At 63.7% G+C, this 135,361-nt stretch overlaps 5 protein-coding genes across 14 annotated transcripts; 4 read left to right on the top strand and 1 right to left on the bottom strand.

The window, feature by feature from the left end:
- Window positions 1–23,212: 23,212 nt before the first annotated feature.
- On the top strand, window positions 23,213–50,353 carry INF2 (inverted formin 2). 3 transcript variants are annotated; one of them, XM_060149712.1, is made up of 23 exons: window positions 23,213–23,350; window positions 34,559–34,958; window positions 36,276–36,391; window positions 36,457–36,616; window positions 37,101–37,134; window positions 38,078–38,219; window positions 38,890–39,031; window positions 39,241–39,879; window positions 40,420–40,565; window positions 40,641–40,702; window positions 41,375–41,477; window positions 41,615–41,700; window positions 42,190–42,290; window positions 42,815–42,885; window positions 42,975–43,082; window positions 43,396–43,466; window positions 44,533–44,653; window positions 44,966–45,130; window positions 45,213–45,315; window positions 45,488–45,628; window positions 46,249–46,878; window positions 47,305–47,361; window positions 50,096–50,353. In XM_060149712.1, exons 2-22 carry the CDS (start codon window positions 34,568–34,570, stop codon window positions 47,358–47,360), a joined length of 3,588 nt encoding a protein of 1,195 aa, XP_060005695.1. In that variant the 5' UTR covers window positions 23,213–23,350; window positions 34,559–34,567; the 3' UTR covers window position 47,361; window positions 50,096–50,353. The 3 variants fall into 3 exon arrangements, with proteins under 3 accessions (XP_060005695.1, XP_060005520.1, XP_060005608.1); XM_060149537.1 differs by lacking the exon at window positions 23,213–23,350 and adding an exon at window positions 32,502–32,731; XM_060149625.1 differs by lacking the exons at window positions 23,213–23,350; window positions 47,305–47,361 and adding an exon at window positions 32,502–32,731.
- A 3,741-nt stretch (window positions 50,354–54,094) lies between these two features.
- On the top strand, window positions 54,095–72,214 carry ADSS1 (adenylosuccinate synthase 1). Its single transcript, XM_060149466.1, has 13 exons — window positions 54,095–54,355; window positions 61,108–61,210; window positions 64,194–64,256; window positions 65,029–65,079; window positions 65,306–65,372; window positions 66,516–66,623; window positions 66,720–66,801; window positions 67,316–67,442; window positions 67,870–68,024; window positions 68,738–68,862; window positions 70,342–70,439; window positions 71,592–71,741; window positions 71,814–72,214. The coding sequence occupies exons 1-13, from the start codon at window positions 54,164–54,166 to the stop codon at window positions 71,864–71,866; spliced, it is 1,374 nt and encodes a 457-aa protein (XP_060005449.1). The 5' UTR covers window positions 54,095–54,163; the 3' UTR covers window positions 71,867–72,214.
- Window positions 72,215–78,822: 6,608 nt separating this feature from the next.
- SIVA1 (SIVA1 apoptosis inducing factor) lies at window positions 78,823–84,076 on the top strand. Of its 2 annotated transcripts, none has more exons than XM_060149321.1 (4): window positions 78,823–79,001; window positions 81,084–81,278; window positions 82,006–82,162; window positions 83,871–84,076. In XM_060149321.1, exons 1-4 carry the CDS (start codon window positions 78,884–78,886, stop codon window positions 83,926–83,928), a joined length of 528 nt encoding a protein of 175 aa, XP_060005304.1. In that variant the 5' UTR covers window positions 78,823–78,883; the 3' UTR covers window positions 83,929–84,076. The 2 variants fall into 2 exon arrangements, with proteins under 2 accessions (XP_060005304.1, XP_060005365.1); XM_060149382.1 differs by having other exon boundaries at window positions 83,770–83,911.
- A 4,459-nt stretch (window positions 84,077–88,535) lies between these two features.
- Window positions 88,536–110,935, bottom strand: AKT1 (AKT serine/threonine kinase 1). Of its 3 annotated transcripts, none has more exons than XM_060148993.1 (14): window positions 110,818–110,935; window positions 108,019–108,157; window positions 96,467–96,595; window positions 93,832–93,943; window positions 93,579–93,726; window positions 93,144–93,275; window positions 92,983–93,048; window positions 91,800–91,868; window positions 91,534–91,659; window positions 91,327–91,455; window positions 91,015–91,130; window positions 90,655–90,742; window positions 89,768–89,870; window positions 88,536–89,526 (listed from the first exon to the last, which is right to left on the bottom strand). In XM_060148993.1, the coding sequence occupies exons 2-14, from the start codon at window positions 108,062–108,064 to the stop codon at window positions 89,447–89,449; spliced, it is 1,344 nt and encodes a 447-aa protein (XP_060004976.1). In that variant the 5' UTR covers window positions 108,065–108,157; window positions 110,818–110,935; the 3' UTR covers window positions 88,536–89,446. The 3 variants fall into 3 exon arrangements, with proteins under 3 accessions (XP_060004976.1, XP_060004786.1, XP_060004880.1); XM_060148803.1 differs by having other exon boundaries at window positions 91,015–91,229; window positions 110,818–110,934; XM_060148897.1 differs by lacking the exons at window positions 96,467–96,595; window positions 108,019–108,157; window positions 110,818–110,935 and adding an exon at window positions 94,409–94,668 and having other exon boundaries at window positions 91,015–91,229.
- A 324-nt stretch (window positions 110,936–111,259) lies between these two features.
- ZBTB42 (zinc finger and BTB domain containing 42) lies at window positions 111,260–120,037 on the top strand. Of its 5 annotated transcripts, none has more exons than XM_060149066.1 (2): window positions 111,260–111,277; window positions 116,592–120,037. In XM_060149066.1, exon 2 carries the CDS (start codon window positions 116,609–116,611, stop codon window positions 117,878–117,880), a length of 1,272 nt encoding a protein of 423 aa, XP_060005049.1. In that variant the 5' UTR covers window positions 111,260–111,277; window positions 116,592–116,608; the 3' UTR covers window positions 117,881–120,037. The 5 variants fall into 5 exon arrangements, with proteins under 5 accessions (XP_060005049.1, XP_060005109.1, XP_060005010.1 ...); XM_060149126.1 differs by lacking the exon at window positions 111,260–111,277 and adding an exon at window positions 113,945–114,101 and having other exon boundaries at window positions 116,770–120,037; XM_060149027.1 differs by lacking the exon at window positions 111,260–111,277 and adding an exon at window positions 115,956–116,064.
- Window positions 120,038–135,361: the final 15,324 nt, after the last annotated feature.

Raw genomic sequence — 135,361 nt, 5'->3', positions numbered from 1 at the left:
AAAGAGTCACTCAGCAGAGGAGACACCTGGCAAGCACACCTCAGCCAGGTGGTCAGGATCGATGTCCAGCATGACACGTCACGGTAACACTGAGTCCTCTTGGAAAGAAGTGATGGAAGTAGCACATCTGTGCTCTTCTTCCCCCAACCTGTGACGCCAGTGTAACCACGAGGAGAACATCAGACACACCCCAGTCGAGGGACGTTCTACAGATACCTGCCCAGTTCTCCTCGAAACCACCCACAGCAAGGGCAAGTGTAAGAACCATCTCCACGCAAAGAACCCTGAGACCACACGATGACCAGTGGAATGTGGGGTCTGCACGGGGTCCTGGATGGAAGAACACATTCGTATAAACTAAGGAAATCTGAATAAAGCAGACTTTAGTTGACAGTAACCCGTCGAGGACTTCCCTGATGGCGCAGTGCTTAAGAATCCACCTGCCAATGCAGGGGACACAGGTTCGAGCCCTGGTCGGGGAAGATCCCACATGCCATGGAGCAACTAAGCCCGTGCGCCACAACTACTGAGCCTGCGCTCTAGAGCCCGCGACCCACAACTGCTGAGCCCATGTGCCACAACTACTGAAGCCCGTGCGCCTAGAGCCTGTGCTCTGCAACAGGAGAAGCCACCGCAATGAGAAGACCGCGCACTGCAATGAAGAGTAGCCCCCGCTCACCACAACTAGAGAAAGTCCGCGTGCAGCAATGAAGACCCAATCAATGCAGACAATAATTAATTAATTAATTAATTAATTTTTAAAAAGTAACGCATGGATATTGGTTCAGTGGTCGTGACAAAGGTCTCCCTAACGTGAGGTGTGAACATTAGCGGCATTCGTACCGGGTAGACGGGAATCCTGTACTATTTTTGCACGTTTTCTGTAAATCTAAAACTCTTCTAAAGTAAACAGGCTGGTTTTTTTTTCTTTTTTGTTCTTGCAGCGCAGCTTGTGGGATCTTAGTTCCCCGACCAGGGATCAAACCCAGGCCCCCATCAGTGGAACTGCAGAGTCTTAACCACTGACCACCAGGGAAGTCCCAAACAGGCTATTTTTAAAGTACATTTAGTACAGAATCTTTTAGACCCATTCCCTCCAAAAGCCAGAACAAGAAACGAAGAAGGAAGTGGGGAGCCGGGCCCTTCCCCGCTGCCCTCAACCCCCATCTCCAACCAGGGCTCCCCCCTGGCTGAGCTGGTGAGAAGTTGGAGGGTCCTCAGTCCACAGACAGTCTTTCCAGCCAGGCTCCCAGGCCAAGGCCAAGGCCAGAGGCTGGAGTGGGCAGGACAAGGGCAGCCAGCCGCCCAGCCCTACTCAGCTAGTAGGTTATGCAGGACTTTCAGCTTAAGTTCAGAGGAGATGGACAGATTCTCTTTTCATACATTTACCTGGTTTTAGAGTCAAGGTTGATTCTAGCCTCATGACACAAGCTGGGCCACCTTGCTTGTGGTTCTTTTGTCTTCTCTTTTCTGAAACAATTTGTCCAGGAAAGGAATTAACTGATCCTTTAAAGTTCGGTAGAATCCCCTGTACAACCACCTGGGCCCAGGTGTGTGTTTTGGCGGGGGCAGGGGGTGGGAGTCTGACTACCGTTTCCATTTCCTTAGTACTTGTTAGTATTTAAGCTCTCTATTTCCTCTCTTGCCGACTTTAGCGTTTCACATTTTTCAAGGAGTTTACCCGCTTCCGTCTAGGTTTTCAGATCTATCCTCTGAGATGACGGTACTGCGCACAGCCTTCCTCTAATTGGGAACCTTTTCAGATCTATCCTCTGAGATGACGGTACTGCGCACAGCCTTCCTCTAATTTCGAACCTATTGTTTTTTATAAGCTTCTTTCTAAGGACTGCACAGCTGGGCCTTGCAAATCTTGGCACTTGGTGCAAACATTATTTAATCCTAAGAATGGACAATTTCCTGTTGGACGCAGCGGTCCTGAAGCAGCCGTAAGTGTGGTCGCGTGTGAGACATGGGATGTGCCGTGACTCACCTATCCTCCCAGCAACTCTGTAAAGTTGGACCTTTATCGCCCCTGTTTTACAGATGGGGAAACTGAGGCATAGAGTAGTGCCGTGCCTTGCCACGGCTGTGCAAGTGCATTAGCCGACCCCCGGTGGTGGGGGCGGGTGTTAGCCTTTTCCACAGCCCCTCTGGGGAAGCCTGCAGATTCCCTTCCCAGAACTCGATTTGTAAATACATAAAATAAAACACATAGAGTCGCAGAGGAAATCACTTACACGGAAACACGGTTGCCAAAATAACACAAAATGTAATTTCTTACACGGTAAGGAAGGAGCCTTCCCACTAAGGTATTAGGGGAGACCCAGAGGCCAGTCTCATGACCATCAGCGCTGAAACATCACCCTAAGGGCCGCTGAGCCCCTGCGGCGGCTGGACCGTGACAGGGCGTTCGGGGCTTCCTCCATCCTCCCAGGCAGGCACGGCTTAGGTGAGGGGTCCGTGGAAGTAAGGGTGGGACCCTTCCCGTCGGAGTTCACGGACGTCCCGAATTCCACCCCCAGTGCGTTCCAGCTCAGGCATTTGGTGTAGTTTACACCCGAGTGCTGTGAATACAGGGCTCCTTTTCCTTTAGTCCTGAATGTTCTCGGAGGACCTTAATCTGAACGAAGGCGTGGGATAACCCTCCTTCCCACATGCCTTGTGGGGGAGGAGGGACGTCCTCCTGGACTCCTTTCACTCCCCGCTGAGTACTTCCTCCAAAGAGGTTTTCCCTGCGGGCCTCTGTGGAGCAAACTTCCTGCGTCTTTGTGGCCTGAGAACATTTTCTTTCCCCCTCGAGTTTGGGTGTGGTTTGACTACAGGCTCGGGTCCAACTCTGCCAACACTGTTCCGCTTCTCGCACCCAGAATTGCTGTTGAGACCCTGGGTAGCAGCCTGACTTGTGCTGTTTGGTAGGGAATCTTCTTCTCCTTTTTTTGGAAACATCTAGAATTTTCTTTTTGTCTCCAGTATTTGGAAACAAAAACATGCCAGATGCCCTTACCTCTCCCGTCCACATCTGAGCCCGTGAATTCTCCCAGCACAGATTCTGAAAAGGTCTCCTCCTTATGTTTTCAAATGCTCCCTCCCACCTCCCACCCCAGAACTCCTGTGTCCCAGGACTGGCATCTCCACTTTGTCCCCTGCGTCCCTCAGCTTTTCTTGCATATTTTCAATCTCATCTCGCCATGGTTTCCTGCTGCCCTCGGAGGCTGTCTTGGCCCTACAGCCCGCTCGTGGGTTCAGCTGTATCCATCCCGCTATTTGTCTTACCTGTCGTGCGATGTATTTCGACAATCGCGGTTGTCAAACCCAATATTTCCGCTAGGTTCTTTCTTTCTCAATTCGCTGCTCGTTTCTTATCATTGCTCTCCTCCTTTATCCACGTAAGTAGATCTATCCCATCTGCTCCACTTTAATCTCATGCTTAAGTCACATTCCTGGTCCACCTGTTCCGATCATAGCGCCTGACACTGTGGGTGTTGTTGGGTAGCTGGCGTCCCTTCTGGGGTCGTGTTCCTGGTGAGAACTCACGTTCTGGTTCTGGTTCTGCAGGGCTGCACCTGCTGCTTTAGTCCCCAGAGCCCAAAGGAGGACGAGTGATGTGCCGCCCTGTGATGTTGTGATTTACAATGGAAATATATACATATTTAATCTTAATCCCCGTTTCTGGCATTTTTAGAGCTCCTAAAACCCTCGGCATTTCCTAAGTGAACAGGGTGGTCAAGGTGTCGTCTGTTGTATGGAGGTGGCTTTGGAAGCGCCTGAGGGTGGGGACTGGTTGCCAGGAGAACCAATCACGTGATGACAGGGGTGGAACTGTCAGTCCCCACCCACCCCACCCCCCATCCCTGATCTCCGGGGAGGGGAGAGGGGCTGGAGGTGGAATCAACCATCAGTGGCCAATGTTTTAATCAATGGCACCCATGCCCGAAGCCTCCACGAGACAAAAGGACAAGGTTCGGAGGGCTTCCTGGCTGGTGAACCTGTGGAGAATCGGGGAGAGTGGCTCATTCGGAGGGAGCCTGGAAGCTCCTTGCATTTTCCCCACACCTCGCCCCAGGTGTCTCAGCACCTGACTGTTCCTGAGTTATGTCCTTTTATAACAAACTGGTGATCTAGTGAGTAAACTGTTTCCCTGAGTTCTGTGAGCAGCTCTAGCAAATTAATGGAACCCAAGGAGGGGGTCGTGGGAACCTCTGGTGTAGCCACTCGGTCACAACCTGGACTCAAGACTGGGGTCTGAAGTGGAGGGAGGCAGCAGTCCTGTGGGGCTGAGCCTTTAACCTGTAGGATCCGACACTGTTTCCAGGTCCAGAATCGAGTTGAATTGTAGGACAACTGGGTGGTGTGGAGAAGTTGTTTGGTGTGGGGAAGAAACTCACATGGGAATTGATGTCAGAATCATACTCCCCCCGTACCTGTTCTTCCAGGAAGCCCTCCGTCGGCACCTGGCCTTCCCCCCCCCACCCAAGTGCTCCCTCCCACCAGCATGTGTAGGTGCACCTGCCACGCGCACCCTGCAGCCTGGCCGTGGCTGCCCCCTACCGCGTCCACCCCATTGAAGACGACCTCGATCCCAGGGGTTTCCCTGGGGTCTTGCTGGGTTTTTACGGTTCCCTAGATCCATCATTGCCTGCCCTCTGTGGTTTCCCGGGGTGGACGGGGGAGGAGCCCATACTAACCATGAATCCAGACAGGATGGGGAAGACAGGCCCCTGGGGGGACCTGCATGGGGAAGACTGTGGACCCCCAAATCCACGAACCCCCTCCTGTGCTGTCTGAAGCTTCGCCAGGTAACGATGTCTTAGCCTCTGCAGAGCAGGCACCTGTGGCTGGTTAAAGGGAGACCTGCCCGGAAAGGATAGCGTGGATGAGGTCATACCCCCAACGTGGGGCAGGGCATGGGGAGAGAGAAAGGGGTCCGCTGAGGGGGTCTAATGCCCAGGGGGGCTGGGGCCACCCCGTCCCAACACACACGTGTGCACGGACACACACACACACACACACACACACACACACACTCACAACCTTCACACCGTCCTCGTGCTCCCGTCGCTGGGGGGCATTTTCCACAGTGTGATTAGCGGGGAGATCTGCGGGGGAATCCAGGGCAGGGAGGGGCCAAGGTACTCATTAGGCTCAATAAACAAATAGGAACCCAAGCGCTTAACAGAGGGCGCGTTCACTTCTCGGTGCGCCCAGAGCAGTAATCTTGCCGCGGGCAGGTGCGTTCGCTCTCAGGCCCGGTTCCGGGCTCCCCCCAGAATCAGGCCCCGCCTCCGAGGCCAGCACGGCTTGGGGGCTGTGCAGAAGAGCAGCCTGGGCTTGGAAGGACTGAGCCGGCAGAACTGCGGGGGTCGCGCCTGGCGACACCTGGGGGGGGAGGTGAGGAGCCCAGGACTCCGCCTGCAGGAACCACCCCCAGCAGGGCAGCGGAGCACGGCCACCCGCCCCGCGGGCCCTGGCCCGGTGCCCGAGTGTTGTGCCCCCCAACTTCACTGGTGAAGCTCCACCCCCAGTGTGACTGTATTTGGAGACGGGGTCTATGAGGTCGGAAGGGTGGGTCCCGATTCCACAGGGCTGGCGTCCTCCCTCATAAGAAGAGGAACAGACACCAAGCTCGAAATCTCTCCCCCGTGTGCACGGTGAGAAGGCAGCCGCCTGCCACCCAAGGAAGGAGGTCTTCCCAGAGAAATAAACGGCTGTGGACTAAGCCACGCAGTCTGTGAGGTTTTGGCAGACACGTCCCCGAGGCCAGCTGCAGCCCCCGGAACCCGGCACTGCGCTCCGCCCCCAGACTAAGCTCCTCTCCCCCGAGTCGGCCCACCCTGCCTGCCACAGGCCGTGCGGCAGGTTAGAGGCGCCGCCCGCCCGAAGCCGTGCAGCCCCGGCTGGGTCCAGGGAGCAGCTGACACTTGGCCGGCAGCTCAGAAGGAAGTGCCCCGCCCCCCCCACCCCAGGAATGCAGCCTTGCTCCTCTCCCGCCTCCACTGCAGGGCAGAAGACGCCTCTGGTACAAAGGTCTTCTGTCCCTCTGGCCAGGTGACCCCAAGCTGACACGGGAGCCGGGGGGTGGGGGGGGTAGCCTCGGGCCGGGCGGGCCCCTCCCGCTGCAGAGCCCCCCCCCACCCGCTCCCCAGGCCAGGCCTCTTTCCCGCAGCCGCCCGCCCGGCCGCAGGGCCCGGAGGTGGGGAGGATGTGGACACGCCTCCCTGAGGACCGGCTGCAAACACAGCTCCTCTGATCCGTGTTTACCCACAGTTCGTCTTAGGCCAGAAAGAAGCCCCGGGGTTTCAGAGGAGGTGGAAACATGCCTTGTTCCGGGTGAGGGTTACACGGGCTATTTATTTCTCAAAATTCATCAAACTGCACACTTTGGTCTACACATTCTACTGTATGTAACTCACACTTCAAAAACACAGAATCAAAAAATAGTCATTATTTAAAAACTCAGAAAACACAGACAACCAGAAGATACTAAACAACTGCGCCCTGAGTCCACGGCTGTGCGAGCAGGTGCGCGGGCCCCTCCCCCAACCCCGCGGCGACGTGCCCACGAAGGCTTCAGACCACACGCGGACTCGGACCCTGCACACTTCTATCAACAGTAAAGCCCGAGCGTGTTTCCACTACATCTGCCACCATATTTTTAACGACTACACGACTTCACACTCTGCATAACCCAACATTTGTTTTCAACAAGTTACCAATTGTTCTACAGTTTTTCTTTCAACATTCGAAGTAGTACTGACGTAAACACCCTGGCTGCTTGATCTCTGAGCACATTCGAAAGTCTTGCCTTGAGATGAAGTCCCAGGATTGGTATGCTGGGACAAAAGACACTCGCATTTTTTTTATATATTTATTTTATTGGGACTTCCCTGATGAAGCAATAGTTAAGAGTCCGCCTACCAATGCAGGGGACACGGGTTCAAGCCCTGGTCTGGAAAGATCCCACATGTCGTGGAGCAACTAAGCCAGTGCGCCACAACTACTGAGCCTGAGCTCTAGAGCCTGCGAACCACAACTACTGAGCCCGTGTGCTACAACTACTGAAGCTCGCACACCTAGAGCCCATGCTCCGCAACAGGAGAAGCCACCGCACTAAGTAGCCTGTGCACCTCAACGAAGAGTAGCCCCCGCTCGCAGCAACTAGAGAAAGCCCGTGCGCAGCAACGAAGACCCAATGCAGCCAAAAATAAATAAATAAAATCTATTAAAAATGTTTGTATTTATTTAGTTGCGCTGGGTCTTAGTTGAGGCAGGCGAGCTCCTCAGTTGCGGCATGCATGTGGGATCTAGTTCCCTGACCAGGGATCGAACCCGGGCCCCCGGCGCTGGGAGAACCACTGCGCCACCAGGGAAGCCCCGGCACCTGCATTTCAAAGGTTTCTTTTTTCGTTAAACACCAGCCGGGAAGCAGAGGCTTGGACAGGGTTTTTTGTGTTTTGTTGTGGTTGTTGTTGTTTCTGATCTCTCATTAGATCTTTACAATCCGAAGGAGGCTGAGCCTAGAGGGAGCATCGGGAACAATCCACTTTGGATTTGAGGCGAAATGACAGACAGGAAGCAGACCAGAACGGAGATAACAAGTGCAAAAATAATTACTGGACATCCACTTCTGAGGCGGAAAGGGTGGATCCCACACGGAAGGCAGTCCTGAAGACAGCCACTGAGAGCGGCCGGACACATTACAAAAATCCTGCTGCGGAGGTCAGAGAGCTGTGGCGCCCTGACGACTTAAGGAGCCGAAACTCTGGGGACGGGAGAGCTGTCCAGATGCGCAGATGGCTCACAGCCGTCTTGTCCCCTGGGGACACTTATCGGTCTGGGCGCCGGGCCGAGGACTGGGCCTGGCCCCAGAAGCTGCAGAGAAGAGGAATCAGCAAAAGTTTTGCACAGTCCCAGGAGCAAAAGTGTCCAAAGTAGAGAATTCAGGGGCCTTAAACACACCGCTGGCCTCCCACCCCCACTACAAAACGTTTGTAAGGTCGTGGTGCTGCATTTGGCAGGAGGCTGACCTGCAAGCTCTCAGGTGAATCTCTGAAGAGACCAGTCCCCAAACCAGACAAGCCCCTTCCTGCCCCGGGTCATTCTTGATCCGGCTGCGGGATCTGCCCTCCTCCAGCCCTGTAACTGCCTGAGGGTTTGCTCCCAGTAGCTGCCAGGTGGCTCCAACTGGACCAACTCTTGCACAGATAACAACTACAATTGCTGGACACAAAGACAACTGTCTGACAGCACCGGAGAGCAGCCAGGACCAGACAGAGGCTGTAGGGGATGGACACAGGGGAGAAGGGAACAGCTGGGGTTCCCGTGTTCCGAGGGCAGCCCCGTCTGGGCCGCACAGGGTAGCTAAAACCATGATGAAACATACGGTCTTACTGACGTGAAGAACCAGAGGACAGAGTTTGGGGTGACTAGAGCAGCTAGAAAGTGAGGGGAAATCCCAGAAAAGAGAGAGCCACAGGACTTCCCTGGTGGTGCAGTGGTTAAGAATCCGCCAGCCATTGCAGGGGACACGGGTTCGTGCCCTGGTCTGGGAAGATCCCACATACCACGGAGCAACTAAGCCCATGCGCCACAACTACTGAGCCTGTGCTCTAGAGCCCGCGAGCCACAACTACTGCCTAGAGCCCGTGCTCCGCAGCAAGAGAAGCCACTGCAATGAGAAGCCCATGCACTGCAACAAAGAGTAGCCCCCACTCTCCCGCGCGCAGCAATGAAGACCCAACGCAGCCAAAAATTAATTAATTAAGTAAGTAATGTTTTTAAAAAAGAGAGAGAGAGCACCACAGACAGGAAGCCCCAAATACTCCATAATAAACTCGTCTCAAACCTCTGGCTGGTCTGTGAGCTGTGCTTGCACAGAACAGATTCCAAACAGCTCTGCAAACAGAGCAGAGATTCTACCCACCAACCACCAAGGGGGCGACGGTGTGTATGGTTCGAGTTCAGTCGAGTTAACCACGGAATAAAACAAAGAAATTAGTCATCTTAAAGAGAACACAGCAGAATCCAGAGTCCCTACAACAGTGTGCAGGGGAGAAAACCATAAAACCAATGCACATGCAAAGAAGCAGGACAGTGTGACTGAGACTCAAGGAAGAGAACTGATGGAAGTCAGGAGACAAAGGAATATATCACTAAGGTGCTGAAAGGAAAGAAAGCAGCCAACCTAAAATTCTGCACCCTTCAAAACTATCCTTCCAAGATGAAAATGAAATCAAGACTTCAGAGAAAGAGAGCTCCCTGGTGGCACAGTGGTTAAGACTCCGCGCTCCCAGTGCAGGGCTTCCGGGTCAATCCCTGGTCAGGGAACTAGATTCCACATGCTGCAACTAAGAGTTCACCTGCCACAACTAAGGAGCCCACGTGCCGCAACTAAGACCTGGCACAGCCAAATAAAAATAAATAAATAAATAAATATTTTAAAAAAAACAAACCTGAGAAAATTTAAAAAAATAAAAAGACCTCAGGGCTTCCCTGGTGGCGCAGTGGTTGAGAGTCTGCCTGTCGATGCAGGGGACACGGGTTCGTGCCCCGGTCCAGGAACATCCCACATGCCGCAGAGCGGCTGGGCCCATGAGCCATGGCCGCTGAGCCTGCGCGTCCGGAGCCTGTGCTCTGCAACGGGAGAGGCCACAACAGTGAGAGGCCCGCGTACTGCAAAAGAAAAAAAAAAAAAAAAAAACTTCAGAGAAACAAAAACTAAAACTATTCATCTTTGCCAGATCTGCATTAAAAGGAATATTAAAGGAAATTTACTTAGGCAAAAGGATCCCAGAGGTAAACATGAAAATGTAGGAAAAAATAAACAATAAAAGGATAAAATTTGTGGGTCAATTGAAATGAATATAGACTGCAAAACAATACTCATAATATCGTTTTCTTTTTTTAATAAATTTGTTTATTTATTTATTTGGCTGTGTTGGGTTTTCATTGCTGCGTGCGGGCTTTTCTCCAGTTGCAGCAAGTGTCGTTGTGGTGCGCGGGCTTCTCATTGTGGTGGCTTCTCTTGTTGTGGAGCATGGGCTGTAGGCGCGTGGGCTTCAGTAGTTGTGGTGTGCGGTCTCAGTAGTTGTGGCTCATGGGCTCTAGAGTGCAGGCTCAGTAGTTGTGGGCCACGGGCTTAACTGCTCCGCGGCATGTGGGATCTTCCCGGACCAGGGCTCGAACCCATGTCCCCTGCATTGTCAGGCAGATTCTTAACCACTGTGCCACCAGGGAAGTCCCTCATAATATCTTATAGAATTTAAAAATATAAGTAAAGCTACATGCATAACAATAAAGGTGGGGGATATCTGCAATACACGTGCAGCAAACCACCAAAGACTTAATGTCCAGAACATATACATATATAAAGAACATCTACAAAGCAACAAGTAAAGGACAGACAACTCCATAGAAAAATGGGTGAAAAGACCTGAACGGACACTTCACAGAAGAGGAGAGTCAAGAGATCAGTAAACATACAAAAAGTGACCCAATATCATTAACTGTCATGGAAATGCAAATTAAAATCACAATGGAATATCCCAAACCCACAGAGTGGTCAAGGTGATATAGATGAAAACTTCCAATTACAGTAAGTCCCCTACATACAAACAAGTTCCTTTCCGAGAGCACATTCGTAAGTCCAATTTGTTCGTAAGTCCAACCAAGTTAGCCTGGGTATGCAACTAACACAATCGGCTATATAGTACTGTACTGCAATAGGTTTATAATACTTTTCACACAAATAATACCTAAAAAACAAACACAAAATAACAAAAACATTTTTAATCTTACAGTAGAGTACCTTGAAAAGTACAGTAGTACAGCACAACAGCGGGCATACTGGGGCACGTTCGCATCTTTGAAAGTTCTCAACTTGAAGGCTCGTACGTAGGGGACTTACTGTATGGGCAAGGATGTGGAGTAAGAACTCATGATCACTGGTGACAGGAAAAGCCGGTGTGACCACTTAGGGAAACTGCACCTACACAGACACACACCTAAGATTTACCCAACAGAAGGGTCCAGACCAAAGACAGGTGCCTGAGTGTTCAGAGCGACAAAAGAAGCCAAAGCTGGAACCCCTGCAGTGTCCATCAGCCTTAAAACGAGATGGCGGGGGGGGGGGGGGGGGGGGGGGCGGGGGTGTGTGTGACAAATCCGGGGCCATGCACCGGGGAAACAGCATTCGGCAAGGAGGCCAAGAGCGACACCCCCACACCTGGTTCTGAGTCCAGTAAAGGGAAAGCAACCGAACCTGAAACTCATGGCCCTCCCTGGGTGGGGTGCTGATGGGAGGAGGGGTGAGGGGCGCTCTGAGGGGGGCTGGGATGGTCCCCTTGATCTGCATGTGGTTACGGGTGTGTTCAGGGTGTGTGAAAATGCATGGGGCCCTGCTTACGTCGGAGCACTTTCCTGTGCGCCTATTACACGCGGAAGCAGAGGGAGGCGTGTGTGTGGCCAGAAGCCCGGAGGTGCCTCCCCTCCTGCTCCTGGGGGCTCAGTACCTCTGGATCACTGTCAATTCCGTGGCTACATAAACATAAGGACGCCCAGATTTTAAAGCATGACTATGGAAAGCATGCAGATCTTTCAGGAACCCGTCTCCTTTGTTGTCATAAAATATATTTGAAATTCAGCAACCCCTTCTATTTAAATGCAAATACAGTCTGACATTTTAGAGTAAAGCGCTATAGTATTAGCCCAAGCTGCTCTGCAGCTATTTCCAACCCTCTTCCCTCTGTGTAATTGTGAAGCAAGATGTCTGGGTTAGGGTGGGGCAACTGAACGATGGTTACCTCTTAGTGCTGGGATGTCAACTGACTTTTGCAGACTTCCTTTTCCGTCATTTTTTGCAATAATAGATATTTTAATAATCAGCATTTTTCAAGATGATGAAACTGCTCTTTTGTGCCCCTGGTTTAGCCACTCCTAGCTGGGCAACCTTGAGGAGGTTCCTTAACCTCTCTGAGCCTCTCTGTTTACAACTTTAAAATGTAGATAATAATATTACCGAGTTCATAGATTTTTGTAAGAATTATATTAGATCATTTTCCAAAGCACCCATAGAGTGGGAGAGGCCCCGTACGGCGCCGCAGCAGCTGCTGCTGTTGCCAGGCGCGAACAGGGGATAAAACAACAAACGGACTCAGCCTTTGCTGCAAGGAGATTCTAGACCAGCAGCGCGAGATGGGGGCAAACACCCAAGCCCAGCCCAGTCAACCCCTTGCTGCCCTGGGGGTGGCCAGCAAGCTGCTGTGAGGGGCAGAGAAACGGGGCCAGGAGGGAATGGAGAGGTGGACCAGGGCCGGAGGTGTGAGGGGCGGCAGGCCTCCTGAGGGGCCCGAGACCACACAGAGACAGCATCCCACCCCAGGGGCACGGGGCACTCAGTGCTGGGCAGGGCCCCAAGACCAGAAAGTCAGGAATGCCTGCACCCAGATTCTCCCAGCCTGAGAGCGAGGTGGGGGTCCTGGATTTCTCTACTGTAGCTGCAACACTCCTCAAGGGTGACGCTGTGCTTCTGCTCACCTGGCATAACCAGGACTAACCCTATGCCCAGCACATGGGAGCCTTTCAATAAATGTTCGGGGGCTTCCCTGGTGGCGCAGTGGTTGAGAGTCCGCCTGCCGATGCAGGGGACGCGGGTTCGTGCCCCGGTCCGGGAAGATCCCACATGCCGCGGAGCGGCTGGACCCGTGAGCCATGGCCGCTGAGCCTGCGCGTCCGGAGCCTGCGCTCCACAACGGGAGAGGCCACAACAGTGAGAGGCCCGCGTACCGCAAGAAAAATAAATTAAATAAAAAAATAAATAAATAGAAAAAATGTTCGGTAGATGGATGGATGGTGGGTGGATGGATGGATGAATAGACAGAATGGATGGATGCGTGTTGGGTTCTGTACAGGTTTTAACACTAACCAGCCGTAGGTATCTCGTGACGGAGCGAGGACAGGAGCAGAGGAAGCGCTTGCTGGTGGGAAGCCCCTAGCTCTCACACATCTCACTCTCTTTGGCACCGTCCTTTTCAGCTTCTGTCTGTGTGAACGGGAAGGCTCTGTCGTGCCCCGACGAGAGGAAGCCAGGGTGCCAGGGCACAGGCCGCGCTCCTGACACGGGGAGGCGGGTAACGTGGCTTGCCGCAGCCTTCAAAGCCCCGCTGAGATCCCTGACTTCCCAGCCTCGACCTTCACACAAAGGTGACCAGGACCAAGGAGCTGCACCGGTCAGCCGACCACGCCCGTGGCCATGGCCAAGCCCGCCAATGTCACCCTGCAGCCCTTCAGAGGCCTCGCCAGCCCTGGTGTCCGGGAGGACACACCTCTCCCGCCTCGGGGTCGGGAGCCACGGAACTGAGTCTTACCTCCACCTGCCGGGAAGGACCCGTGCCAGGTGCATCTTGCTACCAGCTACGCCTCCCTCTTCGGGAGAGCTGCCCCCCATAAACCAGGCATTGAAGAAAAGGTCCCCCATTCACGGCACCTTGTCTCCCCTCCCCCCAGGCCACCCCAGACTGCCCAAGGGTGGGGTGGGACCCAGGCTGTCCTGAGAGTCCATCCCCAGGGTTCTTCCTCCAAGGGCCCCAGGCAAGGAATAGTGGGCGGCAGCTACAGGAGGACGTGGCACCAGCCTGACTGGGGCACCAGTCGGGTGGGGGAGGACGACGCTGACGGGGCAAAGCTGTGCCAGGGGATGGAGGGGTCCTCCCGGCCCACGCACCCCTGCCCTTGTGACTCCCGTCCGTCAACTCCTCTTTCTCTCCTCCACCAGGTTGGGGTTCTGACCCTGGCAACCAAAAGGCTCTTGACTACTTCCGCATCCCTGGACAGGGACCACAAACGGTCCCTGGCGCTGCCCGTCCCCAGGACTGGGCCCAGCCCAGCAGCGCCTCTCCCGGCCTCTGGGGTCGCGGACACCATTCCCATCTGGTGGCTTCCTGCTGACTCTGACCCGCCTCAGGTGCAGCAAGGACCATGATGAACATCCTCTGCCCTGCCAGTCCCGTTTCAGACAGGAAACCCGAAGCTCAGAGAGGTGAATACATCTAGGAAGGGGCGCCCCACCCACGTCTGCTCGAGGGGGCGCACAGCGCAGGCCAGGCTGAAGCTCGGCTCTCAGGCGTCAGCATCTATATCAGCTCTCACCGGACAGAGGTCTCGCTGCTGAAATACGCCGAATGCTCCACACCTTAGAACCCCCTGATCCAGCCCAGCTCCTGTTTTTCCAGCCGCGGAGAGACCTGCAGTGAGACCAGGGGTCCAGGAGCCCCTTCCCCTCTCAGGCCTCAGCTGCCCCGTCTGCACATACCATGGCAAGGGGAATCTGTCATCATTTCAGGAGCCTAAGGGGGTGCCCCAGTCAGAAAGAGCATCCCTTCCACCCACCCAGCCCCACGGGGAGGGGCTGCCACAGAGGCCAGAGGAGGGGCTGCAGAGTCACCCCACTCACACCCAGCCCCCACCTGCAGAGCTGCCAGGGCGGTGGTCTCAGGGACGCGTTGAATGGGAGGCTTGGGGCTGCTCAAAGGCTCTGAGTCAAGGCTTCCCAGCCCGGGGGAGGGGGGACATCGGGTCAGGGGTGGGGGCAGGGCAGTTGGCACCCTGCACCGGGCTGGGCTCAGGAGAGCCCTGCAGGCTCTGGGGTCCCTGGTGAGGGAGTCCCCAAAAAGACCCTTCACGGGAGCGCCTGGCGTGGCCTGGGTTTGCTATGCTGAGCATCAGACTTCCGTCCCTGTTGACTTGCAGGGTCCCTCTGGGGGCTGAGGCAGAGCTGCTTTGGGGAAGAGCCTCCGGGGACAGACAGGGAAGAAGGGTCCGAGGTGCGGCCCCTCCCCCTCCCCCTGCCCTCTGCCCTCTCCTCTCCGCGCCCCCCCCATCTCCTCCTCCTCCTCCTCTTCCCGAGGAGCCAGATGGTGGTGGAAGCGGCCTCTCATTTTCCGGAGCATGACTCAGATGCAGCTGCCTTCTCAGCCCCACACACCAGCCTGCAGCCTGCCCTCCCCCACCCCAGCAGGGGCCCAGGGGCTCCCAGGCCCCCCCAGACTCCACCTGGGGGCCGCAGGGCGGAGGAGCTGGAAAATCTCCGCCAGGACCCCCACCCCAGGCCCGGGGGCGGGGAAGGGCTGCGTGTCCCCCCCAACCTGGGCTGACCCTGCGGAGGCCTCTCCCGCGCCCCTCACCCTCTGGCACCAGCACCCTACGCCCAGGCAGTAGGGAGACGGGCATGTTCTGGGCCCCCCTAGGTGTCTGAGGCAGGGGGAGATGCTTGGGGAGCGGGGCAGTGGAGGGGCCTGGACTGGCCCAGGTGCCTGGGCTGAGCTCCGGTACTCAGGGACACTGCCCTGGCCCGGCGGAGGGCTGAGGGGAGGGCCGCGGGGAGTCCCAAGCCAGGACTAGAGAAGCTCCAGACGCAGGAAGTCTGACCTGCAGGGGTCCACGCGGAAGCAGGCAGGCTGGCCTCCTCCCGGGAGAATGTGGGTCAGAGGGGAGCAGGCGTCACCCAGGAATCCCCTGGGGTCATTACCTGCTCTGAGCGCAGGACAGCGTCCCCTCCCCCCACCAAGTCCTCTCCCTGGAAGCCCCCAAAGACACTCTTGGCTGGGAACCCGGAAACCTCTGGGCCACCACTGAGACCTCCGGCAGCTCAGGGCCCTTCCAGGGCAGGGCTGGGCCTCGTCTCATTTGCCCACCTGGCTGCCCCCTGCACGCTCTGGGGCCCTGGGTACTGGCCCACATCCATCAGTGAGCTGAACCACGAAGCCAGGCCACACTGAGCCACCCAGAGAAAGCCAGAGAAAAACCCAGCTCCCAGGGTCCCGGGCCTGGTATGTTTCTGTCGCTCTGATGGCTTGCTTTAAGTCCAGGACCTGCCAAGGGCTGGGGGAGAGCCGGCCACCCCTGCAGGGGTTTCTGGCCTTTCTCTAGCCGGTCACAGGGTGAGCGGGGACTGAGGCCCCAGGGAAAGGCGGCACCCTAGTCTCTCCCAAGTATCCCCAACCTTTGTAAATTGCCCGCTGTCCCCAGAGTCCTCAGCTTATTTCAGCCTCAGTGAATACCAAGGGCCTGGCAGCCTCCACCGCTGGGCACCTGCGTCTGTTCCTCAGCGCGCCCCCCCCCCGGAAAACTGACCTCTCAACAGGCTCCCACACGTGCACTCACGTCTAACCCCCACCAGGCCTGCCAGCGCGGCCCCTGCGTCACAGCCTCGCCTGGCCCTGCCCCCCACCGTCTGTCCCTACGCCAGGGGCTCTTTCACACCATAAGTCAGGGTGCCCCACGCCCACCCCTGCTTAAACCCCTTTGACTCCTTCCCCGACCTCCGAGTAAAACCTACTCTCCTCGCCCTGCGCCTGCCTGATATTCGCACTGATTCTTGCCCCTCCCTCCCCCTGGTGTGTCCAAAGGAACTTTCCCTGCGCCCAACAAAGTGGCCCAGCACCACCAGCCCTGGACTTCGGCCAGGTCACTGAAGGGCTGCTGGCAGCTCAGCCCCATCTCCCACCCACACCTCATGACACTCAGCTCCATGTGGCTCAGAGGACCCCATGCAAGCCTCCGTAGCCCCAGGTGGGGGACCCCCAGCTCCAAGCAGCAGAAACAGGATCTGGGCCCAGGCTGTCTGGCTACAGGGTTCCTGGGCTGGACCATCGGGCCACACTGCCCACTGCCCACAGGGGTGTACCTGGCCTCCAGCAGGGTCCTCCCTACACAGGCCACGACAGGCTCTGAGCTCTGGAATTTGGCCTGTGGGCGGCGCACAGGACCCTGCTGGGCAGTGGCGAGGCTGCACCCATCCCCCAGGGCCTCTGCACGCCCCCAACCTAGGCGGAGCCTGCCCCTCCCCCAACTCGCCCCTCCCCCCTCAGCTGCTGTTCCAGGGGATGCAGGCCTGAGGCAGCGGCTTCAGGAGAAGGGCGTGGCCACTTCTTCGCCAACACGAGGTGGCGGGGTGGGCGGGCGGGGGCTGAAGCGCCCAGGCTCTGTTAGCTGGGATCAGCAGGGACCCCTGGCCACGACTGAACCAACCACACCGTTGCCCCTTCCCAGAGCCCTGGAGGCCTCTCCCGGGGAAAACGTACACACACACAAGGCCCACCCTGGGCGGGAGGTGGGGCCGGCCCAGCGACAGCCCAGCCCGTGGAAGAGGAACCGGGGACAGTGAGGTGGGGTCTCCCGGGGAGGAGTTCTCTGGGCTCATCAGCCACATGCCCCCCAACCCATACCCAGCTACCTGCCCATCACCCAGCGCCCTCCGAGCCAGGCCCCGTGCTGGGCACAGGAGCAAATGAGGAAACGGAGCTGTGCCTTGGGAGGTGCGAGGTGGGAGGGCAGCACGTGGGGGTGGGGGGATCCACAGACGCATCGCGGGAAGAAATAGCGCTGGGGTTAGGGCCTCCCGAAAGCTACAGCAGGCAGGGGGCATCTTGCTGCCTCTCCTCCGCCCCTTACCGGCTGGTGACTCCGGCTCTTAAGAATGTGTTCAGTGTTCAATTAGGAAACTGATCCAATTTAAAATGCGAAAAAGAAAATCCCTTGAGAGCCATCAAGAGAAAGCTTGTCCCTCGCCTTCGTGGCACCAGATGCGGTGCTAGTTGCGCCCCAGCTGGGCTCGCGTGGCCTGGGGAGGGTCGGGTAGGACTCATTGTAGAGGGGCCCCGGCTTAGCACCCGGCACCCCGAGCGCCCCGACGTGCGCGCCCGCGGAGCCTCCCACTCCAGGGCGCGCAGGGAACAACCCGCGTCCCTAACCACCTTGGAGTTACCGCCTGCTCGAGGCAGTGCTCAGTCCCCGCGCCGCTCCTCAAATTAGAACTTGATTTCTAGTTAATTTCAAGAAAAAAAAAAATATGGCCAAGGTAATTAAGGAACTGATGGATGAAAGGAAACGGTGACGCCGCCCGGGACGGCCACAGAGGGCCTCCCTGGGGAGGGGAGGGGCGGGGTGCCGAGCCGCGGGAGGCTGGAGGACGCGCAGGGCACGGAGAGCCTGGCGGGGGCCTGAGCTGCACCACGGAGTGCGGCCAGTCCGGGGCCCATTCTGAGGCACCCCGCAGAGACAGAGTGGGGGGAGCTGGGGGTGAGGTAGGGGCTGGAGCTCACTCGCACCTCCCACACCCCCACACACCGGACACTCCAGGGCCGCCTGCACCCTGACCCTCAGCCACAGCCCGCCTGGAACTCACAGTCCAATCAGGGACACGGATGACGGACGCCCACACGGGCCTGTGCAAGGAGAGCAGAGGTCAAAGTTTCCTGGGAGAGAGGGGAACACAGTGATTCCTCCTGGGGCTGGAAGGGCGTGGAGAGGTGGAGCGTCCCCGTGGAGGGGGTCCTTGCGCAGGGCCAGCGGAAGTTCCCGGGGAGTGGGGGTGGGGGACGAGGGCAGCGGGCGGCAGCCCGTGCAGAGCCCACGGCCTGTGCAGAGCCCACGGCCTGTGCAGAGGGACTGGGAAGATCGCGAGGTCTTGGGCTAGGAATCGGCAAGCCAGGCCGGTGTATGCGGAAGAACCATATTCGGGTTTTGGTTTGGGGGTTATTTTTAACCCTTAAACCTCCCCACTGGGCTGGAGGAGAAAAGGAGAGTTGTGATGCGGTCAGGAAGATGCTGAGGAGGAGACAGCGAGGGGGTGGGGGCGGGAGGGGGTGGGGTAGAGCCCTGTCCTGGGCGCTGAGGGAGTGGAGCCCCCTCCTCCATCCCCGCCTGAAATCTGTGAACTCTTCCTCCCCGGGAAAGCTCAGATGCCAGCGGGTTCTTTTCCACACAGGAGAAGAGGCTGGGAGCCTAATTCAAGGATGGCTGGGAGCCGAATGGAACCGGTTATCCTGGGAGGAGCAGGGGACTGCCGCGAGGGGGGGCCTGGAGGCCGGAGCCCGGAGCCCGGAGGGGTGGGACGCAGCGAGGCAGGTGCGCCAGGACAAAACCTCCAAGACCTGGGAGGCCCAGGCTTGGCGCTGCGCCTCTGAGAGACACAGCCCAAAACCAGTGGCCAAAAGAGACACAGTGGCCAAAACCAGCATCAAGGATTCCGGCCTTGATTTCCACCTCTCAGCAAACACCAGGGGGAACCCGGTTCTTCGGCCTAAATGCCCTGTCCCCTCCCTTCCCCCCAAGTCACCTCTGCCCCTCAGCCCTCTGCCCAGAGCCCTGCCTCTCTAGAGGGGAGAGGGGAGACCCACCTTCTGAGTCTGCAGCCTCAAGGCCAAGGGCAAGGTGAGTCGAAAACTGCTACGTGGACGGAGACACTGGGTTTGGGGCAGGGTGGGTCTCAGGCACCTCCCCACCGTCGAAGCCCTAAGGAGGCCCCTGGGATTCCAGCGGGTGTGCCTGCCGGCAGCCTCCCCTGCCCCCTGCAGCACTCCCAGAGCCAGGGCTGCACGGCCCAGTGGTTTCTTGCCTCTTTTCCTGCAGAACCTTTATCTTGAGTTAAAGATGCTTCCCCACGCCCCATATAAAGAAGTCAACACTGATCTGCTGTGTGGCCCCGTCACACTGGGTTATCTCTGCAGAACCAAGGAGAAAACCACAGTCCAACTAGACCTTCACTGGGTAACTGAGGCAACGAAGGGAGTCCAGGAGGCGAGGGACAGTCCAAGTCTTGGTGGGTCAGCGGAGGCCCCAGGCCAGCCCCTCTCTGCTCTGCAGGCTGCATCTCTGGGCGTGGCCCCAGCACTCCCCAGGGATGGCCACCCACTGCCAAGGGGACTGCAGGACTACTGGCCCAGCTGCTCAGAGAGGCACCAGAGGGGAGGTGGCCATGGACAGAGAGACCAGGAGCCCAGAGGTCGGCCCGCTCTGCCGACACCCCCGCCCCTCTGCCTCGTGGCTTCCTTGGCTGGACGGGCCCGCAGATGCGGGGAGGTCCACGCGGGAGCCCATGGGCCTCTTGCTGCGATGCGGGAGCCACACAACATCTCGGCCAGCCCCAGGGCGCAGCGGTTCTGGTCTATAGAGTCGCCACAAACACTGAATATTGGAGAACTGAGCCATTGCCCAAGGGGGAGCCCAGGGTCAGGGTCCCACCAGCCTCGGACCACATTCTTTCAGCCAGTTGATACGTAAGCTGCTTCTACACATTCTTGTGTTCTTGTTTAAAGACACTGTATTTGTTACGACTGTGTTGTTCATGAGTGTTGAACCCGCGGCGGCTGCCCTGTAGCTCACGTGGACAGGATGCCCCTCGGACACAGGTGTTTTCTCTGTGAGGCACGTCCAACCTCCCTGTGCTAAGAGCCACTGGACACACTTCAGGGCTATGCCGGGGGCCACTTTAAATGGGGAAATCTCCTCCCGAAAAAGCACAAAAATGTGGAAAACTGAACACTAAATTGGCCGTGTTTGCAGCATGCGATTAAACGAGAAGGCACAGAGCATCGCCTCGTCCGACCTCAGCTGGGGACTCACAGAGTTTTTGCCGGTCTACACATGTCAGCAAAAGACTGCAAAACAAGTAGTGATTTTTAGGGTCACAAACAGATTTTAGCGAGTAGGCAAGTTCCCAAATACAGATCTGCAAATGATGAGATCTCCTGAGTGTGTGACTGCTACTCAGAGGAAGAGGCTGGAGGTTACTGACCCACCCGAGCCTCTGACTGACCGGCCCACCCACTGTCCCTTCTCAGAATCTGGTCCCGGGTCCCACCTCCCCTCTCCAGACCAGGGATGGGCCCTGACTGACGTCACCTCTGGCCACGAGGGGGTGTTGAGGCTACAGTGGCCAAAGCTGCCGGGCTACAGAGGAAAGGCGCTGAAGGAGAGACAGGGATGCTGAGAGGAGCGGGGCCCAGGGCCGGAGCCTGCGGCTTGGGCCGTACTACAGCCCACCTTTCTGGAGGTGACCAGCGTGGTCAGGTTCCTGTCAACAAGAGCAGAAGCAGAACGGTTGCCCGAGGTGCCGTAGCTGATCTGTAGCAGAGCTAGGTACCCCAGGTCTTACTCACCAGATAGACCTAGTCCTGCAGTGGATGAGTGGATGGATGGATGAGTGAGTGAGTGGGTGCGTGGGTGGAAGGAAGGATGGGAAGATGGATGGGTGGATGGTGGGTGAGTGGATGGGTGGGTGGGTAGGTGGATGGGTGGGTAGGTGGATGGATGGGTGGTAGATGGGTAGGTGGACGGGTGAATAGGCAGATGGGTGGTTAGGTAGGTAGGTGGGTGGGTGGGTGAATGGATGGGGGGCACAGTTCTGCTGACTTCATTCTGTAGCAGTATCAGGGCACCCCAACAGGATAAAAAAGGAAAAACATTTCAAAAGGCAAATACTGAAGAGCATCCTGGGTGCTGACCTGACACAGGAAACGAAACCCAAGGCCAGGTGGCTGCTTGGGGTCCCGGGTGGGCCCCAGGCTCCCCTCTTGGCCCACAAGTGCCCGCTCACTACACTCAGGTCTGTCCTGGCATCAAACATGGGGCTGGAAGGCCTCTGTCTCTGAGGATTCCCGTGCCTGCGGGCCTGCTCCCAGCGCTCACGCGTCAGCGCCCAAAGCCTGCTGTGCTCCCTCCTCCGGATCTGTTTTCTGCATCCCAGCGGGAGGCAGTGACAGGCTCTCCGCAGGCTCACTGTGGCCCGAGCACGGTGCCGTGGGTGCGCGCTCTCTGCGGGTCAGTCTCAGGCCTGCGCGGGTGCCACCGTGGGTGTATGCTGGAGGGGGCCGGGTGCGGTGAACGGACCGGACCCTCGGGTAAGGCCACGCAGGACACCCGCCAGACCAGGACAGCCGGGACTGTGCCCACCTGCCCCAGGCTGGAGCACAAGGGAGAAAGCCCTGGGCAGGAGCCAGCTCTGGGGGCGAGAGAGCTTCCCTCTTTTCCATCAGGGGAGGGGGCCTCATGCCTGAGTGTGCCACGGAAGGGCTGACCCAGTGGCCAAGCCATAGATCCCTGGCCAAAGCCAGGCCTCCCGCTTCAGCGACTTGGGGAGGCCCAGGGTTCTGCCTGCTCCCCGCCCCCGATGGTAAGGGCTGGGGGCACAGGGCACCGGAGGCCCCGCTCGACACTGCTCTCCCAGCTGGGTCACCGTCCCCAGCCCAGCCTGAAGGCTGGAAAGTCACTCCCCACCCCCCACCCCACCCCCCGCACTTCTCCATCCGCTGGATCCACAGACACACCCACTGACCACAGCCGGCTGCAGCCAGGAGCCAGGTTGGGGAAGCAGTGAGTCAGCGACTGGTGTCACCCCCAGAGGTGCCCACTGCTGGGATCCAGGAGGGCATGGAGGGGCCTGAAATCCAGCTCGGGGAGGATAGGACGGCTTCCAGGAGGAAGCCACACCTGCTCCACGGGAGGGTCGAGGAGAGGGGCCGGGAGCCAGCAGGGGCGCTGGCCAGCCCTCCAGGCAGAGGCAGGCCCGGCCCTTAGAGAAAGGACTGGCGCATTCCAAGAACAGCAGAGTCCCGGCAGCGTCCCGTCAGGGAGCGGCCTCCACATTCACACGTCCCCTGGCTGGAGGGTGTCCGGGAGCCAGCGCACCCTCCTTGGCGGCTCACCTGGGCGTGCCCAGCCCTCAGGGGCCCTCGTTCCACACCGGCCTGTTGCCAGAAGCTGCTCCCTCACTGGGGCCGAGCCAAGGAGACTTGAGGCGCTGTACACGCTGCTCTTATCCCCAGCCGACAGGGGCAGGCTGGGGGCCGAGGGGTATGGTTGGCCCCAGGGAGAGGCGGGAGCAAGGTTGTGGAGCCGCCTGGACCTGGCGCTGCGCCCTCTGCCCTGAACGGCCCATCATGAGCCCTCTCCACCCACACTACCCCCACCATGGTCCAGACACTGCAGGTCTCGGGAGAGATTTGGCAGGACAAAACCACAGTGGAGACACTTCACCACGTGTGCTCATCTCACCTGGTCACCTTTAGGCGTAATTGTCAGTCTGTTTTACAAATGGGGGAGCAGTGGAGCCCAGGGAGGGGGCGGACAGTGAGGGCTGAGGTGGGGAGACCACTTCCAGATGTTTCCCAAGACGCCCCCACCCCTTCCCCGTTCTGTGTGTCTCACTCCCCAGCGCCACCCCGGCCCACGAACAGCGAAACTGGCAGGGCCGGGAACCTGTCGAGCCGCGGCAGAGGCGGCCCGGGTATTTATAGCCGCGGGGAGATTCCCTCTGCGCCCCGGCCCAACTGGCAAGAGCGGGCGGGGCCTCTCCCGGCGCCGCCCCCCCGCAGACTCCGCCCCGGCCGACGCCCGCTCCCCACGTGGCCGCCGGCGGGCGGGGCTGGGCGGTGCCTCTTCTTCCTCCCGCGCGCCCAGCGGAGCCGGAGCCCTAGCTGTGCGGAGCCCCGCAGTGGGCCGGCAGTCCGCGGCTCCTGACTCGACGCGGACCGAGCACTGGCCTAATATACCCGCCCTCCGCCGCCGTCCCCTCCCGGTAAGTCGGCTACCTCTGGGCCGGCCAGGAGCCGCGGGGAAACTGAGTCCGGGCCATGGGGGCGCTTGGGGTCGGGGAGTGGGGTTGGGGGAGCGGCGTGTGCGCCCGGGGTGGCGCCCAGCAGCCCCGCGCCCAGGGCGGCGGGATCCCGGCTCCCAGGCGGGGACCCTGCGGCGCCCCGGCCCCGACGGTTCGCGCCCCACCCCGGACTGCCGGCCCCGGTGCGGAGACGCCGCCCGAGCGCGCGCTGCCCTCGAGTGGTGGGGCCGAGGGTCGGCCGGGCCTCTGCCCTGTCCGGTGCCGGCAGAATTTACCCGCCTCGCGGCTGCTACATCCTGACCATGAATCAGCCACAGTTGGAGAAATAAACTTCAACTTCAAGTGGCACCACAAGGCATGCGGCGGCCTGCGGCCCCGCCTGGGCTGCTGGGTCTGTAGCCGCCTGGATGCAGGTGGGCGCACACGGGGCCCTGGCACCCCCATAGGCAGGCCTCGGGGGAGCGAGCCCCCGTCACTACTCCGGGTTCCTCCAGAATGGGGCTGGTAGTCTGGCCCCGTGCTGCTCCGGTCCCACTCCGGGGCCCCTTTCCTGGGGAGGAACCCGGGAGGGACCGTAGCCTCAGGAGGGAATCCGCGCTTCCACCAACACTGGCTGCTCCTGGGGAGACACGTAGGGAGACTTGCCTGTCTGGCCTCCTGAGCCTCTGTGACCCAGGCCCCAGGCTGCATGGTGGCCGGCCTCAGTTGTGACCGCAGCTTTAGTGCCCCACCCCAGCTGGACACACACACCAGGAGTCAGGGCACCTAAGGTGGCCATGACCCCGCCGCAGCTGGGAATCAGGAACAAGGCCAGAGGTCAGGCACACCCACGAAGGAGCTGGAGTTGCGAAGTCCCCTCCCCACCAGCCCCGCCCCCTTCTCCCTCTGGCAGTGGGAACCGACCAGGACTCTGGCCTTCTCTGGGCCTCAGTCTCCCCACCTGCACCCTGAGGGGTGGGGACAGTTGCTCAGGCGTGAACCTCCTCTGTCGCCCAGCGGTGAAGGAGTTGGGGACCCAGAACAAAGCCCCAGACCCCGTCACGGTGCTTCCCAGGGTGGCGGGCTCTGGGTAGGGCACGCTGCGGCCCTCTTGTAGCAGCTGTGGGTGGGCGTCTGGTTCCAGGTCTGGAGTCTGAGACTTCACACTGTCCCCACTCCTCTCCAGGCCGGCATCAACCTTCTGCTCAAAGGGCCAGGTTGGTGCGGTAGGCCCGTCCCGACCGCTGCCCAGGCCCACCCTCCCGTCTCTTCCACAAGAGTTCCTGGCCCCCAGCTCGGGGCTGACAGGTCATCGGGGCGGGTGGGCAGGCGGAGGGGGCACTGCCGGGGGGGCGTGAACCCAGGTGACCAGGTGGGGCTGCCCCTCCCGTGACCCATCCAGGCCGCAAGTCCTTTGAGGCTCCGCTCCTTGGCGGCAAAGAGTTAACCGTCAGGTGGGGGCCCCCGCTTTGTGGAGGTGCTGACAGGCTGTCGGAGCTAATTGCACACACCTCACACTTGGGACCTGGAAGCTGTACCCTGAATAGATTCCATTTGCCTTTCGTCAAAGTGCAATTGTTTTCCAGGTTGGAAAAGTTAGTGGTTTGTGGAACCGCAGGAGGGATGGATGGTAACTGGTTGATGATGGGCCGCCGCCCTGGGTGCAGGTGTGACCAGCTGGCCTGGCCTGGACCCTGGCGGGGGGCTTTCCCTGAAGTGAGCTCGAGCCCCTGGCTTGGGAGGGCACCCAGAGGAGGAACCCCGAGGCGAGGTCCCCCCACGGGCTGAGGGTCTGTGGGCTGAATGAAGGAAGGAGAGGAGGGCCGAGTGAACCAGCCTGCCGCGTTCCCACCGTGATCTCTGACCCTCTCGCCGTCCTGGGTAAGGGTGGGTCTTGGGATTCTTGTCTGTTTCACGGGGAAGAGGAGACTGAGACACGGGGTGGTTCGGGGACAGAACCAGTGCTGTGCTCCTGGCAAGAGATGTCTGTGAAGCCCCCGCTGTGTGCGCCAGGCTCATGCTCCCCTCGCCGCTGCGGTGGCCGGAGCGTGGCATCCACCATGCTGGGCGTGCGGGACGTGCTGCCCCGGGGGCCGGGGGAGAACTGGCCGGCCCCCGGGGAGCACTTGGAGGCCAGGGCTGTCCCCCTGCCCCTTATCACCGCCGCAGTTCCCACAGGAAGAGCAAGCACATGGGTGCAGCAGCCTCTGGGTTCCAGGCCTGATGCCCTAGGAGTTAGGAGAGCTTTGTCCTGGCCAAGCAGCGCCCCCTGCCCCTGGCCCCCAATGCGGGGAGGGGGTGCTGGCCCACCCTCAGGGCACCCACCTGTGTGAGTGCAGAGCAGAGCAGCCAATGCGGACGGACAGCTGCCCTGGAGCCCGGGAGCCGCCGGCCCATCAGGGCGGTGGACCCTCCTGGCAGTGGCCGGGGGCGGGAGGGGCGGAAGCAGTCGCAGGTGGGTGACTGACGAAAAGGTCCCTCTCCCTGAGCTGTCCGAAGCAGAAGGGCAAGGGCCAAGGCCGCTTTTTTCTTCCGCCTGCCCGCCCCATCGTTCTTCTTCTGCCTGCCCGGCCTGCCCACCCCATCGTTCTTCTTCCGCCTGCCCGGCCCACCCCGTCGCAGCCCTCTGCCCCAATGCAGCTTTCCCAGCGGCACCTCCCGGGTGCCCTGGGCAGCGGCCGCTGCTCACAGGCTGCCAGAGCGTCCTCAGCGCCCCTATCCTGTGAGCTGGGCCCAGTGGGAAGGGAGGGGGAGGGCAGACTGGAGGACCACCGGCTCCCAGGAGGTTGTGCCTGGGCCCACCCGCTCGGGAAGGTGGAGGCCTCCCTGGGAAGGGGTGCAAGGCCAGCGCTGCTGGAGGCCGGCTGGCCGGGGCCATCGAGCGAAGCCCCGCATGGGTGGGAGGCGCACGCCTGGGGAGGTGGAGGCTGTTTCTGCTTCCTGTTTTGCAGGTGGCGCCGCCGAGGCCTAGCATCGAAGGGGAGCGCTGCGGCTAGAGGGTGCGGTGGGCCGGCTGGAGGGTGCAGTGGGCCGGCTGGAGGGTGCAGTGGGCCGGGGGCGAGGGGCGGGGCCGCGTCACAGCCCTGGGCGTGGCTTCCCCCGCGTTTCCTCTGAGACCCCGCTCGGCTGTGTGAGCAGAGGCCGGCCCCAGCCCCCGCCGTGCCACACAGTGCTGGTTCCCCCACTCCACACGCGTCACGCCGTCCCCGCAGACCCAGCTGGTGGGGCAGGGGCTTCTCCATCCCTGAGCTTGGCCTTGGTCCTCGCCAGGTGCTGGTGGATGTGGGCGTGAGTGCCAGCCTGGGCCCTGCCCAGCTGGGGGAGAGGGCCTCGGTCTCCCCGTCCGGCCTGGTCCCGGTCCTCTGGGGCCCTGGGATGTGGCCTCGGTGTGCAGCCTGCCTCTCCCACCATCCATGTCCCCGAGCCCGTGTCCCCATTTTTGCTCCAAGTATGTACAGCTCGGCACTGCCGCCTGCGCGCCGCAGCCGGGAAACCGACATCTGCTCTTCACCCAGCCCCAGGGTGGGGAGGGGGTGCTGCCCGTCCCCCTTCCCGGCCTGGCTCCGCCGCCCCACGTGCACAGGCGTGAGTGGCCTGAGAACGCCAGCCCCGTGTGCCCAGATCGGATGCTGCCCGCTTTGGGGACATCCATGGCCCCTGCCTGGTGTTTCCAGCTATCGACGCAGTGGCCGGGCCAGGCCGTGCAGCTGGAGGCAGAGCCGTCGGGGCCGCCTGTGGCAGGTGGCAGAGCGATGGGAGGGACGGCCGGGACGAAGGCCCGGGGGTAGGACCTGGGAGGTCGCCTCCGAGAGGAGTAGGGGAGCCGCCTGGGAGGGGCCTTACTGGCCAGGCAGGCCCGGCGCCTGTGCAAACGGTACTGGCCCAGCCGACCCACGGTCCCTGGACAACATTCTGGCCATTTTGCAGATGAGAAAACCAAGTCCAGGATGGGCCTGGCCCCTCGGTGCCCGGCAGGGAACAGCACACAGCGTCTTGTGCCCGATGCCCAGGGTCCCACTTGCCCGGAAGGGCCGGGCTCCTGGCACTGGCTCTCGGGGGTGGGTGGCCCAGGGATGCTGAGCGGGACTGGAGGAGGGGCACGCGCCGTTCCAGCTCAGTGTCGGCCACGGCAGCCTGGCCGAGGTGACGTCACGCACAGTGGGCTGGTAGGCAGCGGGGCACAGCGCTTCCTGGCAGTTACGGGCCCGCTTTGCAGGTGGCATCCGTGGATCTGTCGGCAGACTGGGGCGGGGAGGTGGCACCAACATGCTCGTCCCTGTGTGAGGACAGAATCCAGGGCCCAGCAGGTCCTGTGTGTTGCCCAAGGGACACGGCCAGTCAGCAGCAGAGCCTGGTCTCAGCTAGAACTTGAGCTGTCCCCTGCCCCCAGGCCCTGGCTGCAGCCCGTGGCAGTGCCAGGCTGTGCAGGCTGGGCCCCTCCCTGCCAGTCTGCTGCTTTGTTCTCCCTACTCTGGGCAGGCAGCCTGGAATGGGGACATAGGACAGGCGGGGGTGGGTGGGGGCCCCCTGGGGCAGGCAGTGGGTGGCCTTCATGTCCTACCCCAAGACCCTGAGGCCTAGACAAGCACAGGGCGATCAGGGCCTGAAGCTGGCCTACCCCTTCCCTTCCCAGGACACCAAGGGTCCTCCTCCCTGCTGGGAGGGGCCTTTCCTGAGGGCAGCAGGGGGCCGGGGGGAGGGACACGGGGCTTCCTGGAGGAGGCTGCTCTGAGCTCTGTCTGGTCTTGGGGGAGAGAACCCATGCAGAGGGGACGCTGGTGGCGAGCCTGAGGTCTGCGTGCGGCCCAGCGGAGCCCTGCAGGTGGAAGCTGTGGCCAGACGCCGCCTTGCCACCCGCGGGGCCACCAGGTTCCTCGCCCTCGCTCACTCCCTGACCGCAGGTCTGCACCCATCACTTCCCTCAAGTGTTCGTTGTCAGAACTGACTCACCGCCAGAAGGCGGCAGTGGCCTCTGTCACCCTTGGCCCCTGAGCCGGTCCCCGCCCTCCCGGCCTGGGATCCCCCAGAACCTGGACCAGAGCCCTGAGACTGGCAGAGGTGGCCAGGCCCTCTGGGCGCTCCCCATTGGCTCTGCCTGTGTGCAGCTGGGGAGGCCGAGGCCCAGAGACCAGGTGACAGCAGGAGGCGAGGACAGACCCGGTTCCTGTGAGCCTCAGGGCACTTGGAAGCAGAAGCCTGGCTTCCTGGTGTGGGTACCTCCACCCTTCCTGTCCTCCCCCTGCATCCGAGCTGGCTCATCCCCAGGGAATAGGGCTCCCAGATCACCCCCAGCCCCTTACCAGAAACCCAGACACCCACAAGGCCCAGCTCAGGGCCGCACTGCAGGGACCCTCCTCCCAGTGAGCCCAGCACCACCTGGCACCACCTGCCCCAGCTCCGGCTGCTTTTTCTGTTCACCCGAGTCAGTTCCCTGCACCAGGACCCTCCCTGTGTGGCTCCCACCAGCTTCTGCTGCTAACAAGGAGGGTGTGAGCAGGCCACGTCGGTCACGACTCCAACCTGGTCCAGATCCCTGGGCACGGTGGGCCACCCGGGCCCCCGGCCCTTCTCCACTAACTAACCGTACAGAAGACCCAGCTCCCAGGTCCATCCCTTCACCCCGGGTGACCCGAGCTGGGGGTGGACCTGCTCGAAGCCCAGCTCCCTCTGTGAGATGCTGCTGGTCTCCTTCTGTCATTTTGCTTGCTCTGTCCCTTTATAATCATGAAAATGACCATATTCACCGTGGATGCATCATCTCTTAGCGTTTGGCACGTGTCTCGTGCGACACGTCACATTTCACGTGGCTGGAATCCCACACAGTGCGCCCGGCACCCCGGTTGTCACCTCTGGGTTTTAATTTGGTGCTGCCGCGAATGTCTTGGCGCCCACCCACCTCCCAGCGGGCCCCTCTGTCCCGCTGCTGGATGCAGTGAGGGCTCCGGAGGCAGGGGCCTCACACCCCATCCTGGAGACGGCAGGTGGGGCGGGCAGGAGGGCTCCTTGGACGGGAGACGGGCCAGGGACCCGTGAGGACCCTGCGCACTCCACGCCCGGGTACGGGCAGGCGATGGGTGGACGCGCAGTTCCTTCCCGGGGGCCCACTGTGCACAGGACCCCCTACCTGGGATGAGCCCACGGGAGGTGACCCACACAGTTGAGTTGAGGCACCCTGAGGGCTCGGGGCCTGGTGAAGATGACACAGGAGCCGAGATTCTGGAAAGGAGGGGTAACGGGGTCACAGCAGGGCAGCCTCAGCTCCCCCTCCTACCCGGCAGGGCCCGGGCTGCCCCTGAGCTCCAGGAGCTGCCAGGAATGTAATCCAAGAGTTGCCAGGCAGTGGAAAAATTTGGGTTCTTGTAGGAGCTAAAAATACAGTGTGGCAGCCCCTGCCTTCCAGTTCCGGAACCCCCCTCCTGCCGTTTTACGCCCACCCCGGGGGAAGACGAGCTAACTCTTTGCACCCGCCCCCGCCCTCGCTGGCTCTGGGCCCAGAAGCACCCCAGCCCGTTTGCTGATGCTGGCAGGGCTACCCCAAAGCTGTCTCCCCAGCCTCAGGCAGCCAGTCCCCCTCACCGGCACCTTCCTTAGCCCTGGCCCCCGCTCCGGCCCCAGAGCCCCTCCTCCGCCAGCCCTTGCAGGGACTGAGGAACAGAAGGCCTCACCCACCTCCACAAGGTGCCAAGTGCTTACCCCGAGTCTGGGCTTCCCCACCCTACCATGCTGCTCAAAGTCCAGTGGATCTGTGCAGGGCCTCCCAGCAGCCGTGCCCAGGACACAGCTCAGCGCCCAGTGCCTGCCTGGACCAGCTCGCCCTCTCTGGCTCAGTTTCTCCATCTGCAGGGGCTGGTCTGGGAGGTCTGGGAGGCCAGCTTTGACCCTGCACCCGCCGTACGCACGCACTCAGGTTGATGACCGCCAGGCAGGGGCGGTGGCTTCCCGAGAGTGCCCAGCTGCCCAGGCATGAGGGTGCCCAGGTGGAGGTACCAGGCTGGCCGGGTGCAGGAGGAGGGCCAGACGGGCGTCTGACGAAGTGGCATCTGTGTGGGCTGGGCACGTGCCCGTGAGCAGGACACCCGGATCGGTGGGCTGACCCTGGGAAAGCTCAGAGGGAGACCCTACCTTCTGGAGGCCCCGTCCGAAGGGGAAGGCATGACCCGGCCCAAGTGGAAACTCCACGTTAATGGAAGGAAAACAGTGAACGTTACGGATCCGCGGGCAGCATCCCACTGACGTCAGCCTCAGGGTCTCTCTCTGCAAAGGGTCACTGCCCTGTAGCTCTGGTGCAGGGGTGGGCCGGACTGCTTGGAGGACAGATGGGGTGCTTCAGTCGCCAAGGGACGGGGGCTGGCCTGAGCCACTTGAACCTGAACCCCTGGGAGCCCCAGGTGGTCGTGCTCTTCTAAGCCTGCCGCGCTGGCTGCATAAAACGGTCTGCCGTTCCAAATTCCCGTGCTGGCCCTGCTCTGGGCAGGCTGGCCACACCCCTCATCTGGGGGGACCCCCCCCTCGCAGAACTGGGAACACATTCCTGAGCTTGGGGCCCCGCCCTGACTAGACTACACTGGCTTGGTCCCCGTGGCCCCGCCAGGTCTCGGCGCCTGGACTGGCTGCGCGGTGGGCCAGGGCTGAGCGGGGCCCGAGGGCAGAGAGGCACGCATCCACGGACAGGACGACAAGAGCCGGGAGAGCCTGCGCGCTCGCTCTGCCCACCGGGTGCAGCTTCTGCACGGAAACCCGCTGCAGCCCTCTGACACTTCACAGATGGGGAACAGAGGGGCAGAGTAACTTCCCTGGGCGCACAGCCGGTGAGCCCAGGAAGGAGGCAGCAGCCTCCACCACGCTCCCTCCCACGCAGCGTCCCGGGTGTTGGCAGGAAGGGCCGTCCCCACAGCCTGTGCTCCTGAGGGCAGTAAAGGTTGATTTCCTCCGGTGCTCGCTTTGGAAGCGCTCAGCCACCGCCCGGACGGGAACAGGCAAAGGCTGTCTATTCCAGGCTGCTGCGGCCAGGGAGTCGTCTGCTGGCTGGTTACTACAGACCTAGAATGTTCCATACACACGTAGCCATCTACATGCGTGTTATATAATATATGTTAATACGTTAAAATATCTTCTGTGTACAGAAAGCTTCTTTACAGGAAAAAGGGGGCCTCGGTCGTGATGGGGGCTGCGGGACTGGGCAGCTGGACGGCCCATAAGACACGGGGCGTCCACATGATGGCTGGGGCACGTCCGGTTTTCTCCGGTTGGTCCTCAGTCAGAAGCGAGAACAAAGACCATGGGCGCCGTGGGTTACGGATCAAGTCCCGGCCGTGGGGGGTGTCACAGGGCGGCTGTAGGGCTTCCTGGGCTGTCGCTAGAGATGGAGGTCTGACTTCCCGCAGGTTGGGCGGAGCGAGCTGCTTCCTGGGCTGGTGCCTGTGATGGTGGCTGGGTGTCGCGGGCTGGCGGCTGCAGCTGTGGCGGAGGCCGTGTTTATATATGGTTTGGTCGTGCTCCATTTATGTATTCAGTCTGTATCCTGCAAAGCAGTGGGAACATTTCTAGGAGGATGTCCTTGGCCCAGGGCCTCACAGCCCTGGACGATGTTGGGCACCCTGGTGGGCATCACAGAGGGAGAGAAGCCGCCCCACCTAAGCCTCTGGGTCACTAGCTGAGCTTGCTCTCCAGCTGGATGCCCGGTGCTCATGGGCCGCGGCCAGCCGAGCCCTGCGCACCGTCGCTGCCCCACGCGGCGCCTGGGGCAGAGCTCAGTGCCAGGGCACGTGGCGTAGGATCCTTCGTGGACAGGTGGCGGGCAGGGCTGGTCCCCTGCCTTGCTTCCGCTCCCGCAGACCCAGGGCTCCCGTGGGGGGGGTCTTTCAGGACAGCAAGCCTGTGGGCCCGGGGATTGGGTGTGCACGGGGAGGACGGGGCAGCACCGGGAAGGGTGGTTCTGGTGACGTGGGCTGCCTCTGCTTCCAGGGACCCCTGGGGCTCTTGGCTGGCGAGGACACTCGGAGGCCAGAGCGCTGGCCTGGGAGAGTTCGCGCTCTGTCCACTCAGCCTGTGCCAGGCAGCCAGGGACTCGGGCCAGTGGAGGCGGGGCGGGAAGGGAGGGTCGGTTCTGGGTCCTCCTTAAGCGGCAGCACCCGCGGCGGGTGGCAGTGTGTGCGGAGGTCCGTCTGCCGCGCTCTCCGTGGTGCTGGTGGGAGCGGCCCCCTCCCCTCCACCGAGAGGCTGCCTGGGAGGGATCGGGGCCACGGCTGGTACCGGGCAGCTCAGTGGTCAGCAGTGATGAGAAGCCAGGAGAGTGTGAGGGGCAGCCGGTGGCAAGGCCCAGAATCGATGGGCCGAGGCAGCCGGAAGGTCCTGAGAATCTGGGTGAGTGCCTGGGGGTCTGAGGCGGCCGGGCCTGGGAGGGTGCAGTCACGGGGCGGGCCCCGGCTTCTCCAGCCGGCCTGGCCCAGCACAGGACCCAGGCCGTGGGGGCCCCTGGGGGAGGGCTGAGGGACACCCCACAGGCCCCTCGCCTCCCACCCCTCAGGATGCTGCCAGCAGCCCGGCGCTGGTGCAGATGAGGGAACAGGCTCGGCCAGGGGCTGCTGGGAGCGTCAGGGCTAGGGGCACTTGGGAGTCAGCCCCCTCTCCCCCCGGCCAGGCTGCTTCCTGGAAGGACCCCGTGGGTCCCGCAGGGCAGGTGGGCAGGGGGAGGATGAAGGGTGGGGGGAGGGTGCTGGACTCCTGGTGCGGACCCCCTGCAGGCAGAGGAGGGGCGAGGATGCCCAAGACCCTTACCCAGGCGGAGAGGGAGCAGGACCTCCGAGAGAGACAGCAGCGAGCGCTGGGGCCGCGAGCCCCGCCGGGGACAGGCCCCTGGGCTCCTGGCCCCATTCAGCCTGTCTCCTGTGACCTCAGGTGGCCCCGCGGGTCTCCCCTCTAAGTTACCAGGGCCAGCAGCCCTTAGGGTGACGCTGCACTGGACATCCGGCATCTCGAGGGCCTCAGGCCGGCCTCCGGGGTCCAACCTCAGCTCTGCCATTTCCACCTCTGGGGCCGTGGGCACGTGATCTGGTTCCCCTGGGTGCTGCCTCCGTGTCCGCTCCTGGGAAGCGGGGGCGCACTGTGCCCGCCTGCCGGGTGGTGGAGGCCAAGGGTCGGGTGGGCAGTGCTAGCACCAGGCCCTGGGCATGGGGCACAGTGGTGTTGCGCGCCCTGCCCCTGAGGCCTCCCTCCGCGCTGCCCTTCTCACACGCTAAATGTAAGACCCAAGCCGTACATGGTCGCAGAAGAGCCTGGACTGCCCCTGATCTCTGGGGGCCAGCCCCAGGGTCTGTGGTTGGGGACAGCATCACAGCCCAGGGCCCCAGGGAGGGGCCTCGGTGGCTGTGGTGACCTGTCCCGCTGTTCCGTTTGGGGAAGGGCACGTCTGGGGGTCATTGTGGGCTGGGCCACCCCTCGGCCGCCGGGGGATATCCTCTGGGCTGCGATCATACCTCCTGCAGCTGCATCCGGGTCAGTCTCCGAGAGCCACAGGCCTGGGGGACACCGGTCTTCCACTGCACGCAGACTGACAGAGTGAGGCCCACAGAAACTGGGGCCTGGCAGGGCTGCTCCCCACAGGGCCCTGGCCTTGCCCCAAATTGGGTGGGCGGTGGACATGACCCTCGAGTCAGCCCCCCTCCCCAGGCACATTCCCGATGCTGTGGGCAGGCTAGAAATGACCAGGGTCTGGAATTGTCCCCGCCCACCCTATTGTCCCCATCTGATTCTGTCTACTGGGCAGGGGAAGCACCCTGGGGGCCAGATAAGGGAGCCCCGGAGACCCCATTTTTGCTGCCTGATCACCGCTGGGTCAGTGGTATTCCTGCCAGTGTAGCCTTCTGGGGTCCTGGTGCCTTCAGTGAGGACAGCGGTGCTGCCTCCTTGGTTGCCGTGATGATCGAGACCGGGATGGGTGTAAGCAGAGCCTGGCACAGGGGAAGCCCGTGGGCAGTGGCAGCCCTGGTGGGATGAGGGTTTGCCAGTAGTGTGTCCCCCGGGCAGGCCTGGGCATCAGCAAGGAACGCAATGAGTCCCCAGTTGGCAGGTGGAGGCCTGGAGCAGGGGACGTTGCCTCCACTGACCGGCCAGGGGCTAAGCTGGGCTGTGGCTCTCCTCCGGGCCTGGGGCCGGGCTCCGGGCTGACACCCCTCTCCTCTGGCCCCGCAGTTCAGCAAGATGTCGGTGAAGGAGGGCGCGCAGCGCAAGTGGGCAGCGCTGAAGGAGAAGCTGGGGCCTCAGGACTCGGACCCCACGGAGGCCAACCTGGAGAGCGCTGAGCCCGAGCTGTGCATCCGGCTGCTGCAGGTGCCCTCCGTGGTCAACTACTCGGGGCTGCGCAAGCGGCTGGAGAGCAGCGACGGGGGCTGGATGGTGCAGTTCCTGGAGCAGAGCGGCCTGGACCTCCTGCTCGAGGCCCTGGCGCGCCTGTCGGGCCGCGGTGTGGCCCGCATCGCCGACGCCCTGCTGCAGCTCACCTGCATCAGCTGCGTGCGCGCCGTCATGAACTCCCAGGAGGGCATCCAGTACATCCTCAGCAACCAGGCCTACGTGCGCCAGCTCTCCCAGGGTGAGGCTCCGGGCTGGGGAAGGCGGTGGGAGGGCTGGGGCACAGGAAGAAAGAGCTTGGCCCGGCAGCCAGGGAGGACTTCCTGGAGGAGGAACCAGTTTCCCATCTTCCCAAGTCTGAAGCCTCCAGGTCACCTTGGAGCCGTGACCCTCTACCAGCTGTACCTAGTTGCCGCCTCTGTTCTGGCCTTTGCCCTGCTTTTCCACCTAGCCCTGTGCTGGTCTGGGCCCCGCCCCCTCCCCGGTCTCTGGCCCCCGGGCCCCTGTCCGCACCGTGGCAGCTGGAGTCAGCTGGTCAGAAACACACGTCCACCTGAGGGGCCCGCTTCCACTCTGCCGGGCTCCGAGCTCCTCGGCCTCAGCCCTTCAGGTCTGCGGCCCCTGCCAACGGCGTCATCCTCCACCGCCACCCCCCCCATCCCTGCTCTGGCCACCTGGGGCTTCTCCTTCCCCACCTGCCGGTCTCCCGTCTCCACCCCCTGCTCAGGCTGCTGTGCCCTCGTGTGCCTGCCAAGTCCTGCCCGCCCTTCAAGTCCTGGCTCACTGTCACCTCTTTTAGGAAGTCTCCCCGGACCGCAGCCAACTCAGTCCTCAGCCCTTGCGAGAGACCGCGAGTGGCCCTTGGTGGACAGTGGTCACTGCGTGCTCTTTGCCTACCAGGCTGTGCTACTCCCACGATGCTCGGGGCTCCGGGGCGGGCAGGGCCTGTGTGGGCGAGCGCACCAGAGACCACCCGGCCCAGGCCCGGCTGTTGCTGTCTATAGAGTCCTTTGTGCCTCAGTCTCAGCAGGGCCAGCCGAGAGACACCCCCAAAACTCTCCCAGCTCCGGGAATGCAGTGGGAGGCAGGGGTACATGGGGACAAGCAGGCATCGCAGGCTGTGTCTGCTGTAAACACAGTTGGTCTAAGTTTGGAGAAAACACGGGCTCAGCCCTGGGAGGGCTGCCAATGTTGGCCTTGGGCCCGGAGCCCACAGGGGCCCCCTTAGACCTGAGGGCCAGCGGGAGTCGACCCCGGGTGACTGGGGCCGTGCCTGCCTCCACACCCCTCCCCGTGGTCCCGGGGACGGTCAGCGCGTCTGCAGAGGCCAGCGCCTGCTGTGGGCGGTGGGCTGATACAGGGCATCCCGGCCTCTGCCAGCCGGGCACTTGGCAGCCACAGTGTGGGAGCCCAGGATGGGCGGTGGGCATGGGTGGGGGCAGGGCGGGAGGAGGGAAGCCCGGGCTGGGGTCGGTGGGCACGGGTGGGGGCAGGGCGGGAGGAGGGAAGCCCGGGCTGGGGTCGGTGGCCCCTCTGAGAGGCCCCCTGCCCTTGGTAGCTCTGGACACATCCAACGTGATGGTCAAGAAGCAGGTGCTGGAGCTGCTAGCGGCCCTGTGCGTCTACTCGCCCGAGGGCCACGCCCTGACCCTGGACGCCCTGGACCATTACAAGGTGAGCGGTGGGTGGCTGGCGCCTGGGTGGGGCCTGGGGGCACGCTGACCCCGTCCACCCTGCAGACGGTGTGCAGCCAGCAGTACCGCTTCAGCGTCATCATGAACGAGCTCTCGGACAGCGACAACGTGCCCTACGTGGCCACCCTGCTCAGCGTGGTCAACGCCATCATCCTGGGCCCCGAGGACGTCCGTGCCCGCGCCCAGCTGCGCAGCGAGTTCATCGGTAGCCCTGCCCGGACCCCCGCCACTGGGGCCCTGGCCGCCCAGCCCGCGCTGCCCCTTCTGGGGAGACGCCCCGTGCCCTCCACTCCAGGGCCCCAGAGGCAGGCTCTGCGTGGGCCCGGGAATCCTCCTGCCCCCACCTGCTCCCCTCGGTGGACCGAGGGCCCCGGGACCCCTGGACATTAGCCCTGGAGGGCTCTCTGTGCAAGGCTGCTGGGCGGTGGAGGGAGGCGGGTCCTCTGACGTCCAGTTCCAGCCCTGCTGGCTGTGCCAGGGACCGTTTACTGGGGACCACTGTGCGTCCAGTGTGGTCTCCCCCGAGAGCCCCATATCCCCAGTGTCCCGAGGGAATGGGCGGGGTGCTTTGGGTGGTAGGAGTGAGCCCAGGGAAAGGGTGGAGATGCAGGTGTCAAAGATGCGGGTGACCCAAGGGTGGGCTGCCCGAGCAGCAGCCTCTGAGACTTACCGCACCTGTCCGTTCCCAGGGCTGCAGCTGCTGGACGTTCTGATGCGGCTGCGGTGAGTCCCCACTCTGCTCCCCAGAACCAGGCCCCCCTTCCCCCTGGGTCCCAAGCCTCGCCTCCAGATGGGCAGGGAGGGGGCTTCCTGGAGTGGCCCCAGCAGGCCCACCGCTCCTGAGGCCAGGTCCCAGGGAGAACCCAGCTGGCCATGCCTAGCGCTGCTGGACAGGCCATTAAGCAGAATTTCCCACCCAGGGGCTTGGGAGCTGCCCCGAGAGACTAAGGTACCAGGTGCGGTACAGGACGCCAGTTAAATTGGATCGTAGGTAGACAACAGATCGCTCTGTTAGTATAAGTACGTCCCACGTGTCGCACGGATATACTTGTGCTAAATGTCGTTCAGTATTTACTTAAAATTCAAATTTAAATGGACACCTAGAAACCCGTGTAGCTGAGAAGCCCATCCCAGGCCTTGCCAGGACCACGCTCCAGGGTGGGGCCTCCACCCCCAGGGAGGTGGGCAGGGGGCCACCCCAGCAGTAGGAGCCCCAGCTGGTGCGACTGGGGCTACGCCGGCCTCCGCCAGAGGTCTGCTGGGCGCTGAGGGGGCGGCTCGTTGCCCAGGCTGAGGACGGGCCTGTGCTGGGCTCGGTGAACGCACAGCACCCCGCTCAGGCCAGAGCCCCACGCCTGCTCGCAGAGGCCGGGGGGACGCCTCGGGGGCAGCCTTGGTGCCGCCCTCCAGCACCCAGAGGAGGGCCTGCCCCCCCTTCCGTGCCCCCCGCGGCACGGCCCCTCCGTCCGTCCCTGCGAGTGTGAGAACTCGCGCTTCCTGTCCCGAGGGGCGCGGAGCTGACCGGGGAGGCCGGCTGCCCCTGGCTACGGCGGCCACCTGCAGGCCTCGGGCCCTGCTCAGGGCTGTGTGCGCGCCTGTCGGGGGCAGGGAGGCTGGGGGAGCAGCCGCTGAGCCCGCCCGCCCCCCTCCCACCCTCCCGCCGCAGAGACCTGGAGGACGAGGACCTGCTCATCCAGCTGGAGGCCTTCAGGGAGGCCAAGGCCGAGGACGAAGAGGAGCTGCTGCGGGTCTTCGGGGGCGTCGACGTCAGCAGCCACCAGGAGGTCTTCGCCTCCCTCTTCCACAAGGTGGGCCGGGCGGGCAGCCCCTCCCGGGACTGTCTGGGGGAGGGGCCGGTGGGCCCAGGGCTGGAAGGGGCCTCCTGTCCTGCACTGGCCATACCCTGCCCTGCTGGGGCCGGCGGGAGCCACATCCAGAGCTGAGAGGCCTGGGGGGCTGGAGAGAGGCAGAGGCTGGAGTCCGCTGCCTGGGGCCGGGTCTGGGCTGTCTCCGGCCAGAGCCAGGGCCACAGGACCCAGGAGGACAGGCTGGCTGCGCTGTCCTGGGCCCAGCCCACCGGCCACCGTGAGGGGTACCGAGGGGACTTCGGGACCAGCGAGTCGGGGCGCTGGGTTCTGGTCCAGCTCAGCCGCTCCCTTCACGGAACCCAGCAGCTCTCAGCCAGGGGCCAGCGTCCCCGGGGGCATCCAGAAACATCTGGAGACATCTGGGGTTGTTGTCACAACTGAGCACGGGTGCGACTGGCTTCGAGTGGGGGGAGACCAGGATGCTGCACATCCCACAGGGCACAGACCGCCCCCCCACGCTGACCTGACCCCAGGTGTCACCGGCGTGCCCGTCAGGGAGCCCTGACTCAGGCACATCGCCAGGGCCCCCGTGGGGCCTAGAGGGGTGACAGGGTGGACGCTCCTGGGGAGGCGATGGCTGTGACCCGTACTCCTTGCCCACCCCGTCCAGGTGAGCTGCTCCCCGGTGTCCGCCCACCTGCTGTCTGTGCTGCAGGGCCTCCTGCATCTGGAGCCCACCCTCCGCTCCAGCCAGCTGCTCTGGGAGGCCCTGGAGAGCCTGGTGAACCGGGCCGTGCTCCTGGCCAGTGACAGTGAGTGGGTGGGATGGGGTGCGGGCAGGGGCCCCGTGCCTGTAGCCCCCGCCCGCGTCCCCCTCCCTGACCCCAGCCTGGTGGGCACACTGGGTTCTTAGCCTGTGGGGGGAGGGGGCCAGCCTCGGTCCTGAACCTGCCTCTGCCCGAGGGAGGGGGCTGCACCTTTCCGGATGCCCCCCACCCTGACCTGGATGTTCCCACCCCAGCCCAGGAGTGCACCCTGGAGGAGATGGTCGAGCGGCTCCTGTCCATCAAGGGGCGGCCCCGCCCTCACTCCCTGGACAAGGCCCACAAGGGTGTCCAGGTCAACCTCAGCCAGAGTCGAAGGGGCAGCTCCCCCCAAAACACCGGTGCCCCGACAGTGGGTGTCGGGGGCCAGCAGCCAGCGGCAGCCCTCGCCGGCCTGCACGTTGCCAGCGTCCAGGGCGAGGGTGGCAGGACGGCGCCACAGCCCACAGCCCCGGAGCAGCTGGGGCCCGCCCCGCCCCCAGCTGCACCGCCCCCCCCCGGCGCCGCAACCTGTCCCCCGCCCCCGCCCCCCCCACCTCCTCCACCCCCGCCCCTGCCGAGCCTGGGGGCCGCGTTTCCCTCACCCCCACCTCCCCCACTGCCTGGCCCTAGTGGGACCATACCCCCCCCGCCTCCACCCCCAGGCCTGGGGTGCCCACCCCCGCCCCCGCCCCTGCCGGGCACCTCCGGGCCCCCTGCAGCAGGCGGCATGGTGGAGATCACCGTGGCGCACAGCCTGGGCTCCGCCTGGGTCCCCAGCCACCGGCGGGTGCAGCCCCCCACCCTGCGCATGAAGAAGCTGAATTGGCAGAAGCTGCCATCCAGCGTGGCCCGAGGTGAGTCCACGCCCCCAGGGGGCTCCCCTCTGAGGGCAGGGGCTCGGCCGCCATGGGGGGCAGCCGGGGCAGGGGCAGGTCAGGGGTCCCAGCGTGGCCCGAGGTGAGTCCACGCCCCCAGGCGGCTCCCCTCTGAGGGCAGGGGCTCGGCCGCCATGGGGGGCAGCCGGGGCAGGGACAGGTCAGGGGTCATCTCTGAGGCCCCTCTCCTCGCACAGCTGCAGGCCAGTGTGTGTCTCTGATGCCGCCCAGGGGCTGAGTGCTGATGGCTCCGAGGAGGTCAAGGCCGAGGCTGGCTAGAGGCCAGGTCCCCTGCCAGCCTGGACGCAGTCCCCCCACCCAGTGCAGCCACACGCACACATGTGGCATGGCAGCAGCTGGAGGGCTTCCTTTGCCAGGCATTTATTCAGTGCCCGCTGTATGCTTGCCCTGGGCTGGGCCCCAGGCAGGGCATCCCTGCCAGCCCTCCAAGGCCCGGGCCACCTGCACCCCAGACTCCCGGGGTAGGTGTGAGCCTGACTGGCGGCCCTTTGCCCGCAGAGCGCAGCTCTATGTGGGCGTCACTGTGCAGCCCGGACACTGAGATGGTGGAGCCTGACTTCTCCACCATCGAGCGGCTCTTCTCCTTCCCCGTGGCCAAGCCCAAGGAACAAGCAGTGGCCCCAGCCAGGAAGGAGCCCAAGGAGGTAGGGAGGGGCCAGGGCTTAGACAGGGCTCCGTGGCTGCCCTCCAGGTACTGATGGGTCAGGGATGTTTTCCAGATCACTTTTCTGGACTCCAAGAAGAGCCTGAACCTCAACATCTTCCTGAAGCAGTTTAGATGGTGAGCTGCGAGGATCTGAGAGCAGCTGGTGTCGTAGAGCCGGCCCCTCCCGCCAAGCCCCAGTCAGACTCCCAGGCCCCGCCTGACCCGGCCTCACATCTTGGGCTCAGCAGTGCCCTCTGCAGGCCACCCTGGGAAGTTCACATGCCATCCCTGGGGCTAGAGACAGCGTGGGTAATAGCCACAGAGGACCCCAGCTGGGGGCTCTGGAGACCGCTAGGCCAGACTCCCTGGGGAAAATGACACCCAGAGAGTGGTGGGGACCCTTTAAGCCAGACAGGCGGTGGCCAAGCCAGGCCGAGGACGTGGCCCAGCCTCCCAGCCCTTGAGTCCTTCCCTGCAGCAGGTGTTCCGCCCGGGAGCTCACAGGGTACCGCTGAGCCAGCCCACCTGTGTCCTGAGCAGCCCCCTGGAAGGAGGAGGAAGAGGGCGCTCTGGAAGATGGGGAGTGTTCCATTCAGCCGCCAGCGTCATTACTGTGTGACCCCGGGCAGGTGGCTTGCCTTCTCTGTGCCCCGCAGCCCTGGCCCCTGCGACCTCCTAGGTGTGGGAGGCAACCTGGGCATGACCAGCAGAGGTGTCGTGGGCCAAGGGCCGTCCCAGGCTGGCAGGGTCCCGAGGAGGCCAAGTGGGGTGCCTCGTGTGACCACCCCCGTCCTCTCACCCCTCCAGCTCCAACGAGGAGGTCACCGCTATGATCCGGGCTGGGGACACCACCAAGTTTGACGTGGAGGTTCTCAAGCAGCTCCGCAAGCTCCTTCCCGAGAAGCACGAGGTGAGTGGACCCAAGAGGTGTGTGTCGGGGGGGCCCAAGGGGCCTGCAGCTCCACCCAGAGCTGTGGCCGGTGAGCGGGCACCTCAGCGAGCCGCCGCAGGTCTCCTGGGTGAGCACGCGGGGGCCTCCTGTTGCAGGTTGAACACCTGCGCTCCTTCACAGAGGATCGAGCCAGGCTGGCCAGCGCTGACCAGTTCTACCTACTCCTGCTGGACATCCCCTGGTGAGCTCGGCGGCCCTGGACCCGAGGGCCCGCCCACGGGTGGGAGCTGGGCCCAGACCCAGAGGACAGAGCAGGGCTGTGTAGACGCGTCCCAGGGTTCCACGAAGAGCAGTCCCCAGCCACGGGGCCCTCCAAGGGGACCCTGTGGGCCGGGGCCTCCCTCCCGGCCGGCGACGGCATTGGGGGTGGGCAGCGGGCAGGGCTGTGTGGCCTCCAGCAGGCAGGCCCAGGCCCCCCCGTGTGACCCCCGGGAAGGCCCCTGTTCTAGGAGCGAGGGGTGCCCCGTGGGGGAGCGCCTGCCCTTATCTTCGGCAGCCTGGGGCTTGTCCAGAGCGCCCTTCCCGGGCCCGCGCCAGGCCCGGGAAGCTGCATGCTGAACAGGGCCAGGCCGTGGGACCACCCCCCACCAGCGCTGCCGAGAGGACCCTGCGGGCCCAGGGCGGGTGGGTGGAGGCCCCCAGGCCCTGAGCTCCCGCCCTGCCGCCCCAGCTACCAGCTCCGGGTCGAGTGCATGCTGCTGTGCGAGGGCACGGCCGTCGTGCTGGACATGGTGCGGCCCAAGGCCCAGCTACTGCTCGCCGCCTGCGAGGGTGAGTGGGGCACCCGGCTGGGGGCGGGCAGGCCCTGGGGGTGCCAACCTTCCCCTCCCTGTAGACCACCGCCCCGTCTTGAAGCCTGAGCCGTGCACGCACTCACGCGTGCCCACGCCGACACACGTACACGCACACACACGCACACCGCTTTCCCTGAGCGAGGAGTCCCCAGCCAGCGGGCAGGGACACGGACGGGCCTGACCACCGAGGCATGGCTCGGTTCCGCTGGGGTCGCACGCCGGGTGGGGATGTCCCCTGTCGTCTTGGCCACAGACTGAGAGCCAGGGTGGCTGCAGGTGGCAGAGGTTCCCCTCTGTCCTCGCCCCCAGAACGGGCAGTGGTCACCTGCCCCCGGGGGCGTGAGGCTCAGTGAGCACCCATGTCGCTCCTGCTTCCGGAGCCTCCAGGCTTGCTTTCAGTCAGGTTTCCGCTGCCCTGCCCGCTCCCTCGTGCCCTGGAGCCTAGCGGGGAGGTGGGGTGCGTGGGGTGCGGGGAGGCAGTGAAGGGACGCCATCCTGCAGGCCTGCTCGCCAGCCACCGGCTGCCCGTCTTCTGCCTGCTGATCCTGAAAATCGGGAACTTCCTCAACTACGTGAGTGGGCAGCACGCAGCCCGCCCTTGCTCCCTGATCCCCACCTGGCCCCGGGCCCAGGCCGAGAGGCTCACTTCCCGCCCTCGCAGGGCAGCCACACCGGGGACGCGGACGGCTTCAAGATGAGCGCGCTGCTGAAACTCACAGAGACCAAGGCCCAGCAGGGCCGCGTCACGCTGCTGCACCACGTGCTGGAGGTGTCCGCGGCCTGGGGGGCCTTCGGGATGGCGCCCACGCCCCACTCTGCCCGCAGCCCCTCGGGGCTCCCATCTGAGCCCCCGGTCTCCCCTTCACACCACTGCACCCCCCGCAGTCCTCACCCACTCCAACTGGCCACCGTCCCTCCCCAGACCCCAAGGAGAGCAAAACCGGCAGAATCCGGCCAGGCCCGAGGGAAGGCCTTGGAGGCCCAGGGTGCCGAGGGCTTCCGAGGGCCGTGAACCACAGCTGCTGAGGGTGGGGAGTTGCAGGGTGGCCTCAGCGGGTCTCACCGGACACGTCGTGTTGCAGGAGGTGGAGGAGAGCCACCCAGATCTCCTGCAGCTGCCCCAGGACCTGGAGCCGCCCTCCCGAGCGGCAGGGTAGGTACCTCCTGCCCTGCCCCCCACTGCCCGCTCCCCAGCCAGTGGGGCGGCTGGACTAGGCTGGGTCGCACGTTGCGGCACCACCCCGGCCCCCCAGGATCTGCTGCCTGATAGACACTCTCACCCTGGGCAAGACCTCGCGTCCGCCGTGGCCTGTGCCCGTGTGACCTAGAGGAAGAAACCGAGGCCTAGGATGTTGGGGAGCGACCTGACTACGGTCACGCCAGGGGCTGGCCTAACATGATCTCTTCACAAGGTTAACCTTCAAGATGAGGCCATGCCACCCCACTGTACAAGGAGGGAAACTGAGGCCTGGGGAAGCAGGGCCGGGTCCATGGGGTCACATAGCCCAGGTGCAGCTCTGGGAGGGCAGCCCAGGCCATCCACCTGCAGGGTCCACACTCCCAGCACAGGCCCTGCCCGGCACCGTGCCACCGTGGAAGGTCCTCTTGTCGCGGGGCTGCTGCGCCTTGTGGAGGGTCAGGCGAGGACAGGCTGATCCGTGGGGGTTACTGTCCTGACGCCACAGACGCAGCACCTTGTAGACTGGGCGCTTCATCCCAACCCACTTAGGCCATCTGAAGGCTCTGACGTGTTTCTGGCGGCCAGTGGCTGTGCAATCTGAGGTCTCACTGTCCCAGTGAATGTGCAGTCCGAGGGTCCCACTGTCCCTGAGGCTGTGCAGTCTGGGGTCCCCGCTGTCCCTGAGGCTGTGCAGTCCGGGGGTCCCCGCTGTCCCTGAGGCTGTGCAGTCCGGGGGTCCCCACTGTCCCTGAGGCTGTGCAGTCCGGGGGTCCCCACTGTCCCTGAGGCTGTGCAGTCCGGGGGTCCCCGCTGTCCCTGAGGCTGTGCAGTCGGGGGGTCCCCGCTGTCCCTGAGGCTGTGCAGTCCGGGGGTCCCCGCTGTCCCTGGGTGTGCAGTCGGGGGTCCCTGCTGTCCCTGAGGGTGTGCAGTCGGGGGGTCCCCCTGTCCCTGAGGGTGAGCAGTCCAGGGGTCCCCCACTGTCCCAGCAAGCCTGGACACCAGCCGTCACCTGACTTTAACGGCCCTCTGGCTCCTTCAGGATAAACCTTGAGATCATCCAGTCGGAGTGCAGCAGTAACCTGAAGAAGCTCCTGGAGATGGAACGGAAGGTGTCTTCCTCTATCCCGGAGGTTCAGGAGCAGTACTCCCAACGCCTCCAGGCAGGTGCTGGGTGGGTGGGGCCCTGGGCGGGGGGCAGGTGAGCATGGGGAGGAGAGAGCCAGAGTGAGAGACCCCCCTCCGGGAGGGTGGCCCCCTATTCCTGGTCCCTGATCCTGCGGCCGCAGTGCTCAGACCCTCGGTCCTGCTCAGAGACCACAACGCCGGCAGGGCCTGTGCCGGTGGCCATCCTCCTGCGGCCATGGGCCCCACCGCGCCCTCCCTGGGGCTCCAGCCTGGGCATCTCCCTATGACAGCAGGTGGTGCCCTGCGTGGGCCCCCTCAGGGCCATGACCCTGCCCCTGTGCCCCCAGGCCGGCATCACGGCCTCCCAGGAGGTGGAGGAGGTGTTCCAGGCCATCAGGCAGAAGCAGCTGGAGCTGGCCACCTACCTGTGTGAGGATGCCCAGCAGCTGTCCCTGGAGGACACGCTCAGCACCATGAAGGCCTTCCGGGACCTCTTCATCCGCGCCCTGAAGGTGGGCCCCCGCCATTGCCGGGTAGGGCGGGCGGAATGGGGGTGATGGGGGGCCGGGCTCACGGGCCGCATCTGTCCCGCAGGAGAACAGGGACCGGAAGGAGCGGGCGGCCAGGGCTGAGAGGAGGAAGCAGCTGGCGGAGGAAGACGAGGCCCGCGGGCTGCGGGGTGAGGGCGGGAAGCCTGGTGAGGCTGCGCTAAGGGCAGCGGGGACGGGCCACAAGGGGGGGGCGGGGCGGGCCTGGGCCATGGCCACTCCTCCTTCCTTGGAAGTCTTGCAGCACTACATCCCCTCCTCTGGGGCGATTCCGCGGGTGGGCTCCAGGGACCCTCTGAGCCGCGTCTCTGGGCTTCTCAGTCAGGCAGGGAGGCGGGAAGCAGGAGGAGGTGTGTGTCATCGACGCCTTGCTGGCTGACATCAGGAAGGGCTTCCAGCTGCGCAAGACGGCCCGTGGCCGAGGGGACATGGCCGCAGACCCCCCGAGGAACAAGGCACCTGGTGAGACCCTCCCCCGCCTCCCTGTCACCACTTGCTTCCCGCCACTCCCGCGCTATGCCATCCTTGCAGCCCGGGGCCTCCCTTCCTCCAAGAAGCCCTCCTTGATTTCACGGGAGAGCCCACTCCTCTCCCCTGCTGCCCTGAGATAAGGGCCAGCTCACCCCCACAATGCTTCCGCGTGTCTCTGCTGCAAGAGGGCTCCCCGGCTGGTGTGACGGCCGCCCGTCCAGCCCCCAGGCCGGCAGAGGAGTCGGGCCAATGGGCCCTCTGACAGATGCCCTGGGGCTCAGAGGGGCTCTGTGGTGGTGGAGGAGGCAGGCATGAGGCCCTGGGGTGGGACTCTCCACTCCTGAGAAGGCTGCCTTGGGCTCCTTGGGGACTCTGGGGGCAGGGGTGGCGACGTGCCATCGTCTCGGGGCCCAGCGTCCCCCCCCCGCACCGTGGACAGACCGTGGACATCAAGGCCTGGGCCTGCCCTGTGGGAACCCGCACTCGGCCACCAGGAAAAGCTTCCCGGGGCGGGGGCTTTGCAGGGTGGGTGGTATTCGACTTGGGCAGGCTCTAGGGATTGGGGTCACCGAGGGGCCCCTGCCCTCCACTGATGGGTACTCCATCCACAGCGGCCACCAGGGATCCTGTGGGAGGCACCAGCCTCCCCACGTCGGAGCCTGGTCTCGACGCCGCAGCGGCCAAGGAGCCCCGCGGCTGGGGTCTCGCGGATGCCGCCCCCAGCAGCCCCCAGCCCGCTGGAGGCTCATCAGAGAAGGGTGGTCCTGGGTCCCTGGAGAGGCGTTCTTCCTGGTACATGGATGCCAGTGATGTCCTGGCCACCGACGACCCTCTGGGGCCCCAGCCCTCATTGGTGCTGGGAGGCACTCAGGCCCTGAAGCCGCTCAACTTCTCCAGTGACAAGCCCTCCAAGGCAACGGGTTTGAGCCAAGACACAGAGGAATCCACGGCCCCTCCGGGTGCCCGCCAGGCCGAGGCTGACACCACAGGCGAGGGCGCAGAGGATGCAGCTGCCCACGGCCGCGGTGCTGGCCTCCCTGCCGCAGGCCGTGGCGGGGACGGAGACGAAGATGATGAGCACACAGCCCCGGACTCCGCCCTGGACACCTCCCTGGACAGGTCCTTCTCCGAGGATGCCGTGACTGACTCATCAGGGTCTGGCGCCCTCCCCAGGGCCCAGGGCCGGACGTCAAAGGGCACAGGCAAGCGAAGGAAGAAGCGCCCCTCCAGGAGCCAGGAAGGTAACTTGGGGCTCCCCTCCCTCCTTGTACCCCGAGCAGGAGTACCAGGCAGGCGAGTCGGCAGGGCTCCGGGCATTGGCGTGTGATTGGAGCTCATTCGTCACACGCCAGGGCCCTGGAGCTCCCCTTGCGGCCGGCCGCTGCCACCCCTCCCCCCCCCCGAGTGTGGGCGATTCCCGGGGCATCTCCGTGTCCTGCCAGAGAGGAGGTGGCAGCGCCTCTGCTCCGGGAAGGGGCAGCCTTGGGGGGCACCGCCCAGCCAGCACACCTCTAACCCGCTGACGCCTGCCTTACGTGGGCCACCTCCAGCAGGGCGCGGCGAGGGGCCTGGGGTGCGACTGTGTTCCGGCTCAGCGTCCACGCTCTGAGCTCAGGGTCGCTCGTGAGGGGCGAGCTGTTGAGCGCGTTTCTTTTATTTGGAAGCAGAGGTTGCCCTTGACCCTGACGATAATAAAACAAAAAGACTCTGTGTGATCCAGTAAGGTACGTACCAGCCTGGCACTCAGCACTAACGGTGGCAGCGGAGGCAGGGCCCGTGCCCGGCCCTCCTGGACACTAACCCAGCTCCCCCAGCCCTCCAGCCAGCGCCCCCCGGGCCGCGGTGCCCGGCTTCCCCTCCCTCTCGGAGAAGGGCGGGAGCTGTGCCTCACCTAGTTGGGGGAGGTGCGGCCTCAGAGCCTCCGCCGGGCCGATGGGGTGGACAGGGCCAGCCAGGGTGCCCTCGGGGAGCAGGGCTCCAGGGCCCGGAGGGTGGGGACGGCGTGGCCCTCGGCCCGGCCACCAGGCTGAGGTCGCCCTGCCGGAGCCTCATGCTAACTCCCGGCCCCCAGGCTTCGCTTCCCCCAAGTCTGTCCACAGGGCACCCGGCTCTCCTCTGGCCCTGGCTCCAGCCACACGTGTCCCCAGGGAGACCATTGAGGGACAGGGAAGACCCTGGAGGCCGCTGCCAGGGACAGGCAGGCCACCGGCCCCTGTGGGGATGCACAGGCGTCCTCTCCCTGGAGGCAGCGGGTGGGTCTGTGGGCACCGCCTGGGACTCCCGCGATGGGGTGGGACAGTCAGGGTCTTTGCCAAGGCTCACAGCTGCAACCGGAGTGACGGGCCTGGGTCCCCATGGCGTCCCGGCCTGTGCTGTGGGCCGTGATCTGGTGCAGGGCCCCGGAGCCCCGCCTGGGTGGGAGCTCTGTGGGGGGGGGGCGCCCTCTGTTCCTCACACACCTGCTGCCCGATGTGCCCGGGGCTTGGCCAGGGCATCGAGGTGAGGTCGGGCTGGTGCCGGAGCCCAGGGCAGGGGTGTGGTCCAGTGCAGCTGTGACCTAGTTCAGCCTTGCTGCGGGGCTCAGCCTTCACCCTGCGCTGCGGGGGGTTGCCCCCCGGGGGGTTCTGAGCTGGGCTGTCTGCTTTCACGAGGGCACCCGCCTGTCCCTCGGGGCCAGGATTTGTCCTTGCAGCCGCAGCTGCTGGCCCTAGGTGTGGGGGACATTGGAGTGTGCAGTCCGTGCGTTCCGGGACAGCAACCATGTGTGGCCACTGTCTGGTGAAAGACCGCTGTGCCCGGTGCAGGGTCTGCGCTCCCCCAGTCCCCCCCCACCCCCGGCCAGGCCTGGGGCTCCCAGTCTGCAGGCTCGTGGGCCCTGTCATCCCAATGTTAGGACGGGAGGAAGAACCCCTACCCTCCTTGTCTCCCCAGCTTCTTATTTGGAGAAAAACTTCAACTCGACAGGAAATTTGTGAGGAGGTCCCAATGAACAGCACCTACCCTTTACCCTGAAATTACAAAAATGTGGAAAACATAGGAGAATTGCTGACATCTGCTGCATTGCTCCCCCACCCCCCACAGCTTTACGGACTGACGTGAGGGTTGCTTATAGCCATCAGGATACTTTGTGCCGGGGTTTGTCCCCGGGGCCCCCAGGTCAGGGCCATTCTCCCGCGCACCCGGACACCGAGCTGTTTTTACCCGCAGCCCCGGCCGGGGTGACCCCTGGTCCCAGTCTACCTGTCATAGTCGTTGCTTTGCTTTTCTGGAAACAAAGTCCTGCCCAGGACCACACGTCCAGCCCCTTTTGTCTTGCATAACACCGCAGACACGAAGTCACTTTGGAGGTGTCCTGTTTGTCCCCCACCTGGGTCCAGGTTGCGTTTAAGGCAGGAATCCTACACCCGTGACGTGAGTCCTCCCCCAGAGCATCGCGGGAGGGGCTCAGGGGCCTGTCTGTCCCGGTGTCGGTGGCATTGACGCCGACCCAGACGTGTTACTGGGAGAGCCCCGCTGCACAAGTAGTGTTTTCACTCTGATTAGTAAGCAGCAGGTGGGTGATGCCCGGAGTGACGGCTCCCAGTTTGCACCAGCATTTCTGTTCTGTCGTGCCATCTTTCAGTCGTGCAAGTGTCGAGCGTGGGTGGTGTGTTCCGTCCTCTGCTGCGGTGCTCGCGTGGCCACGGCAAGAGTGGGAGGAGTGGCGGCAGGGCGCCTCCGCCGGCTCCTCTGGTCCTTTCCTGGGTGCAGCCCTGCCTCCGCTCCCTCTGCCCGCCCCGGCCCGGCCCAGGCCCACCTCACTGTCCCTGCTGGGCCTGCAGCCACAGTGTGGGGGACTCCGATCCTCTACTCCTGCCCCATGCGTTTTCCTGGCCCATCTCTTTTGAGCTCTGGTCCCTGAGCCCCACGCCGCCGCCTGGCTCCGGGGCGCCGTGGGCGCAGGGCATCTGGGGGCAACAGCCAGGCGAGGGCCCCGGGACTAGAGAGCATGGAGGGCACTGGGTGGGCGCAGGGCCGGCCTGGGGCAGGAGCCCCAGGTGTAGGGCCCGGTGCCCTGAGGACGGAGCTGCAGAAAGACACGGCAGGAGGCATCCACGTGAGGGGCCGGTGGGGAGGTGACTGGGGCCTCCAGGGAGAGCTGGTGACAGTGGGGACCCGTGAGTATAGACGGAGTGAGACCTGGGGAGACCCCGCCCGCCTGGTGATGAAACGTGCTTTGTGAAACCCGGTCTGGACGGGTGGACGAGCCATCTTGCCAGGGGGCAGCAGTCACCTGCTTCCTGTGTGAGCCTCGCTGCTCCAGAGAAAGGGCCTGCCGTCCGAGTGGACCTGGGGACACGCGGTGCAGCCCACTGGGCAGGGGGCAGCAGGGGCAGCAGGAGCCTGGGGAGCTCCTGACCGAGTTCTTTCAGGAGCAAGGCTGCTCCTGACCGAGTTCTTTCCTCTCCCTCCCCGCAGGCCTCAGGCCCCGGCCCAGAACCAAGTGAGAGGACCCACAGCAGGACCGCTGGACGTGCTGCCGAGCGGGGCTCCTCCGGGGCCAGGCTGGGACCGGCCCCCGGGAAACCGAAACCCTGTGCCTTACCCAGCCAGTGCCGCGGTCTCCCGGAGCCCTGGCAGGGGCTTGCGGCTGGGACCCCAACGGGCACTGGGGCCCGGCCCGCCTGGCGCCTTCCTGGCCTGCCTGAATGCCCCCAGCCCCTCGCGGTTTGCTTTCTAAACGCCGATGCCCAGCCCCGACCCCACACCGCATGCACCACGGCGCCCGCCCGCAGCCTGCAGGGGGCAGGGTCCGGTGGCTGCGGGTCCAGCACCACTGAGCTTGTCACCCGGCACCCAGCTGCTTCTGGGGACAGGCCCTCACAGACCCCCTCCCCCTGCAGCTGCGGTTAGCCGGGGCGGGTGGGGGCGCTGGAGCCCCGGCGCCACAGCTCAGCCCCTCAGCCCACTCAGTTGGTCTGAAGCAGTCGTGTTTCACTGAAATGGGATTGTTTATGCGTTTCCACAGTTCTGTGGTGGCCCAGTCGGGGATAGGTAGGTGGGTGAGAGGACCCCAGGGCCTTTGGGTAGAGGCAGGCTGTCTGACAGTGCATGGGAGGGCCAGCGTCCCTCTACTCAGAAGGGGGGGGGACCCCATGGAGTTGACACGCATCCTAGCATCTCCAGCCCTGAGGCAGGGAGGGGTCTGCCCTTGTGGCCACAGCCAGGACCTGGTCCCCTCATGGACAGCACAACCCGCCCTGCGAGCTGCTGCTCCCACCTCCAGACCCGGCTGGGCTGAGGGGAGGCCGGGATCCAGGCCTAGGGGACCGGACGGATCTAGCCAGAGGGGCTCCCGTCTCTGACCCCGTGGGCCCCTGCCCACACTGCGCTCGCCCCCCCATCCTCCCCATCCCCCGCTGTGTGCTGCTGAGACTGGAGGAACTTTGGCCAATAAAGAGCGAAGCTTGCCCAGCACGTGCCTGTGTTGTATTCAGAAGCCGTGGGTGGGTGTGGTTTGATCACAGTGGCTGTGATGATGCGGGTGGGTGGATGGGTGGATGGATGATGGACAGACAGGTGGATGGACAGACGGGGGGGGAGTGAGAGGGTGGGTAAATGGGTAGAGGGGGGTATGGCTACATTAGCACATAGGTGGCTGTGTGCATGGGTGGACAGGTGGATGGATCAGGGGAGGGGGGGACAGTGGGAGGGGTGGGCCTGAGGGGCCCTGCCTGCTCCCACAGAGCCCCTAGAATCGGGGCAAGGTCCAGGACAGTGGTGAGATGAGCACAGCTCTACGGGGCCGTAATTTACAGACATAAACCTCACCTGTTGTAAGTGTATGTAATTCCAGCAGATTTACAAGATACTGCAGTCATTACCGTGACCCACTTTTAGTATATTTCCATCATGCCCCCAAAGTCCCCGCATCCCCGATGTGGCAGCCGCTCCCCGTTCCCCCTCCCCCAACCCCAGCAACCACTGAAGTGCCTCCTGTCGCTACGGACTGGCTTCCCGTGGACACTTCACGGAAGCGGGATCAGACAATAAGTGGCCTTCTGTGGCGGTTCAGCATGTTTTTGAGATTTAGCCGGGCTGTAGTGTGTCAGGACTCCGTTCTTCCGTGTGGCTGAGGAATGTTCTGTCCTGTGGCCAGACCACACGTTCATCCGCTCACCTGTGGACGTTCCGGTGGTCTCCACGTGAGGCAGCGCTGCCGTGAGCACGTGTGTGCTGCCCGTGTGCTTTCGTTTCTCAGGGTTCGATTCCTGAAACGAGAGTGGCTGGGTCATACGGCAAGTTTATGTTCAGCTTCTTAAGAATTTGCCAAGCTGTTCTCCAAAGCGGCCGCGCCCGTTCCCGCTCCTGCCGGTGCACTGCTTCGAGCTCCAGGGGCACCTGCGTCCTGGGGCACCACGTATGACGTGAGGTGGGAACCCTGGGCAGCCGAGCCTGTGCATTTCTGCAGGGGGCTGTTCTAATTTGGGCTGGGCCATGTGACTGGCAGGGCCCCAGCTGCTGGGCCTGGACAGGGCTGTTTATAGAAAAGCCCGACTCCCCCCAGGCCTACTGGCTATTTATAGACCCGGGCTTGGGGGAGTTGGTGCCCCGGCCAGCGTCTGGCCCTGCAGAGCCCATCTGAACCCCCACGGTGCCCCCTGGGCCCCCCTGAGCCTCCATCTCACACCCGCTGGCCCAGAGCCCCGGTCTCCCGCAGGAAGGGCTCGGAGCCAGCACTCCCCGCCTGGGGCCTTCAGCGCCACCCAGTGGTGGACAGAAGCATCGCCACCGCCCCCCTTTGATGTGACCTCTCCAGGGCTCCTGGGGGCCATCCCAAAGCTCAACTCCTGCATCCGGAGACAACAAAGAAATCTCCCAGAACGCTTTTGGTCCCTCCCGCTACAATCCCGCCCCCTCCTAGTCGACACAGCCAGCCTCCCACGCCCTCACTCCCTGAAACACTCCGCCCCCGCCACAGCCCGCCCTGGCCAGCCCACGGTTCGCCCCATCCTCAGCCTCCTCAGCCCGCGGTGGCTTCAGAGCCTGGCACCCGGCCCTCCTGACCCTGCTGCAGCCGATTCCCGGGGCTGGTGGCCCACGGAAGGGCGGGGGTGGGGTGCTGCCCACCCGCGCTCCGTCACTGTCATCCAAGGAGGCCTCACACCCTGCTTGTAAGCCCTGGTCCCCACGTGAGAGAAGACGGACTGGGGCACGGAGGGGCCAAGAGCCCTGCCTAGGGTCGGCGCCAGGGCTCTGGCCAGGAGCCCAGGGGGCTGGAGGGTGCAGGGGTGGGGGGAGGGGGGCGGAGGAGCAGGTGCAGCGGTGCTGGGGCGTGAAGCACTGACTCTCCAGGAGTCCGTGACAAGCCCAGGGTCCACTCCCTTGCTCCTGGGGAGTATCTGGTCCCCTGCCTCTGGCTTGGAAGCCCAGGGAGCTCAGTGGCTCTCTGAGCCCTGGGCAGAGGCCAGTGGACAGGCTCCAGGCCCCTCTGCACTGAGAGTCCCCCCAGGAAAGGAACCAGGGGCACTGGCTCCCAGCTCTGGGGCAGGGGCCTAACAGGACACTCCTACCCCCAGGGGCCCATCCCTCGCCCCTTCTCTGATCCGTAGGGCCAGTCGTGTCCAAGCCCAAGTCCACTTAGGGTGTGTATGTGGCAGGGTAGAGCGGGCGTTCACTCCGCTGGGAACACAGGAGCCCAGCAGCCCATGGTGCACCCTCTCTGGGCACCCAGTCCCTGCACAGGCTGAGGCAGGGAGGAGGTCTGGTGGGGCCTCTTAGACACCCCGGCCCAGTGCGGCTGGAGTGCATCACTGGCCACTCCAGTGCCCAACCAGGTGACCTGACGGCACCGTCCCTTCTCCCTGGACTCAGGGCCCTGAGACCCGAGGGCAGCCGGGCTCCTGGATTTAGCCCGCCTGTGATACCAGGGTGCCCAGTGCCAGACGCCGGGGCCCCTGCCCATATGGGAGGGCGAGGGGAGGGGGGACGTTGGTGGGGGAGACACTCTGTCCTCTCTCTGCGCCCACCAGAGGGCGCCCGCGCCAGTCTGGAGAACCCGGGTTCACCGCGGGGCAGGTGCGCACCCCGTACACCCCGAGTGGGGCGCAAAGACGCAGCTCCCCTTTGGCAAACCGCACTCCCGCCCTGGAGAGGACCCCCGCGGTTTCTGGAACGCCGAGGTCCTGGACCTAGCGTGGCCGGCGGGCTGGGTCGCGGCGTCCAGGCCTCGCCTCGGGGAAGGCGAGCGCGATAGCCCCCAAGAGCATTCCCGGGGCTCCCCCGGCCTGGCCGCGTGGAGGGACCTCGTAGCGCGCCGTCGGGCCTTGCGCCCCCCCCAACCCTGGCCCGGCCCGCGGCCCCACCCGGTTCCGGGTGGTTGCGGGGGCGGGACCCGGCGGCCTGGAGGTCACGGCGGAGCGTCACGGCGCCCGAGAGCCCGCCCCCGGCCCCGCCCCCCGCCCCCGGCCGGTTCCTTTTAATGGCGCGGCGCCCTGGTGCGGCGGGCTCTCGGGCGGTCCAGCGCAGCGGAAGAGTTGAGCCAGCATGTCGGGGACCCGAGCCTCCAACGACCGGCCCCCCGCCGCAGGCGGCGTCAAGCGGGGGCGGCTGCAGCACGAGGCGGCGACCACCGGCTCCCGGGTGACCGTGGTGCTGGGCGCGCAGTGGGGGGACGAGGGCAAAGGCAAGGTGGTGGACCTGCTGGCCACGGACGCCGACATCATCAGCCGCTTCCAGGTGCGGGCCGGGCGCCGGGTCCCTCCCCCACCCGCCCAGCGAGCCCCCCTCCCCTCCCCTCCCCTCGGACCCAGACGGACCCTGTCCTCCCTGCCCTCCAGCCCTCCAGGGACACGCCTCTTGGACGCCTCCCCTCCCGGGACACCCTTCCCAGCCGCCACCCCCGCCCCCTCACACGCACACACCACCCGCTCACAGCCCCCTGCCACTCATGGGAGCACACGCTTCCCTCCCCCACTGCCTCCCCCAGGGACCCCGCCTTCCCCACCAGCCCCACCCCCCAGGGCAGTGGGCCAGGGGCAGAGCTATAAATACAAGTCGCTGAGTTGGGGACACCGGATCCTCAGGGGGTGGGGTGTGCCGTGGGTGTGACACTGGGCCCTGCAGTGTGGGGGGCAGGGACCCCAGCTTCCCAGTGGTTTGAGGGCCACGGAGACACCCTCCCTTCCTGGTTCTGTCTGGGTCTGGGACAGGGCTGGCTGACCACAAGGGGTCAGTGCACGCCGAGGAGGCTGAGTGCCCAGAGCCCAGGGTGGGAGCCAACAAGGCCCCTCTGAGAGGGGTGGCCCTGGAGGGTCAGCCAAGCAGAGGCAGAGGCCAGGGCAGGACAGCGGGCCAGGTCCTGACGGCAGGCAGAGCAGGGACAAGGAAGAGAGGGGGGAGCCTCGGACTTACGGCCGGGGCGACCCCGTGGCTGGCAGTGCCAGCCAGGAGGCCAGACACAAGCTCCGTCCCCTGAGGGCCCAGGGCGGGGCCTCTGCCGGCTGCGGGCTGCTCTCTGCACCCCGTCTGTCCTGACTGCCACCGGGCAGTCCCTTGGGGCCCCGTGCCATGCTTGCTGCCATGGGCTGACCTACAGCTCGGGGTGCAGAGGGGTCAGCTTTGGGGTGCGTGCATTGGCGCTGCCAGGGTTTGCAGCCACGGGCGGGAACGCCGCCAAAAGTGAGGAAGGGGCGCCCTCCGAGCTCCTCCTCCCTGGCTCTGTGGCCTCATTCCTGAGCTCCCGCCAGGCGGCCTGGGGCTCCGGCGCCCCAGGGGAGACCAACGTGCCGGGCCTGGGGAAGACGCTGCCATCCGGACCACTCCTGCCTGACGCAGACAGTGGGTTCCTGGAAGGTGCTTCCTGGGGTGGCGAGAAGTCTCCCACCCTCTCTCTGCCCTAAGCCCAGCGAGCAAATCCGCTCCTCTCCCCTGGACCCTGCAGCCGGGCGCGTGGTCCATGCCCACTCTCCTCCCTCCCCAGCTCAGGGCATCCCCTCCTGGGGCCTGTCTGCTCCAGCAATGATGCCCAGGGCCCTCCGTGTGACCTGCCAGCTCTGGTCAGCCTCGCCCACCCGCCTGTGGCCGTCTCCCCTCCTCGAAGTGACCTCGGGGCTTTGCAGGTACCCGTGAGAGCCCTCATCTTGAAGCCACCGGGATGTCCTGGCTGTGGAGATGGTTCTGGAATGAGGCCCTCCCTGCTCTACCACCTGGGTCAGCAGGCCAGGCCCTGCCCTCTTCCATCGCTGGACAGGACCAGCCAAGGGCAGAGCAGGCTGGACCCCCCAACCGCCTGGGGGGCCCCCTAGTCACCCTCTCCCCCATTCATATTCTCCAACTGACATCAACTGACATCAGCTGACATCATTTCCACCTGCAGGCCTCTGCTCTGCAACATGTGGGAATAATTCCCAGCTGTTCTGGGAGCCCACTGGGGTTTCTCCTCTCCAGCCTCCAAACAAGCTGGTGAGGCGGGGCCTCAGAGGAGTTGAGCAGTTGGAATACGTAGCGCTTATGGGCCCTCACGTGTGCCACACCCGCATGGCAACAGCGCTGGGCGTCGGGCTAGCACGGGGAGGGTCCAGCCCCTGCCCCGGGAAGGCTGCTTTTACTTAGAGCGTGTATGCGGGAAGCCCAGGGTCTTCGCCTTCACACGGCACCTTGACCCCAGGAGCTGGTCCGAGCTTGGGAGCGAGGGGCCAGGGAAGCTGTCGGTGGGGTCGCGTGCAGGGGGTGGGCTGGGGCCCGTCTGGTGGCTGCCTAGAAGGGCTAAAGCCAGCCGGCCCCAGTGGCCGGAAGGGTCCCCTGGTCTGTCACCTGGGCCGGGGGCCATCCTGAGTGGCAGCTGCTACCCCCGTGGCTGCCCTGGTCCCCGGCTCTGGTCCTGCCTCTGCTCACCCTCTGCCACCAGCAGGCCTGTCTTCCGTCTTGGCTCTGGTACAAGTGGGAAGCCCTTTGGTGGCCTTTGTCCACCTGGCTCACCTGGACTCACTTTCCTCCTGCCCAGAGGCGGCCTGGGGCCAGAGCCACCCATGCCCCCAGTGGCCATCCTCGTTTCTTCCCATCTCAGTGGTTTGGGGCCTGTGGTCAGCAAGCACCCCAAGACCCCCAAGACCTTCCTTACGGTCCAGAGACTCAGGCCTTAGGCCCCTCCTGCTGTTTTCTTTGACTCTAGGCCCCCTTTCCTGGCAGCCTCCCCTCTCCCCGAATGGAGGGTGCGCAGCCCTGCCCTTCACCAGCAGCAACCCTTCTGCAGCCTGGGCCCCCGGTCTGCCCCAGGGCTGGCTCCCTTCTCTCCTCATTCGCAGCCCAGCCCCCTGGGCTCAGGGATGGCCGCGCAGCCTCCCGCTTTCCTCTCTCTGGTTCAGCTCCTGCCGCAGCGCCGCGGCAGAGACCCCAGCGCCCATCCATCAGCGGCCTCCCCGCGCTGGCGCCTCATACCCCCTCTGCTCTTTGCACGGACGGCCGAGGGCTCCGCTCACTCCCTGGGAGTCCCCGCCCTTCCCCTGGGCTCCAGCTTTCCATGTCTGCTGAGCGTCCTTCCTGCTGTTTGCCATCCCCCTCCGCCGCCCCCCCCCCCCCCCCCGCTCCGCCTCCGTGGTCCAGATAGGAGCCTAAGAGCTCACACACCTGGCCTGGCCGTCGGGCCTCGCTGCCAGCCCTCCTTCCATTCCCAGAGTTGCCTTCGTCAGGCTTTGGGCCCCCGCCCAGGACCCCGAGGCCTTCGCACGCACTGGGCAGGGTTTCAGATGCCCCTCCTTCCAAGGGCAGTAAGACAGCTCGGCTTGGCACAAGGGCGCGGGCGGGTTTCCCCGGGGGAGCGCCGCCGTCAGTCCCCAGGGAGCTGTGGCGATGGGCACGGTGGTCTCACTCGTTGGGGGCCGCGTCCTGTGGCTTGTTGGTGCTCTGGGTCCCCTCTTCCTGGGAGGGCGACTGGGAAATGCCTCACCTGGAGCCCCAGGCTAGTCCAGGAGCCTCCGAGGGGGAGGGAGAGTGGGGAAAATACCTGGTGTTGTTCCAGAAGCAGCCCCCTTCCACATGTACACCCTCCGATGACACCGGCCCCCCAGCAGTGCTCCAGGGGGAGGGCCTCCGCAGGGTCGCCCAGTCCCCCGCGCCCTCCTCCCTCCAGGCCTCACCCCAGTGCCTCATGGGACAGAGTAGCTCAGTTTGGGATGAGTGAATGAGTGGGTGAACGAATGAACGGCAGGAGCCCGCCAGCAGAGCAGACACACAGGGAGCTGAGGGCGGCCTGGGTGCGTGCACTCCATGGTTTCACCCCGACCCTGCTGGGGGTGGGGGCAGTTCACAAGGGGCTCCAGCCGGAGAGCTGGCCCCTCGCTGCGGTGCTGCACCCGCCCCGATAACACCCGCAGCTCCTGCCGCTGCCCCGCCCGTGGCCACACCCTGCGGCATGGGAGCAGCTTAAGGGCCTCGGAGACAGTCGCCCCGCACTCAACCTCTGCCCCCAGAGAGGGTGGGCTGGAAGGACACCTGCAGAGGCAGGTGGGGTCGGGGCTGGTCAGATACCCCAGTGGGTTGGCCTTGGCCCCGTTCCTGTGTCCCTGAGCGAGAGGCCCCCTTTCTTAGATCCCTGCGGCCAGGGAAGCAACGGGCAGGAGCGCCCACCAGGGAGTTTGAGTAACCGGCCAGGCCGCAGGGGTGGTTTCAGCAACCCTGGGCGCTCAGAGCTGTGCCTGACCCAAAGCTGCGTCACGAGGGGAGAACCTGGAGGCTGGGAGAGCCCTGAGCGTCCCCCGGGACACGGAAGAGGGGTGAGGCCAGCTCCAGCTCACGCACGCGGGGCCCCGGGCACGGAGCTTCCAGAACCTGCCCACCCAGGAACGAAGGCCCTGCAGAGCCCGCCGGACTGGGCCTGCGGGGCTGGGGCCTTAGGAGGGCAGGTGGGGTGGCCTGCCCTGACCTCACCCCTGACTGTGCGGCCAGGAGAGGGCAGACGGGGGCCTCTCTGGGCGGTCACCTGGACCTCTGCACAGCTGCTGGGAGGTGCGCCCTGCGGGGCAGCACACCCCGGGCTCAGCGTCCAGGGCTGGCTCACGGCCCTGCGAGTGGACTGTGACCTGACGCCTAGGCCCCGTGGCCGGCAGGGCCACCTGCCTCCCACAGGCCCACAGTGGCCTGCACCTGTTCCTAGGCGCTGGTGTTTACCCCAAACAAATGTGGTGTGTGCTCAGGCCAGCTGGCGTTGGCACTGGGCACTCGAGAGCAGGGGAGGGAGGCGGGCCGTCTGGACCCCCACCAAGGCAGGCAGGATGCGGCTGGGGGGGGATGTCTGGCATACGGGGAGAGCATCTGCAAGCTGCCATCTGGTCTAGCTTGGGCTCTGCTGCAAACTCCTTTCTTGGGACCTCAGTTTACCCATCTGTCAAAGGAGGCCACGCACCGTGGGCTGACCCACCTACGGTGGGAAACCTGACCCTGGGTGTGAACTCCGCGGAGAACCTCACGTGAGGGAACTCACTGCACGTGTACTGAGGCAAGGGCAGAGCAAGGACAGAGGTCTCGGGGGGGCACAGTTGACCCCCAAGCCCAGGGCCCATCAGTCACGGTGACTCAGATGGTCAAGGCTGAGCCCACTGCCCTACTCCCCCGCCCCCCACACCTCGTCAGCATCAGCTCCCTTCCCTGTCTCCCTCCGTGGCGGCCCCCCCAGTTCACCCCCCAGCACAGTCTGCATCCGAGCCCCCCATGGCCTGACACCGCCTGCCTGCCCTTGCTCACAGGGCACCCCCTCCTTGGCCCCCAGCCCCCCGTCGTGCCCTTTGTCCTTCTGCTTTCCGCGTCATTTGTTCAGAGCCTGCGCTCAGTTCCCGCAGCCAACCACCTGGCTCGGGGCACCTGGGGAGGCGGCAGTCTGGCCTCCAGCCGTTGTCGGCCTTCGGGGGGCGGCTGAGCCGTGGGACCCAGCGCCGTCGTGCAGCGGGGCCTCAGGGATGCACGGCAGCATCGCAGCGACCCCAGGAGTCAACTAGAGGCAAACCCACCCCAGTCCCCCAACCCCCGTGTCAGGCCAGACAGGCCTCCCCGCGTGCGTTTGACAAGTGGAACGCTAGGGTGTCCAGGGACCGCCGTGGAAGGGGCTGCTAGCCGGGCCGTGGTGGGGCCGCCTGGCACAGATCGCGGCCGAGCCCCAGGGCGAAAGGGGTGTTGTGGGTGACGTTGGGCTCTGGCCCCACTTCTTAAATTACCCGGGGGTGCGGTGAGGTCCAGGTGGAAGAGGCCCTGGCCGGGTCTCCTGGCGCCTGCGCCCCCAGCCTGGGCCATCTCGGTGGGGGGGGGCCCGGGAGACGTGTAAGTTTCATCCATCCCCAGCCTGAGGAGTAGGTGCTCCTGGCGGGAGGGGGCCGCCCTCATTCAGCCCTGCCTGCACCGGGCGAGGAGAGGCCTCGTATCGGGGGCGCCCCACCCTGCCGGGCCCTGCGGAGGCGGGGCTGAAGGCCTCACAGCCAGCAGCCACGGCTGCCTCCACAAGGCTGGGGGACAGCGGGGCGTGGAGGACGGAGGCCCAGCCGTGGAGAGCCTCCGCAGACAGGCGTGTGCTTCTGCAGGAGATTCAGCCGGGAAGGTGGAGCCGGGCTGGGCTCCGAGGCTCTGGGGACAGAGAGGGCCCCACAGAGCAGGCCCACGGCCTCTGGCACCAGCCGGAATGTGCCCCTCCCTGGGCCCTGCTCACTGGCTCTGGGGACCCACGTGCTGGGGCCCACGCTGTCCGCTAGTGGCCGGAACTGGGACTGGAGGCCGGTGCCCCTCAAGGGCAGGGCCTTCCCCTGGCTCCCCCGACTCAGCCCCGACAGCCGCAGAGTGGTTTTTCTCTCTTTATTCTTAGATGGGAGACACAGGCCCCAGGGAGAGTCCCTGCTGAGAGGGTGAGGGGCCCTGGCCCTGCTGGCCCATGCCAGCACCTAGTCCCCTCACCCGGCCCCAGAAGGGCTGTGCTGCCTGGCCTGTCCTCTGCTTCCCCGGAGCTCGGGCTGTGTGGCAGCAAGGGCCATGGGGGCCTGGGTTTGCTTCCCAGGATGGTTGGGCCCCTCATTCCTGCATCAGAGGACGAACCCCCAGAGGGACTCATGGGCAGGGCAGGCAGGGCTCTGAGTGTGTCCGCAGCTTCGGGGCTGCACTAGCCAGCCTCCCTGAAGCAGTGGCACGTGACGGTCCTGGGTGTGGGCCAGCCCCTCTCTTGGACCCGGTCCCCTGGCCAGGCCCCTTCACTCCATCCCAGGAGCAGGGCCCTAAGCCAGCACCCAAGACGTGCATCAGAGCCGACCACTGGACCAAACTCCCCAAGTCCAAGCATGGACGGCACCTCACACTCGTTGGGGGACAGGACACCACCCCGGGCAGCCCAGAGGGGACTCCTGAGCGCCTGCATTTAGAGCTGCCTGCAGCGAGGCCGGTTGCCGGGCAGGCCTGCCCAGGGTGGGTCCAGGCCCCTGGGCTCCTGGGTGCTGAGCCAGTTTGTTTTCTGTTCCCAGGGGGGCAACAATGCGGGCCACACCGTGGTGGTGGACGGCAAGGAGTACGACTTCCATCTGCTGCCCAGCGGCATCATCAACACCAAGGCCATGTCCTTCATCGGTGAGTGCCCGCCCTGCCCCGCCCCACCCCAGCCTGGGATCCTGAGTGTGTGAGCAGGAGAGACCTGGGACGTCATCCAGCCCAAGGGCCCGGTGTGAGGCCTGGATGCAGCCGGAGAGCTGGGCTGGACCCCCGTCCCCCCTGCCCTGCCCAGCGTGAGGACCAGGTGCTCCTGGGCAGGAGGGAATAACCTCAGCGGGGCCTCGGCCCTGGGCCGGGAGGTTCAAGGTCCAAGGTCCCCGCCTCAAGCGGGAGCCCTCGCAGAGGCCTCTGACCCGGATCTGTCCTCAGAGCCCCTCCCAGAGCCCAGGACCCCACCCAGCCTGGTCCAGAGGGAGGGAGAGTGCGGGAGGCTCCTCTGAGCGCCCAGACTCCCGCAGTGTGTGTGTACAGGCCCGTGTGCCTGTCTGTGAGCGAGCGCACGTGCGAGCGTGCATGTGTATGAGTCTGCGTGCGAAGGTGCGTGAGTGTGAGCGTGTGCGTGCGTGCGTGCAGGTACTGTGTGTGCGTGCTCCTGTGCGTGTCCTCAAGTGAGCGTGCGAGCGGGCTCGGGCCTGGCTCCCCGCCGCGTCGCTGGAGACGGGTCTGTGCAGGGAAGCTGTCCCTGGCCTGCTCGGGCCCCTCTGTGGCGCCTCCCCTCGGCCCCTTCCCATTGCCTTCTGCTGCCCACCCCCCATGGGACACGCTCTGGCAGCTCCTGGTACTTTTCCTTCTGGCTCTTTCCACGCCTGGGCAGGCCCACACTCGTGACTTATCTGCCCCGCCCCCTCGCTGGCTGGGAAGCTGGGGAGCCGGGGTGGCGCGGCAGGTGTGTGCCCGGCGGTGGTAGGGGGTCTGGCCCTGCACGTGGGCCCAGGGACACGGCGGCAGAGGGGCCGCAGGGCAGTGGGCAGTCAGGCTGAGCAGGAGGAAAGGGTCTCCCGGAGCCTCCGCCGTGGGTGAGGACAGGGAGCGAGGACGCCAGCTCACCCGGGACCCCACGCCCAGGGGCTGGGGCTTTGCTGCAGGAAGCTGCTCAGCGCCAGCCTCGGTTGCTGGGCCCCAGGCCCCTCCGGGAGGGAAACGAGGCCAAGGAGGCACCGCTCGACCAGGGGCGCTCTGCCCAGTCTCCAAGGGGCTGGGGGTGGGGGGGCCAGCGGTCACCGGGGAGCATGGGCAAGGGCTCAGCTTGGCGGTCAGCACGGCCAGACGGCGGCGGCAGCGGGAAGCCCCTTAGCAAGGGCAGAACGAGCTGGCGCTCACACGGCTGCCTCCAGCCCGGGTCACGGCCGTTTCAGGACTCGTGGCATTTAGGTGACCTTTTGTGCTCGGTCTGAGTCACTCCCGTCTGGACCCATGTCCCGTCTCCCTCGGCCAATCCGGGTGCTCAGGGGACGGGCTCCTCCCAGGAAGGCAGCGGGGGCCCTGCCCAGCTGGTTTTGGTCTTAGAGGAAGGGGCCAGCGTTGGCTTTAGCCTGGGCCCACGGTGACCTCGTGACCTTGGTGAGCGCCTTCCTTCCCTGGCCTCAGCCTCCGCCCTCTGTAGACCCTACTTCAGTTTTACGTGGATGGGGAAGCGTGGCTCCCCCGAGGCCCTGCTTGGGTCCGAGGAACGGCTGGAGGCTGCATTTCTCCGCACCTCCTGCTTTCCCATTTCTATGCCACTTAAATAAAACGTAACAGCTTTATTGAGGTATAACGTACGTACCATGAAGTTCACCCCTGTGAGGGTACGACCGTACCTCCATCGCGATTCAGTTCTAGAACATTTTCCTCCCCCTGAGGAGTTTCTCCTCCCCCCTCCCCCCCACCCCCGACAACCACTGATCTGCTGTCTCCGTAAATGCTTCATGATGGTTTTTGTTTTGTTTTGACCGTTTTCTTTGTTGTGATAAAATGTACGTAATATAAACTGACCATCTTAGCCATTTTTAATTGTGCAGTTCGGCAGCGTTAAGTACGTTCACGTTGTGCAGCCTTCACCACCATCTGTCTGCAGAACTGTGTCATCTCCCTAAACGGAAACTCTGTCCCCATTAAATACTCACTCCCCCTTTCCCTCTCCAGCCCCTGCCCCCGTCTCCATGAGTCTGACTTCTCTATGGACCTCATACACGTGGATCACACAGAATGTGTCCTTGAGCGTCTGGCTTATTTCACTTTATATAGTGTCCTCGAAGTTCATCCATGTTACCACCTGTGTCAGAATTACCTTCCTTTCTAAGGCTGGATAATATCCTATCATGTGGATGAACCCCATCCGCCTGTTGATGGACGCCTGGGTTGCTTCCCCATCTTAGCTATTTTGAACGATGCTGCAATGAACGTGGGAGCGCGAATTTCATGCTGTTTTTGTTTTTATTTATTTATTTTAAAAATAGGCCATTTTATTTTATTTTTAAAATTAATTTATTTTTGGCTGTGTTGGGTCTTCATTGCTGTGCGCAGGCTTCCTCTAGTTGCGGCGAGCGGGGGCTACTCTTCGTTGCGGTGCGCGGGGTTCTCATTTCGGTGGCTTCTCTTGTTGTGGAGCGAGGGCTCTAGGCACGCAGGCTTCAGTAGTTGTGGCACACGGGCTCAGTAGTTGTGACTTGCGGGCTCTAGAGCGCAGGCTCAGTAGTTGTGGTGCACGGGCTTAGTTGCTCCACGGCAGGTGGGATCTTCCCGGACCAGGGATTGAACCCGTGTCCCCTGCATTGGCAGGCGGATTCTTAACCACTAGGTCACCAGGGAAGTCCCTGTTTTTGTTTTTAGATTTTTTTTTTATGTGGACCACTTTTAAAGTCTTTATTGAATTTGTTAACAGTATGGCTCCTGTTTTATGTTTTGGTTTTTTGGTTATGAAGCATGTGGGATCTTAGCTCCCCGACCAGGGATTGAACCCGCCCCCCCTGCATTGGAAGGTGAAGTCTTAACCGCTGGACCGCCAGGGAAGTCCCTGTGCTGTTTTAAACGTAAGGCCCCCGCGTCCGTGATGCGATTCAGTCTTGTGTCTGTGTTGCAGGCAACGGAGTGGTTGTCCACTTACCAGGCTTGTTCGAAGAAGCAGAAAAGAATGAGAAGAAAGGTAGGCCCATGTCCCCGCAGACCCGCCCCGCCCAGGACACGTGCATGTTCCCAGCGGCCAAGTTGCCGGGTGGCTCGCCATGTGGTTTCTCCTGAGGGCGGCGGCAGGTGGGCAGGTGGGGCGGCTTCCACGGCTGGCCCCCTGCCTGGGCCTGCTGGCTCTGTCTGTGCAGGAAGCTGGGAGCGGGCAGTCCAGCGGCCCCAAACTCCGGCTCCAGGTCACAGCCTCAGTGTCGCAGGGGAGCTTTCGTGACACTGGGGACAGGTGGCACTGGGAGATAAAGACCAGGCTGTCCAGGAAGGAGCCCTGGAACCTGGAATATGTCCCTGATGTCTGGCTGAGACTGGGGACCATTGGACCGACCACGCAAGCAGGGAAGAATGTGGTCTCTGGGGGCTGTTCAGGGGCAGGAGGCTGGCAGGCAGTGACCGAGGCCACCAGCCAGGCATCTGGGCAAGTGGGACCCCAGTGACTGTTTAGAGGCAAGATGATGACACAGCAGCCCTGAGATGCCGTGGAGGAGGCATAGCCTCGGCCTCAGGGCTCAGCGCAGGCATGAAGAGAGCGAGTGGGGCCCTGGCCCTGGGACGCGGGCACCAGGAGGTGCCGGGACGGAGACCCCACGGGGAGACAGGCTCGCCGTGGGCACGTGGGTGGACGTCCCTGGGGGGAGGGCCCAGGACCACCCCCCAGAGAGGCCACCATGGGGAGGGCCCGCCGCTGACTGGAGGTGACTCTGTGGCCCGTGGCCAACCACGTGCCGTGTCCGCAGGCCTGAAGGACTGGGAGAAGAGGCTCATCCTCTCTGACCGGGCCCACCTCGGTGAGTCTCAGGCCCTCCCTGCCCGCCTGTGAATGACGCCCCCTCCCCACCATGGCCTGGGGCTCCCCCAGGCCTTCTCCAAGGGCTTCCGGGGGTGCCAGGTCGGGATCACTGCCCCCACTGGCAGATGGGGAGATTGAGGCCCGGGGGACCCCAGTGCATCCCCGGAGGCCCTGTAACCGTCTGTCTCTCCCGCTCGTGGTGCCCCCGCCGGCCCGGCCGGCAGTGTTCGATTTTCACCAGGCGGTGGATGGGCTCCAGGAGGTGCAGAGGCAGGCCCAGGAGGGCAAGAAGTGAGTAGCGCGTGTGCTCAGCTCGTGGCCCTCGAGTCCATGGATGGAGAGCTGGGGGCGTGTGGGGTGGGGAGCGTGCGTCCACCCGAAGCCCCCGAGGATGGTGCCCGTCGGTTCACCCCAGGCCTCGCTGGCCCCGAAGCCCAAGTGAGCCGCCTCTCCCCGGGGCCGCGCCGTCCTCCCCGGCCTCCACCCCGCGGAGTGCCCGTGCTGTCTGTCGCCTGCTGCGCCCCCCCACCCCTGCTGGGGTCGCAAGCCAGCCTTGACCATAGCTCTGTCACGGCACCCCGTCCTGCCCACCAGCTCTCGGTGGCCGTTCACTGGTTCTCCAGAGATACTTGTTAGAAGGGGCCGGGGACGGTTCTCAAAGCCGGGACAGGCATGCAGCAGACCAGAGTACTGCCTCTCACACACACGTGCACACGCGCCTGCACTGCCCACATTCACACTGTGCACACGCTCGTCCACAAGCGCACACGTACATACACACACCGGTGCACGCATGTCTGCACACAAATGTGCACGCACCACATGCACTCACACGGCACACACGTATGTGCGCGCGTGTATGCGCTGCACACATTTCACACGCTGCACGTGCTCATACACAGGTGCACACCCACTCCCATGGAGCATATGCACGTACAAACATGCACGCACACGCACAGGGCTTGGCCACGTGCAGGTGGCAATGCTGAGCCTGGCTGGGCTGTGGCGGGCAGAGCGTAGAGGATGGGCACAGCTGGGTTCCAGTCCCGGAGCAGCAGCCTCCGTGCCAGGCAAGAGGGAAGCTAGGGCAGAAGGCAGACAGGCCGGGGAGGGCACCACTGGGCACTGGGCCTCAGAGGGGGGGGTAGGGGAGGGTCAGGGCTGGGACTCAGACCCGCGTGCCACCACCGCAGCCCCGGGTCCCTGGAAGCTGGCCCCGTGAGATGTCCCGTGGTTCTCATGGCCGTCCCAGACCCCCGGGTGCTGCTGCCGGGAGGGACCCTCAGATGCCACCCAGCTCGACCTTGATTTCTGGGGCTGGAAACTGAGGCCTGAGGGGCTGGCCGGGGAACCTGTGTTCCCAGGCTCCTCCCCCAGGCCCCGGGCAGGCTGGCCTGGGCGACCCGAGTTCACAGCCTGTGGCCTGTCTTTTAGCATCGGCACCACCAGGAAGGGGATTGGACCGGCCTACTCATCCAAAGCGGCCCGCACGGGCCTCCGTATCTGTGACCTCCTGTCAGACTTTGACGAATTCTCCACCCGGTACCTGACCTGTCCGTGACCCCAGGGGAGCCTGGCCAGGGAGGTGGGCGCAGGGCTCCAGGGGGCCGGGGGTCTCAGTCGTTGTCGCTTCTGCAGGTTCAAGAACCTGGCCCATCAGCACCAGTCCATGTTCCCCACTTTGGAAATAGACGTTGAAGGTCAACTCAAAAGGCTCAAGGTACAGCCGGGCACCTCGGCATCAGGGCCGAGCCCGCCGAGGGTCCGCGTCCCACCGACCGTCCGTGCACATCCGTGCAGTGCACCTGTCGCGTTATCACAGGTCGCCTGGGCTTGGGGGCTGCGGGCCTCCCGTGGGCGCCTCCTGGCCAGCCGTGCTCATGGTGCCGTTCTCAGCAGGCCAGGGGCTCACCTGCTGGCCTGGGCCCTCGCCTCCTCTCTGAGGAAACTGCCCCAGATGTGCTGGGGGACGGAGGCCGACCCTGTATGTCTGGGGCAGGGGCAGGCGGGAGACAGGAGGATGTCAGCGCAGAGCCCTTCTGGAAGTTTCCAGGGCTGGGACCCCAGCTCCTCCACCCTCGTCTGGGGCTGTAAATGTGACAGGGCGGGACGAGCGGGGACACCTGCAGACCGAGCCCCTCGCTGGGCAGGAATTTGCTGGAAAAGAGAGGCTGTGGGGAGGAGGCCAGAGCTGGGTGGACACCCTAGTTCCTGCATCTTCCCCCTTCCCCCAGGGCTTCGCTGAGCGGATCCGACCCATGGTCCGAGATGGCGTTTACTTCATGTACGAGGCGCTCCACGGCGCCCCCAAGAAAATCCTCGTGGAAGGCGCCAATGCAGCCCTCCTCGACATTGACTTCGGTACATCCACGGCCACTTCCCCACAAACCCCGCCTTTCAGAGACAGGCGTGGTGCGGCCTGCCTCCATGGCCGCGCTGCCGGCCGTGCCCAGGAAACGTACCGCCCTCGTTTCCCTAACTTCAGCCGAGAGAGGAGAAGGGAGAAGCTGGGCTGGAGGGGAGGGAGGGAGGGCGAGAGAGACCGGCGGGGCCCAACTGCCCCACGTGGGCCTCTGTCCACCCTGTCCCTGACCCAGGGACACACCAGCACCGAGGCCGCAAGGCGCAGGCCGGGGAGGCACGCACCGTCCAACCCCTCCCCCCAGCTCACACCCACCGTGCCCCATGCCGGCCACTCCCCCGGGATGGTCCCCCTGGAGACCCTGCCAAGGGGGACCCCTGGGCCCGGGTGATCTGCGGGGTGGGGGCCTGACCGGCTGTCTCACAGGGACCTACCCCTTTGTGACGTCATCCAACTGCACGGTGGGCGGCGTATGCACCGGCCTGGGCATCCCCCCGCAGAACATAGGCGAGGTCTACGGCGTGGTGAAGGCCTACACCACACGCGTGGGCATCGGCGCCTTCCCCACCGAGCAGATCAACGTGAGTGCCCAGCCCCGCGGGATGGCGTGGGCACCTGGTGGAGGGGCCTGGGGAGGCTATGAGGTGCAGGACGCTGCCGCGCCGTGGCCGTACACAGCGGAGCCCCTCGGCTCGGGAAGGGCACCGGGAGCTGTGTCTCTGCTCCGTTCTCAGGGACACAGGCCACCTTCGTCCTTGAGGGCCTGAGTCCGCCTGGGTTTGGTCTCAGGCAAGCTAGAGCAGGGCCAGAAGCAACCCCCCACCCCGCCCGGCAAGCTGCTCTCCAGCCTCGTGGGTGTTTCTGGAAGCTCAGGACACCGCCAGCCTTCCCCTCACCTGGCCTTGTGCCCTCATGGCCGGCGAGCACCCGAGACTCTTGTCCTGGGCAGGTGTCTGAGAGCCAGAGTGGGAAGGGGCTTGAATGAGGCGCAGGGACAGGGATGGGACTCCTGAGAAATAAACACACGCCTGCCCGATGCTCAGCTGCAGGGCCGGGTCCATCCACCCGCACCTGCCCACGAGGCCCAGGAAGTAGGTGCTGGTGAGCGCGGCCCTACCTGTGGGGCCTCAGCTGGGGCAGGTGTGCCGGGGACCAGGGAAGCAGGCGTGAGGGGGGTTATCGTCAGGGGCCGCAGGGGGGTCGGAGGGGAGGGCAGGGGAGGCGCTGTGAGCGCCAGGCAGCCGGGCGCATGCTCCCTTTCCCGTGGCACCGGGCCCTCTCTGTCCCCACGCAGGAGATCGGTGACCTGCTGCAGAGCCGCGGCCACGAGTGGGGCGTGACCACGGGCAGGAAGAGGCGCTGTGGCTGGCTGGACCTGATGGCCCTCAGATACGCCCACATGGTCAACGGGTTCACCGCGTAAGCGGTACTTGCGGCACATCTGCTACTGAGCCCACCGGGTGCCCGCCCAGCCCGGGGTCCGCCCACCCCGGGGTCTGACCCTGAGTCCCCAGACATGATGGGAGCAGGGGAGCTGGGCCTCGGGGCTCAGGGCCACCGTCTCCCCACGTAGGGTGATGTCACCCGAGGGAGACCCTTCTCCACGGCGTGGCCACAGTGGGGTGACGTGGAGGCCCACGCGGGGCACCTTGGAGCTGGCCCTGCGGCCAGCCCTGCATCTCCTCCTGGGCACAGACAGGGCTGGGGCTCCCCCACGAGCCGTGCCAGTGGCAAACGCCATCACTTCACTTCCCCCAAACCCCCGGGGTGACACTGGGCTCCCAAGAAGGGGGCAGAACGGACCCCCGGCAGGAGAGGCGACGCTTGAAGCTTGCGAGACCCCGCAGAGAGGCGGCCGTGAGGACGCAGCCTGCGCTGGTCCTGGAGAGCGGCCAGCTGGGTTTACAGCCCCTCGGGGGCCTCCGCAGGTCCCCCCGGCTCTGGGGCCCCGGTCTGTGAGGCTGTGGACAGGAAGATGACCCCGAGGGGGCCGGGAGCAGGAGCCCCCCTCCTCCGAAGCAGTACCCCCAGGGGGCAGGGCGGGCCCCCCACAGTGCCCCCGAGACCAGCCAGGCAGCCGGGCTGCTCTTGGTGATGGTTGTGGTTCCGGCGGCTCAGACCTTGCCCGGGGAAATGAGGGGCTTCATGCGAACGGAGGGCTTCCTGCTTCCTCCCCAGAAAGACGGGCCAGGGTGCGAGGTGCACGCTTGTCACAGCGCACGGCCCACGAGTTAACCACAGCTGCGCTCGGTGTGTGTGGGCCGTCCGTCCGCGGGAGGCACAGGGACGAAGTGGCCGAGGACACGGGGTCGGAGGCCCCCGGCCCGCAGTCCTTGTGTGCAAAACGGGGAGATGCAGCCTCCCGGGGCCCCGAGGGTAACAGCCCAGCCCGGGTCAGGGCAGTGGCGCTGCGCACGGTGGCCCACGTGGGCTCGGGAAGCCCAGGGACACCCACCCAGAGGCCCTTGAGGCCTGGCCGTGCAGAGATGAGGAAAGGAAAGGGAGAAACTTGCATGAAGCCTGGGCTCCCTGGCCCTGGGCGGACGGTGCGGGAGACCCTCAGGGGTGGACGACGTCATGGGCACCGGTGGTCTCGGCCCGGGCTCGGGGTCTCCCGGGTCAGAGGGGCATGGACGGGCACAAGGCTCACATGCCCAGACCCTCAACGCGGCCGTGAGAAGGGCAGAAAGGACAAGGCCACCAGATCGGGGTCCCCACGGGGTGCTCAGGGCCAGGTGGGCCAGGTGGTTGGAGCTGGGTTCCAGCCTGGCCATGGGCGGCCTTTTCCATCCTCCTCTCGATTCCTGGCAAGTAGAGGAGAAGCAAGGGGTGGAGCCCGACAGGAGAAATGACGGCGTAGCTGAGCGCTGCTCGGCTTCTCACTGTGGTTCTGGACAGGCTGGCCTTAACGAAGCTGGACATCCTGGACGTCCTGGACGAGATTAAAGTCGGCATTGCGTACAAGCTCAGCGGGAAGCGGATCCCCTACTTCCCAGGTACGAGCACGGCGGCTTGCCTGTCCTTGGCCTGTCTCGCGGGACCTGGGAACAGACGTGACCCGTGGTTTCTGGGGCGAGGGGACAGGGTGTACGTGTTGAACACGCGGGGTCAGTGCGTGTCTGGGAGACTCATCCCGATTCTGTCTGTGGCAGGTTCTCACCCCGATGGGAGGCCTGGCCGGGCCTTGGGGCAGTTGCCAGGCATCCATGGTCTGGGAAGGGCTCAGAGGGACCGGCCTGACCCCGGGACCCTGGGGGACCCTCAGGAGCCTGGGGTCAAGGCCCACCTCCCGGGAGCTGGGGACTCACCTGAAATAGCCGATGTCAGGTCTGGACGCTCAAAGCTCTGGGCAAATAGGAAGACGACTTTGACCTAAGAAAACATACATTTTTGGTTAGACTCCTTAAGGTTCTAACTGGAGTTTCTGTGACCAAGGAAGCACCCTTTCTTTTAAAAAGCATAAAGGCAGTGCTGTTTTCCTGGGGTCACAGTTACTTGTGCATCTGCACCGGGGACACGTGACCCCACCCTCACCAGTGGCCATGGGCGAGCTGACCCCCGCTGCCCCACCCCCAGCACGTGTGTACACCCGCCAGCACCGGCGGCTGTGGGAGCCCCGTGCGTCCGCTCGGCCAGTGTGCCCCAGCCCTACTGACCCTGAGCTTCGAGAGGGCTCAGGGGAGCATTCGAACTTGGAGTGCATCCAGGGCCCTTGCAGTGGACGGCCCCTTGCAGCATCTTCTGACGATAAGGGGTGGTTGGTGTCTGCTGTAGCCCTGGAGGCCCCGCCAAGTGGGGTCCCTGCGCTGAGGAGGGGGATATAGATCCTTTAGGACCTCTTGACACTTCAGGACCCTAGATCCCCTTAGAATTTCCAAGCGGGGGCCTCAGAGTTCCTCTGATGATCGCTGTGGACGTTGCAGCAGAGCGCGTAGTGAATCCGTGTCCAGGGTGGCATGTCCCCTGGGCTGGAAGGGGTACAGCCAGTGTCCGAGAACCACCCCAACCCCCTGAGTAAACCAAGCAGGGCGGCTTGCCTTTCCCGCCTCTGAGTCCCGGGGCAAGCGGACCCCAGGCTGGGGGTCCCGGCCCCGTGGCCGAGCTACTGTCCACAGCACGTGGTTCACCCCCGCCCTGTGTGTCCCCAGCCAACCAGGAGATTCTGCAGAAGGTGGAGGTGGAGTATGAGACGCTGCCTGGGTGGAAGGCGGACACTACGGGCGCCAGGAAGTGGGAGGATCTGCCCCCACAGGCCCAGAACTATATCCGGTTTGTGGAGAACCACGTTGGAGTGGCAGGTGGGTGCCCTGAGCCCTGGCTGCCCCCTCTCCACGCCGTGCCCTGGGCTGAACCTCCCCTTTCCCTTTCAGTGAAATGGGTTGGCGTTGGCAAATCCAGAGATTCGATGATCCAGCTGTTTTAGACAAAGACAGAGCTGATCCCGGCAGGCCACGTCCACGCCAGCAGCCACAGTAGTGTTCTTTCCCCAGCCAGCAAAACCAACGCCGTAAACAAAGAGATTTGAAAACTATTTTCTGTACTTTTATATTTCTCTTTAAGCCTTCAGCTCCACCCACTGATTTCTACAACTTGAAACATCTGAAAACCAGTGTTGGGTACATTTTAAAATCTGCTATTTCAATGAGCCGAAGCGCTCAAAACAGAGACCTTTTATGGCACGTGAATTGTCACATGGTTGTATGCCCGGTTGGAGCCGTTTAGTAATAAACAAATCCGACTGCCGCTGAACGGTAGCGAGCAGTGCCTGTTTTGTTCTGCCTCTGTCGTCGTCATTTTGACTTTTAAACGCTGGAAGGAGCCACTTTGCCACATCAGCAGTCTGGGTGACACACATTTTCTTTTGTTTTTTAATAGATTTATTTATTTATTTATTTTTGGCTGCGTTGGGTCTTCGTTGCTGTGCGCGGGCTTCCTCTAGTTGTGGCGAGTGGGGGCTACTCTTCGTTGCGGTGCGTGGGCCTGTCATCGCGGTGGCTTCTCTTGTTGCGGAGCACAGGCGCACGGGCTCAGTAGCTGTGGCGCACGGGCTTAGTTGCTCCGCGGCATGTGGGATCTTCCCAGACCAGGGGTCGAACCCGTGTCCCCTGCATTGGCAGGCGGATTCTTAACCACTGCGCCACCAGGGAAGCCCTGACACACATTTTCGTGTCATGAAGCCAAGCCGTGAGTTTGCTCAGACCACAAAATGCAACCAGCCCAGGGAAGAGAGACCACGGGCATTAAACAGGTTTTCCAGAACCAAACACTCCAACAGATTCACCCTAGCGCCCCGAGCCCTTCCCCGCAACCAGCAGTGCCCTCCATTTCGGTGGGACAGCCACTGGCCGCATCCCTCCTGAGTCCCCTGGGCTAGGAAGCCGCTTCTCAACTGGCTGAAGCTGCAAAGAGCCTGAGGTAGTCTCTGCTCAACCGGAAGCCGAGTGGTAGCTTCCTTAACCCTTCACAGTTTGGGGTAAGTTTAGAAAAATAACAGGTCTTTTGGTATCATTTCAGAGAGGGAAGGGATTATACATATGGAGAGACCTAGAGTCTGCTGGGCTTAAATCCTAGGTTTGTTTTTTTTTTTAACTATTTATTTATTTATTTTTGGCTGCTTTGGGTCTTCATTGCTGCGCGCGGGCTTCCTCTAGTTGTGGCGATCGGGGGTTACTCTTTGTTGCGGTGCACGGGCTTCTCATTACGGTGGGTTCTCTTGTTGCGAAGCGCTGTCTCTAGGCACGTGGGCTTCAGTAGTTGTGGCGCACGGGCTTAGCTGCTCCGCGGCATGTGGGATCTTCCCAGACCAGGGCTCGGACCTGTGTCTCCTGGGTTGGCAGGTGGATTCTTAACCACCGCGCCACCAGGGAAGCCCTAAATCCTAGCTTTTTAGAGCTGAGGATGCCAGCTGGGTTCACTGACATTGGGCCGCTGCCAACCCGGCTTGCTTCCCATGGGCCCTGCCGGCCCCGGGCGGTTCCGCAGGGTCCGGTGTCACCGGCTTGCACCACGGAGTCCCAAACTCATGTGACAGCATGTTGGGTGAAAGGGCCACAGATCGGGTGTGTGGCTGCACACCTGCCAGCGAACTTTTCCAAGCAGCGCCGAGAACAGCCTTCAGTGGTTTGAAAGGTGTCAGGGGCACGCGTGCGGACCAGCTTCCTCGGGCAGCAGGGCTGCAGGTGAGACGCGCCCGCAGAAGCTCATCTTGGCGCTTCCCAAGAATTATTTCCCTCTCGACAGAGCAAGAGGGGCGAAGGGAGAGGCCGAAGGCAGGGTGAGTTCTTAAGGAAAGAGGAGGTGGGCCCCAGCTCTTCTCCCTGCCCCCGGGGATACCGTGCTTCTCCTGACCAGATGCCCATCCTGCTACGGCAGAGGGATGCGCGCTTCGGGCCATCAACCAGAGCAGGCGTTTTCCAAAGAAACCATTTCATTCCGCATGGAAAGCTGCACCCCTGGCTCGGCAAGCTCACCCCGCATAAATGACGAGCTGCACAAAGCCGCTGCATTACGGGGTAGCTGCTGAATTCTCCACCCGAATACGCGGTGTTCTTTCCTTTGATCTCGGGACAAAATCTTGGGGAGGCAGCCCCAGGCGATGTCTTTGAGTGTCTGCAGGTGTTACACAAGGTGAAGAGACACCAGTTTGGAGGGGACATCATTCTTCCCCGGCACCAGCTTCCTCACTCCCGTGTGGCCCAGGGATGGGAGGCTCTGTCCTCTGGGTTGGGTTAGGACGCACAGCCCCCCTTTTTCTCAGTATCAGATGTTGTGAGGGTCTGAGTAATTATAATAAGGTGCCCTCTCTTCTTTGCACCAATAACACAGCCCCACTGTACACGAGCTCACAGTGGTCTCAGGTCAATACATGGATAAAAGACAAGTAAGTGATTTGATAACGTTGTTTGATAAAACGTGTTTTTCCGGGGACTTCCCTGGCGGTCCAGTGGTTAAGACTCTGTGCTTCCACTGCAGGCGGCAAGGGTTCGACCCCTGGTCGGGGAACTAAGATCCCATATGCCGCGGGGTGCGGCCAAAATGTAAAAAAAACAAAAACAACAAAAAAGTGTTTTCCCAAACACTTTGGAAAGCTGCTGGTTTGCTCAGAAGTTTAACATTCATCTACCCTACCATCAGATAGCCATTCCACTCCTAGGCACTGACCCACAACAGATGACCACGAATGTACAGAAAAAGCCTTAGACGAGAACGTTCAGAGCGGCTGCCCTCATCAGAGCCAAAACCTGGCACAGCCCAGGTGTCAGTCGACAGGTGAACAAACTGTGGTCCATCCACACACGGAATACACTCAGCAGCAAAAGGAATGGACCACTGAGGAGTGCAGGACGGTGGCCGGTCTCGGAGCGAACTGAGGGAAAAAGCCAGACACAAAGGTGCACGTGCAGAATAAGACCGAGCCTGTGAGGTTCTAGGACGGCAGCGTCCCTGTAGGGATGAAAACAGAGCAATGGTCACTTCTGCCCGGGGCGGGGGAGGGGCGACGGGGTCATCGTAACTGGCAGAATTGTATACATTTGCCATCTGGGCATTCCACTGGGTGTAAATACACACAACCGCACTGTAAGTAAATTACACCCCAATCTAAAAGTTACTCAAAGTAACCATACAACCGTCTTACATAACTGAGATGATAATTACAATTTTAGGACCCCGAGGCAACTTTGATGAACCACATTAATGAATACGTTTCCTGCCAGCCTTACCCACTCCGCATTTGTTGGAGGGGAAGTTTGCTGCACTTCTCGTGGGAAAACAGAAAGCGTGTTCCTTCCTCATCTGACACATATTCACTTCCAGAATGTCCAACTTTCTAAGGTCAAATTATGCCATTCCGCAAATGCTTTGCATGAGTTCGGTTTTCCTGGGATATCGCCCTGCCCCGGGCAAGGCAGTTCTCCTTACTGTGCTTCCACAGCTCCCGTCCTTCCCCTTTTGTGACATTTGTCCCACCAGAGGGCAGGGACCCCGCTGGCTCTGCTCCACACCACCCCTAAGGGCCTTAGCACAGAGCGCGGTATCTATTAAGGGCTGAATTGTGTTCCCCTAAACTTCACATGTTGATGCCTCAACTCCCAGTACCTCCGAATGGGACTGTATTTGGAGGTAGGGACTTTGAAGAGGTCATTTTTTCCGAAGCTTTATTGAGGTATAACTGACATATATTTAGATATAATTGATATAGAACATACAATTGACATATAATGTACACCTTAATTGTACACTGTTGACTAAAACAATAAAAGAGACCATCAAAATGGGTTTATTTGGGAACGGCAAAAAATTGCAATTTGGGACGTGTAATCTATGGCTAACCACAGGCAAGTCTGGAGAACAAAGGAGGGAAAACTCTTGAGAAGGAGGAGATGGAAGGGGCTAGTCTGAGCAAAGAACCCATTGGTGGAAACTGGGAGTTTGACATGTAAGTGGTCTTTCATTGGCTGAGTTGTGACAGACTCTTATTGGCTGGGCTGTTGTCGGGCAAGGAGAAATTCTTCCTCCTGCTGGGTAGTAAAGTAGTAACCTTCTTCTTTGTAGATGCAAGGTACTCTTTTTCTGTTGGGTCTGCAATTAATGTAGTTCAGTAGGGCATGCTTGCTCCCTCTTCTGGCCTCCTGACTCTTTTTTTTTTTTTTTTTTTTGGCCACACCATGCGGCTTGCAGGATCTTAGTTCCCCGACCAGGGATTGAACCCAAGCCCTTTGCAGTGAAAGTGCGAAGCCCTAACTACTGGACCGCCAGGGAATTCCCACTGACTCCATTTTAAATGAGGTTTCTCTTTCTTAATTTTTACAACATTAAGGTGTACAGTGTGATGATTTCATACACATACATATTGCAAGCCATAATAAGGTTAGATAATACATCCTTCACCTCATATAATCACCATTTTGTTGTCGTTGTTGTTGTTATGGTGAGAACAGTTAAGATCTACTCTTAGCAACCTGCACATACACAATACTTGCTAACTATAGTCACTGAGCTGTACATTAGATCCCTGGAACTTATCTACCATATAACTGGAAGTTTGTACCCTTTGACCAACAGCTCCCCATTTCCCCCAAGCCCAGCCCCTGGCAACCACCATTCTACTCTGTTCCTATGAGTTTGATGATTTTTTTTTTGTTAGTATTTATTTATTTATTTATTTACTTACTTACTTAGGCTGCGCTGGGTCTTAGTTGTGGCGTGCGAGATCTTCGTTGCCACATGCGGACTTCTTAGTTGCGGCATGCACGCGGGATCTAGTTCCCCGACAAGGGATTAAACCCGGGCCCGCTGCATTGGGAGCACAGAGTCTTATGCACTGGACCACCAGGGAAGTCCCAAGTTTGATGATTTTGGATTCCACATATAAGTGATATCATACAGTACTGTATTTCTCTTTCTCTGACTTATTTCAGTTAGCAAAATGTCCTCCAGATTCATTCACGTTATTGCAACTGGCAGAATGGCCTTCTTTTTTATGGCTGAATAATATTTCATTATATGTATATTCCAAATATCACATTTTCTTTATCCACTCATCCATTGATGAACACTTAGGTTGTTTCCATGTCTTGGCTATTGTAAAAATGCTGCAGGGAACATGGTGCAGATAGCGCTTCAAGATAATGATTTCAATTCCTTTGTATACACAGAAGCGGCATTGCTGGATCAATTGCAGTTCTATTTTCAACTTTTTGAGGAACCAGGAGGTAATTAAGTTTTAAAGAGGTCATATGGGTTGGCCTTAATCCAGTCTGACTGGCGTCCTTATCAGAAGAGGAGATGAGGACACAGAGGGACCACCACGTGAGCACAGGGAGAAGACGGCTGTCTGCAGGCCAAGGAGAAACCAGCTCTGCACACACCTTGATCTTGGACTTCCAACTTCCAGAACTGTAAGAGAATAAATGTCTATTGTTTAAGCCCTCAGTCTGAGTGCTTTGTTACGGCACCTCTAGAAAACTAATCCAGCACTGACTGGGCCTTCAACAAATATTTCTTAAATTAAAATTAGGTTGAAATAGAAGAGCTAACAAGATTCTCTTTTAATCACAATGTTTTGCATCTATCCACTGTGTCTTAAACGATCCTAAGGCAGTTTCAAATCCGAACGCAAAGAAGTCTTTTAAAATTCCCAAGGCCTGTAAGATTAAAAACAATACTACTGGGAATTTCATCTATTTCTGGGCTAAAACCAGTCAAGCGTCTTTTTGTCACAGTGACCGCAGACCGCTAACGGGTATAGTACCAGATCATGCGGTCACGCAACAGGAAAAACGCTGGCCGAAGCCCCACTTTCGGCCTGGTCTCCCTCGACCCTCCATGCCTGGCGGGCCCCATCCCTGCGGGTGTCCTGGGCTGTGATGTGCATCACGTGGGGTGGTGTCACGTGAGGGGTGTGTCGCGTGGGGCGTGGCCTGTAAGACGGAGGCCCTCGGCTTGTCAGTGGAAATCCAGGCGACAGAGGAACGAGCTGGACGACCTCGGGGGCAGCGGACAGGACGAGGGTCGGGCGGATAGGCGGCCGGCAGAGGCCGAGGTGGGGCCGGAGCCGCACGGCTCTGTCAGAGCCCGACATTACGTCAGGCCTGCCCCGCATGACGCAGCAGGGCCCGAAACCCGGCCCCTGACGTGTATCCAGTGCGTTCATGCGGCACTCTCCACTTGTGAGGGCGGGGCAGTCCTCCAGATTAAAAATTACAGAAAAGTGAATCAGCCGCGAACTTTTGGTGATTTAAACGGAGAAGTATAACCAGTTTCGAGAGTTGTTTGGGGAGCAAAATTGAAAACAGCCGAGGGCTTCCCTGGTGGCGCAGTGGTTGAGAGTCCGCCTGCCAATGCAGGGGACACGGGTTCGTGCCCAGGTCCGGGAAGATCCCACATGCCGCGGAGCGGCTGGGCCCGTGGGCCATGGCCGCTGAGCCTGCGCGTCCGGAGCCTGTGCTCCACAACGGGAGAGGCCACAACAGTGAGAGGCCCGCGTACCGCAAAAAGAAAAAAAAATAAAACAGCTGAGACGCCCTTCCCTTCCGCATCCTCGTACGAGTCCCTCCCACATGTCGCCTCCGACCTATCACGAGCCACCCCTCACACGAGTCCCGCCCCCGATGTCGCCCCCACCCCATCCTGCGGCGCGTGCGCACCACACCGCCTTCCCGCTTCCACGCCCCCGGGGCGCCCACTCCGACCCTCGCCCTCTCCCGGACTTTCCCGCGTCTCCGAGTCCCGCCTCCCGGCGCACGAGCCCCGCCCCCTCCCCGGGCCTATCCCGCGCCGCGCCGTGCAGCAGCCCCGCCCCCCGCCCTCTTCCCGGGCCTATCCCGCGTCGCGCCGCGCACTAGCCCCGCCCCCGCCCCGCGCAGGGGTTGGCGCACGGCTGTGACGTCACGGGCAGGCGAGGCGCGGCCGCGGAGCTGCGCCGCTGCGGGCCGCGGCCATGCCCAAGCGGGGCTGCCCCTTCGCGGACGCGGCCCCGCTGCAGCTCAAGGTGCGTGTGGGCCGGAGGGAGCTGAGTCGCGGCGTGTGCGCCGAGCGCCTCACGCGGGAGATCTTCGGTGAGTGAGGGGTAGCGGGGTCGGGCAGGCGGTTTCCGCAGGCCGCGCCCCCTGGAGCCGGGGGCCGGGGCCAGCCGCCCGGCCGGGTTTGGGAGCAGCAATTTGGGCGCTGTGAATGCGCCCGCGTCCACGACCTGTCCCCGCCCTCCACCTTCCCGAAACAGGCGGCCTCCGCGTGGGGCCGAGACGTGGCTCTGTCCTTTGGGAATGCTGGACTCGCGCAGGAGCCAGCCCTGGTCTGACCAGCCCAGCGAGAGGCCGGGGAGTGGGATGTCCCGGTGGAATAAGCCGGTAGAAGCACCCGTTCTGACCCGAGAGGCGTTTGTGGAGCGCGCCTTCCTTGCCAGGCGCTGCGGCTGCGGGAGACCCTGCCTTGCTGTCTACTGGGGGGCCAGCCAGAGAAGGACTCTCCAGAGGTCATCAGGGCAGGCAACAGGGTCGAAGGCGAATCCTTCAGGGTTAGGCAGGCAGAGAGGGAGAGGAAGGGAATTCCAGGCAGAGGGAACAGCCTATGCAAAAGCCGGGAAGCCGGAGAGTACTGTCCGGTTCATTGTGGCTGGAGTGTCCAGTTCCAGAGATGTAAGGACCTAGGAAGCCTTCTCTGGCTTCTTCATGCAGGTTTTTGGGCGCATTGATATTATTGATCATCGCTTTGGGGGGCTTAATACCCTGGGGTAACTACAGAGTGGAATTTACCTTAACTAGTGGTTGGAGGCACGAGGTTTGTGCGTGTGGAACAGTCAGATGGTTACCTGGGTGTCTGACTGAGTGGTGCTGCCGTGTACTAGGGATGTGGGGAAGCGCCTAACCTGGGGAGACCCTGCTTCTCTTTGTCCTGCTGCTCCCCACCCCGCTGCCCCCATCAGCAGCTGCTGTGCCCTTTCTTTTCTTGCACATGCAGGGTTGCAAATGCAAATGCCTTTCGAGGCCGTGCAGGTGATAAAAATGAGTGAAGCTGTGAGTACTATGGCCAGACTGCAAGTGTTATCCTCTCAGGACCTTCAAAAAATGTAAACACTGCAGACAGAGAGAAGAATTAAAAATAAACGCGGGCTAAGTCAGTCTAGCTCTTGACCACGATGTTCTGGAGCATTTGCAGGGGCTTGTCCTTCGCAGGGCCCCGTCACAGAGGGAGCGCGAGGCTCCCTGGACATCTAAGAAGGGCAGGACATAGGCCAGCGTGAACTCGTGTTTAATGAATTCCAAGCCTGAACCCTGGTCTCTTTATCTTGAACAGACCACAGGCCCTTGAAGACAAGTCTTAGCCTCACCACATGACCTCCCTGCAGTCCCACCCTATTATAAGTGGGGATGGGGGGGATTGGAGGAAGAGGAACTGGGTGTGACGGGGCTGTCATCAGCCACTCCATTTGAGTTACCCAACTGTGTGTTTCTGTCGGTTTCACTTAGCACCAACAGCTTCTAAGGTCTCCACCCTGGCTCTGTTGGGACAGGGCAGAACACCACAAACAAAGCATTTCTGGGGCTGGCGCCTGGCATTTGACCTTGTGAAAGCCCCCAGTGCCCTGATGGAAAGCCACTGCTCTGGTTGCTGAGAAACCACCTCAGCTCTGGGGTCGGGGGGGGGGTGTCCAGGGCCCACAGAGGTCTGGAAAGTTCTGGGGCACCTTGTTCCGAGCTGGTTGCTGCCACGCCTTCTGCCAGCAGCTCCGTGGTCAGTGAAGGGGTGCGTGCTGGCTGGGGTGTGGGCTCAGCCCTGAGTCTCTCGGCTGTGCGTTAGTTAGCACTCCACAGCGCAGAGCTTCGTCTGCTGGATGAAGCCGGCTTGTGGGTGCTGGGAAGGAGATGAACGGCAAGGAGGTGAGGCCACCCGTGTGGAAAATGAGCAGAGTGATAGCACAGGGAGCCCAGGTGGGGCTGCAGCGTCCGGAACCTTCCTGGAGGAGGTGGCCGCTGAGCCCAGGCAGGAGGTCAGGGTGGGACCCAGCTCGCCAGGGAGCAGCGTGCTCTGGGGTGGCTGGGTAACCAGAGGCCCGGCCACGCGCAGCTCGAGGGACAAGGTGGCCATGCAGGTGCTTCCGTGCTGCAGCGATATAAGCGGGGAAATGGTTGCCTCCGCAGAAAAGACCACGCAGCTCCTCTTCCGCGGGGCCCAGGCCTGCATGGACCCCGCGTGGGAGGAAGCCTGCGCCATCGTCCATACCCCGGAGTCCCCGAAGCCTGGCCCCACAGAAGCCCCTCGGGCCGCACGCGGGCAGATGCTAATCGGGCCCGACGGCCGACTGACCAGGAGTCGAGCCCAGGCCTCCGAAGCTGGTGAGTGAGGCCCACGGCAGGCGCTTCCCAGCTGTGTGCTAAGGATGGGGTGTGGCAGGGGCTTTTCCTACCTGGGCTGGAGGGGGCTGGGCCCGAGTCTGACAATACGAACAGGGCGAGGGCCTGCAGGCTCCTGACATTAGGAGGCTCTGCTGTCACCAACATCCACGTCTGGTAGCTGCAAACAGCTTCTAACTGTTGGATCAGAAAGGAACAGAGACCCCTCTGGGTGACCCTTCTGGGTGTCCTGCCTGCTTTCCACCTGAAGCTCTCCCACGGAGTCCCACCTGGCTGGGTGGGAAAAGCCTGTTCGGGTCCCTGTGCAGTGTGGTGTGTGTCTCAGACTGTCACCTGTGTCGCTGGTTAAAAACTCTCCCGCCCCCGGGTCTGGGTGGGGCAAAGGGACCCCTGTGTTAACCCGTGATGCAGGGACCACGCTTTGAGACGCAGCTGGGAGACACACAAGGGACGAAGGCCTAGCGACTTCTGATGCAGGCGGTCAGGAGAAGGGCTGACCCTTAGGTACCGACATTTGGGTGGTGGGAATTGTAGGTGGGAGTCACGGAAGCCAGCTGGGATCTCTCCCTGGTGAACGGGTCTGGGTGCTGTGCTTATGCACAGGTTGTCGTCTTAGGACCTAGTGGTCAGTCAGGCGCAGGAAGGAGGGTGGCCCCCAGCCCCAGCGCTCCAGGTCCCCTTTGGGCTGATGGGTGTTTCTTCCCCACAGACCCAGCCATGGCGGCATCGGGAGCCTGCTCGTCGTGCGTGCGGGCTGTGGACGGGAAGGCGGCGTGCGGCCAGTGCGAGCGGGCCCTGTGCGGGCGCTGCGTGCGCACCTGCTGCGGCTGTGGGGCAGTGGCCTGCGCCCTGTGTGCCCTCGTGGAGTGAGTGCGGGCCCTGTCGGGGAGTGGGGGCGGCAGGCCCATCCCACATTGCCCGGTGGGACGATGTGATGCCAGTAAATGCTTTGCTCAGCTTGAGTTTTTCCAAGACCTTGAGATCCTTTCTGGAGGAAGTCCAGACCTTGTAGGTCAGCTCTGCGCTGTCTGTGGTCTGTCCCAGACCATTTGTGCTCTAGTCCTTTGAGCCCTGGCATCAGGAAGCCTCACGTGGCCTTCCTGTGTCGCGCGCTCATTAGCGGAGGACACCTGACAGGTGAGGGCAGGAAGTAAGTGTTTTGTCTGTGGCTTGGGTGAGCGCATCCGCCACAGCCGGTGGGCCCCATCCCTGCCCAGGAGGTTTCGGGCGCTGTCCTCGTCCCAGCGGCCACTCCCGGCTGACGGGTGGGGATGGGCAGTGCCCCGTAAGAAAAGTTCTGCAGATCTCAAACCAGTTTAGTCCCAATGGCCTTTAAAAGCAACTCACCCCCCCACCGCCAAAAAAAAAAAAAAAAAAACCAACCCCAACTGTGGAAAGTTAAAAACACGCCTCCTGAGAGGTGGGTTGCTCCACGGTTGGGACGCGCTGGACAGAAGGACGGAGGCCAGGCGTGGGCCTCCCGTGCTGGCCGGTTCAGGGGTCAGGTGCTGGGCGAGTCATGGGTGTGGAATACTCTTTCTATTGACTTTGCCAACTCAGTTTTTCTTTTCTTCCTATTTATATGTAAGCTGAGACGGGCAGGGCCTTGCCAGTGGCTTTTCCCTGGAGGGGGAGCTGAGCACAGCACAAGGGCCAGCTGAGGGGCCAGGTGGGCGCCCCACCTACTGGCAGCTGCTTCCCTCCCCGGGGCCGTCCGCATCCTCAGGGACTCCCGTGGCAGCCTCCCCCGCCCCTGCTCTCTGCTGCCTGGCCCCCAGGCACCCGCAGAGCCCGCCACGCACCTGCCTGTTTCTCGGGCCCCGGCGGGCGGGGCTCTCTGACCCGGGTGAGAAACAGACGACACGTTCGGGGTCCCCTCTGGAGGCCACGCCTCAGGCCTCCGAGCTTCAGCGCCACCCTGGAAGCGGGCATCCTGCCCGCACCTGGTGGCTGCCTCGTCCCCAGGGTCAGGCACGGCCGCGGGTGGGGCATCGCCACCAGGAGCTGGAGCCAAGCTCCTAGCCCTGGACGTGGACCCTTTGCCGCTGCACCTCAGGCGTGCTGCCGTCTCCTTTCAGCATGTCTCCCGAAGCGTGTCCCCTGCCATTCGCTGAGTTGCCATGTCCCTACCCTACCTGAGCTGCTGCCCCTGTGAGCCATCCGGGGCCAGTCACCCCTGCTGCACACCTGGCCACCGTGAGACCGGGGCTGAGCCCCGGGGGCTCCTTAGCTGTCAGTCCGTGAGGGCGGCTCCGGCAAGCACCCCAGACGTTTCCCCTCGTGCTCGAGGCAGATGCCTGTCGGGGGGGCTGCTCCTGGAGTCCCGCACTCTGCGGGTTCCGTGCTCCGGCCTCTCCCCGGGCCCTCGAACCGCCCCCCTCTGCGGGTGTCCTTCTCCAAGGACCCGGCCCTGTGGGCCCGGCCCCCTGCGGCAGTGGGGCCTCTTCTTAACTGGTTCTGTCTGGGCCAACAGCCCCGCCTCCAGATAAAGTCGAGGGACCAGGTGGGGTCGGCAGCTCCCGTGGAACTCAGCCCTAATGCCAGCTCCTCTCCCCCAACCTCGCGGTGTCGCAGCTGCAGTGACCTCCACGAGAAAGCGCTGTGCACCAGCTGCGCCATGTTCGAGGCCTGAGGCCAGGAGAGGACGGCCGCCCTGCCTGGACGACCTCGCCGCCGTCCACGCTGAGGGACTGGGGGGAGGGGCGGGAAGGGACAGCCTTTCTATTTTGTATTTTGTTCTCCTGACCACAGAAGAGAATAAACCCTTTATATTTGGACAAGAGGACTCACTCGTCAGCGCCCCTGGGGCCCGTGGTCTGCCCGGCTCCCACCGTCAGCGCCCCTGGGGCCCGTGGTCTGCCCGGCTCCCACCTGGCAGCGCCCTGAGCTTCATGCCAGGTGCCGCCAATCGCCCCGTTGACAGGTGGGGACACTGAAGTCCAGAGCGTGTGAGCCCAGGTGGGGCTCCAGTGCCCCTCGGGGGTGGGGCCGCGTCCCAGGCTGTCCCTGAAATGCCACTGTCATGCGCCGCTGTCTGGGTGGCTGGGCCCCGGGTGACCTGCCTGCCAGTTCCGTCTGGGTGGTGCGGCCCGTGTGGCCCGAGGGAGGGCAGTGGACGAGAGGGGGAAGGGAGGGGCGCAGCCCTGCACGGGGCCTCCTCACCTGGGTCTCGGGCCCGGTTCCCACGCGCGGGGTCCTTGCGGCGCCATGGGCCCAGGCCCTCAGGGTGAGTCCGTGGGTAGTCAGTCCCAGCCCCTCCAAGAAACCCTGGAGGGGAAGAGAGGTTCTTTGGGGTGGGCAGCGGGGGCACCCACTGTTGGAGGGTCAAGTGACTGACTCTTGGAGGGGGCTGGGCCAGGGTGGGGTTTGCCCCCAAGTGCACAGCCTAGGACCCCTGAAGCAGGAGCGGGGGCGGGCCACAGGGAGGCATGAGGTCTTGGGGGCGGCTGCAAGTGACCCCATGGGTCTCCCTGAGCTGAGAACATTCAGAGGCCTCCCCAGCTCGGCCGCGTGAGTGCAGCACGAGCCCTCATCGTGGGGTCACCTCCCCTCACCTGCTTCCTGTAGAGGCCCTGGGCCTCCGTCCCAGTGCCCACCTGCAGACCACGACCCCAGCGAGCACGTGAAGAGAGGCTCAGCGTCGCTCAGCATTAGGGAAACACAGCTCAGTAACAAGAGATGCTGCCTCACCCCCGGCAGGGGGCTGCTGTCCAACAGAGAACAAGGGCCGGCGGGGCCGTGCGGACCCGGGAGCCCTGTGCGCTGCTGTGGGGATGCAAGGGGACGCGGCCTCTGTGGAGCAGAATGGCAAATACCCAGCAGGGATTCGAGCAGATGTCTGTACGCCTGTGTTCATCGCAATAGCGTCCACAAGAGTAAAAATGTGGAAACAAACCACGTGTCCACGAAGGGATGAATGGCTAAGCAGATCATGGTCCATCCATACGATGGAGTATGATTTGGCCTTAAAAGGAAGGAGGTCCTGACGCAGGCTGCAGCACGGATGGACCTGGAGGACGTCAGGCCGGGTGAAGTAGCCAGTCACAAAGGAAGGTCCTGTGTGATTCCACTCCTGTGAGGTCCTCAGAGCCGTGGGGTTCACGGAGGCAGACGGGAGGGGTGGGGCCGGGGAGGGGCAGTGAGTGTCGGGCGCGAGCAGAGTTTTAGTTTGTGAAGATGAAGAGTTCTGGGGACGGTGGCGGTGCTGGTGCCGCAGCCACGTGAATGCATTTAATGCCACTGAACTGGCCGCTTAAAAATGGTTAAAGCGGCCAGTTTTACGTATATTTTACCAAGTAAGAATATTTAAAATGTTAAAAAGACAATTGTTGAAGGCAAAACTAATAATGTGTGTTGCGGAGTTTGAGCATGTGGAAACAAAAGTGTCCACAGCACGGAGACGGCAAGTGGAGGTGTGTGTTCTGAGGACCGTGCGTGTGAAGGGCTGAATTTCACTCCAAGGCAGGCTGCTGAGTGAGTTACGGACTGACATCCGACAGGCCGTGGCTACAGTCGTTCCTTCGGGAGAGATTTGTTCTAAATTCCACATAGGATCCTGGGTTGGATCCTGGAACAGAAAAGGAGCATCAGTGAGAGAGTTGGTAAAGTCGAAATAAGCCAGTAAAAGAGCGAAAATGGGGGACTTCCCTGGTCGTCCAGGGGTGAAGAATCCGCCTTCCAGTACAGGGGACGTGGGTTCGATCCCTGGTCAGGGAACTAAGATCCCACATGCTGAGGAGGAACTAAGCCTGCGCGCCACAAGTCCGGCGCTCGCGCGCCTCAACAAGAGAGCCCACGTGCTGCAACCTACAGGGCCCACGCGCCCTGGAGCCCGAGTGCCACAACCGGAGAGAGAAAACCCACATGCCACAACTGGAGCGAAGCCCACGTGCCGCAACTAAGACCTGACGTGGCCAAAAAAATGAAATTTTTTTTTAAAAAGATAAAATGGGTTGTTAAAAAATAGTTATTTAATCCAAAATGAGGGTGAAAAAGAGGAAGGAAGGCACAAAGATCTAAAGGGACGCACAGAGGAACAGCAAGGTGACGTTTAAGCTCAGCCACGTCTAGATCCCACTCCTGTACGTGACCTAAGCACCCCCGAGGGGTGGAGACCCACAGATCGTCAAAACAACAGTTGAGACCCAGCCAGCTCTGTTGTCTGCAACAAATTCACCTTGAGTATGAAGACAAGCAAATTCAAAGGGACAGGGTAGACTACCTGTTGAATGATGACCCTTCTTTGAGCAGACATCCCCCGAGTGGCATTTACTGGGAGGCAGACCCCACCCCCATGCCGTCCCGACACCCCAGCCTGGCTGGCTCCTTGCTGGGAGCTGCTGACCTACCCGCAGCCCCCAGGGCCTCGGCTACAGCACGCAGCCATGCCTGCTGAAACGTGGGCACTACAGGTGCTAAAGGCACCTCTGTTCCTGTCTTGCTGTCCCTCCGGAGGCCCGGCCTGCTGCTTGGAAGGGCTGGGTGCGACATGGGAGGGCGTTCGGCCCCCGTGCAGGCCAGGCCGTGGGACCTCCACCCTGCTGGTCCTCACTGCCCCGGGCCGCTGTTCACCAGGCCCCTCCGGCTCTGCTCTGGCCCTGCGGCCGGGACCGGATAGCGCCCAGGAGTTTCCTCCCCGAAGTGCCGGTCTCCCTGCACCCCTACCACTCCACCCCGAGGCGCCTGCGCAGCCCCACCTCCGCGAAGGCTGGGAGGCCCTGGGGTCTCCGGCCTCGGCTCTTTCCTTCTCGGCCCCACCCACCCGGATGGGACACACCATCAGGGTAAGTTCGTGCTCATGTCCATGCCCATGACCTTGAAGCCTGTCCCAGGCCAAGGAACGTCCCTAAGGCCATCACCCGCATCCCCGTTATCCCCCAACCATCCCCCCATCATCACCCAAGGAGGCCCCACGAGAAAGCGCAGCTCGTGCCCCTCCGCCTGGCCAGCTGGCCGCCACCCCCCCACATGCCCCAGCTCCAGCTTCAGAGGCACCTCCCGGTTTTCCACACCACATCTGACGCTTTGGGGTACCATTTGCTCGAAGTTCGAGGATAATGGAAAGGTACTGCTGTAGGTTCTGGTGTCTACAATATACATTTTTTTCCCCTTTTTTATGTGTTAAAATATACACCTCTTCAAGACCCTGCCTTCAGCTCTTTGGGGTATATGTGTACCCAGGAGTGGAATTGCTGGGTCACATGGTAGTTGTTTTTATTTTTTTGAGGAACTTCCATACTGTTTTCCGGAGGCTGAGCCATTTTACATTCCTACCCACAGTGCACAGGCTTCCAATTTGAAGGACGTTTTTACGTATCTGAAATCTGGATCCAAAGCATCATTTAGCAGGTAACATTTGGTGTGTTTGTGGTTTCCAAAAAAGCTGTGGGAGCGAAATAGTTCAGAGCCTATCAACACTGAGCAATCGGGCACCGCCCAGAGAGGCACCCGCAGGCCTGACTGACCCCACCCACCTCATGCCCCGCGCAGGCGCCCCTTCCAGCAGAAGGGGCAGCCACCCCGCCCCAAGGAATGTCTTGTCAGGGTCACGGGCCCCGGAGCCTGGAGAAGCAGGCTGCTCTGCCCCCTCCCCCGGGCCCAGGCGCCAGGCCCAGTGAAAGGTCCGGCCCTGTCCCGGCCACGCCTGCGGGGTTGAGTCCCCGTGAGAGAGTAGGAGCTGAGGCTCCGCCCACCCCTCTCTGGGCAGGCGCCTGGAGGCCGACGCGCGGGCCAGCGCCGGCAGCCGGCTCCTCTCCGCACCCACCAGGTGGCGCCCGCGGCACGTCCCGCTGGGCTGCTCGGGCGCCCCGGACCCACTCCCGCCTGTCCCGCCTGACCCAGGCTTGCGGTGTGACCGCCGGCAGGCCGCTCTCTCGGTCCTCCTCGGGCCCTAGGGCCTGGCAGTGACCCGAGTCTCGGCCTTGGCCAGCTCGGGGCCCTGCAGGATGGCTGGTCCTTCCTGGTGGTCGGGGTCTGCGGCATTGCATGGACAGAGCTGGTAGGCAGACGGCTGTGCAGTCTGGGTGGCTTCCTTGGGGCATGGGGCTGGGGTGAAGCCAGGTGGAGACAGGGACGGCCAGGGCATCCCCCGCTCCGGTGAGTCCCGCCGGAGTGGGGTGGGGGGACATCGTCCCTCAAAGGTCATCCCTGGGGCCTCTGGGCAGGAAGGACAGGGCGCTCCCCTCAAGCAGACCGGCCACATGCTCCTTCACCTGCCACCCAGCAAAACAAGCCACAGAGTTGAAAAGCAATTTTTATTGAAGAATTTGGAGGGAAAGTCTCATAATAGTAAAAATACTAAAGTTGAGTATAAAAAAACGCCACGGTGCAGCGCAGCGTCCAGCCGGGAGACACGGAGGGTGCAGCGACGGCCCCTCCGAAGGGTGTCAGGTGGGGCCAGGGCAACAGCAGGAGAGTGAAGCTTCTATAAGGACAGGTGCTACCAGGGGAAGCCATCGGGTGAGACGGTCCCAATGGGGAAGGGGGCGGAGTGAGGGCCCTCTCCTGAGATTAGAAACCCCAGTATGCACGTGAACAGCATAATACTCGGCAACAGATGTCACCCGGCCCTTCTATCTTGCCGGCGAACCCCGGCCCAACCCCATTGCAGGGGCCACCCTCCTCCAGCCTCAGTGCTGGGGCTGCTGCGTGCCCCACCCAGAGCGAGAGGGGGCCAGGCCAGCGCACCACGGCAAGGTGGCTTCTGGGGCCCCCGGGCCGGGCTGGGCCGAGGCAGGGGCAGCCAGGGAGAGCCGGCGAGAGGGACGGAGGGGCCGCGGGCAGGGCCCACCCAGGCCCGATTGCACTTGGCTGCAGAAGTCCTCAACGTTTTCCTACGTGAATCTAATTGTTCCGAAGGCCGCGGCCACGTCTGGAGAACTGGATGAATAAATTAAGAAAAACCGCAGGATGTCTTCCTCCCGACCTGGCTGGCCGAGAGGACACCGCCCCCAAGGCGGGCAGCCCTGCCCACAGCACGAGGCATCTTCCCATCCGTGTTGGAGGACAGCAATGGTTCCGCCCAAACGCATCCGGAAATAAGAAACATTAAATACAGATCATCCGTGCGAGGCTTCCTCCCGAGTCTTCCAAGCCCTCGTCCGGAGCACGTGGCTGCCCACGGCTGCGTCCCAAGCACGCCGGCTGGCCCCTCAGGCCGTGCCGCTGGCCGAGTAGGAGAACTGGGGGAAGTGAGGCCTCCGCTCGCTGTCCACGCCCTCCATGCTGTCGTCTGCGGGCGGGAGGAGCGGTTCAGCTCCGGGCACCGGGCAAGTGAGGCCGGCCGGCCCCAGGGCTCGCCTCCCAGACTCCGCGTCCAGCCTCAGCGAGCCCCCATCCCACGATCCCGGGGCCGGGGGCCGCGGCCCTCCCGCCCTGACGGCCACCCGTGAGGGAGCCTTCCCAGTAAAATGCTGAGCACGGAGTTCTGTTGCCCGGAGAGGAGGAAGGCGTCGGCAGGGAGGCCCCCTCACCTCGGTCGGGCGGCGTGATGGTGATAATCTGGGCTGTGAACTCTTCGTCAAAATACCTGGTGTCCGTCTCGGACGTGACCTGAGGCTTGAAGGGTGGGCTGAGCTGCAGGAAGGGGGCTGCGTTACAGGTCTCACCCTGTACTGCCCGGCGCACCTGGACCTGGACCTGGACCCAACTCAGGACCCACCCAGGAGCCAAGGCTGGGGCCAGGCCTTCCTCTGCCCACGTCCCCTCTGGGGCCTCGCCCTTCAGGGATCCAGCTGCGGGGCCACCGGCCTCACTCGCGGCCCCCGGATGGCAGAGTGGCCCGGCAGCGTCAGGCCACAGAGAGGACTCACCACAACGCAGGACGCAAGGGCAACTGCAGAGGGACAGGCTGGCAGGAGGAAGGACCCCCACTCCCCCGACCCCGGGCCCAGGTGCAGGGCTGCCTGGGAACTAGCAGCAACTAGCAGGGGGTCTCTCGGGTCGGGGCTGGGACTAGAGCGCTTGGAGGGCAGGCCCAGGAGGCGGCAGGACCCTGGCTGGAGCAGAGCAGGGTGGAGAGCCCTGTCTCACAGGGACAAAGGCCCAGCCGGCCATGTGTGGCCTGCAGGGGAGGGGTGGGCTGGAAACGGGGTGGAAGCATGCTTGGAGACAGGCACCCAGCAAGCCTAGGGGCAACCGTCCTGAGCCTGCTGGCCACCCCACCAGCACGGGCCAGGGCCTGGGGCTCCCAGGTCCCTCCGAGGGCAAAGTGCAGAGGCACACGTGCAGGAAGCAGCTGCCTCGCTCCTCGGAGGCCTCCTCACGTGTGCTTGTGGGGTGTGTAAGCAGGTATGTGTGTGAGCAGGTGGGTGTGAGCGGGCGTGTGCGGGGGGGAGGGGTGTACACAGGCCCCACGCACCTTCTTCTCATACACATCCTGCCACACGATGCTGGCGAAGAAGCGGTGCTGCATGATCTCCTTGGCGTCCTCGGAGCCCCCACCGAGCCTGCGGGGAGACGGAGGCCACGGTGACGGGGTCGCCACCTGCGGGGCCCAAGGTTCGGACCCCTCCTCCCACAGGCTGAGGTCGGCCGCCAGGCAGCAGCCCGGGCAGCTGCAGGGTGCTGGGTGGGCAGGAGCTGCCGGCAGGGCCGGCTCTTCCCGAGCAGGTGTGAGCAGGCCCTCTGCCCGGGCCAGCCCAAGCCGAGGACATCACACATGGCCACCAGCACGGTCGTTCCCTGGGGGTTTCGGGGGACAGCCCAGGGCAGGGCTCACCGCTGCTTGGGGTCCTTCTTGAGCAGCCCTGAGAGCAGGGACTTGGCCTCAGGGCTGAGCGTGCGTGGGAAGCGGATCTCCTCCATGAGGATGAGCTCGAAAAGCTTCTCGTGGTCCTGGTTGTAGAAGGGCAGGCGGCCGCACATCATCTCGTACATGACCACGCCCAGCCCCCACCAGTCCACCGCCCGGCCGTAGTCGTTGTCCTCCAGCACCTGGGGTTGCAGGGCACGGGCTCAGAGGGCACCTGAGACACGGGGACTCAGGGGTCGGGAGGGGGGAGGGGGGACTCGGGGCGCGGCAGACGCGCACCTCGGGGGCCAGGTACTCGGGCGTCCCGCAGAAGGTCTTCATGGTGGCGCCATCCTTGATGCCCTCCTTGCACAGCCCGAAGTCCGTGATCTTGATGTGCCCGTCCTTGTCCAGCATGAGGTTCTCCAGCTGCAGGAGGCGGCCTCCGGGTCAGCCCGCCTCCACACCCCGCCCCCAGCCCCGCCCCAGATCCCCGGCCCCGCCCACCTTGAGGTCCCGGTACACCACGTTCTTCTCCGAGTGCAGGTAGTCCAGGGCAGACACGATCTCGGCGCCGTAGAACCGGGCCCGGTCCTCGGGGAACACCCGCTCCCGGGACAGGTGGAAGAAGAGCTGCGGGACGGGGAGCCTGAGCGGGGCCGGCGACCTGGGCCAGGGTCACGGGGCGGAGACCCTAACCAGGCGGGGAGCGAGGAGGGCAGCCACCCAGACACCCGAGGCTCAGAAAGGGCCGCCCCGGGACCGGGCCCTACCTCGCCTCCGTTGGCGTACTCCATGACGAAGCACAGGCGGTCGTGGGTCTGGAAGGAGTACTTCAGGGCCTGTGAGGGAAGCAGAGCTGGAACCCGGCCCTCAAGCTGGGCAGGAGCTTCGCCCTGTTCAGGGCGGGGGATACCCCGCTGCCCCACCGGCCGCGCCCGAGGACGAGTGGCTGCACGTCCAGGGACCGAGAGGCGGCGCCCCTTTAGGGCCGCCTTGCTGCCCTCACACCTCAAACCACAGGCGGCCTCGCTTTAAAAGAAAGGCCCGCTGGTGACCGCTTGCTCACAGAAACACGGACGGGAGATCCTCCCCGGCTCTGGGCTCCCGCACGGCCAGGCCGGCCGCACCGACCAGGGAATCTGCGGAACGCGATGTTAGCGTCCCGTACGGGGATCCACTGGAGGGTGGAGGGCACGACACAGCCTGGCCTTTTCCTCACAATCCTCCAGCCAGACAGAGGGAAAAAGGGCAAAATGAAGCAGACGAGGCAAAGCCACGGTGACGAGTAACGTCTGGACAAGCAAACACGATGTCTGCTCTTGAAGTCATGTTTCTCATAAGAAAACGTCTCAGGAAAAACATCGCTGCAAGTCTGACCACTGCTCTGCCCCTGCTTCGGATCAGGCCGTCCCCTGGAGCGAGGACACCTGTGCTGAGCGGAGGGGACAGGCCCACAGTGGTCCCGGGCACAAGACCTCGGAGGCCGGCGCCGGGTCGCCCAAGGCCTGAGTCCTGAGCCCTGTCCGCCTGACTGCTGACCTTCTGGGGGCGGAGCTGGCTGGGCCTGGCAGCCTAATTCCGGGCACTTCCCTGTTGCTCCAGAAGACCAGGGGTTTTCCATACACCCCTCCTGGCCCAGGTTCCCCCGGGACAGGGACCTCCCGGAGGGAGCCTCAAAGGGGAAGCAGTGCAAGACCGTGCAGAAGGGTGGGCATGGGGGGCGTGGCCCCCCAGGGTCTCAGCAGGCCAGAGGGCAGGCCAGGCCTCCTGCCCGCTCTGTGCACCAGCGACCCCGCACCACGCACCTCCACCCGCCCCTCCTGGAGGCCTGCCCGCCGTCCACGGGGCCCTGAGCCCGCCAGATTCACAGGGGAGGAGGGGTTGGTGCGAGTGACCGCGCGACCCCAGCACCTGGTGCCCGAGCCGTCCCCCCGGGGTCCAGAGGGGACTCACCGTCAGGAAGGGGTGCCGGGAGTTCTGGAGGACGCGGTTCTCCGTGAGCGTGTGGGCCACCTCGTCCTGGAAAACAGAGCCCACTGAGCCGCCCGCCCCGCCTGGCCCGGCGCCAGCCCCGGCCCCCCGTCCCGGCCCCCAGCCCCGGCCCTGGCCCCTACCTTGGCCACAATGACCTCCTTCTTCAGGATCTTCATGGCATAGTAGCGGCCCGTGGCCTTCTCCTTCACCAGGATCACCTTCCCGAAGGTGCCTTTGCCCAGCAGCTTCAGGTACTCAAACTCATTCATGGTCTGAGGGTAGCGGGCAGGCGCCAGGGTCAGGGGGCAGCATGGTGAGTGCTGGAGGCCAACAGTGGTGAGGGGGGCCAGAGGCCGGGGCCACCGCGGCCAGCCTCGGGGCCGAGCCCAGGTGGGGCCCGAGGGGTCCGGGGCTCGTGGGAGATCACGGGGCTGTGCGCCCCGACTTGGAGCCCTGGGGTTCGGGGGGACGGTGGGAGCAACGGCACCCGGGCCTTCCCGAACCTGGCGTCCCTCCCTCACTCCTGTGCGAGGAGCTGGGCGGGGCAGGGCCCCAAGGGCAGGGCCGGGCCTCACCACGCGGTGCTTGGGCTTGGCCAGCGCCACCTCCATCTCCTCGGCCCCTGAGTTCTCGCCAGGCGAGCCCGACCGGAAGTCCATCATCTCCTCCTCCTGCCTCTTGAGCCCGTCGGCCACCGTCTGGATGGCGGTTGTCCACTCCTCCCTGCAGGGCAGTCAGTCGGCTGAGGCCCCAGCCCCGCCCAGGCCTGGGGCCTCCCCCTCCGAGGCCCCTGGGCTTGGGGCACCGGGACTCGTCTCCAGCGCGTACCGCTCCTCGGGGGTCTCTACGTGGAACGTGCGCTCGATGACCGTGGTCCACTGCAGACAGCGGATGATGAAGGTGTTGGGCCGCGGCCGCTCCGTCTTCATCAGCTGGCATTCTGGGGGCAGGCGAGCATCTGTCTGCACTGAGCCCCGGCCCACCCGCCACAGCCCAGCTCTGTAAAAGGGGGCCAGGACCCCCACTCCAGCTGGGACCCTGCTCAGAGAGCTCAGCGGCGCCCCTCAGGGGGTGTCTGGGGGCCGGTCAACCCTCCGTGGTCCTTCCTTGGGTCTCCAAGCCCCCCTGCCAGGACACGGCCTTCAACCAGCCGGAGGGTGAGGGGTTTGGGAGGGCAGCTCGCCCTCCCCGAGCAGAACCATCCCACCACTTTCCCAGCCTCACGATGACCAGCGCTCTGCCTGCCCCCTCTCGGCGCAGGGCCAGTCCCAGAACAGAGGGGGATAGTGACTCACCCTCCGGAGAAGCTGCCTGTCCACCCCCGAGGCCACTTGGGCTGCACCCTCCCCACACTGCTGCCCATGCCCCCAGGTGCACACGGGAGTGAAAACAGGCACATGCACACCTGGAACACGCACACCTGCAGCCGAGGAACCGTGGAGGTGCCCCAGGCCCGGAGAGGGGCTGGATTCCAGCCCAGCCTGTATGAGGCGGGAGGGGCCGCGGGGCCAGCGCAGGGGTCTCCGACATTCCAGCATCTAGGCCCTGGCAACCGCGAGGGGCCCCGGCCGGGCTCAGCCAAGCGCAAGGGAGCGAGGAATGGTCTGCCAGGCCGCGGGGCCAGGAGGGGGCTGGGGCCCAGCCTTACGCGGAGGGAGGCCTGTGTCTACACGGGGCAGGGAGAGAGGAAAACCTGTGCGGCCAGCCTTCTGGGTCCCCACATGCCCCCTCCCACTCGCTCAGCCCATCGGAGACCACCAGGAGCCCCCAGGGCTCAGGCACCTGACACCCACCCAGGGCCTGACTTCTCATCTCTCCACCCTGGAACCCATCCCCAAGGAAGAGCCCCTGGCACAGAGGCCCCCGCAGAGCCGCTCCCCCCTCCCGCACGCCTCTGCTCCTGCGCCTGAAGCCCCTGCTGGCCTAATGCCCGGGTCAGGGCCCCAGTCCCACCCACTGCTCAGGAAGCCCCTCTAGGCGGTGCCCACCTCCCATGCGCCTCCTGAGAGCCCCCCCCCGTGCTCCCCTGCATTCAGCCTGGGGTACACTCCCGAGGGGCCTCAGCCCCCCAGCAAGGCAGCATCCCTCTGGCCGAGGATCCTTCCCAAGCCCGGAAGCCCCCAGGCTGACCCAGGAGGCCCTGCGGGGAGCCAGACACACTGCAGTGAGGCTCCCACGCGGCCACAAGGCTGCGGGGACGGGGGTCTGCCTCCTTGGCCTCCCCTCACCCCCAGGCCCCCGTTCTACCTGCTGCTTTGCTGAGACTTGAGGAGCCCGGGAGGGGGTTCAGGGCTCACAGGAACCAGGCCCTGCTAAAGCACGCCCAAGGGAGCCTCCCTTGTGGCACAGGGTCTCTGCTCCTCCCACTAGAAGCCCTGCAGTACGGGGCCAGGCACACCAGGGGGTGGGCAGGACGGCCCCCATCTCAGAATATCTGCAGGCGCGGAGGCTGGGAATCCTTCCCCGTCAGCCGAGGACGGGCCCCCTGTGCTATGCCCCCTCCTGAGACCCTGGACCAGAACCTGCGGTCTGGCGGCAGGGGGTGTGCGTGCACCCAGAGGACCCCGAGCTCCCAGGCACGTGGCAGGGAGGGCAGAGCCAGCCGGAGGGTGGGGGTTGAATGAAGGAGCCTGGGGTGGAGCCAGGACTGTGCTCTGCACCCAGACAGCAGCCCAGGCGGACCCTGGGGTGTGCTGGTGGACAAGCCCATCACTAACTCACCCATCAGGCCCGTGTCCCGGGCCAGCCCGGGCAGAGCACCGGCAACAGGGACCAGGCCGGAAGGCCCGCCCGGCCCAGCATCCCACCCACCCACCCGTCCCCATGCCTGGGTGCCCCCCACCATGGGTAGGGTCACACCTGCCGTCCCCCTGCAGGTACGTAATGAGCCCACAGTAGCACTTGGTTTAGAAAACGTGCAAGTTTGTTCAGCGTCCTGAGACGCCCCAGGCCAGCAGTGCTGCACCCACCCACCTGGCACCCCAGCTGAGGGTGGGAACAAACGCACTGCCACAGTGGACTGGGGTCTCTGAAAACCTGTGGTGGGCACTCGTGCTGGGGCGACGGAGGCCCCGGGAAGCTGGCTGCCCCCCACCCCCACACCCTCTTCCTGCCTCTGCCGGGGGCTTTGGGGAAAGAGGCCCTGGTGGGCTCGTCTGGCCCCCACTGGAGGAGGGGCCCAGGTCGGCCAGCTGCCCCAGGCCAGGCCCTCCGGTCTCCAGAAGTCCACCCGGAACAGCGTTGGGCTCGGCTCGGAGATCCCTGGCAGCCGGAGCCGACCACTGAGCGGTCCCTGAGGTGACGCAGGGCCTCAGGCCCAGCCTGGTCCCCGGAGGGCTGCTGGCCCCAGACACAGCGGCCGGGGGGACCCCACGTGGGGCCGCTGGGCCCAGAGGGCTCTCTGCGCCCCGCCCACCGGCCCAGCGCCCTCATCCCGACCCAGGGCGGCCGCCGGCACACTTACGCGCCACGGAGAAGTTGTTCAGGGGCGACTCGCGCTGCTCCACGTCCTGCGGCCGCTCCTTGTAGCCGATGAAGGTGCCGTCGTTCTTCAGGAGGAAGTACCGGGGCCGCCAGGTCTTGATGTACTCACCTGAGGACAGGCGGGCGGGCAGCACTGAGGGGCTGCAGCCGCCGGACCACGCTCCCCCTACACAGCCCGCTCCCCGGGGTAAGTCACAGCTGGTTGTGCCGGGACAGATGCGCCCAGGATGCCCCAACTCCGGGCACTGACCCCGATTCCCCTGGGGCAGGCAGAGGGTGGGTGGGAAGACGGGTTTCACTGTATGAAAGCACCGCCTCTGACCAAGTGCGAACCCTGAACCTGTGATTGAAAGGGGGCCAGGCCGGCACCTGGGCCTGGGGGAAGCGGTACGACTGACAGGAGGCCGGCCCGATCCAGAGGGCCTTCCTGGAGGAGGCGGTGCCAAACCGGTCTCCAACCAGAGCGCGGGGACCAGCTACAGCCACCCGCCAGGGGCTTCAGGGCCAAGAGGCCTCCCCACCCACCCTGGGTGCCGCCAGGGGGTGGACGCGGCAGCTACTGTGATGACCGTGGCGACTGGGCTGCCCACCGCAACTGGCCCCCGCCAAGAGGATGGAGCCTAGCTAGCATCCAGCAGTGAGGGGCCAGCATCACACTCAGAGTGCGATCACGGGGGCTTGCCTGGCAGACACGAGCCCACCTGCAGCACGTCCCCAGGATGGGCACTCGGGACAGAGCCCCCTCTGCCCGCGTGACAACACTTGCTGTCCAGGGGCCCTGAGCGCTGTTGTGAAGCCAGACCCAGAGACGGCTGTGTGGTCCTCGGGCTGGGACCTGCCGTCCTGGGCCCCCGCACCCACCCACGGGTCACCCAGGTGCCCAGGAAAGTTCTCCCCGAAGCTCTGCAGCATCAGCCGTGAACAGGCGCTCGCGCTCAGGAACCAGAGCAGATGTCCTCTGCGACGCGCCGGCAGTGCCATTTTTCATACTGACACCCGGAAAAAACGCCTCATTTACATTTTGCCGAGCCAGGAGTTTGAACACCGCCGAAGAACTTACTAATTAGGCGCCCGCTTCAGCAGAGGGCCACCGGGCAGCAGGAGGGGAGGGGGCCGGACCTTCCCTACGAGCTGAGCCCCACACGCAGCCACCTGGAGGGCGAGCAAAGGCCCAGCGCCCCGCGCCTCGGTCCGCTCTGCCCCTCCCCCCGCCTCACCGCCCAGCTCCCACCCTGCACGACCCAGGGCCTCTGGGGGATGCTGGGCAGTCGGGGCCTCCAGCCACTCCCTTCCTTCCCCAGGGAGCCCAGGCAGGGGTCCCCACCGGGCCAGACACCACTGGGCCAGGGAGGACCCGGGCGTCGGCCGGTAACCTGCCCTCACCCCGACAGCATTTAGTGGGGTCTCCACCCAGGTCTGAGCCCCCCAGACCCCTGGGGACGTGGGCTGGGAAGGTGGTGAGGCCACCCTTGAATGCTGCCTCCCGTCCCGGGCCCGGGGACCGCCCCCTGGCCACTGGTCCCAGCCAGCCTCCCCGCCCGGCGCAGGGTGGAGCAGAGCTGGTTCCGGGGGCTGAAGGCGGCCCACCCCGCTCCATCCCGGGCGCCCGCTGCTCGCTCCCACCCGCCTGCGCTCATCTGGAGCTGTCGGCCCCTGATGGAGTGCCTCCCATCCCGCCAGCTGCCGCTCCCCGGGACGCTAAGTGCGCGGGGAGAGTGATGAGTGCCTCATCCGTGCAGCCCCGAGAATCCATCTTGATCACCAACTGCTGGCGGCCCCCACCGTGCCCAGCATGGCGGCCCCCCAGCGCCGCACCCCACGCGGGCAGTCGGCGCGTGTGTGCCCACAGAGGCGTCCGCGCTCGGCAGGACCCGCACGCCCCAGCCTGGGCCTCGGACCCCACTGTGGCTGAGGCCCTGGGAGGGGGGCCCGCCCCCAGCCACGTGACCCTGCACCCGCCCTCCAGCTTTCACCCCACAAGCCCACCCAGGGCGCTGAAGGGGGGCCAGGCGACGGGAGCTGGGCAACACATGGGTGGAAGCGACAGGCGGGGAGGCAGCCCCACTCGGGCCCTGGCCCTCAGCAGCCGGCATCCGGACCCCCGGAGGAGAAGCCAGGACCGCGGCGGGGGCGGGGGGAACGGGACCCCCGGAGGAGAAGCCAGGACCGCGGCGGGGGCGGAGGGAACGGGCGGGGGGACGGGCGGGGGAGGCCGGGGCGGCCAGGGCCACGGCGCTGAGACCCACAGACCCCTTTCTTCAGCCTCTGGGGCACTCCCGCCTGCAGACATCCAGCCAGGCCCCCAAGTGACCGCCAGCCGCAACCTGGGCCGTGGCCTGCATCTGAACGAGTTCAGTGCAGACAGGATGCCGGTGGGTGGCCGGTCCAGGGACGAGGGGGACACAGGAGGGGCGAGGGGAGGAGGTGGCCGCCCTGTGCCTGGCCACGGCTGTGCTCTGTCCTCTCGGCTGTAACACCTGTGGGCCAGCGAGGGGGATGAGGCAGCACAGACACAAACGGCTCCTGCTGGGAACAGGCGAGAAGGCCCAAGTCTGCTCTTCAGATGCCGCGCCGTAAACTGGCGGGTGGGGAGGCCTGGTCTCTGGGGCCAGATGACCGCCCACCACCGGGTGGCCTCCCGGCAGCGGCCACACCAGGGGTCAGCAGGGACTGGCCTGGACCTGGGCCCAGGTCGGGTCCCCTCGTCCCTGCCACTCCCGCCCAAGCCCAGGACTCCCACCCACCCCATCCCACCTGAGCGAATGCTTCAGACCGGGGCCCTGGAGCCCCACATCACAGCTGGCCCAGCTGCCCTCCGTGCAGGGCAGGACAGCACCCCAGTCGGGAGACCGGAGCTGGGGGGGGGCACTTGGAGGCACGCGTGGTCTGGTGCCCACCCCCACCTGGAGGGTCCATCCTCAGCCCCCCCCCGAGGTGGGGGGCTCTTTCAGAAGCCCAGCCCTGGGCCAGGGCAGGGGAGGGGCCCTACAGCACCACACCCACCCCTCCCAGACACTGGCGCCCCACCCGGCCACCAGCGAAGGGGACCCACGCCCCCTGAACCCCGAATGCCCAGGCCTGGCCACCTGCCACCCAGGCTCCAGATGAGGAGGCAACTGCCCTGGGTGGGGTGGGCGTTGGGGGGTGCCCAGGTCAGCCGGGCTCCTGTGCCCAGGGCAGGGCTTCCCTCCTCCTCCTGCCCCCCTGGGACTCCCAGCCCCCAGCCCCGGCCCCCTCAGCGTCCCCGTGTGTCGTCCACCGGGAGGGCCCTTCCGCCATCCCAGCTCATCCCCAGGAAGGGGCTGCAGGACCCTCAAGGCAGGGGGATTCCTCGCCAGCATCACTTGTCTCCCACAGCCCAATCACCCTGACGGGGCCACACAGCCAGGATCAGGGACAGGAAGGGTGCCGGCTGACAGCCTGCGCCTCTACACCTCCCAGCCCGGGCCCCAGGCCGCGCTGTGGGTCAGGGCACCCCCGGCAGGAGACGCGGAGGCCAGGACCCGAGCCGCTGGGGGCCCCAGGGGCGCAGCGCGCAGGCTCCCCGCACCCCAGGCCTGCCACCCGCGAGTCCTCCCCTGCCTGGCACCTCAGCCCCTCTAAGCCCCCAGCGCAGGCCGCCGGCTGCCACACCCTGAGCTCCACGGACGGTCCGAGTCCCCAGCTCCCGGGGAAACTGCTGGATGCACGCTTCGCCGCAGCGGTGGCAGGCGGCGCTGAGCTGCTCCTCCACAGCGAAGGGAGCCCCAGCAGGCCGGGGGGGCGGATGCCAGCTGACGGCGGCCACCACGCGGCCCCCCGCCACCGCCGCACCCGCCGCCGTGGACAGCTGCCGCGCCATCACCCCCTGCCCGGCGCCGCGGGGCGGGCGCGGGCCTGGCTAATCGCGTGTCCCCACGTCCCTGTGCCCCCGTCCCTCCGGCGGGACACCAGACCACGGACAGTCAGCGAAAGCCTGCGAACCGGTGCCAGGGAGGGGGCACGCCCCACTCAGGCGGAGCCCAGGCCGGGCGGGTGAGCCACGCCGCCTGCTCCTGGGGACGCTTTCCCAGGGCAGCTCTCTCGGGGTCCTCACGGGGGCACGAACGGCCAGTGTGGACAAAGGAGAGGCGAGGTGGCCACTCCTGGCCCAGCAGCGGGGGGACAGGTGGAGGACGGGGGTTCCCCCGGCACAGCCCCCCGAGCCCAGCTGGGCCGCCCCCAAGCTGCCTGGCAAGCCGAGAAGGTGGGATCATTATGACCAGTCACTCCCGGGGGAAAACGAGGCCCAAGGGAGAGGGCTCTCAAGGTCACGGAGAGGCAGATGGTGGCCAGAGTCCCAGGTCCGGCTGCCCAGGCAGGGCTCACTCCTCGACACAAACCGAGAACTCTTCGCAGGTCGTTGGTTCTGCCATCGGGCAGGCAGGGGCCCAAGGCCTCAGCCCAAGGCACACAGACTCAAGAGGAACGTGGGGAGGCGGGGTGGGAGGGAGGGATGCAGTCAGGGAGCAGCGCTGTGCCCCGCCCCCCACCGTCACGGTGCAGCAGACAGCTCTGGGGTCCCCCCGCCCCTTCCTGCTGCCCCAGGACGGCGCCAGCTTTCAGGCCTCTCACCAGCGACGACCAACAGCCCCTCTCGCTGCAGCTGCCCGCATGTCACCTGGGCCTGGACGTCCCACCCTCCTGGCCGTCCTCGGAAACCCTCCTCCTCGGGCACCACACATCACCTGCTGCACAGGCCAGAAAAAGGGGCCACCCCGACCCCAGCCCGCCCCGCCACCCGCCTCCCCCGCGCTCTCTGCCTGATGTGACCTGGCCTCACCACTGCAGGGTTCAGGGGGGCTGCGTGGAAAGAGCTGGGCTGGGTCCAGGGCTCAGGGCAGCCACAGCCATACCTCTGCCTGCAGGGGCATCTGAGGCCTACACTTTCCAGGCCGGGTGGGCCTGGGAGGCAGGGCAGGCAGCCCCCAGGCCTGTCAGTCCACCAGCTTCCCCCCATCTGCTGGCCCCTTGGGTCACAGGCCCTGGCAGAGGGGACTCTGGCCACCACCGGTCCTGGCCCAGGCCCTCAGGCAGCGTCTGCCCAAAGCCACACGGCACTTAAGTTCTAGGTTTCCAGAATGTTTCCCTAGGGACATGCCTCTCACTCCTGTGCTGAGAGCCCAGGATAAACCCAATGAAACCAAGGGAGGTGTCGGGGCTCCCCGGGCAAGGCAGAGGCAAGGAGGAGAGGGGGGTGGTGAGAGTGAACAGACGGGCAGCACGGGCTCCCGGGAGAGCAGGTGGGGTGGCAGCAGAGCCCTCCCTGCAGACACAGCTGCAGGAAAGGAGAGCCCCGTGGGCACCGGCCCTGCCCAGACCCCCCTCCCTGCAGACCCTCAGAAGAGGCAGAGCAAGACCCTGGCGTCTAAGTGACCCCCAGCCTCCGTGAGCCAGGGCCCTCCCCGGGGCACGAGGGGCTCCAAGCACCAACTCCACCTCCCCCAGGAAAAAGTACCACCTACACAGGGGAGGGGGCAAGGGAATGAGGGACAGGTCGGGGGGACCCTCCAGAGAAAGGGCCTTCCACCTCCCAGCCGCCCAGCTCTTATTTACTTATTCCCTAACTGGGAGCCACGTCGTGGTGCGACAGCCGTGAGGACAGCAAGACCTGGCTAGGGACGTGGTGGGGACATGGGGACATGGTGGCAGGCTGCATCCTCCCAGCTGCCAGCCCTGTCACCTCATGCTCCCGGCCACACCCACCCTGGCCCCAGCCCCGATCGAGCTCATCACAGCCCCCAAACTCCAGCTCACAGCATACCCCGCCCCCCAGCCCGGGGTGGAGCGCCAGCATGGGGCCCCCACCCCTGCCAGGAACAGCCGGCTGAGGCCTCTGGGCCGGCGAAACCAGCCGGGAGGAGGCTGGGGGCCGGGGGTCTGTGGTCCTGGGCCTGCTCTGGGATCTGTGCGCCCAAACCAAGTGCCCAGGGGGACCGCACCCCAAGGCCCCCAGGGGTGGCAGAAGAGGCACCAGACAACCCCCCATCAATGCCAACATTCCTGAAACACGAGCGTTATTTCGGACGGTTAAGGAGCCCCGCGTGACGTGACGCAGGAAGAAAGGCAGCAGGGGCGTGGCCGGGGGAGTGCACGAGGCCCTCTGCCAAGCTGCTGGGGGCCAGGTCGGGGCCGGGCTGGGGGCCTACCCGTGGGGGTGAGTGGGCGGGGGCCCGGGGCACCCACCGCTACGGGTGCAGAGGCAGCAGGCGGCCGCCGGCTCCAGTTACGGGAGGGCCCGCGGGGAGGGCGCTGGCAGCGAGCCTGGCCGGGTGCGCCCGGGCAGAGGGGATGCCAGCCGCGCCGGCGCCCCCGCCCCCACCCTCCCAGGGCACTTCTAGGAACTGGCCTGACGCGACCCGGCCCAGGCCCCTCCTGAGGGCTGGCAGTGGGCAGGGCCCGGACCCAGGGCCCCCTCCCCTCCACGCACAGGGCACACACTCAGCTCCCTGGGGCGGCTGGGCGGCCGGTAGAGGCCCCCTCCTCGCCACCACAGGACCAGGAAGCAGACAGGAACACGGCCCCTCGGGCCCGGGGCAGTGGTGACCCCTCATCCCCCAGCGCAAGGACGCCCGAGCTTCCTCTTTCGTTGTTTGTTTTGAAGGGAAAACTCAACCGGCTCACAAAACAGGAAACTTGGTCCCACACAGGCCGGCAGGCCTCGGCCTCAGCCTCGTGCCACCGCCCGCGGGCTCAGGGGCACCCCTCCAGGAACGTGCCCCCCTCCCAGGCACCGTCCTACGGAGCAGAGGCCCCCGCAGCTGCCCCCACCCTTGGGCCGGCCGCCTGCACGCACCTGCCTCAGTGGACCAAGGGGACCCCCTGGACCAAAGCCACGGCCGCTGCAGCGAGACATGGAGGGGACCTGGGCATCCCTCGCCTGAGCCAGGGACGCTGAGGTGCAGGGGGAGGAGGGCCCAGGACAGCTCCAACCTCCAGCCTGGGGCACTGGGCGAAGGGAGCAGCCTGCCTCCCCTGACGGTCCCGTGAGCCCCTTGCCCGGCAGAGTGGCCCGGGGCCGTGCACACAGATGATTCCCAACGACGGGCCCCCAGGCAGGTGTGCTCAGAAGTGGGTTCAACAGGCCCCTGCAGGCCTTGGCCCCTGCTGTCGGCTCAGCAGAGCCGTGCCCCCTCCACGGCCCCGCCCCATGGGAAGCCCAGGACTGGGGATGGGGGGAGTCTGTGTCAGCAGCTTAGAGCCACCTGGGGGGCAGGTAAAGCCCAGGGCCGCAGCCAGAAGCAGGACCTGGCCAGGACCGAGGGAGGGTAGGGGGGAGGAGCCACTGCAGTCCGGAAGCCCGCCCCCCACCAGGATGCCTGGGACCCACACAGCAGGATGGCAAGGGCCTGGAACCGGGGGAGGGTCTGGGCCAGAAATGGGCTGCTGGGGGGGGGGGGGGCGGGGGGGGCAGCCAGGCCTGAGACGTGCCAGGGACCAGCCCCACCGAGCCCCGTGAACACACGGCGCCACCAGGCCCGCCGCTCCTGGGGTGGGGGGAGTTAAGCTGACGCACAGACGCTAGCCTCCCACGTGTGCGCGCACCGGGCAGACCTCACTTGGGGTCACGTCCAGGCAGGGTCCTGGACGGGGGACCCCGTGCCCACAGGCCCGCTCTCCTGCACCCCGCCCCTCAGCCCCCCCTGCCGGGCTGCGGCTGGCCCACGTGAGCCCAGGGGTCCCCGAGGCCGGTGCCCACCCCCACCCGGACCCTCAGCCCCTCCCTTCACCCCGTGGACAGCATCTCGCTGCCGTCCTCCCCCCTCCCGGCCCGTGCGGCCCAGCTGGCGCGTCCATGGGTTGGAGACAACTAGGACGCCCACAGACCCTGCGCCCTCCACGCGCTCCAAGGGTGGGACCCGCGGGTGGGGCTCTGCTGGAGCAGCTCTCCGTGGGGCTGGGCTGCAGCCGAGGTGGTGCACAGCCCGGCGGGCACCAGGGCAAGTGGGCAGGGACGACGGGGCCCTGGGGACACGTCCCAGAGCAGCTGCACGGACTCAGGCCCGTGGCCTCGCGCACCGCACACAGCCTAAAGACAAAACTGGAGGCCGCAGGCCAAGTCCAGCCAGATCTGCATCCTGAAGGAGGACACGGTTTTTAAACTGTCAACCTTCAGACATCAGGAGAGTGCACAAAATAGACCAAACCTTTGGAAAGGCGACTTTCTGAGCCACACCGAGCCCACCGGCCCCCAGCACCAGCGGCTGGAGCTGCACGGCAGCTGCCCACCGCTCGGGCTGTCCACCCACAGCCTGGGAGGTCTGCCCGTCACTCGGGATGCCTGCCTGTCACTCAGAACGTCCCGCTTTATCAGGAAGGCTGCCCACCTCTGGGGACACCCACCCATAGCTCGGGCTGTCCACCCGTCTCGCAGGACATCTGCACACGGTCCCTGCGGCCCCACCCGGCTCAGCCCTCCTCACCACCTTCTGAGCCTTGGGCAGCTGGACCCCTCTCTCCTGGGGACAGCCGGGGACACCGAGGCCCAGAGGGCCTGCTGGGTGCCGCAGGGCAGCACAGCGCTGGGACTCGAGCTGCGGCGTCAGCCGCCAGCCCGGGCTCTCCTCTGCCCCTCGGCGGCTCTGGCCCAGAGTACACGCATCAGGACACCAGGGCCGCAGCCCCGGGCCCTCCCCAGAGATGGGAGGGAGGGAGCCCATGTCCCTGAGGGGCGGGAGAAGGAGCTGGGGGCCGGGGGTCTGTCCTGCCCCGACCCTGGCCAACGGGCCGTTGGGTCAGCTCTCAACACCCACTCAGCCCCGAAGGTTCCTTCGCCCCTCACGTGCAGGCCCTGGGCTGGACGCAGGGCAGACACAGCACGGTGGGCAAGGCAGGCCCTCATCCCACAACAGCCCCCCAACCTACGTAACAAGAAGCAACAGCGTGGGGGGCCTCGGGTCTGCGAGGAGCTGGAGGACAGCCGGAGCTCCCCAAACCCCCCTGGGGATCAGACCCCCGGCGGGGGAAGGGGGCAGGGCGGCGGTGGCACCTCACACCACTGCTGCAGGAGCCCTCCGCCCGCTCCCAGCCCAGGGACCCCCCAGCTCTACCCAGAGCCACCCCACAGGAGGCCTGGCTCCCTCTTCCAGCCAGTCCTGAGAGGCGGGGGGCAGGGCCGGGGGTGGGCGTGACGCTGCAGGTGAGGGAGGGTTCTGGGAGCGGAGCACGCACACAGAAGCATCTTCAAACCGTCCACCCTCCTGCCCGTGACGCGGGGTTCGGCCTGCACGTCCGCCCGCCCACGACCAAGGCCAGGACGCTATCCACACCCAGGAAGGGTACGCGAGCCCCCCCACCCCAGTCTCAGGAAACGGCACCGCTGCGTACCTCCAGCCCCAAATCGGGGTCCTCCTCGATCCCCCAACATCTAACCCAAGCCCACCCATTTCCCACCCCTCGGCCACATGACCCCTGTTCCTTTCACCCAGTCACCCCAAGGTCCAGCACACAGGAAGAGCCCACGTTTGTGGGAAAGCACAGATTCGTAAAAGACGGACAAGAGGACAGAGAGAACGAGACAGCAGTGGGGGCAGTGGAATGAGCCTGCAACACACAGAGGTTCCCACGGGGTCACTGGGAACGGGGAGCGGAGGGCAGGCAGTGGAGGTGGGACACGGCACAGCCCCTCCCGGGCTACAAGAGGGCCAGGGCCACATCGCCGCCCCACACACCGCCGGGGCCGGCACGTGGGCTGGAGAAAGAGTGGAGGCACGTGGCACGTAGGACCCTCTGTCCCGGCCCAAGTCTGGCTGCACTCTGCCCCAGGGCAGACCCCACCAGGTCCTTGCCCACCACCACACCCACTGCACCCGTAGGGAAACCAAGGCCCACGGAGTCAACAGACTTGCCTTTGGAGAAGGACACAGGGATGGGGCAGCCGAGTCAGGTCAAAGCCCAGCTCCCTGGATGCCCCGCTGGGCCCGACACCCCGAGCCCCCAGCGCACAACCCAGGGCGGCAGTCTAAACGTCAGCCAGCGTGAGAGGGGCACTCCCACCCGAGCCTGGCTGGCCAGTGGATGCCCCAGTAACTGGGACAGGAGCCCTGGCAGCCCTGAGGCCTAGGTATCTCCTAGGTCAGTCCTTAATCGAACAGCTAGTTAACAGCAGCCAAGGGTTAAGGGGTGCCGGGCCCCGCGTGCTCACCAGGCACACAGGGGAGGACGGGGACCAGGGTCAGAGGGCGTCCTTGCCACCAAAGAGGGCTGAGGTGGGCAGACAGAGTAGGACCCGATGGGGAGCAGGGGTGGGAGGCTCCAGGCACAAGAAGTGGTACTCCTGGGGGTCAGGAAGGGGCAAACATTGGGGGAGGGGATCCAGAAGGCCGCTGGGTGCAGGAAACCTTGGAGGGGCTCGCCACGGACCACAGGCCCCTGCGGCCACCTCACCTCCGTCTTGAGGCCCAGTGCACTGTCCTCCCTGCAGCCGCCTAAGCGAGCTCTAAAAACACACAGCAGACCACATCCTTGATCCCCTGCTTCGCGCCCTCTGCAGCCCCTTGAGGTCTCAGCTCCATCCCTCCTGTGCTGCCCACCGCAGCTCCTGCAGCTTCCCAGCCTGCTCTGCCGGGAGGCGCCTATGCATCCCACAAAACCCAGTCTTGTGACACCCACTTTTGCCGTGCCTCCCTGTGTGCTCCACCTATGTCTGAGGCTCCCCCTCCCAACAGCCCGTGGGATCCCGAGGTGGGGACGGGGACACCCTCACCAGAGGGTGTGCATGAAGAGTGGCGTGGCTAGTGGCTAGCTAGCATGGGATCGCCAGAGCTTTGGGAGGGAACAGGCCTGGAAGAAGAGCAAGTTGGGGGAGCAGGTGGTGACTGGCCAATCCCCGCCCTGGAGCAGGAGGGAGTGACTTACTCAGGCACCTGGACAGGCGGCCTGTCCAGCCCCCAACCACCGGCCGCTAAGCAACAGAGGGCCGTGGGGCAGGCAGGGCCAGAAGGTGAGGGGCCCAGGCCCAAGCTCCCGTCCCAGCAGCTCCTCACTGAGCCCCTCCCTGGGCACAGGGCCATATGAGTGAGCACAGGGGAGGCTGAGGGGGCTCCAGGCCAGCTGGCTCAGCAGCTCCAGCGTAAACCCGCCCCGAGCTGGGCCACTGGGTGGCACGGAGCCCCCTCCCGCCTACAGCCAGGCCAAGCAGCCCTGCCCTGGCCTCAGGAGCCCTCGGGCAGCGCCCCGGGCCACTAATGCGCCAGGCCTTGGACCGGCCCCAGCGTCCTCACTGCCTTCCAGGAAAGCGGGTGGCTCTTCCCGCCCACGGCCCCAGCCAGGCAGCCACTCACGGGCTGCACGCCGGCCCAGGGCACACGTCCCCGCCCGGGAGGTCCCACGAGGCCATGCCCTCCCGGCCGTGGGGACACTGGGCCCCAAAGCGCACCCGGGCCGGTCCAGGAGGGTCCAGGAGCCCAGGAGGCCTCGCTCGCCCGGCAGCCACGGCCCAGGCCGCCCCCAGCCACTGAGGAGCCGCAGGCCCACTTGGGACCCTCACCCCCGGCCGGCCCCGCGGGCACTGACCTCGTTTGTGCAGCCAGCCCTCCTTCACGATGGCCACGTCGTTCATGGTGCCGGGGCTCCCGCAGGCCTGCGTGGCCCAGACCTCGCTCACACGCCTCTAGCAGGGTCCTCCCAGAGCCCAGCGGGCTGTCAACAGCCTCTGGAAGAAGAAGAGGGAAGTGTGAGGCTGTGTTGGGCTTGGGGACACTCCTCGGACCTCGAGGTGAGCCCAGGAGGCCCGTAGCGCCTGGGGACTCAGCCTGGGTGTGCCTTCCCACACGACCTGTGCCCTCTTAGCATCCAGAGCCCCCGCTGGCCCCCGCTCTGCCTTCCCGCCACGGCACCTGATACAAAGTCACTCACACTGCTCCCTGGGCCCAGGCCTCCCCTCCCCCTGGGCTTCAAGCCCCTGCCACCACCCCTCCTGGAACCCCAAGCCCTCAGAGCTCACTGCCCCCCTTACCGACCCATTCCCACCTCCCCTGACCTTTGTACAAATCACTCCTGTCCCCAAAAGGCCCTCCTGGTATATCCCAGCCTCCCTAACCTGCCGGCCCAGCGGAGGCCACCTCTTCCAGGCAGCCCCTCTGACTGCTTCAGCCCACACCACTCAGCCTCCCCAATCCCCTGGTGAGGGTGCCCAGTTCTCCCTGTCCATGGTGTTCCTGCCCAGAGGCTGGGGTTCCCAGGCAGAGTCCAGAGCTCCTCTTCCCTGCCCCAGACTGGGAAAGGAGAGAAATTCAAGCGTGACGTCTCAAGAAGGCAGGGGCAGGAGTGCAGGTAATTGGTACAAAGGAGAGCCCAGAGCCCTCCAGGGTGACATGAAAACCCCCTACACACACCCATCCCACAGAAACGCCGAACCCCTCCTAAACCACAGCGCCCCCGCCGGTCTGAATCTGGTTCATTCATTCGGCCAATATGTGCCGGGCATCTCTGGTTTTGCCAGGCTCAGCGCTGGGCACTGGGGACAAAGAGAGGTTCCGACGAGTCCCGTCTGTAAGGAGTACCCAGTCCAGGGTGGTTACAGACCCGTAATTACAGCTTCCAGGAGGCAACAAATGGGGAGGACTGTGCAAACTCAGAGGCACTGGCACCCGCCCTTTGGAGGCCCACCAGCAGCCTTCTCTTGAGCAGACACTTTGGCCATTGATCCTTTGTGGCCCACCCCATTGCTCCCCTGCTGGATGAACTCCTAGGCATCCCTCAAAACCCCGTTCTCACATCACAGGTTCCGAGCATCCTGGGAAAGAGCACTCTCCCCATGAGCAGTCCTCTGCTACCCTTCCAGTTGGGCACTCATGAGGGCAGGCCAGGAAAGACTCCTCTCGGGGACACCCAGGCCGGGCAGAGGCCCTGAGTACCTCCAACATGGGTCTTCTACAGCCACCTAGACACTCTCCCGCAGCCCCCTTTACTGGCCTCCTGAGGCATGGGCTAAGCACCAAGAGAAGGCCGCTGTGCACTGACTGTCTTGGGCTAAATTTGGAAGGACAGGAAGACCCACTCACTGCCTTGTGTCTGGGACAGGGAAGACGCTCCTTGCCCAACACACTCAGCAAGCCCACAGGCAGGGATGGCAAGTAAGACTGGAAGAGGTACCACCAAGGACAGGGCTCTGAGCCCCACCTGGCAGGCACAGGGGGCTCTGGTGACACTTGAGTAGGCGTGGCCTGGAGGCAGAGGGCTGGACTCAAAGACCTCTGGATGTGCCCCTACCCCCACCGGGGCCTGAGCAGGGCCGGGTGCTGACAGAGTCAGACAGCTGCCGACGGCCCCGTGTGTAAAAATATATCTGCACATACACAGGGTGGTGTGCATGTGCACAGAAACACACACACCGAGCCAAGGCCTGGGCTGCTCTGGGCACAGGGTGGGCGGCACGGATGGGACCTCTGCTTCCCGCCGCTTCTGTCCTGTGAGTGACTTCACCACAAAGGTGAATTACTGCTATTAAGTCACAACCTTAAAAAAATAATAATAATTTGTGCTCTGAAGGGCCCCCTCCCCCTGCGTCCAGAACACTGGTTTATGAACCGGATGCTCAGCTGGGGGGCAGGGAACCAAGCCCCACAAGTGTACCCCACCCTTCACCTGGACCAGAGCTCACAGCAGTTAGGGGTGGCCTGAGCAAGGTGGGAGAGGGCCAGGAGTGAATGTCGGGGGCCCTCTGGCCACAGAGCACAGGCCCAGGGCCCCAACTCTGTCCACCGCGACAATACTCGGGAACCAATCCCACCCACCAAGTTCATCAGCTGCCCCGGGCCTCTGGGTTGGGTGGGCAGCACCTCCAGAACCCACCCAGCTCAGGAACAAGTCTCAGGGCCCAGGAGGGCTGCAGTCCTTTGTGGGAGGGCCTGGGCACCCAGCCACCATGGACAACTTTTTGTCTATGGGAAAATGAGGTCCCTTCCAAGGGCCCACCCACAAACTTCAACAAGGGCCGGGGCGAGCCTTTTCCTCGGCCCCCTGAGCACCTACTGTGCGCCGGGGCCCCCCTGGCAGCTCCCGGCCGCAACGGTGCCCCGGCCCCCCGCGCGCGACCGCACCCCTCCGCTCCGGCCCGGGCCTCGCCCGGCGGAGCCGCTTCCCCAAGGTCATGCGGGAGGCCGGGGCCGGAGGCACGCACCCCCAGCGCCGGCGCGGCCCGCGCCCTCCCCGCCCAGGCCGCGCTCGGCCACTTCCTGCTCCCGCTCCTCCATTCCAGCCGCGCGCGGCCCTGGCCCCGGCCCCGGCGGCCGCGAACAAAGCGGCCGGGCCGCAGGGAGGAAATCCGGGCCCCGGCGGCGGGCGGCGGGCGGCGGGCGGGCGGGGACTCACCGGGCGCCGCGTCCGGCGCGAGCGCGGGCCTAGCCGGGCCGCGGCCTCCGGCGCCCGCCGCTCCGCATCCCCGCGGGCCGGCCGGCCGGGGCCGGGCTGGAGGCCGCGGCGGGCGCTGCTCGGGCGGGCCTCGCGCGCCGCCGGACCCGGAGCTCGTGCGCGGCCGCCGGCTGGCTCCTCCGGGCTGCGCTGGCTGCGCTGCTGCGCTGGGCCGGCCGCCCGCCCGCCGCGCTCGGTCCCGCCGGCCCGCCCTCTCCCCGCCCCGCGCCCGCCCCGCCCGGCCGCCCGCCCACATCCGCCTCCGCCGCTCGGGGCGGCCCCACCGTGGGCCGAGCGAGGGCGCGGCGCCGGGAGCGGGAGCGCGCAGCGGGCGGCCCTCGGGGACGGGGACCGCTGCGCTCCTCCGCGGGGCCTGTCCCCAGGCCACGTCCTCTCTGGCCTTGGTTTCCCAGTTTGTCCGGTGAGCCCGCACTTCTCGGCCCAGTACTGCCCCGACTCTGTTAAAAGGGCCGGTCTGGGACGAATCCTGGGCTTCTGCCTCCGTCGGGCGGGGGTGGGGTTGGGGTGTAGGTTAGTGTGACTTTTAGAATGTGCCCCAAGTGGGTAGTTGAAGCTCGGGAGCTGAGGGCTGCAGGGCCCGGGATGGTCCTAAAGACCCAATCCAAGGACCCTAACTAGTGCAGGTCCCCTGGGGGTCGTGCAGGAGGCTGGCTGGAAGGTGGGCGATCGGTCATCTGTCTGTGTGCCGAAGGCCTACTGTGGGTCTCGCCCTGGAGTGACCGGCAGTGCGAGGCCTGCTCCCTGGTTGGGGTCTGCCGGGAGCTCGCCTTCCCCAAAAGGAAAATACTGACACCTGGCAGCTACGAAAGTGGACGGGGACTTCATGTGGTGACAGAGGGAGAAGAGGGCCACAGGGGCCAGTGGAGGGGCGTCCAACTGGCACCGCTTCATCCAGCACCCCTGGCCTGGAGTGGCCGCCCCGAGTCGGGCACAGACACCCAGACGGGCTGCTGGAGGGGGCAGACTCCAGAGAAGAGCGGTCACGGCTGAGGCAGCCCAGGATCCTCCCTAATGTCTGGTTGGGCCCCAGGCACTCACGGTCCACTGGGGGACAGCTAAGGGGCCAGCAGGACACTGCAGACAACTCCCCACCCTGACCCCTCCCTGGGCCCTGTTGATCGCAAGTTTCTCCAACAGCTGCCCCTCCCCCCAACCCTGAGGCCTCCAAGTTGATGGTAAGCCGTTTGTAAAAGGAAGACTTGTGGGCTACCTTTCTGGGGTTGGTATGTATTTGGGGGGAGGAGGACATTTTTGTTCCTCGTCCAGGGTCAGAGTTCAGCCTGGGGGGTATAGACACTTCATCTGGGTCAGAGATAGGAGCAGCTGAGCACCCAGGACAGCGTCCGCAGCCGGCACTGGGGCTCCGCCGTCCCTTCCTCTTGGGGCTGACCGAGAGAAGGCCGCTCCTGAGGGAAGGACTGCCTCCCCTGCTCGGGGGGACACTCGCTCCTCCGGGGATGGACACCCAGTTCTGGGCCTCTCCCCTTGGCACCCCGCCCTCCCACCCCAGCCAGCTGCGTGAGCTCTGAATGTGCACCCCCAGGCCCCGCCTCCAGGGGCCAGGGGAGAGGCCCGACTGGCGCGTGCTGCTGGGGCACCTGGCCGTCGCTCACCCCCTTCTGGGGCCATCCCACCCACCCACCGTTCTCCCAGGAGGGGTTTCCGCACCCACCACCCATCCTGCGCTGGCAACGCTGAGGAGAAGGCAGAGGAGGCCCGGTGGCCCCGAGGGCCACTGGGGGCCCCGGGAGGGCGCCCTCTCGTGGATAACGTGGCGACTCCCCAGGCTGTCCTCGGGCCTGCTGGCCATTTGAAGACAGCATCTTGGCCAGAGGTGTCATCACGGTGGTGCAAAACCTCCAGGCTTCCTCACCGCTGGCCCATCTCCAGGAGGCCTCCCTGCCTGGTGCGCCCACCAAGGGCCCGTGACCTGCGGTGAGCCCCACACTCCATTCCGTGCAGCGCCTACGTGAACCTGCCCTGTGGCTGGGGCATCTCTTCGGGCAGGGCCAGCGCCCTCCTCTGGCCTCCGGAGGTAAAGCAGAGTCCCTCTCTAGAACACCTCCTGCCTGCCCCCCCAGACAGAATGTCAAGGAGAGGACCCAGACCCACCGGCCACCCTGGCTGAGGCTCAGGCCGCGGAGGAGCCCCTTAGACAGATGTTTGCAACAAAAACTGCTGCACCGGCCCCTGGGGAGGAAGGCCACCTGCCCCCTCCTAGAGCACAGGGTCCTCCGGCCCTGTCACCTTCCGCAGCTGCCGGCCATCGGGCAGGACTCAGGGGCCGGAGCCCCGGGCTGCCTAGTCTCAGCAGCAGCTGCAGGGCGGGGCCTCCAGGCAGCTCCCGGGCCAGATGGCCGCCTGGCTGGCTGCGTTCAGGGAAGCTGTGCCCGCACCACTGCGACAGCCTCCTGTCATCCTGGTACCCGAGACCGTACCAGGCCAAAGAGGGGATCTGGGAGCCGGGGGCTGCTCGCTGCCGAGTGCCATCTCAGGGCTGCCGGGGACGGCCCCTCCTGGGCCTTAAGGAAGACTTAACTCCAGGAAGACTTAAGACCCTCCGACCAGAAAAAGGCAGGGGCCTCTCTCCCCCATCCCCTCCTCCCAGTGAGGTTTCTCCTCCTTTAGCCATCCCTACCCAGCACAACCCCAGCCTCTTGCTGGCAGCGTCCCCTGCTGCTGCTGCTGCGATCCCTGTCCATGCCCCACAACCTCTGTCAGGGCCCCAAGGAGCCCTCTGTCCCACCAGCCAAGCAGGGCAGGCCAGGACACCCTGCCCGCCCCAGGGCCTCACTCCTCGCCTGGCTGGGGAGGTGGGCACGACGGAGCAGCCGGGATTAGGTTGGCAGCACCCGTGGACATCCTGCACAGATGCCTCTGCCCCGCTTTCACTCAAGAGACACAACGGCACCCGCACTTTGTGCCACGCCAACTTCTTAGCAGCAAGGATACAGCGGGGAGTGGGGGGTGCCAAGGTCACATTGACATGGGGAGCACTCTGGAGAAGGCTAAGGCCACAGAGGAGATTGTGGGTTTGGGGGGACCTGAGCGGGGGTGATCAGGAAGGACCACTCCCAGGGGGTGATGCTGGTGCAGAGACAGGACTGGGGAGGAGCCGGGAAGGGCTCTCCGGGGAGAAAAGTGTGGAACCTGAGGACTGGCCGTGAAAGGGCCTGGAGTCTTGCTGTGTGCCAGGCCCCGCAGTTAATCTACCCATTCTGCAGGTGAGAATATTAAGGTTTGAAGAGGTTAAGGGTCATGCCCAAGGCTGGGAGGGGGCAGGGGCAGGGCTCTGATGCAGGCAAGACCCCAGGAGGCAGTCCCCTCCAGGTTCACTCTGAGCTGACTTGAAATCAGCTCCCCCCGCTGGGGTGGGGGGGCGTGGGTGTGGGGGAGGAGGTTGGCCCTCCTCAGGAAGGGACCCCCAGAGCGCCTGGGCCGTGGGAGCCAGGGCAGTCTCTGTGGCTCTGAGCACAGTGTGAGTCCAGGGTTCCAAGCTGAGACTGCCGAACCTAGGAAATAAAAATGCAAGCTGTCCGGTCAAGTTTGAATTTCAGGTAGATAAGGAACAGTATTTTAGTATAAGAACGTGGCTTTCCTTCCCTCAGACTTTTGGTCCTAACTGCGGTGGGCCCTGGGGCCTCTGGCCACGCCTCAGGCTCCCAGCCCACCAGGGTTTGAATAGGATCCCTGGGGGCTCCCACCCCACCTCACAGCCGGGAACCCCCTCCTCCCAGGGGTCCCAGCCTTGCAGGAGCTTGACTGGAGGGCTCCCCACACCTCTTGCCGCTTCCTCTGCCCTGGCATACCTGGCCAGTGGGGTCCCGGCCTTTGTAATCCAGCCCCTCCCCCAACACCACGCCCACTTCTGGTCAAGGCCCCCTTTCTACTCCTCCCCGGCTGCTGGGCTGTGCAGGTGAGAATTGAGGACACTGCCAGCTCTGAATCCTGGTTCAACAACTCACTGCCTGCTGCGTGGCCCTGGGGACCTTAGCGAACCTCCACCTAAACAGGTGTCATAATCAGAGTACCTGACTAGCAGGATTGCTGTGAAGAGCTGAGCAATGGTCCGCAGTGCCTCAGTCCTGCTCTGCGCAGGGTGGCTGGGAAAAGACCCCCACCAACAGCACACCCCGTCCCAGGGGCCCCAACCTCTCCAAAGTCACTTCTATTTTTCTCGGGCTCTTTCCTTCACGCAGCAGATCTGGGTGTCCCCTCACACCTTCACGGTGCCCTTGCGCCTGAATCGCCAAGCCCCGGGGGGCGCCAACCCAGCCCCTCCAAGGCGTCTCCTCTCCCTGAACGCTTTCCCGCTGGCTCTGGGGTCGGGGTGCACATTCCTCTGTCTCCATCACCGCGATGGTCCCCTCACCCCCATCACTTTTTCTGGGACGTGCCCAGCCCCCAATGCTTTCCCAGTACACCACTCAGCGCCTGGCTCCCAGCAGACGCTTTGCTGGGTGGGCTGACAAGATGAGAGTTCTCTGTGCAAGACTCCAAGGTCGAGAACCCGGCTGTTTGGAAGAGGGTCCCAGCTAAATTAACCTGAATTCAAAACGAGGCTTTCAACGAAAAGGGGGTGTCAGCTTTTCCATATTTACGACCCCCCCACTCCTCCCTGCTCCATCCCAGGGCAGGCGCCCCGCGAGGTGGCAGGAGGCCGTGTCCCGTCTGTGCCTTCGGGTGATTTGCTTCAGCGCTGGCCGGGAGAGGAGCCGGTCCTCGGAAGGGGTCCCTTAACAGACGGGCGCAGTTGGGACCCCATGCGGGGGGGGGGTACCCTGAGGACGAGACGGCAAGTATCGCGAGAGAGCCCCCTCCCGCCCCCCCGCGCCGCGCCCCGCGTCCCCTCCCACCCCAGCGCCCCAGATGGCGGCGCGCGGGGCCCGGCCGGGCGGGGCGGACAGGGAAGGGGTGGCGTGGGTGACCTCAGCGGTTCCGCCGCTCCGGGAAGTCGCCTCGGCCCGCCCCCTCCAGCCCCCGCCCCGAGTTTCGCTCTCTCCGGGGCGGGGCGAGCGGCGGGTGCTGCCCGGCCAGCCAAGTTGGAGCGCGCCCCGCCCGGCGCCCTCCCCGTCCCCGCGCCCTCCCCGCCGGGGCGCGCTGCCCGCAGCTCCGCGCGCGCCGGGGCGGCACCGGGGAGGGCGTGCGGCGCGGGCAGCGGCCGGAGAGAAGCTCGGGGCGGCGGAGGTGAGCGCGGGGGGCGGGCGCCCGGCTCTGCCCGCCCCGCCCGCCGGCCCGCTCCCCGCGGCCGCGCTGCCATAAATGGGGCCCACGGCGGCGGCGGCTGCATCTGGCGGGCCGGGCAGCAGCTGGAGGCGGCGCGGGGGCGCGGGCCGGGGGTGGCGGTGGCGCGGCGACTCTGGCGTCGGGGGACGCGGCAGGCGGCCGCCCGGGAGTGAAGTTCAGAGGCGCCCTGGCGGGGAGGGGCACTCCTGGCGGGGACGCGCGCAGGTTCGCGCGACTCCGGCCCCCTCCGCCCGCGTCCCGGGACCCGCCCCCGCGGCGGAGCGGCTCCTGTTTACTTTCGATCGAGTTTTTCCTGCTCCGGGCAGGTGCCCAGGGCGGCTCCAGGCGCGCAGTTGCGCGCGGAGCCCCGCGCCCCTCTCCCCGCGCTGCCCGCACCCGGGAAGGGCTGGGGGCTGGTCGGGCGACTGGGGGTGAGCGGCGGCCGCGGCGTCTCCAGGCGCGCTCACGGGAGTCCCGTTTGTGCCCAGGTGATGACCGCGGCGGCATGGAGTTCCCGGAGCACGGCGGGCGGCTGCTGGGCCGCCTGAAGCAGCAGCGTGAGCTGGGCTTCCTGTGCGACTGCACCGTGCTGGTGGGCGACGCGCGCTTCCCGGCCCACCGCGCCGTGCTGGCCGCGTGCAGCGTCTACTTCCATCTCTTCTACAGGGACCGGCCCGCGGGCAGCCGCGACACGGTGCGGCTCAACGGCGACATCGTCACGGCGCCCGCCTTCGGCCGTCTGCTGGACTTCATGTACGAGGGCCGCCTGGACCTGCGCAGCCTGCCCATCGAGGACGTCCTGGCTGCGGCCAGCTACCTGCACATGTACGACATCGTCAAGGTCTGCAAGAACAGGCTGCGGGAGAAGGAGCGCGCACTGCCCCTGGAGACGCCTGCCCCTGGGGCAGAGCTGCCTGGCCAGCCCCCAGGCCCCTTGTCTGCCTGGTCCCCTGCACTCTGTCCAGCCGCCCAGAAGGCCAGGCTCCCTCCCGCTGGGGTCAAGGCCACGCGCCCTCCACTGGCCCGGGGGCCTCCCCCCTGGCAGGCTCCTGGAGAGTCAGACCGGGCCCTGGACCTGTCGCTGAAGCCTGGCCCGAGGCGGGAGCCAATCCACCCACCCTGCGTCCTCCAGACACCCCCTTGCAGCCAGATGCAGCCAGGGGCCCAGCCGATCGTGAAGGACGAGTCAGACTCACTGTCCGAGCAAGGGGACAGCAGAAGCCCTCGGTGCCCCCACAGCCCCCTGCAGCCGCCCTGTGTTCCTGCAGCCCCGCGCCTGGCCGGAGGCTTGGAGCCGCTGCCGGTCAGCGAAGTGGGCAGTGGGGAACTGGAGCTGGAGGCAGAGCGGGGGGCGATCGAGGATGTGCTGCGGCCGGCCGGGCGCCTCTGCCTCTGCCCGCTGTGTGGCAAGCTGTTCCCCAGCGCCCACGTGCTGCAGCTGCACCTCAGCGCCCACTTCCGCGAGCGGGACGGCGGCCGCGCCCGGCTCTCGCCCGACGGCGCAGCGCCCACCTGCCCGCTCTGCAGGAAGACCTTCTCCTGCACTTACACGCTGAAGAGGCACGAGCGCACGCACTCGGGCGAGAAGCCCTACACGTGTGTGCAGTGCGGCAAGAGCTTCCAGTACTCGCATAACCTGAGCCGCCACGCCGTGGTGCACACGCGCGAGAAACCCCACGCCTGCCGCTGGTGCGAGCGCCGCTTCACGCAGTCGGGGGACCTCTACCGCCACGTCCGCAAGTTCCACTGTGGCCTGGTCAAGTCCCTGCTGGTGTGACCTTCGCTGCAGGCGTGAGGATGGAGTGTGAGGGGCCGGAGCTCAGCAGGTGAAGCCCCTGAGGCTGGGCCCGCCAGGGGTAAAGAACCCTGCTTCCCTAGGAGCGCGGCCTCCGACTTGGGCCGACTGGGAGCCCCACGGACAGCCCTTCTCCAGCCTTGTGCCTCCGCCAACTCACTTCTGCTCCCGGCCGTGCCCTGACCAGACACCGTCCTCCTCTCCGTCCCCTCAGCCAGTCCCGAGGAGTGTCCCCAGCTCGAGCAGGCCCGTTGGCCCTCCACCCGGGCCTTTCCTGACCAGCTCCCCAGCAGGCTCAGGGGTACCCTGCGAGCCTGGCACCACGCTCGGTGACGGATGCACACTCACAGCTGCTGCCGGTGGGAGGCCCCGACAGGGAGCTCTGATGGAACCGGCTACTCCTGGTGGGTGGCAGTGGAAGCCCCTGTGAGGGAGGCCCCGGGCACAGTGAGAGCCAGCCGGGCACAGCTGGTGTGACGGGGGTGCAGGCCCCAGCAGGGTCCCCAGGGCAGCAGAAGCTGCGCGTTACCGGCGCTGGGGTGGCAGGTCGGCCCTCCAGAGCTTTCGGCCCTGACCGCAGCGTATCACAGGGCAGAGAAAGTGGGGACTTGGGAACGATTCTCTCTAGATACAGAAGGAGCCCCGGAGGTTGCCAGATGTCTGCCCGTGGGTGATGGGCCATGCCGCTCCCCTGCCTGAGCACAGGATCCAGGGCGCCTCTGAGCCTCCCCAGGGCGGGACTGAGGGGGCTGGGAACGCAGCTGCCCGCCTTGAGTACCGCAGGTCAGCGGTAAGCCTGACCTCGAAGGTCACTTCGCCTGCTCAGGGTCTCCCTGGAGCTGCTGGTCATTTCCAGAGCACTGAGCAGGGGCGCCGAAGGCTGCTGTCTTTACCAGGAGCCATGTTTGCAGTGATTCCCTTCCCTACGGCGGGGCCTGGGTGAGAGCAGCCGTCTCGCGAGGAGGGGCGGCGGGGGGCCTCTGGGCTGAAGCTCCTAAAACGCAAAAGGCCACCACATTCGTGCTCGGTGTGGAGCACCCCGCCCTGCCTGCCTGCTCACCCAGCAGGGCTCGCTGCTGGAACCCAAGGGGGTGGGCAGGGGTAGGGCTGCCCCAGCTTCTGGGAGTCCCGCAGGTGGCAGAGCCACCTGGGCTCCTGGTTTCCCCAGACTGCATGGGCTCTTTCTGCTGTGACTGGAAGTGGCGCTGAGGTCAGAGTTCAAGTTTAAGTGATCTTCTCGGCCCCTGACAACACTTGATGTCGTATTTATTTGTTTGCCTGGTCTGGAGTGAGAAGACCATTGGCCTTTGCAGCAGGTGGACAGGCGGGGACCGTCTCCCTGCAAGCCCTCGGCTCTCCCGGTGTGTGGGCAACTGGCCTGCGGACCAGAGAGAGGGCTGGGGGAAGGGGACCTCTGCTTCTGACTGTCCTGCCCCCCCCACCTCTGGAAGGGCTGGTGGGACCTCACGCTTGGCGTGATGTGCTTCATGATCGGATTTCCGTGTGTGTGTGTGTGTGTGTGTGTGTGTGTGTGTGAGTGTGAGTCTGCCTGTGTGGGCACCTGTGTCCAGCAAAGGCGGGGCCTGAGCCGGACCAGCAGCCGCGCACCCACCCCAGCAGGCAGCGGGGAGGTGAGCGTCGGGCCTGGTTTTCCCCAAGGAGTTTCCACCGGGGAAGAAATTTATTTTCCTGGGGCAGGAAGCCTGCCCTGAGTTATCAACACTGGATTCATTGTCTTTTGCAAACAGTTACTGTGAAGTTAACGTACAGAGAAGTGGTCAGTTTTACATTTAATAGCTGCCGCGGTTCAGATAAAATAGATGTACACACACACACAAGTATATTTAAGACGCTAATCGTGTGCCATCGTGTAGCACAGACGTGTGTAAATGCACTTCGGGTGGAGCCTGCTGTGTGGGGTCCTCCTGGGCGGCCCAGCCTCCCGCCCCTCGGTCACTGCTGTCCTGCCCCTGGGGGGTGGCTCTGGGTGCCCAGAGGACAGTTGTTGATGCTTAGCGTTCCGCGGGAGGTTTTGTGTGCACATGCCCGCCTGCCGTGAAGGTCTAGAAATCAGTGCTGTCTTCCCATGTTCTCATCATCGTCTCAGTGACAGTGGTAATAAAGCCCACCCCAGGTGGAGATGGCCGTGATTATTCCTGGGGACAGGAGTGCGTGTGGGAATTGGGGGCACTGCCGGTCTTGCGGGGGACCCAGGTGGGGGTGGTGGGCAGTCTGGGCGCCCCGTCCCAGATGCTACCTGCTGTGTCTCATGGGTGGAGTGGACTGGGGCAGGGCGTGGACAGGTGACAGACACTCTCTCCCCAGATTTGTACCCCGTTAACCCTGAATTGGGGGAGGGGAGTCCCGGGGAGCAGGGTGCGGCTTGGGACCTGGTGAGAGGCCCCGTGGCTTCTCGCTTGGGGTGACTTCTGAGCACCCGCGGGCCCTGGGACTCAGATCTGAGGCTCCCAGTCCTGTGGTTCTGGGTCTTCCTGTCCCCCTGCATTCAGAGGCAGCCCCAGCTCCCCTGCCCTCTCCCACCCCCCTCCCCTCCCCAAGCCCACCCTGTGCCCTCTCCCCTCCCTCCCCTCCCCAAGCCCACCCTGTGCCCTCTCCCACCCCCCTCCCCTCCCCAAGCCCACCCTGTGCCCTCTCCCCCCTCCCCTCCCCAAGCCCACCCTGTGCCCTCTCCCACCCCCCTCCCCTCCCCAAGCCCACCCTGTGCCCTCTCCCCCCTCCCCTCCCCAAGCCCACCCTGTGCCCTCTCCCCTCCCTCCCCTCCCCAAGCCCACCCTGTGCCCTCTCCCCCCTCCCCTCCCCAAGCCCACCCTGTGCCCTCTCCCCCCTCCCCTCCCCAAGCCCACCCTGTGCCCTCTCCCCCCTCCCCTCCCCAAGCCCACCCTGTGCCCTCTCCCCTCCCTCCCCTCCCCAAGCCCACCCTGTGCCCTCTCCCCCCTCCCCTCCCCAAGCCCACCCTGTGCCCTCTCCCCCCTCCCCTCCCCAAGCCCACCCTGTGCCCTCTCCCCCCTCCCCTCCCCAAGCCCACCCTGTGCCCTCTCCCCCCTCCCCTCCCCAAGCCCACCCTGTGCCCTCTCCCCCCTCCCCTCCCCAAGCCCACCCTGTGCCCTCCCCCTCCCCCTCCGCCTCCCCTCTCCTCCCTCCACGCCTCATTTGTGCCTCTCCCTCCCTCTGGGCGGGATGGGTCCTCACGAGAGGTGGGCAGGCCTGGGAGGGGGCTGTGTGCCTGCCGCCCCCATCCCCACCCCGTGGAGCCCAGCTTGATGTCGAGAGGGCCGGGCGGTCAGGCTGGCTGGGTGGCTGGGCGGGCCTGGCCCCTTGGTGGTTCCAGGATCCCCGAGCCAGCCCAGCTGGTGCCCGGGCTGATGGGCAGGTGTGTACGGGTGTTCCAGGGCCCCCCACCCCCCACCCCGCGGCTTCATGGAGGGGCGTGAAGTGGGTGCTTCCCTGAGCCTCCTGGGAGCCGTGCCTCCCTCACCAGGCCCGGGACAGATGGCAGATGGCCTTACGCATGTCCCAGGCCTAGTCCTGGCCAAACACCCTCCAGGAAGAGCTGAGACAGACCCCAAGGGCAGGGCGAGGGGACCTTGCTTGCCTAGAGGTCCCCAGAGGTTGCCCGAGCTGGGCTGATGCCAGAAGGGCTGCTGGCTCCTGGGCCAAGCTTCGAGGCCTCCCCAGCCCTGACCCAAGTGCAAGGCCTTGCTTCTGGGAGGCTGTACCTGGCACCTTCCCTCCCTGGCCCAGCCTGGCTCCTAGGAGTCTCCCTCCCGGACCTAAGCCACTGTCCTGCAGGGAGGCCCTGTCATGTTCCCAGTTGGGCCCATGACTCAGCCCAGGCCTTCTCAGAGCCCCGCGCCAGCCGCGTTCGCGCTCTGCGCACTGACACGCCCACCCCTGAAGCTGTTGCCCCGCTCCTGGGGTGGGGGGAGGGCATCCAGCCTGGCCCCTGGGAGGCTCGTGGAGGGGCCCGCTGGCCCGCAGTCCCGAAGCCAGGCCCTCTTTGCACAAACTTCGGGAACACCGGCGGTGCTGGACGCGGCCCCCGGTACGGAGGAGCCCACGGAGAGTGCAGAGGGTCGGACTCCGGGGCAAGAGGGGCTCCCCAAGGCCCCCTGGCAGGGTGAGCGCTCAGGACGCTCCAGGTGGACGCAGAGATGGGTGCTCCAGGCCGAGGGCCGCCGCTGCAGGGGCATCGGAGCGAGGGGTCGTGTGCGAGCGGGCGCAGGGCTGTGACGGCCGGGGCGCTCCGGGGAAGCCACCGGCTTTGAGGCAGGGAGAGGCCAGGGCAGCTCGGGCCAGCCTCAGGCCTCCCTCCCCAGTTTCCTCCATCCCGCGCAGGGGGCTCAGCCAGCTGCCCGCTCCCCCACACCTGGTCTCGCCCCTCCCTGGGTTCATCCCCGCTGCTGAGGGAGGTTCATCCTCAGACAGCCGAGGACAGATGCACAGGCTTCGGACACGGCTCCAGCCCTACTTCCCAGCTTCCGCTGGGCCCCTGGCACTCCTCTTCCCACCTCAGCCGCGTGGTTCCTTTCTCAACGCCCGACCCTGCACGGCCATTGTCATTGTCAGGGTCACTATACCTCCCCTCCCGCTCCTCCCCTACGTCCACCGTCACCTCCACCACTGCCTTTGTGGCGGGTCCCCACGGAAACTGACCCCTCATCTAGGCCAGTTTCCAAGCTGAGGGCCCGGTGCTCGATATCTGCAAGCCGAGAAGTGGCGGAGACGGTGACGTCCTCCCAGTGGTGCTGCAGCATCTGCGCCCCGCTTCCTGCGCCCTCAAGTTCCAGGACCTTCTCAGTCCCTTCCCCCCCCACCCCCCTCTCAGAAAGGAAGATGTCTGTGCCTTCCCCACCCGACGCAGGCCACCTGGCCTCCCAGCACCAGCACGGAGAGAAGCCCTCCTCGATCCCTGTCCCCGGGTCCCTTCCTCTCCCCCCCTCCGTGTCCTCACTTGTAGAACAGGCACCGAGGCGTGGCAGACAGCTGCTGAGGGGAGCCTGGGGCACCGTCCGATGGGCACACGGGCAGCGTTGCTGCTGACAATGCCACCCAGGGCAGAGGGTGGAGGGCTTGGCCACAGCGCCCCACGGAGCAGGCAAGCCAGTCCCTGGAGTGCTGGCCAGGCTGGGTCATCGTAGTGTGACGGGAGGGCAGTTGGAGGAGCGTCGCCATTGGCCCCAGGCCTCCTGGGCCACCCCGCATGCTCCCCCCGCAGCTGTCCCTGCCCGGCCCCCGGAAGGCTCTGGAGTCGGGGGCGACGTGGACCGAGGAGTCCAGGACAGCTGGCAGGAGGGCGGGGGCCGGGCAGGGGCCGTTCAGAGAGGAAACCGGCTGGGCTGACAGTGTCCAGGCCCCCTGACCCCGGCTCCGGCCAGGCTAGCGGGTAGCCCCGCAGAGAAGTCAGTGACCTGAGGGATCTCGCGAAATCCGGGGGCAGGGCCTCGCCTCCCTGAGTTGGACCCAGATGGGTTTGTTTTCACCAATTTGAACAGAAATCTGTGTAAAGAGAAACCTGTTCCCTTGCCTCCTTGAGCAGACAGCTGAGGCCTTGAACGTTAGGTTCTGGACCCAACTCCATTCCGTGCGTGCGTGTGTGCGCGCGTGCGCGTGCGTGTGTGTGTGCGCGCGCGCGTGTGTGTGCGTGCGTGCGTGCGTGCGTGCGTGCGTGCGTGTGTGTGTGTTGGGGGGGGGCGTTCGCACTCCTCCAGCAAGCAATTCTCTAACACCGGCTGGGCGTCCTGCAATTCAACTCCATTCCGACACTATCTATCCAGGTAAAGCCGGATCCCACAGCTAAGGGTTCAGCCCTACCAGGCCGCCCACCCACCTGAGACGCCAGGTCGTCACCTGTGCTTCCAACCCTCGGGCTATAGAGCAGAGGTTCCCACGACCCCTCGTTGGGTTTGATTAATTTGCTAGGGCAGCTCCAGAACTCAGGAGAAGTTTCCTTACTAGATCACCGGCTTATTATAAAAGAATGTAACTCAGGGAGAGCCAGACGGAAGAGGCGACGGGACGAGGTGTGGGGAAAGGTGTGAGCCTCCAGGCTCCTCCTGAATGAGCCACTCTCCCCTATTCTCCACGGGCTCACCAGCCAGGAAGCCCTTCTGGGGTATCGTGGAGGCTGCATGTGTGGGCATGATTGATGAAAACATTGGCTATCGATTTTTTTTATATTTATTTATTTGGTTGCACCGGGTCTTAGTTGCAGCTCGCAGGCTCCTTAGTTGTGGCATGCATTTGGGAGCTAGTTCCCTGACCAGAGATCTCACCCGAGCCCGCCCCCTGCGTCGGGAGCGTAGAGTCTTACCCACTGCACCACCAGGGAAGTCCCTGGCCATTGACCGTTGATTCCACCTCCAGCCCCTCTCCCCTCCCCGGAGGTCAGGGATGGGGGGTGGGGTGGGTGGGGACTGACAGTTCCACTCCTGTCATCACGTGGCTGGTTCTCCTGGCAACCAGTCCCCACCCTCAGGTGCTTCCACAGTCACCTCATTCACACAACAGAAGACACCTTGGCGACTCTCTTCACCTAGGAAAGGCCGAGGGTTTGAGGGGCTCTGTACCAGAAACAGGGGCGAAGACCAAATATGTATTTTCTTTTTTTTTTCTGGCTGCGCTCGCTGCGTGGCTTGGGGGGTCTTAGTTCCCCAACCAGGCGTTGAACCCGGGCCCTCGGCGGTGAAAGTGCAGAGTCCTAACGACTGGACAGCCAGGGAATTCCCTGTATTTCTTATTATAAATCATAATATCACAGCTTGTCATTGGTTTCTTCACTGGTGGTGCTAGTTTGCTAGGGCTGCTGTCCCACAGCACCACAGGCAGGGGCTTAGACAACAGGCATCACTGCCTGATACCCTGGAGGCTGGAATCCCAGATCCTGGAGGTGCAGGGCTGGCTTCTCCCGAGGCCTGGCTCCGTGCCGCGTAGACGCCGTCTTCTCCGTGTCCTCACGTGGTCGTCCCTCTGTGCGTGTCTCTGACCTCATCTCTTCCTCTTATAAGGTCGTGAGTCAGACTGGATTAGGGCCCACCCTAGTGACCCCAGTTTAACTTGATTACCTTTGTAAAGACCCCATCTCCAAATGCAGTTACGTTCTGAGGTCCCGGGGGTCAGGGCTTCTACATGTGAAGTTGGGGCACAAAGTCCAACCCGCACCTTTGGTGTTTCAGAAGGGCATGGAGGCCGGAGGACCCTGGCCTAGGAGCCGGGAGGCCCAGATCCCAGCCTGGCTCTGCCCAGATCCAGACGAGTCACTGCAGTTTTTTGTCAGTGACATTTGTTGATGTTTCCATTTTTGCCCTCCAACCCATGGGCTGTGGGCCGCCCGGCACTCAGAGCCACAGCTCTGGGGACATCGCCCTCCTAAGAGCCTGCAGGCCCGACACCATTCTGCCCACACCCCCTCCGGGGGCCGCCATCGCCCCCGTTCCGCCGCAGGGCACTCCTCCTCCCCAGGGCGGCCCCTTGCCCGGTCCCACCTGAGCATCCCGCGCAGACTCTGCTTTCCTTCAGGGGGCACGGACGAGCCTTTTCTCCCATCAGCCCCCAGCAGCCGGGCCAGGAAGGGAAGCACATGTGTCCCCATCGCCCTTCACGAGACCCCAGCCCTCTGGAGGCTCGTGCCATCCTTGCCCCTCTGGGACCTCTGCCTGTCTCCCCTCCGCCATCTCCCTCTCCCGTTGCCAAGGCCTCTGAGATTCAACCCTGTGCAGGAAACGCAGTGCCTTCCCTGGGCTCCCGGGCCTATTCCATCGCCCCCCAGGCCACTCCTGGCTCTGTCGCCACCAGCAACAGCATCTGCTCTGGGATCTGAACCTCAGACTCCCTTGCTCCCCGTTGACCTGATCAAGCTTCTCCGTAATAATTCTTCGGCCTCGTGGTTGTGAACCCCCTGACCTTGCCATCTTCTCACCACGTCTCCCACCCTGCCGCCCTCTTTACTCACTCCCCCTGCCCAGACCTTGAGTCACTGGCCCTCTTTTTCTGTCAGACTCCTGGGCAAAACCAGAACCTGGTCGGCTGTAAACATTCCCTTCGCTGTGGAGTCCAGGGAAAAGGCAGGCCTGATGGCTCTGCCTGACCTCCTTCATAACGGTATCGTAACAGAGACACATGCAGATGAATCTCACAGCGTCTGCGATGCTGGCGGACCATGGCTGGACTGCCGCCCACCCCCACAGACGACAGTCAGAAATGCTGGACAGAAATATATGTTTTAAATAACACCTTGAAGGCACTGGAGAGCGAGAGAAGCAGGCAGAAACTGGACAGGAGCCCATCCTTGAAAAACAGAAGCTGCAACCAGCCAGACGCGTGCGTTTGTAGCCGCAGGGTCTAGACACGTCCCAAGGGAAGTTACACACATAAGTGGCTGAGAGGCACGTGGAAGAGTGTGAAATAAAACCACAGCGAGCCGTCACCACACATCCATCCTGAACCTCAACGACCGACACCACCAAGCGTGGGTGGGGGACTTGGAGCCTCCGGAATGCTCCCACACTGCGTGCAAAAGGGATCGCGTTTCTCACCAAGGTCAGCTCTGCTCCGGGGCGCAGCCCAGGAGAACTGACACCCGTGAGCACAAAGGGACCCGACTCCAATGTTCACAGTGGCTTTTCCCTATTACCTGGAAACTAGAAACAGCCCAAATGTCTGTGAATGTGATGGCAGCACACTCACACCACGGCATAGAACGGACCCGAAGGGGACCAGCGAGTAAGGCACAACGTGGGTGAACGTCACCGTTCGGAGGGGAGAAGGCGGCCGGCCACGCACACTGACGGCAGGAAGCTTGAGGGCAGGAACAGCTGTCCAAGGGGGTCTGGGCGGAGGGGAAGGACGGACTGGGCAGGATGTAAGCAACCTTCTGGGGCGACGGACACTTCTAGAGCTTATTGGGGGTGTGCTGTGCAGGTGTAGCGTTTGTCAAGAGCTACAATTAAGCTTTGTGCATTTCAACGCATGTACTGTCAAGACTAAAACAGTTGCAGGAGGACAAGAGCAGGTGAAGGTCTAGACACAACTAGAATGGCAGAAAGAGGGTGGTCGCTGAAACTGGTTGACGGGTACAGGGAGTTTATTGTACTTAAAAGACACTTGTGTATTTGAAACTTTCCGTAATACGTTTATTTTCAAAATTTTTAATTTATTTTATTTTTGGCTGCCTTGGGTCTTCGTTGCTGTGTGCGAGCTTTCTCTAGTTGCAGTGAGCGGGGGCTACTCTTCCTTGTGGTGCACGGGCTTCTCATTGAGGTGGCTTCTCTTGTTGTGGAGCACGGGCTCTAGGTGTGCAGGCTTCAGTAGTTGCAGCATGCGGGCTCAGTAGTTGTGGCTTGCGGGCTCTAGAGCGCAGGCTCAGTAGTTGTGGCGCACAGGCTTCGCTGCTCCGCAGCATGTGGTATCTTCCCAGACCAGGGCTTGAAACTGTGTCCCCTGCATTGGCAGGCGGATTCTTAACCCCTGCGCCACCAGGGAAGTCCCCCGTAATACATGTTCAGAGTAAAAAAAATACACAGATACATTTTGCATCCGCCTGCCGAAGATAACAGCCTGGTACCACCCTTTCTTGGGGAGGCTGTGGGCATGACAGGCAGGGTGCAGGCTGGCACGTGTCTGATGTGGAGGGCGACTTGACAACTACTGTCCACGTCACAATGGCAATGAATGCTTGGACCCAGAAGTTCTAGGAAGCTGTCCTACAGATAGGCTCACATATGTGCCGACGACTTATGTATAAGAGTATTTATCCGAGCGTTGTTCAATGTAGCAAAACACTGGAAACGGCTTAAATGTCCAGGGGCAGGGGACTTCTTGTGTGTATTCTCCATTGTTTCTTTTGTAAATACAGGCAAATATTCTTTATCACCCCCCAAAAGTGGCATACTATGTATGCTGTTCTGCACGTTGCTTTTGTTTTCTTTTCTCACTTAAAAAAGGACCATAGAGACCTTCCGGGGTCAGCACACAAAAATTTCCTTGACCCTTTTATTTGTCAGTGGCTGCTCGGTGCCCCCTGGTACTATTGTATTATTTGGTCGCCTAGAGATGGACACCTGGGTGGTCTCCATGCTTTCGGTGTCACAGCAGTGCTTCGGCTCATAACCTTGACCGTGCACCCTTCTGCACAGGGGGTATTCGGAGTACACTCCCAGTAGGTGAAAGCACCTATGGTCCCATCAGGGGCCAAACTGCCTCCGTGGAGGTCGCACCTACCTTCACCCCCTGCACCTGCTTCCCTACCACCTTGCCAGCCCAGTGTGGTCTCAAACTTTGGGATTTAAAAATATCTGACAGGTGAAAAGCAGCCTCTCGGACTCGTTTTATTTGCGTGTCTCGTTACGTGTGAGGTTCCCTGCTTTCCTGTGCTCAGCCCTCTGCCCACGTTCCCACAGGCATTTCTACCCCAAGGCTAAGGAATTCACCCGGTCCTTTCTAGCATTTCTACGGTTTCCCTTCTTTTACATTTATATCTTTGATCAATATTTTCATTTTAACGGGTACATGCTCAAGCTGAGGGTCTAACTTTCTCACTCTTCACACGAGCAACACTTTACTGCAGTGTCCACCTTCCCCTTCGCTGACTGGAGAGCGGCCCCGCCACAAATCCCCACGCGCGTCCAGGTCTGGCCCCTCCCGCTGCTCTCCCACCCCACAGTCCCCGCAGCCGAGCTCCAGGGCTGGACTGAATGGGCCTCATCACGTGTTCTGATATCTGGCGGGGCGAGCGGCTCCAATCTCTCTTTTTTTCTGTTTTTTGGGGGGAGGGGGCTATTTTTGCCTGTTCATTTCTCACTGAACTCTCAAGTCAGCTCATCTAGTTCAGGGAGAAGAGCTGCTGTTTATTCTGTAATCCTCTCCAAGCAGCTTCTCTCCCAACACACCACCGAAACTCCAGGTCACCAGGTCAGAGGCCCTGCTGTCATTGTGCCCTGTACCAATTTCTCAGCAGCACGTGGCTCAGCTGACCACCCCCCTCAAACCCTCCTCCACAGCATCTCCCAGTTTTCTCTCTACCTCCCTGGCTGCTCTCCACCCCGTCCCCTCTCTGTACGTGCTGGCTCTCCTCAGCAGCCCTCCTAGGCACCACCCCTGGCCCCGCCACGGTTAGTGCCCCCTCCCTAGGGAATCTCACCCTTTCCCATCCTGCGGGAGGCCATGTCTTGCTGGGGCCTCTAAACTGACGCTGCCTGTCACGAGCTCCCCTCTGAGCCCAGTCACGTATGCAACACCCACACAACTCCTGAGTGCCTTCCAGGAACACAAAGTGAAACCTGTACTTCCCCCCACAAACCCACTCTTCACCCGGCTGCCCCCATTCGGTAAATGAGGGCATCAGCGAGCCTGCTGTTCAAGCTGAGAGCCTGGATGTCACCCCTGGGTCCCTCCTCCGCCTCACTCCCCCCGGCCCAGGCGAGTTCTGAAGCCTGTCCGCAGAACAGAGGTCCAATCTCTCTCCTCCACTGCCAACACCCTACTCCAAGCGCAAACATCCGCCACACACTCCCCCCCGTGGCTTAGAATCCCCCGCTGGTTCCTCACCGCACTGGCAAAGACATTCTATCTCCTTCCTCCCCGAGTGACCAAGCCCCTGCCCTCCCTCTGACCTCATTTCCCAGCATCGTCCGGAGCCTTTCCTCTCTGAGGCCTGGCGTCACAGCCCAGGCCCAGGTCCTAAGCGTACTGGGTGCTTTCCTGCCACGCTGGGTTTTTTTCTGGCGGGGATGGCTGTCCTAGCAGCGGCTCACGGGTGGCCGGGGTGGGGGCTGGGGTCCGCGGTCTGGGATCCAGGGTCCGAGGACTGGGATTCGGGACCGGGGGTCTGGGGTCCAGGGTCTGGGATCCGGGGTCCGGGGGCTGGGGCTCGAGGGCCCGCGGACCCCGCTCCTTCTCGCCCCCCAGGTCCCACGTTACCCGCTGCCTCCTCACTATTACGAACGACCTGCCTGTCCTCTGGTGCCACCTGCGGAGGTTCGAGAGGGGACAACTCGCCACGCCCCCCTCCCCGAGTTGACCCTGTAGCCAGACGGGTGGCGACGAAAGGCGGGCGGCTGGAGAAGCCGCCCTGACAAGTCCAAATAAGAACAGCAGGGAGCAGCCGGGGCGGGCGGGGCGGGCAGTGGGCCTGGCAGGCCCCGGGAAGCAGCGATCCGGCACCCCCGCCCGCAGCTCGCCCGGAAGTGACCGGCGCAGGCCGCGCATGCTCGCTCCCTCCCCCGGCGCGCTCGCGCGTCACGTGGGACGGCGCGCGAGTCGCACCGGGAAGTTCCCCCGGAAACGCGAGCCGCTGGGCGGCGGGTTCCGGCCGGCGGCAGTGGGCGGTGGGTAACGTGTTGTTCATGGCCCGTCCACGGCGCTGTGTGCCGCGGTGTGTGGTCTGAGCGCCACCGTCCGCTGGGCTCCCGCCGTGCCCGGCACGTCCTGCAAGCTAAGTGTGGGCAGCTGCAGGAGTGAAGGCTCAGTCGTTCGCTGACCGACTGACCGGGCGGTGGCCGGCCTTGTCCGGCCTGTCCATCAGTGTCCGGCACGGTCACTTCATGTTGGAGGCGTGAATAGGGGCATGGTAGATGGGCCATCCCGTGGGACAGCAGGACAGCAAGGGACAGGCCAATGCCTGTCCTGGGTGACTGGAGGAGAGACCAAAAGCCTACCCACGGATGGGATCTGCTGAGTCTAGGGCTTTGTTCAGGCCTCGCACCCCCTGTTGAGCCCTCCTGCTTCCCGTGTGCAGCTCCAACCCTACAGATGAGTAGCGACCGTGTGGTCCTGCTGGTCCTTGCTCAGCCCTGGGGCACAGGGGCAGGGCAGCTCTGTTCTGACTCTCAGCAAGGCAGTCTGCATTTCTTACTTCCAAGTCCAAGTCTCCAAATGGGAACCCTTCCACGGCCTGACTGGGCCCGGCTTTGGGGAGACATCTTGGTTTTGTCTCCAGCTGGGCTCACCGAGAGCTCACCAGGGCGGTTGGGTGATGGAACCAGCTTGCAGGAAGCTGCGGTGGAGCGTGGATTTCTCTCCAGGAGGCAAAAGAATGTTAGAGGCCTCAATGGGGTGGAGGGGAATTCTGACCCATCTCCAAAGCCTGAGATAAGTGAGCTCTAGAAGAAAAACCTCCACTACTGTAGAGGGCTATAGTGCAAGTGGTATCCCCATTGGAGAGCTCGGTTTTGTACAGATCTAGGAATTCTTCAAAACTTTCCATTTCCCTAATCTTACCTCTAACAGTAAACAACTTGCTACAGAGGACATCCCTGGCATGAACTCCTACTCCATGCCCACTTCTAACTTCCGGTTGGTTTCTATGCCTCCCGTCTCCTCCAAGTCGCTCAAGTAAATTTAAGCAGATGTCCCTCATTTCCTTAAAACCATTGTTAACTCTAGGTGGATGGATGGATGGTTGGCTATGTTAACCAAAAACAAAATAGCCAGTTATCTTTACCAGAAAAACAAGTTTATTCTGGAGCAGTAAAGAATTGAAATTCAGGACTTGCGACTATGGCAAACCACACGGAAGTCTGGCAAGGCAAAGGAGAGGACACTCTTTCCTAGAGAAGGGGAAGTTGGGATGGGCTGTTAGGAAAAAAAAAAAGTCTGTTGGAGGAAACTGGGAGATCAGAGTATGGTGGGTTTTCATTGGCCAGATTGTGACTGTCTCTCATTGGCTGAGCTGTTGCCAGGCAAGGAGAAAAATCTTCCTTCCTCTGCTAGTGGTAAAGCAGTGTCACTTCCTGCTGGGGATGAAGGTACCGCTCTTCCTGTCCGAATCTGTGTTGATGTGGTACATGTATTGAGTAGTACCTGTGTGTGAGCTCCTCTTTCTGGCCTCCTGATTCCATTTGAGTGAGGCTTCCCATTATTAATTTTCACAGATACGTGGATGGATCGTGGGATGAATGGGTGGCTAGTATATCAGTTAGAAGCACTTTTAACTTCAAGTAGCAGAGATTATGACAAGTGCAGTGGTTTGAACCAATAGGGGTTTATTTTTCTCCCATAACAAGAATCCTGGAGACAGGAAAGTCTGCGTTAGTTCAGCAGCCCAGTCATGTCAGACCAGCATCTCTGCAATCATACCAGGCTTCCTTTGTGCTCACGGAGGGTTGCCACAGCTCCAGACACCGCATCCATGTCCCAGGCTGGACAAAGAGGGGAAAGGATAGTGAAAGGGATGTCTATCTCTTTTATCATGGAAACAAAATTCCGCTTCCGGCGGTGACATCTCACCGGCCAGAACTGTGTCCCATGACCAGCGCTACTGCAGCACAGCTGGGGGAGGGGGCACTAAGCTTTTCCGGTGTCTATAGTGGAAGAGAGAAGGGGAGAAGAGCGTGGAGTTATGACTGTGGCGGACGTCTGGCATTGCGACCGCCCAGCATATTTTGAATATCCTCTCTCCAGTTTGGTAGTTCCCACATCGTGAATTCTTTCTCTCCCACTTAGAATCCAGAAGGATTTCGTTGGTCAGTCTCCCCTCACCACTAGGGGCAGATGTCTGACTTGACCTGGGAGAGGGCGGCTGCACCAGGACCCCAGTGGGCTGCTGGGGCGACCGTTTTGCTGGACTGGTCCCAGCAAAGGCAGCTTATTTCTGGGGCGGGGGGTGGTGTCAGCTTCTTGCTGCTGCCGACACAGCAGCTCTGGGCGTGGTGGAGGCAGCAGAGCCTGAACCCAGACCAGTCCTGGCAGGGGTTTTGGGTACTGTTCCTGGAAGCTTAGCTAGATCCTCGAGCCCTCTCACAGCCCCTTATAAATCCGTATCTGCTTAAACAAGCTAGAGTGAATTCCTCTATCCACAACTGTTATGGGGTGGATTGTGTCTCCCCAGACGCTACGCTGAAGTCCCAACCCCCGGTACCTGCGAATGGGACCTTATTTGGAAATAGGGCCTTTACAGATGTAGTCAAGTTACGAAGACGTTACTAGGGTGGGCCTCAATCCGATATGCTGGTGTCCTTATAAGATGAGGGAAATTTGGACACAGACCCCAGGGGAGAAGGCCATGTGACGGCAGAGGCAGACGTGGAGGGGCTGCGGCTTCGAGCCCTGGAAGGCCAGGCTGACAGCGGCCCCAGCAGCTGCAGGAGGCGGGGAGGACGCTCCCCTAGAGCCTTCAGAGGGAGCATGGCGCTGCCCACACCTTGACGTTGGACTTCTGGCCTTCAGCAGAGAGAATAAACTGCTGTTAAGCCCCCGATTTGTGGTGCCTTTTTACAGCAGCCCCAGGACACGCATACAGCAGGTGAGGACCCCAGCCCATCGTCCGAGCAACAGTGACCGGGTGAGTGGAGCGGGGGCCGCGGATGGACATGTAACCAGGTATGAGTGGTGGCGTCTGCTGTTAGCGGTGAGGCCCCCACACCCTGAGGAGAGCTGGAGCAGCTGACCCAGACTCCCCTCCCTGCGCTTTCAAAACAAGTTCTGCTGAGAGCTGCCACCCAGGGCCGCCGGCCTCCTGCCACGTGCCCCCACCCCTGACCTGTCCTGCCTGAGCCCGGAGAAGATGGGGCAGGGGGGGGAGCCGCACAGCGTCCAGGCAGAGGCAGCACCCCTGCTTCCCATCAGCCCTGGAGCAAGGCGAGGGCCTGGCGAGGGCTCCACGGTCCAAAGTGCCCGCACGACAGACGGGCATCTCGTTCCAGCGGCGGAGTCCTCCGGCACCCACCCTGTCGGAGCAGAGCCAGCCGCAGGGGCTGGGTTTACCCTCCCTGAAGGCGGGCCGCACTCCGGGACACAGTGCCCACTCCCCGGAGTATTTCTGAGAGCGAGAGGCCCCTTAGAGCAGAGGGCACCCAACGGGTGGGAGGTGGGCCTGGCCACGGGAGGCCCCGGGGGCCGCAGAAAACAGCTCACTCTGCAGGTTCAGATGCAGAGGTGGCAGTCCGGGTGCGGTTCATAGGGGTGCAGGGCGGGGTGGGGGGCCCCTCTGTGGAGGGGCCGGAGAAGCTGGGCTGCTGTGCTCTGAGGGCAGTGGGCTTCCAGCCTCAGGGGCCTCACCCCCACCAGCCCTTCCACGGCTTTGGGAGGGACCCCAGAAATGCATTCTCATTGTCACGTTTTTGAAAACTTGTAAAAGCTGTATAAAAAATGAATCTAAGTATATATGAAAGATATATATGTGTGTGTGTGTACGTATAGATGTATTCATTATATATGATGTATATCTACATGCGCTTGGGCTGCCAAAACAAAGTACCACAGACTAGGTGGTTTAAACAACAGAAATCCGTTGTCTCCCTGTTCCAGAGGCTGCAAGGCTGAGCTCAAGGGGTCAGCAGGCACGGCGTCTCCCGAGGCCTCTCTCCATGGCGTGCAGACGGCCGTCTCCTCCCTGGGTCCTCACGTGGTCGTCCCTCTGTGTGTGTCTGCGTCCTCACCTCCTCCTCCTATAAGGACACCAGTCTTGGGACTTCCCTGGCCATCCAGTCGTTAGGACTCCGCGTTTTCACTGCTGAGGGCCCGGGTTCCATCCCTGGTTGGGAAACTAAGACCCCACAAGGCACGCGGTGTGGCCAAAAGAAAAAAAACAAAGGACACCAGTCAGACTGGAGTAGGACCCCCCTTAGTGACCCCACTTTAACTTGATTACCTGTGTAAAGACCCCATCTCCAAATGCAGTCACATTCAGAGGTGCTCAGAGTTCGGGCTCCAGCAATGAATGTTTTAAATCTGGGGGACACACAATTCAGCCCATAGCTATAACTGGATCTTTATATATATATTAAAAAGACTTTTTTTCTTAAAGAAGAGCTCAGAAACGTGTGCTCGTCAGGCCCAGGCCCACTGGCCACACCCGCAGGAATCCAGCGGCCAGGGAGCCAGGCGGGCAGCGGGCGGCACGCGGCGGTCAGGGGGCGGGAGGGAGGGACAGAGCCCCAGCAAGGCCCAGCCCTGTGTGGCCATTCCCGCCCCTCGCCGGGCTGAAGTCCCCCCACCAAGCAGGAGGAAGCGAAGTCACCAGGCAAGGCCAGCGAGGCCACGCGCGCAACTGAACCCTCAGCTGAGCGCTGGCCTCCACTGCCGGCTCCTTGGGAAGTGGGGGGAGAGAGGGCGTCAAAAGAAACAGCAGATTAACCGTAAAGCCTGCGTCCCGCCAGCCTCGGCCCTAAGGTTTGCTGAGTGCAGGGCCAGGCACAGATGGGAGGCCCCACCCAACCTGCACCCTGAGGTCCCCCAAGGAGAGTGTCAGCACCCCAGCCTGTCACCGCCTGCACACACCAGAGCACCCCCCACCCTGGGCCAGACCCAGAGAAGGGCCTGGCAAGCGAGGGAGCAGCTCGGGCCATCTGGGCCGGAGCTCTGGGGCCCAGGTACCAGTGCCTGGTCGGGCAGGAAGGGGGATGGGCTGTGAGGGACACATCCCCCGGCTGCAGGCAACTCTAGTGAGCGGCCCCGGATGGGCCGCAGCTTCTGGGCCCGACGGCTGCACTGTCCACTGCTGTCCACACT

This window comes from Lagenorhynchus albirostris, chromosome 1 (assembly GCF_949774975.1).
Source record: "Lagenorhynchus albirostris chromosome 1, mLagAlb1.1, whole genome shotgun sequence".
In the NCBI taxonomy this organism is placed as follows: Eukaryota; Metazoa; Chordata; class Mammalia; order Artiodactyla; family Delphinidae; genus Lagenorhynchus; species Lagenorhynchus albirostris.
This window is presented reverse-complemented; position numbering and strand designations above follow the sequence as displayed.

Coding starts and splice junctions, on each gene's coding strand:
- INF2 (XM_060149537.1), top strand. CDS start 32,645: ATGAGAAGCCAGGAGAGTGTGAGGGGCAGCCGGTGGCAAGGCCCAGAA. Junction 43,083..43,395: donor TGCTGCACCACGTGCTGGAG/GTGTCCGCGGCC, acceptor GTCGTGTTGCAG/GAGGTGGAGGAGAGCCACCC. Junction 44,654..44,965: donor AGTACTCCCAACGCCTCCAG/GCAGGTGCTGGG, acceptor CTGTGCCCCCAG/GCCGGCATCACGGCCTCCCA.
- ADSS1 (XM_060149466.1), top strand. CDS start 54,164: ATGTCGGGGACCCGAGCCTCCAACGACCGGCCCCCCGCCGCAGGCGGC. Junction 68,025..68,737: donor TCCCCACCGAGCAGATCAAC/GTGAGTGCCCAG, acceptor GTCCCCACGCAG/GAGATCGGTGACCTGCTGCA. Junction 70,440..71,591: donor GCGGATCCCCTACTTCCCAG/GTACGAGCACGG, acceptor GTGTGTCCCCAG/CCAACCAGGAGATTCTGCAG.
- SIVA1 (XM_060149321.1), top strand. CDS start 78,884: ATGCCCAAGCGGGGCTGCCCCTTCGCGGACGCGGCCCCGCTGCAGCTC. Junction 79,002..81,083: donor CCTCACGCGGGAGATCTTCG/GTGAGTGAGGGG, acceptor TTGCCTCCGCAG/AAAAGACCACGCAGCTCCTC. Junction 81,279..82,005: donor AGCCCAGGCCTCCGAAGCTG/GTGAGTGAGGCC, acceptor TCTTCCCCACAG/ACCCAGCCATGGCGGCATCG.
- AKT1 (XM_060148803.1), bottom strand. CDS start 108,064: ATGAACGACGTGGCCATCGTGAAGGAGGGCTGGCTGCACAAACGAG. Junction 93,944..96,466: donor GAACAACTTCTCCGTGGCGC/GTAAGTGTGCCG, acceptor GCCTGCCCCCAG/AATGCCAGCTGATGAAGACG. Junction 89,527..89,767: donor CATCACGCCGCCCGACCGAG/GTGAGGGGGCCT, acceptor TCCCGCCCGCAG/ACGACAGCATGGAGGGCGTG.
- ZBTB42 (XM_060149066.1), top strand. CDS start 116,609: ATGGAGTTCCCGGAGCACGGCGGGCGGCTGCTGGGCCGCCTGAAGCAG.